The 143,782-nt window shown below is 48.0% G+C and overlaps 3 protein-coding genes across 3 annotated transcripts in view; 2 read left to right on the forward strand and 1 right to left on the reverse strand.

The window, feature by feature from the left end:
• Positions 1-478: 478 nt before the first annotated feature.
• On the forward strand, positions 479-80,735 carry BNC1 (basonuclin zinc finger protein 1; the record flags this gene model as incomplete). Its single annotated transcript, XM_081114796.1, has 6 exons — positions 479-562; positions 42,759-43,370; positions 61,519-61,618; positions 64,000-64,235; positions 68,868-70,744; positions 80,042-80,735. The coding sequence occupies 6 exons, from the start codon at positions 479-481 to the stop codon at positions 80,733-80,735; spliced, it is 3,603 nt and encodes a 1,200-aa protein (XP_080970922.1).
• Positions 80,736-95,198: 14,463 nt separating this feature from the next.
• HDGFL3 (HDGF like 3) lies at positions 95,199-129,180 on the forward strand. Its single transcript, XM_081114716.1, has 6 exons — positions 95,199-95,893; positions 118,967-119,043; positions 121,777-121,915; positions 122,249-122,407; positions 124,291-124,437; positions 128,089-129,180. The coding sequence occupies exons 1-6, from the start codon at positions 95,810-95,812 to the stop codon at positions 128,092-128,094; spliced, it is 612 nt and encodes a 203-aa protein (XP_080970842.1). The 5' UTR covers positions 95,199-95,809; the 3' UTR covers positions 128,095-129,180.
• Positions 128,989-143,782, reverse strand: part of TM6SF1 (transmembrane 6 superfamily member 1) — a 30,831-nt gene continuing 16,037 nt past the window's right edge. Inside the window, exons 7-10 of the mRNA XM_081114715.1 lie at positions 141,811-141,915; positions 137,889-137,981; positions 137,591-137,710; positions 128,989-131,523 (exon numbers count right to left, since the gene is read on the reverse strand). Of these exons, the coding sequence (XP_080970841.1) occupies positions 131,332-131,523; positions 137,591-137,710; positions 137,889-137,981; positions 141,811-141,915 (510 nt within the window). The 3' untranslated portion in view covers positions 128,989-131,331. The remainder of the gene's footprint in view (positions 131,524-137,590; positions 137,711-137,888; positions 137,982-141,810; positions 141,916-143,782) is intronic.

Genomic DNA, 143,782 nt, shown 5'->3' on the forward strand with positions numbered 1-143,782 from the left:
TCGTGTTGTTTTTATGGGGGGGATTTTTTTTTTAAATTGATTTCAGAGAGGAAGGAAGCGGAAGAGAGAAACATCAATGATGAGAGAGAATCATGGATCAGCTGCCTCCTGCACGCCCCACACTGGGGATCGAGCCCGCAGCCGGGAATCGAACCGTGACCTCCTGGTTGGTTCATAGGTCGTCGCTCAGCCACTGAGCCGCGTCGGCCGGGCTCTCCTGTGGTTTTAATCTTCTCCTGTCGTTGTCTTGAATTTACATCACCTGCATGTCCTTTGATGGGCCCCGTGTCATGTCGTATTCAGCACAGATGGTATGGGAAGGTCCCCCTCCTTTTTTAAAAAAATTTTTTAATTGATTTCAGAGAGGAAGGGAGAGGGAAGAGAGAGACTGAAGCATCAATGATGAGAGAGAATCGTTGATCGGCTGCCAGCTAGGGCGAGGTCCCCCTCCTTGCTCATCGTTTTCATAGCCATCGCAATGGGGAAGCACATCTTCGTCAACGCCCTTCACACAGCTCTGGGTGCACCTGTTTGCACGGCTGCTGCAGACCTGCGCGCATGCGTGAGTTCTGCACCGCCTGATGCAGACTTCGCCTGCGTGGCTTGCGCAGTGCCACGGCTTTGCACCGTCCACGTGTTGCCCACAAACTCCTCCTCCAGCCAGCGGCCTGCAGGAGGGAGCTCAGACAGCATCTGGGTTTTTTGGTTTTGGGGGTGGTTTATTGTTTTGTTTTGTTTTGTTTTGTTTTTGGTAAAGGGCACTACTTCCAGGCTGAGAACAACTTGAAAATGTCCCCCCCACCATGCAGGCATCATCAACTCTACCAAGCTTCCTATGGCAAACCTTCCCAGGAATGTGCTGCTTAACCATTTCACAACCGCGCTGTGTGGGCTGCGGGAGTAGTGAAGATCTCTGGGAAAGGGCTTGTCTCCGGGCGTCCCTCATTCGTGTGTGTCCTCAGTGGTGTGAGGCCGGGACCTGCACAGACCAGGGATGCGCAGTGATGGATGGGTGGGCTGGGCTGGCATCTTTTCATTTCAATCGAGTCTCCACTTCGGACATTCTAATCTTTAGTAAAATAAGCTTTGGTTCAAAAGAAAGTTGCATCCGAGTGAAGTTTCTCTACTAGAGAGAAACATGGCCATACATGCATGCCTTTTACAAAAAAAGATTTTTTTATTTTTTTAAAATATATTTTATTGATTTTTTACAGAGAGGAAGGGAGAGGGATAGAGAGTTAGAAACATCGATGAGAGAGAAACATCCATCAGCTGCCTCCTGCACACTCCCCACTGGGGATGTGCCTGCAACCAAGGTACATGCCCCTGACCTGAATCGAACCCACAACCCTTCAGTCCGCAGGCCGATGCTCAATCCACTGAGCCAAACAGGTTAGACACAAAAAAAGATTTTTAAAGCCCTAGCTGGTTTGGCTCAGTGGATAGAGCGTCCGCCTGTGGACGGAAGGGTCCCAGGTTCGATTCCGGTTAAAGGCATGTACCTCAGTTGCAGGCTCGATCCTCGCCCGCTGGTTGGGGGGAAAGGGGGAAGGCAACCAATCGATGTGTATTTCTCACATCGATGTTGCTCTCTCTCTGTCTCTCCCCCTCCCTTCCACTCTCTAAATATCAACGGGAAAATATCCTTCAGTGAGGTTTAACAAAAAATAATAATAAATAAGATATTTTTAAAATTAAATATTAGAGAGAGAGAGAAAGGGCAGTGTCCATGTGAGAGGGAAGCATCAATTAGCAGCCTCCTGCATGCCCCCTACCGGGGATCAAGCCTGCAACTGGGTATGTGCCCTGACCGGGAATGGAACTGGACACCTTTTGGTGCAGGGGGTGACGCCCAACCAGCTGAGCCACACTGGCCGGGGCCATGCCTACCTTTTGAACGATGGGGATGGCAGGGGGGTCATGGGGGCTGAATGAAGACTCCTGTTTCCCACCTCTGAGATCCTTCAAATTGTTTTGAATGAAGTGGGCTATCCATAACTAATGCCAGCTTCTGTGACTCCACTCCCCCCCCGCCCCCCGTTTCCTCCTCCTGACACCTTTTTTTCCTACCCCAACCCCAAGTTTGAGTATCTTAAATACGTCCATCACTACTGCCCACGCTGAGGCTGGTAAATCCATCTGTCTCGGTGAAACCTGAAAATTGCCACTTCTAACAAGTTCCTAGGTGAGACGCTGACAGTCTAAGGACCACACCTGAAGAACTGCTGAGGCATACTCCTCCTTCTAGAAACTGTATTCTTAAATTACAGCAACTGATGAGTAACAACAGTGAAAACTCTGAAAAGGAAGAAAATATTGCCCTAACCAGTTTGGCTCAATGGATAGAGCGTCAGCCTGCGGACTGAAGGGTCCTAGGTTCGATTCTGGTCAAGGGCATGTACCTGGGTTGGGGGCATATACCCAGTAGGGAGTGTGCAGGAGGCAGCTGATCGATGTTTCTCTCTCATCGATGTTTCTGACTCTATCTCTCTCCCTTCCCCTCTGTAAAAAATCAATAAAATATATTTATTTATTTATTTATTTTTAATATATTTTCTCGAGTTTTTACAGAGAAGAAGGGAGAGAGATAGAGAGTCAGAAACATCGATGAGAGAGAAACATCGACCAGCCGCCTCCTGCACATCCCCCACCGGGGATGTGCCCGCAACCCAGGTACATGCCCTTGACCGGAATCGAACCCGGGACCTTTCAGTCCGCAGGCTGACGCTCTATCCACTGAGCCAAACCGGTTTTGGCAATAAAATATATTTTTTTTAAAAAAAGAAAATATTGATTCATCCTGCAATGATGGTGAACACTGCGCTAAGTGAAAGAAGCCAGCCACCAAGGCCACATCGTGTATGCTTTCATTGATATGAAATATCCATAATCGGCCAATCCAGGGAGACAGAGAGCAGATTAGCGGTTGTCAAGGGCTGGGATGAGGGGGCGTGGGGAGGGATGCCGATGGGCCTGGGCTTTGTTGGGGGGTATGATGAAAATGTTTAGGAACCAGCTAGTGGTGAGAGTTGTATAATCTTGCAACTATACTAAAAACCAATGTCGTCTACATTCTAAAATGGTAAATTCTAGGGCATATGAATTAGATATCAACTTAATAATGCAGCCATCAGGATGACCTAAAGAAAATATAAGTGGCTCTATATAGTATGTTTTGGGGGGGTAACTAAGGATCAAAACTAAAAAGGAAAAGGTTATTGATTGGACTCATCTATTTTAAACAAGAAAAAAAACTTAAAAATCGAAAGGAAATAGTAAACAACAAAACCGATTTGCAACAAATATGGCAGGGTCAATAACCCTACTCTTTCAGACTTTACAAGTTACTAGAAAAAAAAAAGATGGAACACCTTTACAGAGAAACAGGCTGAAGACATGAACAGGTAGTTCTTAAAAGCCGAAACACACATGGCTGGTAACCATATTGAAAATATTCTATCTAATTCGCTATCAAAAATATAAGAGCAACGAAGATACATTTTTGCCTAATCAACTGACAAAGAATTCTAAGAGTCATCTGTTTTGTTTTTGTTACTCCTCACCTAAGGATGTTTTTCCATTTTTTTATTTTTTATTTTTTTAGAAAGAGTGGAAGGGAGAGGAAGAGACAGAGAGAAACATCAATGTGAGAGAGACATTTTAAATGGTTGCCTCCTGTGGAACCTGCAACCGAGGTACATGCCCTTGACCGGAATCGAACCCGGGACCCTTTAGTCCACAGGCCAGCGCTCTATCCACTGAGCCACATGTGCTAGGGCAAGAGTAATCTTTTATAGGTGAGAATCCCAACTTCTGATACAGGAACAGATTCTGCCAACACGCATCTCAAACCTTTAAAGTACAGATAGCCGTTGACTCTGCAATATCATGCACATGAATTTATACTAAAGAAATCGACACTGTGTCCAAACAACTACCCTCCAGGTGGCTGATCAGCAACCCTGTCTAAGATTTCAAAAATCAGACCCGCCGAAACCGGTTTGGTTCAGTGGATAGAGCGTCTGCCTGCGGACTGAAAGGTCCCAGGCTCGATTCCGGTCAAGGGCATGTACCTGGGTTGCGGGCACATCCCCAGTAGATGTGCAGGAGGCAGCTGATCGATGTTTCTCTCTCATCGATGTTTCTAACTCTCTATCTCTCTCCCTTCCTCTCTGTAAAAAATCAATAAAAATATATTTTTTTAAAAAAATCAGACCCTGACCAAAATTAGGCCCTGACCAGGGAGCTCAGGTGGTTAGAGCATTCCTCCCATATGCCAAGGTTGTGGGTTTGATCCCTGGTCAGGACACATACAAGAATCAACCAATGAATCCAACAATAAGTGGAGCAACAAATCTCTCTCTCTCTCTCTCTCTCTCTCTCTCTCTCTCTCTCTCAAATCAATCAATCAATTTTAAAAATTCAAAAAAAAAGGATTTTGAGTGTGAAACAAGGGTGGTGTTCGATAATCTATCAAATCCAATGCTGTTCAGCCATTCAAAATGATGTTGTAGAACGCACACTTACTGCCATGCAAAGATGCTCACGATAGACTGTCAAGTGGAAAATAGAGCTTCCAAAACAGAATCTACCGCATAAGCCAACTTTTGTTTTAAAAACTGTGCGTGGGCCCTGGCCAGTTTGGCTTAGTGGATAGAGCGTCAACCTGGGGACGGAAGGGTTCCAGGTTCGAATCCTGTCAGGGCACATGGCTGGGTTGCGGGTTCAATTCCCAGTAGGGGGCATGCAGGAGGCAGCCCATCAAGAATTCTCTCTCATCATTGATGTTTCTATCTCTCTCTCCTCTCTGAAATCAATAAAAATATCAAAAATTTATATATATAAAAATAAAAGCTGTGCATGGGATATGAAAGATCCACAAAGCTGAATACCCTTTACACACATCCCCCCCTCACCCCCTTCCCGGTGTTTCTGGGTGAGGAGAAAGGATGGCTTTTTCTTCTTTTAAGCTGTTTTTTTTTTCTGCAAGGACGAGGTAGTCCATTTGCCATAAGGAAACGATTACTTCCCACTTGTTCAAGGACTGTAATATAAAACTGAGGGGGACATTGTTTTCTGAGATGACACCCGACAAAGAGGAAATGGAAACCAAGAGCAATGTAAAATGCCGGTTAACATACAGGTGGCCTTGGGGGGCACCACTCTTTGTCCTGCGTCCCCGCAGGAATACCCCCCTTCTTCTGTGTCCCTACCATAATGGCAGCGTGTGAGTCTGCTAATCCAGGGTGCTCGCTCTGCCCCGAGAAAACTCGGCCGCTGCAAGGAACAGAAGCTGCTCGGGGAGCATCGTGTGTCCTTAGCGGAGTTCTTATTTCCCTAAGTACCTTATCCTGGATAGAACCCAGAGACACCCTCCGCCCCCCAAATCACTGAGCAAAGGCGCAGGTAACAATATCAGACACGAGCCACTTAACGGAAACCATCTCCACAGACAGTAATAGCTGACATTTATTCAACACTTACTACTTGCCGGGCTGCAGTCCAAAACTTCGTTATCCCCGACTTAGGACGAGAAATGGAGGCACGGAGCGCGGGAGCCACTTGCCCAAAGCTAAGCATTCTGGCTGGAGAGTCTTGTTAGTGTGGCAGCTCTCTCTCTCTCTCTCTCTCTCTCTCTCTCTCTCTCTCTCTCTCTCTCTTTTGTTTGTTTTTGTTTGTTTGTTTGTTTTGGTTAATCCTCACTCAAGGATATTTTCCCATTGATTTTTAGAGAGAGTGGAAGAGAGAGGGAAAGGCAGAGAGAAACATCGATGTGAGAGAAACACGCCAATTGACTGCCTCCTGCACGAGCCCCCACCAGGGCCTGGGCCGGGGAGGCACCTGCAACCAAGGTACGTGCCCCTGAGCGGAATCGAACCCGGGACCCTTCGGTCCGCAGGCCGAGGCTCTATCCACTGAGCAAACAGGCGAGGGCTGGTCTCTTGTACTTATGGGTCGAAACACACGCCTTGCCATTGTCCGTTGGGGAAGCTCCAGACCTCCTCCCCTGGCTATGACTACTTCTCCTGAGAAGGTCAGAGCGTCTTAGAAAACTTCGTCATCTGCCCGGCCGGTGTGGCTCAGTGGTTGAGCATCGACCTATGAACCAGGAGGTCACGGTTCGAGTTCCAGTCAGGGCACATGCCCAGGTTGCAGGCTCAACCCACAATAGGGGGCGTGCAGGAGGCAGCCAATCAATGATCCTCTCTCATCATTGATGTTTCTCTCCGCCCCCCCCGCACCCCCCGCGATCCTCTCTGAAATTAATAAAAATATATTTTAGCCTCAGATGGTTTGGCTCAGTGGATAGTGTCGGCTCTCGAACTGAAGGATCCCGGGTTTGATTCCGGTCAAGGGCATGTACCTTGGTTTCAGGTTCCCTGGCCCTGGTGGGGGTGCATGCAGGAGGCAACCAAATGATGTGTCTCTCTCACACCTTGTCTCTCCCTCTTCCTTCCACTCTCCCTAAAAATCAATGGAAAAAATATCCTCAGGTGAGAATTAACAAAAAAAATAATAAAATAATAAAAATATATATTTTTAAATATGTTTTATTGATTTTTTTTACAGAGAGGAAGGGAGAGGGATAGAGAGCTAGAAACATCGATGAGAGAGAAACATCGATCAGCCACCTCCTGCACACCCTCTACCAGGGATGTGCCTGCAACCAAGGTACATGCCCTTGACCAGAATCGAACCTAGGACCCTTCAGTCCGCAGGCTGACGCTCTATCCACTGAGCCAAACCGGTTAGGACAAAAAAATTAAAAAAAAAAAAAAAGAAAGAAAACTTGGACATCTCATATCCGTAGCTCCTGCTCCCAAGAGGTGGGGTTTCCCTGGATCCCCTGGGTCTCCTTTCCTGTCCCCTAATCTCACTGCCTGGTGGGCTTGTATCTGCAGCTCAAGATAGGGGTGTGCCGCCTGGGGCTTCGGGTGTGACAGGTCCTCCTAGCACTGCACCCTCAGGGGATCCAGAGCTTGCAGAGCAAGTCCCCAGTGACCCCCCACCAGCTGCTCCATGCCAGCCAAAGGGAGAGCCACAACCTGTGGGAAATCCCAACACATGGGGAATGGTCTTGAAGCTTCGGTCTTTTTCTGGATTTCCAGGAAGTTATTTTGTTCTGTGACTAGCGGGGGCGGGAGCATGGGAGGAGTCCACCCGGGGTGCACCGAATAAGGGGGCGCATTGTCCGTCGCAAAAATCCATTTTTATTATTCTTTTTGTTTTGTCGCCCGAGGATATTTTTCCATTGATTTTTAGAGAGAGTGGGAGAGAAGGAATGACAGAAATATCGATGTGAGAGAAACACATCGATTGGTTGCCTCCTGTACGCACCCCAACCAGGGCCCAGGCCGGGGAGGAGCCTGCGACCGAGGTACGTGCTGCCCTTGACTAGAATCGAACCCGGGACCCATTGGTCCACAGGCCGACGCTCTCTCCACTGAGCCAAACCGGCTAGGGCTATAGAGAATTTTTAAAACAGTAACAGAACAGCCCTAGCCAGTTTAGCTCAGTGGGTAGAGTGTCGGCCTTTGGACTGAAGGGTCCCAGGTTTGATTACGGTCCAGGGCACATGCCCAGGTTGCGGGCTTGCTCCCCAGTAGGGGACGTGCAGGAGGCAGCCAATCAATGGTTCTCTCTCATCATGGACGTTTCTAGCTCTCTCTCCCCTCTCCCTTCCTCTCTGAAATCAATGAAAACGTATTTTAAAAGATAAAACAGTAACAGCACAGAAAGTCTACCTGCTTTTTAGTATCTCCATGCACCAATAATGCTAAGCAATGCCCGTGATGAAAGACCCCAACCTGTACATTGGACCACGCCCTGGACCACGCCCACCTGCACCTGACTACAATCCTTGGTGCCTTCCAGCTTCCATGCCTAGCATTTCTTCTTTCTTTCTTTCTCTTTCTTTCTTTCTTTCTTTCTTTCTTTCTTTCTTTCTTTCTTCCTTTCTAACCCTCACCCAAGGATATTTTCCATTGATTTTTAGAGAGAGGGAAAGACAGAAATATCTATGTGAGAGAATTAGTTGCCTCCTGCACAAGCCCAGACCAGGGCCTGGATGGGGGAGGAGCCTGCAACTGAGGTATGTTCCCTTAACCAGAATCGAACCCGGGACCCTTTGGTTTGCAGGCCGACGCTCTATCCACTGAGCCACACCGGCGAAGGCCATGCCCAGCTTTTCTTACATCCCACCATCTCCTTCGCGAGTCTGGTCACCAAGCTCCAATACTCTCTCTCTCCTCACTGGCGGGGTTCTTGGGACCCCAAGTGATGGATGAGGAGGGTGAGTGGCGTATTTGGGAGGAGGGAGAGAGGTGGCCTTTAAAGCCCGTGCCCGCCCCGCCCCGCCTCTCCCCTCGCCCATGAAAGTGACGGGAAAAGAGCAGCTGGGAAACCGGGCTGGTGGCCCAACTCGGGCTTCTCCCCTGAGGCCAGTCCTTGTCCCCAACGCGCAGTCAGGCTCATGCTGGGAAAGGGTGTGCCTTGCAGACCCAGCCCTGATGTCCCAGCTTCTCTAACACGTTCCGCGCCCCAAGGCAGGGTTAGTCACTTCCTTCGCAAGCTCCCACAGCACTTGTACACCCCATTGTGCGGGCACCGGGCACAGGAGGCTTCTGACAGCACCCGCTCCCCAGGGTGCCCCCGAGGGCAGGAACTCACTTGTTCCCCTGTGTTCCCTGGGTCGGATGTAGGGACCTACACACACAGCCGCAGCTCAAACACGTCCAGAAGAACCAGAAACGGAATCACACCCTGTCTTCCTACTTCCCTGCGAAATGGGTGTGGTCTAGGGTGACAGTCATTCATTCATTCATTCATTCATTCCAGGTATGCCCGTTCATTCTTACATCATTATCATTATGGCGGGTGTTTTCTTTTAGTATCATTGATCTAAGTCATTCCGTTCCTGAAAGATATTAAATCGCACAGGCGATAGAGGAATAGCAATTCAGCACAAAATGGGTACATTTCTGGAAATCCAGACACTAGGGATTAGAAAAAAACGGGCGCTGCCCTAGCCGGTTTGGCTCAGCGGCTAGAGCAGTGATGGCGAACCTATGGCACACGTGTCAGAGGTGACACATGAACTCATTTTTTTTTTGGTTGATTTTTTTCTGTTAAATGGCATTTAAATATATAAAATAAATACCAAAAATATAAGTCTTTGTTTTACTATGGTGGCAAATATCAAAAAATTTCTATATGTGACACGGCACCAGAGTTAAGTTAGGGTTTTTCAAAATGCTGACACGCCGAGCTCAAAAGCTTCGCCATCACTGGGCTAGAGCGTCAGCCTGTGGACTGAAGGGTCTGGGTCAGGGCACATGCCAGGGTTGCGGGCTCGATCCCCAGTAGGGGGCGTGCAGGAGGCAGCCAGTCAATGATTCTCTCTCATCATTGATGTTTCTCTCTCCTTTCCCTTTCTCTCTGAAATCAATAAAAACATATATTTTTACAGAAATAACAGGTGCTATGGTTAATTTACTCTGTGGTGAGTACAGAGACCTGCAGAAGGAATGGTAGAAAAAAAATAGCGTTCGGGTTCTTCTCCCGGGGGGGGTGGGGGCCGGGGGGGGGGGGGAATATGTTTGGAACGGTATCCTGGCGTCCCACCCAAGGCCGCCCTGCCACAAGGACTTAGCACAGTCAGGGAATTACTTACTAATAACGGGTGCGGATGAGCTGGGAGGAAAATGTTACAGGGCTTGTTCAGCCTTGCCCAGGCCACACCCAGTTTAGTCAACCACTTCTGAACCCAGAGAACGCCAAGGGAACACAGCAGAGGCTGTACCTGGGGCTGAAAAATAAGAATGTCCTCCCACTCCTGCAGGGACACTCAACACAATCCTCTAACCGGGACAGACAGGCCTCCCACGGCAAGGATGGTCTTGCGAGGGAGATCTGTCCTGAAGAGCATCTAACCATTTTACTGAAGGAAAAAAAACAAACAAAAAAAAGGCGTGCAGCTGACCCGATCTACTTCCTTCCCTTTAAACAGAAGAACTTGGATAATCGCTTCAATAAGAGCGGTGTCAGCAGCAATCACTGTGAAACGACTCTGTCAGGATGAAATTCCACCCTCGCGGGCATGTGCCGTGAGTGGCATTTAAAAAAAAAAATCTATTTTCTAGGCACCTGAGATGGAAACGCATGTAAAATAAATAAAAGCCAATTAGCTGTCGCCTCTGGGGAGAGGCTGCCTGGGGAACGGGGGATGGAATGCAGGGAAATCCTGGGGAAGCACGAGCGATGGCTCCAGCAGCACTTCCTGAGGCCGGGCTCTGACCCGTTCCCAGAGCCTCCCGTGGCCCCGCGAGCAACCACAGCCCAGGCAGGGGTTGCAGGCCCGCGTCCCCGGGGCCGAATCCAGCTCACAGCTGTGTTTCATTTGGCTGCGGCGGCGTGTGCGGTTTTTTTTAAGCTGGAAATCTGTAACGAGGACATGTGCTTCCCAGCGTACCACAGTCCTCACTCCTCCCTATTGTCTCACACTGGCTTATCCATCTCACCTGCCAGGCCCCGGTGGGTATCTAGGTCGGCGACCCCCCTGTACCTTAAGTCTCTGATTCTCCAACTTGGTCGCCTGATGCAATAAGTCAAGGGAGCTTTCAAAGGTGCCCAGGTGAGGTTCTGATTTCACTCTCGTGTGGTGCAGACTGGGCAGCAGTTTTGTTGTTGTTGTTGGTTTGTTTTTAAATATATTCTTATTGCCGAAACCGGTTTGGCTCAGTGGATAGAGCGTCGGCCTGCGGACTGAAAGGTCCTAGGTTCGATTCCGGTCAAGGGCATGTACCTGGGTTGCGGGCACATCCCCAGTAGGAGATGTGCAGGAGGCGGCTGATCAATGTTTCTCTCTCATCGATGTTTCTAACTCTCTCTCTCTCTCTCCCTTCCTCTCTGTAAAAAAATCAATAAAATATATTTTAAAAAAATAAATAAATAAATAAATAAATAAATATATTCTTATTGATTTCAGAGAGAAAGGGAGAGGGAGAAAGAGAGAGAGAAACATCAATGATGAGAGAGAATCATTGATCGGCTGCCTCCTGCACGCCCCCTCCTGGGCATGGAGCCCACAACCCGGGCATGTGGCCTTGATCGGAATCGAACTCGGGACCTTTCACTCTGCAGGCCGACGCTCTATCCACTGAGCAACACAAGCTAGAGCTGGGCAGTTATCTAAAACCTTCCCAGATGATTCTAATGGGCAGCAACATTTGTGAATCATGGCCCTTGAGGAAGCAAGCTGGCTGGAGAGCTCTGACACCAGGGCGGTTCCCACCAGGCCCTGCTTATCTCCAAATGGACCGTTTCCCTTCACCTGAGGCTGGGCCACCTGCTCAGGGGAAGCACCTCACCCAGACCCTGGCCTTTGACCTTCTGTGAAGGGGCTCCAGGCCAAACTCCCCAAAGGATCCCAGATGACCAGGGAGAGCAGGATCCCTTTGGAAATGATGAGTGAGGGCCATTTTTTCCGGAGCTTTTATTGTTGGTGATTCAGCACATTCACAGGCACATTCACAACCGATGGCCGTGTACATACAGGGCGTGAGGCACTTTCTCATTCCATTCCTTAGCTTAGATTTAGGACAACAGCATGAAGAAGGTCTGACTCTCCCATTTTACAGGTGGGAAAAGGGTGACACCTGGCTCCAGGTAAAAGCCCCATGTTGTAACTCAGGCTACAGTTGAATTTATTTCAACGGCCACTCGGTGCCTGTGATGCAGCCTGTGGATGGCTATCTACACTAATAAAAGAGAAAGATGCAAATTGACCATACCTTTGCAACACCCACCAGCCAATCAGGAGTGAGTATGCAAATTAACCCAACAAAGATGGTGGGTTAATTTGCATATGCAGGCACCGAGTGGCCAGGGGCATTTCACACCGCCCCAGCCGCTCCAGGCCTCTGGGCAGTGTGGGAAGGCAGAAAGGTGGCTCCAGGCCTGAGGAAAGGCAGAAAGGTGGCTCTGGGCTGGAGCGAAGGCAGTGCCGGCAGCCAGGGAAAGGAAGGCCCATTCTTGCACGAATCTTCATTCTTTGGGCCTCTAGTATTCCAGAACAGCCCTAATGACTGTTCACAGCCAGCATCGGCTCTGATTGGTCAGCGCCTGTGTCACGGTTATGTGTATGTGGGGGAGGGGGAGTCGGGGGAGGCCACATGCTAACCAGATAAGCTCAGGGAAGGCCTGCATGGTGGTTGTGCCAACTCAAGGACCTAAAATAACCACAAAGGATGGTCTGAAATTAAATATTTAACTAAAAGCAGTTTATAGCGGGTAGTCATGTCCTAGGCCAGTATTTTCCCTGACAAAGATCAACTTCGATCTTTACTGAGCCTATTGTCTTCTTGCATCTAAAATAACATACCTGGCCGAAACCGGTTTGGCTCAGTGGCTAGAGCGTCGGCCTGCGGACTGAGGGGTCCCGGGTTCGATTCCGGTCGGGGGCATGTGCCTGGGTTGCGGGCACATCCCCCATGGGGGGCGTGCAGGAGGCAGCTGATCGATGTTTCTCTCTCATCGATGTTTCTATCTCTCTCCCTTCCTCTCTGTAAAAAAATCAATAAAATATATTTAAAAAAAATAAAATAAAATAAAATAAAATAACATACCTGTGAAATGTCTGCGTAACTTGTAACTTCCCTTTTTCTGGACCCCACAGGGCACAACAAATGGCTCCAGGGCATCCCCTCATTGTTATTGCTATCGTGTTAATCGTCAACTGTTCACTATCTTAGGTATCCTGTATCCATCTATGTAAAAGAAGCATATGTCCATCATTTCACTTTTTATCCAATCCCAGAGGTTCCTCCCCGCTTTGCTTTCTCCCACCTCCCTAATCTATCACCAATGGATTTCATGTAACCCACTTACGTCTTCCCTTTCGATGGTAATTTTTTAAAATATATTTTTATTGACTTCAGAGAGGAAGGGAGAGGGAGAATGAGATAGAAACATCAATGATGAGAATCATGATGGGCTGCCTCCTGCACACCCCTTACTGGGAATGGAGCCCGCAATCCAGGAATGTGCCCTGACCGGGAATCGAACTGTCATCTCCTGGTTCATAGGTCAACACTCAACCACTGAGCAACGCCAGCCGGGCTTGATGGTAATTTATAAAAACAAAGGATGAACCTACCATCCTCCGGAGCATTATCCCAATCCGTTCAGATACTGTTTCCCGGCAATTGTCGACAGTTTGGCTCAAATAAACTCACAAAAATTCTTTCAGGTTTGAATGTGGGTTTTTGTTTTTTTTTCATGTTAACATGGTAATCGGCAAACAACAGACTTGTATCAGGCACCGGGCACTTGGTCATATCACCTCTATGGCTGGAGCCACAACAGCGCTGATGAAGATGTGATCCCTGAGCCTGAGGAGGCTCACGCCTGGAGGGTGAATAGATGCTGAAACACTTGCACAAGAGAAGGGGGTGGAAGCTGAGTGTGTGAGAGCAATCCGAGGTCAGCGTCTACCTCCCCCGGGAAACACCAAGGAAGGCCCCACAGCGCACAAGATGTTTAGACCTGCATCTGGAAGGACGAGTGGGAGTTTCCCAGGCAGAGAAGGGGTGGGCGGGCGGAGGTACCTGCTGAGCAAAGGCACGGGGCGCACCATGGCACGGCAGGTTCGAGAAACTTGGCTTCCAGTCAGGAACAGAGCTGCAGGTTCCCTTGGGAGAAAGTTTGTCCTGCTTATCTATAAGCCCAATGGTCCCGGATGGCCTTAATTATTTTTCCGGTATTTAGCCCCTGGAGGGGAGTTGCAGGTCAGTGAGTTCTCCAGCTGCAAAGGGTAGAGCTCACTGTGGGCACCTCACCCCTTCTCTGCTTCCCAGCACCTTCCCCTCTTCAAAGAGGGTTCCGGAAATCTGCAAGTGACCCTGGCCTCCAGCAGCAAGCAATCTTCTCTCTCACGAAACACAGTCACGGGCACCCTGGTGTTGCCAACTACCCCACACTGGCTCATTCCAACGGCAGCACTAATTTAAAAATCGCAGCGCCCTAGCCGGTTTGGCTCAGTGGGTAGAGCATCAGCCTGCGGGCTGAAGGGTCCTGGGTTCGATTCCCGTCAAAGGGCCCATGCCCAGGTTGAGGGCTTGATCCCCAGTAGGGGGCGTGCAGGAGGCAGCCGATCCATGATTCTCTCTCATCATTGCTGTTTCTATCTCTCCCTCTCCCTTTCTCTCTGAAATCAATAAATAAATCACAGAAAAGGAGCACATGACGTGAACACTAATGTTTTGGAAATGGGCTTAAAATCGTCTTGGGACAGTTCTAACCCAAGTCGTCCCACTCACCAATACAGACACGTCAGCGCCTGTAATGTCCTCTTAGCCATGTTTTTTAAAGTCCACACGTTGCCCTTTACCCTAGACATCATTTTAATGCTGCTGAAGTTAGAAATTACAGACGTTTTAATATTCACACTTAGTGAGTTATACAAAGGCTTTTCTTTTCTTTTCTTTTCTTTTTGTCCTCACCAGAGGATATTTTTCCATTGATTTTTAGAAAGAGTGGAAGAGAGAGGGAAAGACAGACAGAAACATCGATGTGAGAGAAACACATCAATGGGTTGCCTCCTGCATGAGCCCTGACCAGGGCCCGGGCCAGGGAGGAGCCTGCAACCGAGATACGTGCCCTTGACCGGAATCGAACCCAGGACCTTTTCGGTCTGCAGGCCGACGCTCTACCCACTAAGCCAAACCGGCCAGGGCCCAAAGGCTTTTTATTTGACTTAATTATGGTTCCACCTCCCATCAGAAGTCACAGTATCCGCCCCAGATCAGCCAAAATGTCTGCATGAGCCTGCATTCCCCTCTCCACCCTGACGTCCTGCTAAGGCAGTGGTCGGCAAACCGCGGCTCGTGAGCCACATGCGGCTCTTTGGCCCCTCGCGTGTGGCTCTTCCACAAAATACCACGTGCGGGCTTTCTCATACAGTGCGATTGAAACTTCGTGGCCCATGTGCAGAAGTCGGTTTTCGGAAAGGAGATAGACGAAACAAGTATACAAGACGAGAGTTGGAAGGGGTCGACCTCAGCGAACGTACCTCCATCAGATTGAGGACGTTTTTAGCAAAGGCCAGCTTAGGAGCACCCTAATTAAGTCAATACAATGTACCTACCTATAGAGTTTAAGTTTAAAAAAATTGGCTCTCAAAAGAAATTTCAGTCGTTGTACTGTTGATATTTGGCTCTGTTGACTAAGGAGTTTGCCGACCACTGCGCTAAGGGATGTGCAGAAAGCCCAGAGCAGTGTACCTGACTTCCATATTCTTCACTATCTTTAAGCTGGAAGACATACACAAGGTTCATTGCAAACACAGGGACCTCGTGTAGCTCAACCCTTCCTTCTTGTTCACGTGCCTCCTTTTCCCGGTACTAAGAAGAGCCCTCTCGGTGGGTTCATTTCTTACCGTAGATACCTACGTATTCCTCGGAAGTTCGCCTTGCCAGCCCATCTTGGGACGTCAACCTGCCGGCCCCTGCCAGCGGGAGCCCCCTCCCCCCCCCCCCCCCCGAGAATAAATAAATTCCGTGACACTAGCCAGCTGGGGGCAGCCACAATGAAAATTCACTCCATCACAACATCCACCGGGTTCATTCATCTGTCTGTAGAACCTGGCCTTAATTATTCATGATAATAGCCCTTAATCTACTTGTTTGCTGCCGCGCGTTTTGTATCAGTAATGGAGGTCTCCGTCCTTGAAGAGCTCACTGCAGCTCTCTGCTATTAAATCTTCACTGAGCGGTGGGGTAAGAGCCTGACCAGGGTTTCCATGGGAATGCCATGGTCGGAGCACCGTCATCAGGCTTTACGGTTCTGAAGACACTTTCATCCTGAGGATCTCAAAGCGCTTTACGAGCCTTCATTAGCGCCAGGAATACCCCGAAGGCACCGGGGTTTTACCGTCTTCGTTTTATAGGCGGAGAAACAAGGCACGGGGCTGGTGAAGGGACTTGCCCAAGGTCACAGGACCAATCGGCCGAGAGACATCGGGGAGGGCACAGGCAGGTGTAGGCGGAGACTGTTTTTCTCCCGCCTTCAGGAAACCATTTGCGTGTCTTTTTAAAAATATATATTTTTTCTTATTGCTTTCAGAGAGGAAGGGAGAGGGGAAGAGAGATAGAAACACCAATGATGAGAGAGAATCAAGGATCAGCTGCCTCCTGCACGCCCCCTACTGGGGATCGAGCCCGCAACCTGGGCATGTGCCTTTGACCAGATTCAAACCCAGGACCCTTCGGTCCGCAGGCTGACGCTCTATCCACTGAGCCACACCGGCCAGGGCCGCAAAAACTCTTTCAGTCACAATTCCTCCCTCTCCCACTTCCTATTGCTCAAGAAAGTCCTGTGACGTGTGCTCACAGCTGCCGCTGCCACTTTCACATGTGCACACTCTAGATCAGTGGTTCTCAACCTCCTGGTCCTTTAAACACAGTTCCTCATATGTTGTGACCCAACCATCAAATTATTTTCGTGGCTACTTCACAACTGTCATGTTGCTACTGTGATGAATCGTCATGTCAATATCTGATGTGCAGGATGGTCTTAGGCGACCCCTGTGAAAGGGTCGTTCGACCGCCAAAGGGGTCGTGACCCACAGGTTGAGAACCGCTGCTCTAAAAAGAATCGAATGTGAGTATGAGTGTGTGTGTGTGTGTTGGGGGGGGGGGGGTGTTCTTAAGAAGAGAGACTTCCACCTTCCATTCAATGGATCTTAATAAAAGGGCCATTGCTCAATTTAGCCTCTGCTGTTGTGTCGCCGCGTTCTCGATCATTGCTTTAAGCGGCAGCTTATCCTTAGAAAGCTGGCTGTTCTTTCTAAACCCTCAAGAAAATGGGCCTTGGCTGGTGAGGCTTAGCGGTTAGAGCGCTGGCCTGCCTGCCCACAGAAAGATCTCGGGTTCGATTCCCGGTCAAGGGCATGTACCTGGGTTGCGGGTTAGATCCCCCGTCCGGAATCCAGGTCCTGTGGAAGGCAACCAATCGATGTGTCTCTCTCACATCAATGTTTCTCTCTCTAACACTGCCCCCCGCCCCACACTCTCTCTAAAAGGCAATGGGGAAAATGTCCTCGGGTAAGAATGAGAGGGAGAGAGAGAGAGAGAGAGAGAGAGAGAGAGAGAGAGAGAGAAAGAAACTGAGAAAATGCTCCTTAATTTTTTTTTTATTGCCAGTGGCATCTATAATATGGGTCCTACGTTGAGGGTGGGTGGGTGGGGAGGGGATCTTCCGCAGTTTGTTTTGCTTTAAACGTGTGCATCTGAGCCCAGCTCAGGTTTACACTGAAAACACCGGCCGCCAGGAAACGCGTGCGCCCCGGGAGGCGGGAGCTCCCCAGCTCTGTCCTTCGTGACAGATTCCAGAGCGTCTCTGCCTTGGGGCGGGCGGGTCACCAGGCCGCTCCCGTGACCCTCCCTAACCTGTACCAGGCTGCCGGCGAGCACTCCTGTCAGCTCTGTTTACTCTGGCAAGACTGATGGCATCCAGGTGGATTTCCCAAGCCCTGCGCTCCTCTCCGCCCCCACAGCGCCCCGGCCCAGGCCCAGGACGGCCACGGCTGGCTGCTGCCTTTGCCAAGGGAATAGTTAGGCAGGGAGTTGCTGTGCAAAACTCCCTTCTGAGAAAGAAAGAGAGTTAAACCACCCGCCTTAAGCCCCGCACGAGTGCAAGGCCACCGTCCGTCTGATTCCTCTGCCCTCCCCACCATGGCCCCTGCCCGTGGGTCCCCGGCGGCGGGCGTCTCTGAACATGTGCCTTCTGGCTCCTTCCTGCCCTGGCACCCCCGGGTGAAGTCACTCGCCTGGGAGGGCTGTGCTGCCTGCGGGGCAGATAATCCTGTTAAGCATCTGGAGGCCTGGTCAGGAGATGTTGGGCTCAGGAATGTCAGGAGCAGAGGGAATGGCGCTGGAGGTGGGCTCCTGGCTCCGGGCTGGGGGAAAACAGGCGGCTGCCCTGGTCCACATCAGCCTCGGGTCTGCCCGCGCCCACCGGCCGGCCGGGTGATAAGCTGCTGACCGTAGGGACTAATGACGCGTGGAGGGCGGTTTGAGCATCACGGAGCGTGGTTAGCCCCTTGGACGGGGCAGCAAGCACTAGAGACGTGAGTCAGAGGCTCCATTTCTGGGTGATGTGTGCGGAGGTGGGGGAAGGCAGGGGTGGTGTTAAAGGACAGGAGAGCAAACACTATGTAAGGTGGGACAGAATCCAGAAAGGGGGTGACCCCCGAAGGGGGGAAGGCGTCGGGGGGCACTTGAAGGAACAAAAGGGACCAGGTCAGGGGGACCAAAAGGCAGGGGTGTTTTTATTTTTTTTTCTTTAAATATTTCTTTTATTGATTTCAGAGAGGGAGAGAGAGGGAGAGAGATAGAAACATCCGGGATGGGGGAAAGTCATTGATCAGCCGCCTCCTGCGCGCGCGCGCACACACACACACACACGCACACGCACACACACACACTGGGGATCGAGCCCACAACCCCGGCATGTGCCCTGACCAGGAGTCGAACCCTGACCTCCTGGTTCATAGGTCGATGATCAACCACTGAGCCACGGCGGCCAGACAGGCAGGGTGTTCTTGACAGAAGTGCCAGAAGCAAAGGCACAGAGGAAGGAGCGGATAAGCCCACCGACGACGACAATGGAGGGGTATGGCTGGGGGCAGAGCTCCTGGGAGGTGGAACGGAAGAGTGAGGCTGCAGAGCCGGGCGGGGCCAGGTGCAGAGGGCCTTGAGTGCAAGGCCCAGGGCTTCTTCAGCGGGCAAAACGGGAAAAGTTCTCTGGAAGGATTAACAGGAAGGTGGGAGGGAGACATGCTCCAGGTGGCCTCTGTGTAGGTGGAAAGAGACTGCAAGCAGGAAGCCAGTTGACGGCTGTAAACCCACACAGGATTTGATAAGGCCTGGGCGGTGGCTGCCTAACCTATTCATAGTCTAGAGCCCTCTTTAGCCCCTTTAGCCACACCCTTTCTTGGTTAGCTTCATTCATCTTTTAGGGCGTGGCTTAAATGCCACTTCCTCCAGGGAGACCTCCCTGACTGACCCCAGATTAGGCAGGGTCCCCTTACTGTATGCTCCCATAGAAGCCCACTTGCTTTATCATAATCACTTTATTGTGGTTTGGGGGGGGAGTGGGAAATACTATAAATTTCAGCATCTTAACCATTTCTCAGTATACAGCTCAGTAGTGTTAGGTATATTCACATTTCTGTGCAACCTCATCGTCACCATCCATCTCCAGAATTCTTATATCTTGCAAAACTGAAACTTTGTCCCCACTGAACAATATCTCCCCCTCCCCCTACCGCAGGCAACTTTCTGTCTCTATAAAGTTGACCACTCTTAGGTACCTTATAATAAATGGGATCCTATGGTAGATGTCATCTTGTGATTGGCTATTTCATTTCAGCATAACTGCCTCAAGGCTCATCCACGTGGTAGCACGTGACAAGAGTTCTGACCTTTTAAAGGTGCAATAATAAATAGCCCATGTTTTATGTATAACACAGATATGTAAGACCACATTTTATGTATCCAGTCATCTGTTGATGACCACTTGCAGACTTCAAAAAAAAAAATACTGCCCTAACCGGTTTGGCTCAGTGGATAGACATCAGCCTGCAGACTCAAGGGTCCCAGGTTTGATTCTAGTCAAGGGCGTGTACCTTGGTTGCGGGCACAACCCCAGTAGGGGGTGTGCATGAGGCAGCTAATCGATGTTTCTCTCTCATTGATGTTTCTAGCTCTCTATCAATAAAATATATTATTAAAAAAATACAGCCTAATTGGTTTGGCTCAGTGGATAGAACATTGGCCTGTAGACTGAAGTGTCCGGGTTCGATTCCAGTCAAGGGCTCGGACCTCAGTTGCAGGCTCCTCCCCGGCACGGGCCCTGGTCAGGGCATGTGCAGGAGGCAACCAATTGGTATGTTTCTCTCTGCCTTTCCCTCTCTCCTCCACTCTCCCCAAAAATCAATGGAAAAGTATCCTTCGGTGAGGATTAACAACAACAAAATGGAGAGGTTCTAAATAACCATCATCTCAAATCTCAAATCATTCCTCCAGGCATCAGCAGGAACTTTGTATTTGCTCTCACTTTCACTGTGTTCTGCCGATCACGCAGGTGTTTGCATAAGGGTATGTACTCGGCCCAGAGCCTCCCTGGGTGCAGAGGGCCCCTGCTGACCGATGTCGACTGTTTGTGATTGCTGCCTGGTCCCGGTACCCCACTGAGCAGAGTCACCAATAAACATCTCCCCTGCGAGCATCAACCAGGCCTCTACGAACCAAACTGTGCACTGGGATTAACTTGCACTGACAGTTGTCCAATACAATGGCCACATCTTTTTTTTTTTTAATACATTTTATTGGTGTTTTTCTTACAGAGATGAAAGTAGAGGGATAGAGAGTTAGAAACATCGATGAGAGAGAAACATTGATCAGCTGCCTCCTGCACATCTCCCTACTGGGGATGTGCCCACAACCCAGGTACATGCCCTTGACCGGAATCGAACCTGGGACCCTTCAGTCCACAGGCTGACGCTCTATCCTCTGAACCAAACCGGCCAGGGCATGGCCACATATTTTGACCCAGATCCACAGTTCCAAAATTCCCAAGGCATTTACGTGACGATAGAAGTGTGTGGTTGGGAGGACAATGTGGGTTATGATGATGCCAATTCTCAGTACACGTAATAAACTAGACATTCAAAATGAAAGTATCCTATTGAACACTTGCTGGTTGTGAGTGAACTTTAAAACTGTTCTTGGAGCCCTAACTGGTCTGGCTCAGTGGATAGAGCGTCAGCCTGTGGATTGAAGAGTCCCGTTCCGGTCAAGGGCACATGCCTGGGCTGTCGGATCGAACCCCAGCAGGGTGCGTGCAGGAGGCAGCCGATCAATGATTCTGTCTCATTGCGGATGTTTCTCTCTCTCTCTTCCTCTCTGAAATCAATAAAAATATATATTTTAAAAGAATTGTTCTTGGAAATTGGAACACGCTATTGAGATGTAGAGACACTGAAGATAGGAAATTGATACTGAGCTGCCAACATAAATTACACTAGACCCTTGAACAGCTTGGGTGTGGACTGCAAGGGCCACTTGTGTATCTTTTTCAATCTGCACTGTTTTCAATCTGGTTGGGAGTCTGCCCACACAGAGGGCCGACTGTTTGCATTGATCGACATCCTTTTATATAGGGGCTTAGGCACCTGTGGATTTGGGTGTCCCTGGACCCTGAGGGACAACTACGTTTGGGGGGGTCAACGTTATATGTGGACTGTTGACTGCATGGGATCAGTGCCCTGTACCCCCATGTTGTTCAAGGGTCAAATGCATACATTTGAAAGAGCGTCTTAGTCAAAATTCAATTCAATTCATACTTCCAGCCCCTCTCCCACTCTAATCACAGGACATTGATACATAAAATGTAAAAACAGAACACCAAAAACATATAGCCATGCTCAAAGAGAAAAATAAATACCTTCATGGGCCATACATCTATCAGCAATACAAGCTGATCAGTGGTAAGCAGAGTGGGTGGGCTCATTAACACCCCAGGAGAGACGGGGGACCACAGCCGGCATCATTGCAAAACCGAGGTCCACACACTGAGCAATCAGAGGGTCGTCCTCAGGTCCCGGATACGAGGTGGAGCGCCTCCCATGCCCATTGCTCTGTGGCTTTTTTAAGAGGCGCGGGTCCAGGGGGCAGTCTTTGCATTTCTTTTTCAGGCTTCTTTAATGAGTAGGGGAGTGTATGTTTGCTACCATGATCCTAGACGTGGCCCCCGCTCTTGCATGAAGTTTAAAGTCAATAGTGAGTAGATAAATTCATTCCAGATGAAATGACAATGGAAGAGCTGTCGAAAATGACTTTATTTTTTTAAAATATATTTTATTGACTCTTTTTTTTTCCAGAGAGGAAGGGAGAAGGATAGAGAGTTAGAAACATCGATGAGAGAGAAACATCAATCAGCTGCCTCCTGCACATCCCTTACTAGGGATGTGCCCGCAACCAAGGTACATGCCCTTGACCGGAATCGAACCTGGGACCCTTCAATCCGCTGGCCGACGCTCTATCCATTGAGCCAAACAGGTCAGAATGACTTTATTATTTTTTTATTGATTTTGCCTCGTAATCACTTTACTTTTAATCTTTATTGTGGAGAGCATTACAGGTGTCCCTCCCTTCTCCTCCCCTCCCCCACCCCATTACCTCCCTCCACCTGGTTCCTGCCCTGCCCCAGGACTTTAAAATGAGGACTTTAGGATTTTCAAAGAGATAAATGAATGAATAACGTCCATAAAAGAATAAAAAGTTATGAAACAAGACAGGCAGGAGTGAGAAACAAGAATGGGTGAATATGAAAAAGAACTTATAAAAAATTTAGAATGGAAAAAGATGTTCATGAATGTAAATAAGACTCCTTTATATTGGACATAAAAAGAAAAGTAGCAAATTGAGAGGTAATACCAGGAATATACCCAGGATGGAGCATAAAAGGTAAAGACACATCAGAAAGCGCAGTTCAGAACCCCAGATAATGAACAGAGAGGTGCCAGCATAGTAATTTGGAGTAAGAGGTTCGAGAAAATGAGGGAGAGCGATTGTGGAAGAAATGTTGGCTGAGAATTTCTGTTCACACTGAAAGAATGCACCGAAGCCTGAGCAGGACAACTGAGAATAAATTGTTCCAAGAAAATCAAAGAGAAAGAGAAAAAAATTAAAGCAAAAGACAGATCACCTGTTACAAAGTGGTAATTACAAAACAGTGGACCAATAATATCAAAAGCCAAAGGGGCAAAAGACCTAAATAGACACTTTTCGAAAGAGGACATTCAGAAAGCCAAGAGACATATGAAAACATGCTCAACGTCACTAATCATCCGAGAGATGCAAATCAAAACAACAACGAGGTACCATCTCACACCTGTCAGACTGGCTATCATCAACAAATCAACAAACGACAAGTGCTGGAGAGGATGCGGAGAAAAGGGAACACTCGTGCACTGCTGGTGGGAATGCAGACTGGTGCAGCCACTGTGGAAGACCGTATGGCGTTTCCTCAAAAAATTAAAAAAAGAACTCCCATTTGACCCAGTGATCCCACTTCTAGGAATATATCCCAAGGAATCAGAAACACTAATCAGAAAGGATATATGCACCCCTATGTTCATAGCAGCTCAATTTACAATAGCTAAGATTTGGAAACAGCCTAAGTGCCCATCAGCAGATGAGTGGATTAAAAAACTGTGGTACATCTACACAATGGAATACTACGCTGCTGTAAAAAAGGGAACCATTCACAACAGCATGGATGGAACTGGAGAGCATTATGCTAAGCGAAATAAGCCAGTCGGAGAAAGATAAATATCCATGATCTCACTCATTTGTGGAATATAATGAACAACATAAACTGAGGAACAAAAAGAGAGCCAGAGACACAGAAGCATCAAACAGACCGTCCATCCTCAGAGGGAAGGCAGGGGTCGGGGGGTAAGAGATCAACCAAAGGGCTTGTATGCATGCATATAAGCATAACCCATGGACACAGACAGTAGGGGGTGAGGGCCTGTACTGGAGGGGTGGGAGTGGCCAGGGAGAGGTCAATAGGTGAAAAAGGAGACTCATGTAATACTTTAAACAATAAATAATCTTTTTTAAAAAAGCGGAAGGGTTCTAATAGAATATCGACATCAATGTACTGAAGGAAAAAAAACCCAAACATCCGTTTGGAATCCTCACACAGCTTTACTACCTTCATGAGTGAGAGCAAAATAAATACATTTTCTCAGATTTACAAATGCCAAAGGCGTTTTCCACTCACAGACCCTCACGGAGAAGACCACCGAAGGCTTTTTTAAAAAATTTTTATTGATTTTTTACAGAGAGGAAGGGAAAGGGATAGAGAGTTAGAAATATCGATGAGAGAGAAACATGGATCAGCTGCCTCCTGCACACCCCCCACTGGAGATGTACCCACAACCAAGGCACATGCCCTTGACTGGAATCGAACCTGGGACCCTTCCGTCCGCAGGCCGACACTCTATTCACTGAGCCAAACTGGTTAGGGCGGCACCACCGAAGGCTTTACTTCAGCAAGAAGTAAAGTAAACCCAGAGCGATGACATGAGTGCGCAGAGCGCCCCAGATAGGGAAAAGGGTGCTGGTAGACTCACTGTGGAGTATACACTTGGGTGAGACATTCATTACCTGAAGATGCATAAGTCAAAAAGGAGATGTTGTAACATGGGCACAAACGAAGAGATAATTCACCGGTTTTAACCGGAAAGAACTTCATCTGCTCGAGATGGTCTTTGTCCAGCCATTCAGCAGAGGCGGGACGAGTGACCTGCTTCTACCGATTGATTTATGCTCAATAAGGAATTTCGAGAAAGATTTAGGTTAGCTAACCCAACGCTATCCCTCATGTTCAGATCCTAAGGGAGTCGTGGGCAAGCTTTTGATGGAACGTTTGGCATGGGTCCCAGGGAGAGTTCCCCGTGCTCGAATGAGTCATGGGATGGATGTGGGGGGCTTTCAGCAGTCCGGTCCCTCGAGTCTTCCAGACACACATAGTATAGAGACTTGTAGAGGAACTCAAACTTAAGGAAGAAGGGACATGGGGCCTATGGGAAAGTTCTGCAGCACTAATGAAGATGTAAGATCCCAAGGGGCATCTCCCGTCTCGAGCCAGTTACCTTGACGCTATAGCTGCTTTGTATTTCCAATGAGATAAAGGAACTCATCAGGTTATTCAATGAAGAGGTCGGCCAAAAAAGAGAGAATGGAGCAAAATGGCACCCATAAATCAGGAAATCAGGTCTTCCGAGAATGATATACCAAGTGCCAAATAAATCCATCCTATATAATAAAAGGGTAATATGCAAATTGACCCTAACAGGAGAATGACTGGTCACTATGACACACACTGACCACCAGGGGGCAGACGCTCAATGTAGGAGCTGCCCCCTGGTGGTCAGTGCACTCCCACAGGGGGAGCTCTGCTCAGCCACAAGCCAGGCTGATGGCTGCCAGTATAGCACTGGTGGTGGGAGCCTCTCCCACCTCCTCAGCAGCGCTAAGGATGCCCGACTGCAGCTTAGGCCTGCTCCCCACTGGCAAGTGGACATCCCCCGAGGACTCCCAGAGGGATGTCTGACTGCCAGCTTAGGCCCAATCCCCCCCACCCCACCCCGGGGGAGCGGGCCTAAGCCAGCAGGCGGATATCCCCTGAGAGGTCCCACACTGCAAGAGGGCACAGGCTGGGCTGAGGGACACCCCCCCCCCCCGAGTGCACAAATTTTTGTGCACCAGGCCTCTAGTCTAAAATATTTTAAATGAAGTATGGAGACAATAGATACAAAGAACAGGATGCTCACCCAACAGCCAAACCCTGACTAACATATTCCTGCAAAGAAGAAACAGCTAGTTAAGAATCAATTATTAAAGTCCTCAGAATTGGAGGGGGGGTAGGGGAGGGGAGACTGACATTGAAAATCTAAAAGACATATTCTTAAACCTCAGGGAAAAGTATAATTATATTCTGATACTCAGTTGGGGTAAGGTTTAAAGGGGTTAAAATCAAGCTTGCTTCATAGACCTCTTCTAAAATAGTCCATTTAAGCCCTAGCTGGTTTGGCTCAGGGGATAGTGCGTCAGCCTGTAGACTGAAGGGTCCCAGCTTCGATTCTGGTCAAGGGCACATGCCTGGGTTGCGGGCTCGATCCCCAGTGGGGGGTGTGCAGGAGGCAGGCGATGGAGATTCTTTCTCATCCTTGATGTTTCTCTCTCTCTCCTTCTCCCTTCTTCTCTCAAATCAACAAAAATATATTATAAAATAAAATAATAAAATAGTCAATTTAAGTTAGAAAAGGAGAAACTGCAGCCCCCTGAAGTGTCGCTGTGACCCCACAAGGATCTCCGTTCTAGGTTAACTGTTCATTACAAAGGAAACGGAAAGATAGACTAAGATTTGCAGAGACTGGGAAACATTAAGAATCTCCGAGCTGCTAACACAGATTGTCTCCAAAAGCGTTCACATCACTGTAGTCAGAGTTTTAGTGAAAGAATCACGAAGGCTCGGGCCTCTGCAAACTCACCTACCCGGCCGTGTGAGCTGCAGCTGGCCGCTCTCGTCCAACAAACCACAGAAGTGACCAGACGTCACCTCCCGGATTAGGTTCCAGAGATCCTGGCTTCCATCTTGCTCACCACCTCTGTGCTCTCTCGCCTTCTCCCCTGCTTGCTCTGAACAAAGCCCTGCCAGGGTGTGAGCTGCCCTCTGCATAGTCCCGTGTGGCAAGATACCCTGCAGCCTGGCAAACAGCCAGCCACGTGGGTGAGCTGCCTCGGAAGCAAATTCTCCCTGGGTGACTCCTTGAGGTGCCTGCAGCCCCGGCCAATACCTTGATGGCACTCTTATTGGAGACGCTGAGCCCGAGGACCCCGCTAAGCCACTTCTTGTGACATAATACTGTTTGCTGTTTGAAGCCACTACATGTTAGGGTCATTTGTTGCACGGCATTATGTAGCTAATCTACCTATTATCTGGTCATATGTTAGATCAGTGATGGCGAACCTATGACACACGTGACAGAGGTGACGCACGAACTCATTTTTTTTTGGTTGATTTTTCTTTGTTAAATGGCATTTACATATGTAAAATATATATCAAAAATATAAGTCTTTGTTTTACTATGGTTGCAAAGATCAAAAAATTTCTATCTGTGACACGGCACCAGAGTTAAGTTAGGGTTTTTCAAAATGCTGGTACGCCGAGCTCAAAAGGTTCGCCATCACTGTGTTAGATTTTAAAAGAATGGGGAGAGGAAGAGAAAGAAGAGGGAAGCTCAAAAGGGCATGATATTTTTTATTTTTCTCCGTAAAAGGGAGTCAGAAACAATACCAGCTTTGATTCGGCACAGAAAAAAATAATGTATAAAATGTTTTAAAGAAATTACCACGAGGCCCCAGCCAGTGTGGTTCCGTGGATAGAGTGTTGGCCAGCGGACTGAAGGGTCATGGTTCGATTCCGGTCAAGGGCACGTACCTCCGTTGCAGGCTTGATCCCTGGCCCTGGTCAGGGTGCATGTGGGAGGCAACCAATCGGTGTGTGTGTCCCTCTCTCTCTCTTACATCGATATTTCTCTCTCTCTCTCTCTCTCTCTCTCTCTCTCTCTCTCTCTCTCTCTGTCTCTCCCAGTCGGTCTAAAACTCAATGGAAAAATATCCTTGGGTGAAGAATGAACAACAAAAAAGAATTACTAGGATTAACAAAGACGTCTTGGAGGACAGTGTGACTGAATTAAGTCTAAAGGAAGAATAGGAATTCGCCAAAAGGGAAGTGAGGGGAGCAGTGGCCCACCTCAGTGGGAGGGGCTATTCCGCCAGCGGAGGTGGGAGCGGAGGCACGGAGGCAACATGCTTAGAAAAAACGACCAGGCACCTCAATGGCCTACAAACCTAGAGCTACGCACACTGCTTTTCGAATTGCATCACAGGGTCTAACGCAGTGGTTCCGACCTTCTGTGGCCACGCCCCACCAAAGCATCTCTAACATCCTGATGCCCGTCCCCTCCCCCACCCCCCCCAGGACATATAATTCTCATTATTCAAGAAGTCAGCTCCTATTCACATGGAGGACACCTCAAAGGCCATGAACTGGTCTAAACAAGCTTCCAGAGAACATGGCATCCATGAAAGAGAAAACTAAAAGGACGAAACACAGTGAAAGTACTGAGGAATCCCTAACTGGTGTGGCTCAGTGGATAGAGCCTCGGCCTGCGGACTCAAGGGTCCCAGGTTCGATTCTGGTCAAGGGCATGTACCTGGGTTGCGGGCACATCCCCAGTGGGAGATGTGCACGAGGCAGCTGATCGATGTTTCTCTCTCATCGATGTTTCTAACTCTCTATCCCTCTCCCTTCCTCTCTGTAAAAAATCAATAAAATATATTTTTTTTAAAAAAAAGGAAGTACTGAGGAAGAAATCACTAAGAAATGGTTAAAAAAATATTAATATGAAGTGACATGAAAAAATAGCAAATACAGTTTCAAAACATAATGGAGGACTGAAATGCATAAATGTCACAATATATATTTATAGACTGTATATGAGGCCCCTAGAACCATAAGAAATGCAAAAAATTCAGTTAACAGCTCACTCTCGAGTTGCCCCCTTAAAAATCAAATTGCTGCCCGGCCAGCATGGCTCAGGGGCTGAGCATGTCGACCTATGAACCAGGAGGTCACTGCTCAATTCCCGGTCAGGGCACATGCCCAGGTGGCGAGCTCGATCTGCAGTGTGGGGCATAACAGGAGGCAGCCGATCAATGATTCTCTCTCACCATTGATGATTCTATCTCTCTCTTTCTCCCTTCCTCTCTGAAATTTAAAAAAAAAAAAAATTTTTAAGAAAAAAGAAAATCAAATTGCCCCCCTGTGGGGAGTGTGCCCCACGTTGGGAACCCCTGGTCTAAAGCAACGGAGGCAGAGACTGAAGTATAACAAAAAGCAAGTGGGTGCGGACAGAACCTGGGGAGCATGCAAAGGGCAGGTGGATGCCCTAGCCGGTGTGGCTCAGTGGATAGCGCGTCGTCCTGCGGGCTCAAGGGTCCCGGGTTCAATTCCGGTCAAGGGCATGTACCTTGGTTGCAGGCACATCCCCAATAGGGGGTGTGCAGGAGGCAGCTGATTGATGTTTCTCTATCATCGATGTTTCTAACTCTCTATCCCTCTCCCTTCCTCTCTGTAAAGAATCAATAAAATATATTTAATTTAAAAAAAAAAGGGCAGGTGGAGGTTGCAGACAAGCATGTCAAACTCACATGCCTTGAGGCATGCAGCCCACCAGCGGTGAGTTTGACATGCTTGACGTAGAACCTATCTGGCGAGAGAGGAATGAGGAGGGCCAGGAGCATGAGGCGTGGAACCCAGGGAAAGTTCGGCCCACAGAGGCTAAATCAGCAGAGAGGGGTAGTTAGTGGAGACAGTGCCCATTCCATTAGGAACAGAGGCATCGAGACCACAGGTTTGGCCTCCTCTGAAAAGCTTGGACAAGCAGAGAAGAGTGGAGACGGTGTGAGATCCAGGGGACGTTCCTTCTGGGTTTTGTTCTTAGGGTTGTTTCGGGGATCTGCTGCTGCATCCCAAACCACCCTAAAACTTAGGACTTTTTAAAACAAGGATTTATGATTCCTCTGGATTCAATTAATGAAGCAGTTCTTCCGCTGGTCTCTCCTCTGGTCCCTCTTGGGGCTACACCCAACGAGTGAGTCATCCGACTACGCTAACTGGGACACGAGGCTTCTTTCTCCATGTGTCTCAATACCTCAAACCCACCCCCAGCCCCCCCAAAAAATGGTCTCTCATGCTCCAGGGCCTCTTCCACATGGCCATTCTCTCCAGCAGGACAGTCTGGGTTTCTTTAGGACGTGGCAACCAGGCTCCAAAAGGGAATCATCCAAGGGAGGTCAATTCAGTGTGCATGCACTTCCCCAGCCTCTATCTGCATCGCACCTGCTACACAGCAGATGACATGGTCAAGCCCAGAGTCCACGTGGGGACTGCACACGGGTGTGAATCCTGGGAGACCTGGGAGGGGGACTCTATCCTATAACAGTCCAGCCCGGCCAGTGTGGCTCAGTGGTTGAGTGTTGACCTACAAGCCAGGAGGTCACGGTTGGATTCCCGGTCAGGGCACATGCCTGGTTGTGGGCTCAATCTCAGTGTTGGGTGTGCAGGAGGCAAATGATCCATGATTCTCTCTCATCACTGATGTTTCTCTCTCTCTCTCTCTCCCTCTCCCTTCCTCTCTGAAATCAATAAAAATATTTTTTTAAAAAAATAACAATCCTTGCCCTAACCGGTTTGGCTCAGTGGATAGAGCGTCGGCCTGCAGACTCAAGGGTCCCAGGTTTGATTCCCGCCAAGGGCATGTACCTTGATTGCGGACACCTCCCCAGTAGGGAGTGTGCAGAGGGCAGCTGATCGATGTTTCTCTCTCTCATTGATGTTTCTAACTCTCTATCCCTCTCCCTTCCTCTCTGTAAAAAATCAATAAAATATATTTTTTTAAAAATAATAGTAACAATCCACTATAAGGGTGGTTTGTTTTCCCCCTTAATACAGGAGACAGTGGCTCAGTTGGTTGAGCATCGTCCTGTGCACTGAAAGGTTGCCAGTTTGATTCCCGGTCAGGGCACATACCTGGGTTGCGGGTTCAATCCCAGGTCAGGGCACATGTGGAAGGCAACAAATTGATGTTTCTATCTCCCATGGATCTCTCTCTCTCTCCCTTTCTCTCTCTCTCCTAGCATGCTCTCTGGTGAGGATTTTTTTTTTAAGTTTATAGGTTGCCCTAGTCGGTTTGGCTCAGTGGATAGAGCATCGGCCTGCGGACTGAAGGATCCAGGTTCGATTTCGGCCAAGGGCACATGCCTGGGTTGCGGGCTCCATCCCCAATACAGGGCATGCAGGAGGCAGTCGATCAATGATTCTCTCTTATCATTGATGTTTCTATCTCTCTCTTCCTCTTCCTTCCTCTCTGAAATCAATAAAGAAATATGTTTTTTAAAAAAAAAAAAAGTTTATAGGTTGAGCCCAAAAGAACTAGATGAAAGGAAGACTTTGAAGATACCATAAAGAGAGATTTTACTAACGGGGTGGAAAGGGTTTGCTTGGTGGGGGAAGGAAGGTTCACCAAGCGCCTTCCACGCCTGGAGGGAGACAGACGGAAACTGGGGTGTGCATGTACACTGGTTGAATGGCTGAAGGAAACGAAAGGAAATGTGTCCACCGACGTGTGGCTCTGGAGGAGAGGCCTGGAGTGAGTGGGCACGCCCTCGCTTTGCTGCCCTGTCCACACTCAGTCTGCCGGGTGACAGCACTGCTCCGGGTTTAGAGTGTGGTCGTTGGATAGCGGTGCCAGGGGACGACGGGTTACTGGAGAGGGTGATCTGAACAACAGAAAGGGGTTTCTGACTCCGCCCGTAAGAAAGGAGGCCAGGTGAGGGCTGACTGAGGAACAAAGGGGTTCTTCTGTCAGGAAAGTGGGTGTCTCTATAGGATCACAGCAGGAACAGAGACGTGAGAAAAAGGGAAGAGAAGCTGAAGCCCAGTGAGGCCTCAGGAGTGTAGGGATGGGCAGACCTCACGGACATTTAAATCCAGGAACGAATGAAGACCCAGCAGGGTGCAAAGTTCTAAGCCAGTGGCTCTCAACCTTCTGGCCCTTTAAATACAGTTCCTCATGGTGTGACCCAACCATAAAATTATTTTCGTGGCTACTGCATCACTGTCATGTTGCTACTGTGATGAATCGTCATGTCAATATCTGATATACAGGATGGTCTTGGGCGACCCCTGTGACAGGGTCGTTCGACCGCCAAAGGGGTCGCGACCCACAGGTTGAGAACCGCTGATAAGCCAATCTCCAGTACCAGCAGTGGATGATGGGAAATGACCAGGAAGTGACAGTACCTCTGGGTTCGATTCTGGTCAGGGAACATGGGGGGGTGGGGGGTGGGGGGGCGTTGCAGTCTCTATCCCCAATAGGGGGCATGCAGAAGGCAGTCGATCAATGATTCTCCCTCATCATTGATGTTTCTATCTCTCTCCCCCTCTCCCTTCCTCCCTGAAATCAATAAAAATATGTTTTTAAAATTAAAATAAAAAGTGATTTAAAAGAATTATTATTTGTGGAATGAACAAATGACTTCCCTCCATCTTCCTCGCCTTACAGAGGAGAACACGGAAACCCCAAAAGATGAAACGTATTGCTCAATGTTACACAGCGAGAATTCAGCTAGCCAAAGCTTCCCACCTCCTTACGAAATCACACTGAATGTGAGTTTCCTTCCCGACCTTGTCGGAGGTGACTGATGATTTCATTATTTTATTATCTCAAAACTATTTCAATGGCATTTGTCATTCCTTGGGTGCTGGGTGGAACATCCCAAAATTGAAAGCATAAAGGGAGTGGTTACAAAATCTTTCTTTGCGGCCTCGAGGGGTTTACTCAACTTACTGGAAATGCATCAGATGTATTTTCAAGGCATATGCAAAGAAGCTGGTCCTGTAACCAGACCCTCGCCAGTTTGCCAACATTTGATCATTCTCTTCTCTCCTGGTGCTGTGGTCTCATCTTTGTTAAGACTCAGGAAATCAGCCCTCGCTGGTTTGGCTCAGTGGACAGAGCATCAGCCTGTGGACTGAAGGGTCCCAGGTTCGATTCCTGTTAGGGGCACATACCCGGGTTGAGGGCTCAGTCCCCAGTAGGGGGCGTGCAGCCAATCAGTGATTCTCTCATCATTGATGTTTCTAGTTCTCTCCCCTTTCCCTTCCCTTCATCTCTGAAATCAATAAAATATATATACATATATATTTTTTTTAAAGACTCAGAAAATCGGGAAGAAACACAACATACACACACACACACACACACACACACACACACACTATAGCTGTCCACCCATATCCACCATAGATTTTTTTCCCAGACTCTATAGGATTAAAGAAATGAAGTAGCCTCCAGTTGAGTAGGTCTGAGGCTGTTAAAGCCTCCCCGGCTATTACCCCAAAAGAACAATGAAAACATCCCCCCCAAAGGCTATTGTCCGTTATGGAATCCAACCGAAGGAGGAGGGTGGTGACACGCTCCTCCATCCCCCTGGACCAACATTTCAAAGCCCCGAATGTGTGGTAAATCTAGCCAAGGATAAAGATTTGCAGGTGTTTTCTGCATAAAAGCAAGAAGGGCAGATGTATCTGAAACGTGCTTCTAACCCGATGGGACAGCTGCAACCCATTAGGGGGTGTCCTGACGAGAGAAAGTGAGAGGGGAGGTTGGGGCCGAAAGCCTGCTCGGCAGAAACGCCAGCGTGCGGATGTGTGGGGACCGGTCTGTCTGGATCTGAGGACACCGGGGCCCTACACAGGTCACCTTTCCAGGGGTACACATGCATCCCTGCCAAAGTAACCCCGCTCCTCTTCTTTCTTCCCTCCGGCCCAGTTATCTTTGAAACGTCAGGGCCTTCTCTTTGCTCAAGTACACCTCCATGTTTTACTATTTAAGACTTGGCAGCCGCCTCTGATAAAGAGAGCGTTCTCCTCTTTGAATGCGTGGGCCTTCCTCTCCCAGCACTCACGGAGAGCGACCGTGTCCTGACTCGGCTCCTCACGCTCCCACGGAACAAAGCCAAGTTGTCACCGCGGGCATGACTTGCCGGTTACTCACCCGCTGTTATGCGCCCCGTTCCAGACTCCCAGGGAAACCCACTAACTTTTATGAATGCGTGTGTGGCAAAGGCTGTGGTTGCAGAACACCCACAGCTGTGGAAGGGGTTCTGAGGCGTGTGATGCTAAGCAGTGTCCCAAAATTCACGCAAGATTTGAATTTGGCGTGAGCATTAACAACAACAAAAAAAAAAGCCTAATTTTACTTGGTTTATTGAATCAGATTCTAATATCTGTTGCCCTGTGATTTCAATCCCTTCAATTTGATAAGCATTACCAAGTACCAATGATGGCCCAGGAGCAGGGACAATGAAGACCAATGAAGACCACGGCTTTGTGTCTGTGCCAGCAAAGCCGTGGAGGCCATTTACCTGATGTGCTATTCCGTACATAACCCTATACTGTATACTTTATGAATCAATAAAAAATTTACAATTTTTAATTATAAACCTGCGTTTTCTATCAAAATTACTTCTTGCGTGAATTTTGGGACACCCTTTATATACAGTGGGCATGAAGGAAGTCACTGGATTTCTGTTAAGATGCAGGCTCCAGGCCCAGGGCTTGCTTTTGTCCTCCCTTTCGCAGTCTCGGGTTCAACGCCAGTGACTGGGCTAGATGTGAGCATAACGTGTCACCAGGGTGCTCCTTCAGTGAGCACACGGGGTCTGTTTCCTGTATGATGTCTCTTACTCGCTTTACTGGCCCTTTGGCAAGCCATTAGCGCTGGGCATTTGGTTAATCACTAAACTCCTGGTGACAGACTAAACTGGCCTGTTAAAACTTGTGTTGTAATTTGAAGATGAAAAGCCACACCTCTGGGAAACGTTGGTATCAAAACAGATTTGGCCCGAGGACTGAAGGGCCCGGGTTCCATTCCAGTCAAGGGGACGTGACCCGGTTGTGGGCTCGATCCCCAGGAGGGGGGGTGTGCAGGAGGCAGCCGATCCATGATTCTCTCTCATCGTTGATGTTTCTCTCTCACTCTCTCCCTCTCCCTTCCTCTCTGAAACCAATAAAAATAGATTAATAAATAAATAAGAGTGAACGAATGAACAAAGACCATTATAACCTAAGACGCTTGGTATTATTTCATTTATCCTCCAACCCAGACAATCCTCCAGGAAAACAGATTGTACGTTTCCGTATCACCTGAGACACTATGGTTTTCAGAGCATCAACTGAATTTCCCTACCATTCTCCCCACTCCGCGCTTCCTCGTCTATCAGTTCTATTTCCCTTCCGATTTTCTTCTGTTATTCCCAACATGGCGGCCAGCCATAACCAGGATATTTCCTTCTTCATAACGATGGGAAAAGAAATTGACCTTTCCTAACCATTGTTTTGAGAAGTCAATCAATCAAGCAAAAGTCCTGAGCTTGGAGCTGATTGGACCACCCTGGGACCAATCCCTGTGGCCATAAAAACACCGTGGTGCTGATTGGTGTACGCACAGGTTACCTGAGCCCATCGCCTGTGGGATTGGGGTTGGGTATCTACCCAGAGGACACGGCTGAGACATGCTGGAAAAGGACTGAATTGGAATTTGAGGAGGCAATCACAGCATCGTGTCTGCTACAATCCGTCTAGATTCATATAATCTGAATTACCAAGTAATTTTTATTCAATATCAGAGATAAGCTCTGTCAAGAGGAATCTACTTCCTCTAAATTTGCTAATTCAGGCATTTAAAGACGATTTCATTTTTTCGTAACTTTAAGTTGGTTTTTTCCATAGCTCTCTTTTCTCTTCAGAATATACTGAAAACACCCTCCCAAAGAAATGCTTTTACAGTCTGTTATTAACTGAGAATGATTTAAAATTCACCCTATATCCCATCTTCCCGAACCCTTTCTTCCCAATTTCCAAAAACAATAGGATCTAATTTACAACTCTCAGTCAGAGAAACCCAAATATTTTCTCCTTCAACTTGAATAATGGATCATTGCATTTGCAGAAGATGCCACATTTCAATGTATAATGAGCCCCCAAAGATTTTCTTCAGATGCATGTTCACCAGCCTCCCCAAACGTATCAAAGCAGAGCCTGTCCTGTCCTCACAAAACTCACCCCAAATTCAGCTCAATATGCAAAGTGCCAGTCTGAGAGATTTTCAACAACTAAACGTTTCTCCTACAGTTTCACTAGAAATATAGCTCCTTGAGTTCAGAGACGTAAGTGCAGAACTAAATAAATATCCAGGGAGGCATCCACCTGTACTATTTTCCTCCCACCGCCTTGGTGACGAGAGAATGAGCTGTTAGGAAGGCAGGACACAGCCATCTTCAAACTATCATGGTAGTTCGAGCATGTCAAACTCGCAGCCCGCGGGCCACATGTGGCCCACGACGAATATGTTTGGGGCCCAGCCAATATAACAGTATGTCAGAAACATGTCTCCCCACTAATACCAGCAGCGTATATTTTAGCAGCCGATGGCCACGCCATTAGTCTTGGACTGACTTGTTTGGTGTGCGCAACAGGAAATATGTCGCTTTCGAAGAACAAGAAAAATAGGTTTATTTGTGTGACGCTTATTGTGGGAAACTGTTTATTGCCTTCACTATCTGATAAGCATAGACAGAGAACCCCGCCCCCCCCGCCCCCCCCCCCCCCCCCCGCAAGGCTGGGTGCCTTTGAAGCCCTCCCAAAGGTCGGAGCTAGGCGCCACCTCTGTTTGTCCAGACAGTGGTAGCTGAAACTACTCCCCCATTTATTATTATGTAAATCCTTGCTGATGGGCTAGTCTGCTTGTTACTAGGGGGTCACCTGCCTAAGGGCTATGCTATGGGGGCATCCCAGACCAATAAAAGGTTGGAGCGGCCTGAGCATAGAGAGAAGTCCTTCGGGACTTGCCGCCTGGTCCCCCAATATTGCAAAATTATCTCGTGTCTTTTTCTCTCATTTGCTGTGCGGCTCCTCTTTCAGATACCGAACCCTACTCCATGTGAGTTGTGGAAGGAAACACTCAACACTTATGAATTTGTGCAGTGATTCAGTGTCTGGTGAGTTAATGTTCAAGAAAATATATTAACTTTTATAAAAATGTTCTATGATTTTATGTTAACGAAGGCTCATTTATCTCAGCCCTTTGCATTCAGCATGTCTGTCGAAATAAAACTGTTTCTATGAAAACAGAAGCTCTTGCTTTTTCGCGGCCACATACACTTAAACCTTGTTTATTGGGCCCGCGTTAGCCTTTGAGTTTGACATGCCTGCTGTAGCTGATTGTTTAAAGGCCGCGGAGGATGGACTACAGAAGGAGCTAGCGTCTTACACCTCAGGCATAACAGTGGTAGCCAAATTTGCAATGTTCTCTCCACCTGTTACATTTGAAAGAACCATCCTAAACTTCCAACTTGTCCATTTTGAAAAAAGGTGTTCTTTCCTGATTGCAGAGGGTGCCTGCCCCTGTGCGCGCACACACACAGTGCATCACCGGCAGGCGCATTCAGGGGAGAAGTTTAGAATCGGGCCGGGGTTTGTTTTCCGTTCGGAATTCACGATCATTCTTCCTCAGACATCCCCTCCTTGGTTTTGGCCATCCTGGCTGCCAAAACCCAACATGCAAGGCATACTGCGTTCCCTGCAGCAGGATCTGCAGGCATTCTGGTCTCTTCAACGCCTGGCCTTGTGTGAGAGGTGGAGGCACAGGGAGGGTTGTCTGTCACAACCCTATGCTGCCTTAGGAATGGCCTCACCTCCTTCCTCTCAACAGGGAACAGCCCTGGGGCTAGAGGGGAGAAACTGGGACACCTGGGGCAGGCCTGGGGCAGGCCGGCTGCCCCCCAGCAGGCAGAGGTGTGTGCGTTGGGGGGCGGGGGTTGCAGCTTGGCCCAAATGCTGCTTAGTCAGGCTCCAATGCCTAGCTGAGCTGCAGATGTGCCCAGACCTGCCACCACCACCAGGTGTCTGTGTCTGGGCCGGGAGGTGACGGAGCAAATGTGACTCTTGTCTCCTGGTGTTTCCAGACACCGTCCTCAGAGGAATGCGGAGGACTCAGGCGGGGCCACCCCAGAGGGCCTGTGACAGAGCAGCAGCTCCCTACCCACCCTGTCCTGTCGTGTCAAGAGTCAAGAGTCCTGCTGGGTCCGGTCGGCTCTCACACAGTCTTCCTGCCAACAGCCCCGGGGCTGGCTCCTCCAGGCCACTGACGGGCTCAGGTGGGAGGCACCTACCCACCTGCCCTGCTTAATGTGATGTTCCCATCATTAGTGCTCACACCTCTACAGCCAGAAGTATGTTTTTCTTTTTCTTTAATATATTTTTATTGATTTCAGAAAGAAGAGGGAGAGAGAAATAGAAACATCAATGATGAGAGAGAATCATGGATTGGCTGCCTCCTGCACACCGCGCCCCCCGCCGCCACCTCTGAGGATTGAGCCCACAACCCAGGCATGCGCCCTTGACTGGAATCGAACCCAGCACCCTTCAGTCCGCAGGCTGATGCTCTATCCACTGAGCCAAACCAGCTAGGGCTATTTTTTTTATTTTTAATACAACAAGCCCACGATTAAAAATGCCTTTCTTCATTTAAAAAAATAAATTTCAAGCTCATTTGTCCCTGCTGGGGGAAAACTTCTTGTGAGGGTTCGTTTCTCAAGGAGAGGCTCTTCTGCATTTAACAGGATCATTAACATCGAAAGGGAGTCTCACTTACCAGGGTGTAAATTCTGGAAAAGGTGACCAGTCCATCAGTGGACTCTGAATCCAACGCAAGAAGGTTGTTACTAATTTCTGTGTGGCTTTTGAAAATTCGTTGTTGTTTTTTAACTTTTAAAACTTTTCAATTGCAGTTTACACTCAATACTATTCTATTTTAGTTTCAGGTGTGGGACACAGTGGTTAGTTAGACAATCATGGACCTTAGAAAGTGGTCCCCCTGACATTTTAAGGACCCACCTGGCCCCATCCATAGCTATTATAATATTATGGACCATTCCCTTATGCCAGCGGTTCCCAACCTGTGGGTCGCGACCCCTTTGGCGGTCGAACAACCCTTTCACAGGGGTCGCCTAAGACCATCCTGCATATCAGATATTTACATGACGATTCATCACAGTAGCAACGTGACCGTTATGAAGTCGCAACGAAAATAATTTTATGGTTGGGGGTCACAACATGAGGAACTGTATTTAAAGAGCCAGAAGGTTGAGAACCACTGCCTTATGCTGTCATTTACATCCCTGTGACTATTCTGTAAATTCATCGGAAAGCTCAGGCGGGCTGTGAATTGTTCTCCAGCAGGAGTGATATTCACCCTACAAATATTTATTGCACACCTACTATACACCACAAGCCCAGGCCCCGAGAAGACATCACTCTATATAACAAAGGGAGTACACCAACAGCATGTCGGCCAGATTCAGCCTCAAAACGTATTTCGTTTGACTCACACCGTATTTATCAAAAATCTGAATTAGTTGCCAACTTTTACGTACCAGAATGTTTTTAGCTTCTCTTGAAAACTCTGGAAATCTGGCGAACCGGGGCCCACATTCCCCGCTGATGACAAGCAGAGTAACAACTACCCACTTCAGACAGTCTGCCAAGGTTCGGGGTTTTGGAATTCACCGGCTCTCGGTTCACACAGCCCCCACCTGCCCAGCCCCTCCGCATCTGCCTCGGTTCGCGGGATGGGCAGTCAGGGCACCCCGGCCCTGGCAAAGGCCTCACTCAGGGGCACAGCGGTCCGAGCAGGTCTCTCCTCTCAGATGAGCTACTTCTGGCCTCCATGAGAACAGGTCACCGTGATTTTTTGATTTCATGTCTTCTCAACTTTCCCCCCTTTTTTAATAAAGGTGTTTTTTTTTTAAATCCTTGGTGTTAAAAGTTAGAGAAGACATTCTGATTTTCGTGCTCACTGAAAGGAGGACCTTGACACAAAAGGAATGTAGCCAGGCTGACACATAGAAACAGAAAGTGGGGACCATCAGAGCGGGGTGGCACTCAGGGATGCCCCCATTGGCCAGATGGAGAAGCTGAGGCCCAGGGAAGGAAAAGCCATGCCCGGTCCCACCACTGACCAGCAGAAGAACAGCAGCTGCTCTTTTCTTTACACGGGGGTGGTTTCTCCGTCCGTTTTCTGCTTACATGTTTCCAAGGAGTGACAGAGGAGTCTTTCAAATCTGGGAAGAAACGCAAGGAGTGACTTTAGTAACATCAGGTACTGAAATCTAAGCGAAGCTGCAGAAGATTAACTAGTAATTTTCATCTACATCTACTGATTCCCTCTAAGTCGGTGGTTCTCAACCTTCTGGCCCTTTAAATACAGTTCCTCATGTTGTGACCCAACCATAAAATTATTTCTGTTGCTACTTCATAACTGTTACGAATCGTCATGTAAATATCTGATCTGCAGGATGGTCTTAGGCGACCCCTGTGAAAGGGTCGTTCGACCGCCAAAGGGGTTGCGCGACCCACAGGTTGAGAACCGCTGCTCTAAGTGGATCAAAACTGTCCTATTTGAAGAAATGTCGATCCCAGTAGATTCTGTTGGGAGAGGGAGCCTGTTTTCATGTTTTCAAATTATATATTGCCAAAAATCTTCCCTGCCTTTGTAACCAGGAATAGAGTTAAGCAGGTTGACCCCGATATTTTTGCTAGTGGAAAGTTTTACTAAAACAAGTACGCTCACTTGCAACAAACATAAAGATACTGAGCAAAGCCTTCAGTAGGACAGATTAAAGATACTTGTGTGGGCACTTGCCTGGGACGTAGATATTTTGGGGTATTCATTTATTTATTTATTTAATTTCAGAGAGGAAGGGCAAGGGAGAGAGAGATAGAAACATCAATGATGAGAGAGAACCATTGATCGGTTGCCTCCTGCATGCCCCCTACTGGGGATCACGCCCACCATCCGGTCATGTTCCTTTGACCAGAATTGAACCTGGGACCCTTCAGTCCACAGGCTGACGCTCTATCCACTGAGCCAAACCAACTGGGGCTTGGTGTATTTATAATAAGCATGTTGTGGCTACTCAATAATACTATGACCAAGAAATCTTCTGGTAACAAATGTAAATTAATTTTAAAAAATCAGTTTTACGTGCAGCAGAAAGGGAGGGAGGACAGCCATGTTTGCAGAACAGACTGTCTTACTAGTATTTAGCCCAGGGGTGGGCAAACTTTTTGACTCGAGGGCCACATGGGTTCTTAAACTGGACCGGAGGGCCGGAACAAAAGCATGGATGGAGTGTTTGTGTGAACTAATATAAATTCAAAGTAAACATCATGACATAAAAGGGTACGGTCTCTTTTTTTTTAGTTTTATTCATTTCAAACGGGCCGGATCCGGCCCGCAGGCCGTAGTTTGCCCACAGCTGATTTAGCCCAATCTGCCCGGGGACAGTTGCATACCTCCTTTGAAAGGTGATGAGGACAGGAAGGCCAAGAAAGCTGACTTCCTCAGCCAGTTTCCAATTGCTGGGAAACAACTATACCCAGGTCACTCTTAACTCCCAAACCTGAGCTTTGCTGGCTACAACTCACAGCACAGAAGCCACTAAGGTGACCGGTGACCGCAGACGTTAAGATAAGGACACATCAGAACCAGGCCAGAGAATGCAATCAGCACCGTAAGAGAGGCAGATGCAAGTGCTTGGGGATCAGAAGAGAGCAAAAGCACATCGAGTGGAGAGCTGGGGGGCGGTATCCCGGAAGGCTTCAGGGAAGAGGTGACATCCGAGAAAAACTTGGAAGGATGCGTGGTGTTACAATAGGCAGAGAAAAGAGGAGGAACAGAGGGGGGTTGGCACCAGCTAGATCAATGGTTCCCAACCTTTTTTGGCCGTGCCCCACCTAAGCATCTCTGAAATCCTGATGCTCCCCCCCCCCCACCCTGTGACATATAATTCTTATTATTCAAAAAGTGAGCTCCTATTCCTGGGGAGGAAGCCTAAAAGGCCATTAATTTGGTCTAAACACGCTTCCAAAGAACTTGGCATCCATGAAAGAGAAAAATAAAAGAACGAACAGACAGTTGAAGTTCTGAGGAAATAATCACCAAGAAATCGTTTTTTAAAAATAATAATGTGAAGTGATATGGAAAAATAGCAAATAAAGTTTCAAAACATAGGATAGAGAACTGAAATGCACAAATATGTCACCATATACTTACTAGAGGCCCGATGCATGAAATTCGTGCAAGAGTAGGCCTTCCTTCCCCCGGCTGCCGGCACTGGCTTCCCTCCGGCACCCGGGACCAGACTTCCCTCGCAGGTCCGGAAGGACATCTGGTTTAATTAGCATATTATGCTTTTATTATTATAGAACTAGAGGCCCAATGCACGAAATTCGTACAAGGGGCTCAGCCCTCACAGCCCTGGCTTCGTCCAGAAGGTCATCCGGAAGGATGTCCCGATGGACATCCGGAAGGTTGTTTGGCTGTCTGGTCTAATTAGCATACTATGCTTTTATTATTATAGAACTAGAGGCCCAATGCACGAAATTCATACAAGGGGCTCAGCCCTCACAGCCCTGGCTTCATCCAGAAGGTCATCCGGAAGGATGTCCAGATGGACATCCGGAAGGTTGTTTTGGCTGTCTGGTCTAATTAGCATATCATGCTTTTATTATTATAGATATACTGTATACTAGTAGAAGGCCCCTAGAACCATAACAAATGAGAAAAATTCACTGTTAATAACCCATTCCCGACTTGCCCCCCTATGGGGCGTGTGCCCCACGCTGGGAACCACCGAGCTAGATGGAAGGTAGGCAGCTGGGGTTTGGAATTCACAAAGCAAAGCTTCCTAAGTACATTAGCCACGTGAAAAAAATAACTCTTCCCAACTCCTGTCAGGCAGGGCCGAGTCCCTCGCAAGGGCCCAGGCAACCTCATGCCTGCCAGAGACGGCACAGGTGCTGCAGACCCAGGACAGTCACCTGGCCCCAATGTCCTGCACGTGTCCTGCCTGTGGAAGGGCAGCTGGGCCCGGCTGGACCTCACGAAGGCGCCTCCCTACCCCCCAACCCCCCACCCCCAGATAGCCACACTCTTCCACAGGCACCCTTTTCTCTCCTTTTTCTCCTCTTCCTCCCAGAGGCCTGCATCAACCCTAGCCCGAACCAGGCACTGATTGCAACTCCCTTTTCCTTCCATCTCCCACCATCCCCCTCAACCTCAGCTTGTAGAAGGCTTTTTGGTTTCCCAGGCAAGGCTCTGTTTCACCAGCAGCAAGGTGGGTGGGTGGGTGGTAAAAATCGGGGAGGAGGCAGCAGGAGCCCCCAAGTCCAGCCTTCAGAGAGCACCCCTCTAGGGAACTGCGTTACCATGAGGTTCTGTGTGCGCCCCCCCGCCCACCCACCCCGGTCCTGCTGGCAGCTGCGGCCCATCTCCGTCAGCTCCGGGGGGTCAAGGAAGCCGCTGGCTCCTCGGGGCAAGCCCTCCTCGCCATGTGCTCAGCGCCGGCGCTTGGCGTTTGAACATTGAATTTCATCTCATCCCGGGCACCCCGTAAGAGGGGTGAAAACCTGACCCCATCCATTTACAGCCGAGCACGCGAGGTGCAGGGAGCAAGCCCCTCGCCCTGGGCGCGCGGGGCAGCCGGGGCGGTGACCTCTCGCGGCCACCGCGGGGCAGGGGGCTCGCGGGGGTTCTCGGCAGAGCCTCCGGCGCCCCTGCTCCCCGTCGGGGACAGGACCCACGCGGCCTCTGCGAAGCAGCTCCCGAGGGCGCCCCGGGGGAGGCGGGCGGCGGCCCCGCCGAGCGAGACGGCAGCCAGCGAACTTCAGAGCGCGAGGCAGACGCGGACACGTCTGTGTCTCCCGACAAGTGCCTTCAAGCCCGGCGGGGCAGACACCTCCGCGCCGGCCGCCGGCGAGGTCTCCGCGGGCTCAGCGCGTCCGCGGGCGGCCCCGGCGGGCGGCGGGCTCCCCGGGCGGGGGACGGGCGGCCGGCGCGGGGGAGGGGCGGGGAGGGGACCGCGCGGGAGGAGGCCCCCACCGGGCGCAGGGGGCGGGCGGGGAGGGCAGGGGAGCCGCCCACTTCGCCGCGTCGCCCCGACGGCCGGAGCTTGGCTGCGGCGGCGCCCGCCGAGCCGGGGCGGACGCGGGCCGGGACGCGCGTGGGGAGCCGGGCTCCGGGCGGCCGCAGGATGGCGGAGGTAAGCGGGGCGCCCTGCGCGCGGGGGGAGCCCGCAGCGCCGCTCGGACCCGGGCCCCGTCGGCGCCGGGGGCGCGCCTCGGCCGCCTCCGAGGCCACCTGCGCCGCGCGAGGGGGGTCCCCGCGGCCGCAGGACGGCGCGGCGGGTGGGAAGCGCGGGCCGGCGAAGCGCGTCAGGCCGCCCCTTCCCTCGGCGCCGCGGCCCCGACCGAGCGCGCCCGCCCCGGCGTCCCCGCAGCCCTCGGCTGGCGGGCGGAAGCGCCGCTGGTACCTGGGCTGGGTTTCCGTGGAGAGCGGGGGGCCGTGGAGAGCGCGGGGCCCGGCGGGCGGCAGTGACCCAGGGCCCGCCGCGCTCGGGGGCGCATCTGCAGTGGAAACGCGCGCACCAGGTGCCGGCGGGCGGGGCGGGGGCGTCCGGGGCGCACAGCGTGTCCTCGGCCGAGCGCGGGGCCGGGGACGCAGCGGAGGGGGCGGGGGGCGCGCGGGGAAAAGCCGGGGGCGCGTCTCCCCGCCTCGGGACGGGGCACCTGCGGGGACGCCGGGGACCGGGCGGCCGGGCTGCGCCCTGGGGAACGCGGCGGGCGGCGTCGGGTGCCTGCGGCCGGCGGGGCGAGCGGCGCGGGCGGGGGAGGCCGCTGCGTGTCCCCGCGGGCCCCCCTGGCCGTGCCCGAGAGGCTGGGGATTTGTCATCCAGATGTGACAAGATCGCGGAGAGGCGAGGGCAGGAGGAGATCTGATACTCATCAGTGCATAGCTCGGAGCCAAACTTTCTCCGACGCGGTGTAGGAACATGTTCTTCTCATTTAAGGCATCTCTTTGTGGCTGCGCGGCTGCCACCGGCCTGACTTTGACAGCGCGATGGAATGCCCGCGAACAGCCTTAATTGTGGGAGTGAAATGCTGTGTGTTTGGGGGGTGGGAGGGAGGGAGGGAGGGGGAGGATCAGACCCCCTTAAGGTTCAGTAATGCCCCCCGGTTTTATGGCCGCGCGCTCCCCGCGCGCCTAAGAAGGACGGGGCGTTTAAATCAGGCCAGACGCCTGGTCGCAGCCAGGCCTCTGCTGTTAACACTTAAGGGGCCTGCAAGAGGCCCCACTGGTGTCCTGGGAACCCCTGTCAGAGGGTGTGAGTGTGTGTAGGGGAAACATGTGTTACTACAGCTTGGGGTCCACAGAGCAGATCTAGCAACAGTTTAAAAAAAAAAAATTGATTTCTTCTCATCAAAGCGACCAAGATTCTGGTTTGACCCTAAGTGAATTGAAAAACAGCATTTGGCAGCGCCCCCCCGCCCCCCCCTCGGTGATGTTTTATTCCTTGTTTATTGTTTTAAGTCACCATTGGATTTCGGGGGATCTTTCCGCGAGATTTCTTGGACCCTTCGCTTGCAAATAGGTGTTGAAATTTTGGTGCAAGGATAAATGTCCTGGCTGTTCAATGGTCCCTTCCCAGATCTGTTGATACACGTTAGTAAAACATCGTTAAAATCGGATGTGTCAAAATGACGCCACACTAAAGAGCATTCCCTCGGGCGTTATTAATTGTCCGGGATTTGATTTTTTTTTTTTTGCTTTAAATATAGGTGTGAAAACACGGCCACCACTTTGGCTACGTGTGGGTTTTGATAAATAACTTCGTCCTTTCGGGCAAAGAACAAGATGTGAGTCATCATTTGATTTCTCGTCCAATAGGTTTGCCAACTTTAATTTCACCCAAAAAAAAAAAAAAGTATTACCGTTTCCACTCAGCTATCCATTGAACACGTTCCTGTTATAGTGGAACGCCGGAAAGAGGTGGTGAAATCTTCACCTAGCACCACCGCTGTTTCTGCTCCGGGAACTCCTAATGACGTCCAGACACCTGTGTCGTTTAATTTGGAATATCATCTGTACCCAAAGCCTAGGAAAGGGCTGAGCAACATGCTGCTTCTTCGGGCAGAGAGAAAGCAATTCGTGTGACGTGCGAGTTTGGCTGTGAAAACATGACCCGTTTGCTCTGGTTCGAGTTCACGTTAGACATCCGAGGCAGCGTGGGCTACTTGCCATGCAAGCGTAAGCTTTCCAGAGACGGTTATTTTTATTTTTATTTTTATTTTACATCTTTCGCACGCAGCGCAGGCCCAGGCCCACATTCTGCACCCCAGCATCAGCAGCGTGGAAAGAAGGGGGATCCAGCCTGTTGGGCGAGGAAAGCCGTATGGATTCTCCCTGTGGGATAAGTAGTAATTGTGCTTTAAGAACGCACTCCTCGTTTATGAATGCTTCGGGATAAATATAAATGGGAAAACGATTTTAAAGTTCGGTTTTGTCAGTAAAACCAAGCCGCAGTGTACGGGGTGCGGGGCCCGGGTGTCTTTCAGCTTCTGGGACGTGCTTTAGAAGTTATTTTGACAGTGGCCATTAAAGAGTTGCCCCGAAGGTTCCACAAGGTAAATTACTTGCAGGAGGAGCGAGAGCGTTACCGCAGGGTGAATTTTCACCTCCACAGATGTCACTGAGAGTGAGTTACTTTCCTCAAAAAAAAAAAACAAAAACAGCCCTGTTGAAAAAGAATTAGAAACCCCCTCGCTAAGGTGAGAACTCAGCACTGAATTCTCATCCGTTTTTATATCTAACATCAACACTTAGGGAGTCAGTACATTTTTTTTTTACATTACCTTATTCCAGGTAGCTTACTACGGGTTTTAAATTCTGTTGGTGGAGATATTCTATTTTTCATGACTTGCCTCAGAGATTTCAAGATAACTGGGTTCCGCACAGAATGGGGCATCTGGAAGGATTTTAGTCTTTTTTTTTTTTTTTTTTTTTTTTGCCTTTTCAATCGGTTTCTACCTGAAAACCTTGCTTCCTCTTATCTTGTCATGCTTTGAAGCCCTTTTTCCTAACTCTGGAAATTCCAAGATTCCAGTGTGGCCCCATTCCTCTACCCAGCCATATGCCTGTTTTATCCTAAAAGGGGTTGCTCTGGGGGGGGGTGGGGGGGGGCAGTGTGGTACCGTGAGGTCTAAACAGAGCAGGCCTGTTTCGCCAGAGTCCAATTTGGTGCCTTGTCAGACTCGGCAGCGTTGGCAGCACACGGGCTGTCGCTGTTGCCGTCCACGCATGGACTCATTGCTATAAACCAGCCCTAATGATGTATCGCAGGAGGGCTCTGCCTGGGGGGATGATAATTCCACTGAGCTCATGTGAGAGAAAGGAGAGACGGAGAAATAAGACGTCGCGAAGGCCGGGTCCTCGCAGCGTCTGTCGAAGGAAATGGTTGTCCCAGGTAAATTGTAGTTCAGGCTGCTAACACCCACCCCACCCCCCATCCAGCCCTCGTACAGTTACATTAAACTGTTGCCTCTTACAGATGATTTCTGTGGTCTTGCCATGCACTCTAACAAACATGGAAGTTGTTTCCCAGCTCTCCACCAGCTTCCAGAAGCATTGGCCTTCTCCTCTAACCCTCTGATTGTTTCTTGTCGTCCTCATTTGTGAAGGTAGAATTTTTACACCATACTGGCTTTGAAGGCCGTGATCAAGGATAACGTAATTAACTGTCTGGTCTTTCCTTTTTAAAGACTTTTTTATTTTGAACATCTAGGGTGGTGTTTTGTGTTGGGGTTTTTTGTTTGTTTGTTTGTTTTTTACACTTAGTTTTTTAAATCTAGTTCTCATTAAATGCCTCAAAGAAACGTTTGCAAAATTGTACTGGGAAATGTTCACGATTTCATCGTTCCTTGGCGGCGGCAGCAATAGTGCGGTTGCGTTGCTTGTGTAACTGGCCACCTCAGTTAAAATTACCCTTAGGTGTAAAAAACAGAAATTTATCCTAAGGTGTAAATGTCTTTTTTGTTTTCTTTCTGTTTCTCCCCCGCTCCTCCCAACTGAGGGTTGTGTTCAGACATTCGCTACATGTGTAGTTAGCGTCCTTCTGTTTTTTGTTATCAGAGGTTTCTGAAGATGACCCCCTGAAGTCTCCCAAACGTATGTTCTCGTTATTGTTAGTTTGTTTTTTCAAAAACAAAGACTTGGTTGGGTTTCTAAGATGATATTTGCCTGTTTTTCTACGTTTTCCTCTTTTTCTGTGTTTACAACTAATAATGTGAAGGGGGCGGGGGGGGAGGTGCAGCTGTTAAATTATTTTGGCACCCCGTTCAGACTTTGATTTATAGAGATCAAAGAACAAGCGTTCCCCCGTCACCTCCTTTGAACTGAGCAGCCAGAGAACATCACGGCGTGTGTCACGCACACTTTTCTGCTCACAGGTAGACTTGGCCCGACATCTGTCCCGAGCTCTCCCTCCCACCCCCCCTTGCCGTGCCTTCGGTCTTCTTTGACTGGTCTCTCTCTTTTCATCCCCCGTCCTCGGCGTGAGGACCCCAAACCTGCCAGCTCTCCTCCCGTGTCGTTTTCACACGTGCTGCAGATGCCGCCTACCTGGTTTCTGAGGCCTCCCCAGTCCAAGCTTGCAACGCGTGCTCCTGGCAGACAGGGTCTCTGCCTCGTTCAGAGCCCTGATGGCTTCATGACCCAACACAGAGACTCCCGGCTGCCCATTGGACGGCCCACCCCCTCCCCCTCCCCAGGTAGCCTGTCTAGGGGGGCTCTCGCCGCCTGGGACAGATCTGTGCTCTGTGGCTCGGCCTCCTGGGCTTGAGACACATGTCCAGGGCGAGCCTTCTTTGTGCCTCGGGCTGGTATTTCCTGCAAACGCTGCCGGGAGCGTGCCTGCTGCCTCCTGGACGGAGCCTCCTCCCGCCTCTTCACAGGACGTTGCTTTCTCTCTCTGTGTTTGCTGTCACACTCGAAAAGAAGCCCTAGCCGGTTTGGCTCGGTGGAAACGGACCAAAGGGTCCTGGGTTCGATTCCGGTCAAGGGCACGGACCTCAGTTGCAGGCTCCTTCCGGGCCCGGGTCCTGGTCGGGCTCGTGCAGGAGGCAACCAATCGAGGTGTTTCTCTCACAGCGATGTTTCTCTCTGTCTTTCCCTCCCTCTTTCACTCTCTCTAAAAGTCAATGGGAAAACATCCTTGGGTGAGGATTAACAAAACAAACAAAAGGAAGGAAGGAAGGGAGGGAGGGAGGGAGGAAGAGAGGGAGGGAGGAAGGAAGGAAGGAAGGAAAGAAGGAAGGAAGGAAGGAAGGAAGGAAGGAAGGAAGGAAGGAAGGAAGAAGGAAGAAAAAAAATGTTGAAGAGAGGGAATTTTTATTTATTTTATTTATTTCACTTTTTATTAGAGAGAATTTAAAGCAAAATGAGACTAGTTTAATGGAGTTTAGTGATAGGTGCTTGGGGAGTCAACAGTGACCAACTTTGGACCAATCCCATTCATCCATCCCCCCCCTACCCATTCCCCCACCATTACCAACACTGGAGTACATTGAGGCAAATCCTGGACATCATATAATTTCTTTTCTTTTAATATATATTTTTATTGATTTCAGAGAGAAGGGAGAGGTAGAGAGTGATAGAAACACCAATGATGAGAGAGAACCATTGATCAGCTGCCTCCTGCATGCCCCCCACTGGGATCAAGCCCACAAGCTGGGCATGTGCCCTTGACTGGAATCGAATCCATGACCCTTCAGTCCGCAGGCCAGTGCTCTATCCACTAAGCCAAAATGGGTAGGGTGAAATCATATAATTTCATTCATTAATGTTCTAATACATAGCTCTAAAAGAAAAGCCTTTTGTAAGAGACAAAAGCAATATCACCATATAACACCTAAAAAATTAACAACTCTTTAATGTCATTACATTTCTACTATTCAGATTTCTTTGATTAGCTTGTAAACTTGATATTGCCATTGGTTGGTTCAAATCAAGATCCAAATAAGGTCCATATGTTGTCTCTCTTTTTAAAAAAAAAAAATATATATATATATATATACATATATATATATATTTATTGATTGATTTCAGAGAGGAAGGGAGAGGGGGAGAGAGAGGTGGAAACATCAATGATGAGAGAGAATCATTGATCAGCTGCCTCCTGCACGCCCCCTACTGGGGATCAAGCCCTCAACTCAGGCATGTGCCCTTGACCAGAATCCAACCCAGGACCCTTCAGTGCCCAGGCTGACGCTCTGTCCACTGAGCCAAACCAGCCAGGGTGTATGTTGTCTCTCTTAACCTATCGACTTACACTTTACGTTTTTCCTTGCAATGTATCTGTTGAAAAAGCTGGGCTGTTTGTCCTGTCGAATGGCTCCCACTCTGCGTTTTACTTCCTTGTAATATCATTTCAACATTCCTCTATCATCCCCTGTATTTTCTGTGCACGGGAGTTGACCAAGAGGCTTCGTCTAATTCAGATTTCAACATATTTGGCAAGAACAGCCCGTGTGTAATGGGTATATCCTTCCATCCCAAGGCAAATGAGCTGGTTGTCATCTTTTTAATTAGGAGTTGAAGAATGCTGACATTCGAATTCTTTCTTTATTTATCACTGGAATACTTCTGTAAAGAGAATCTTGCTCTCACCAGTGATTTGGTTGTCCTTGAAGGACAGTTTGTATAAAAAAAAAAAAGGAATACACACTTGAGTCTTTCCCTTTGTTCACCAGGTTTGTGTTTGTTTTTTAAATATGTTTTTATTGATTTCAGAGAGGAAGGGAAAGGGAGAGAGAGAGAGAAACATCAATGATGAGAGAGAGTCATTGATCGGCCGCCTCCTGCACGCCCTCTACTGGGGATGGAGCCCACAACCTGGGCATGTGCCCCTGACCAAAATCGAACCCGGGACCCTTCAGTCCATAGGCCGATGCTCTATCCACTGAGCCACACCGGCTGGGGCTGTTTACCCGTTTGGGGAATAATCCGTTGGTTCCCTAGCACCTGTAAAGGTGACCGGCGAGTTTTGTGTTTATTTTCAGTATCTTTTGAATGGCTAAATCTTAATATAGTGAATGACTCACACTGATTTTTGACAAATCGCATCGTCTGCCCAGCTATTCTCTGCCGTATCCGATTGTATGACTTGTCTTCCCCCTATTGCTCCCCAAGAGCAGACACGGGGGGGAGTTCCTCATCTTTGTACCCCCGGTTACCAGTACACAGTGGATGCCTTAAGCACAAGCAAACACAAACAACCCAAAAACCCAGTGTGTTAAATAAATGGGCATCGCTTTGTCCAACGACCAATGGAAGATGATGGCATGAGATGGACATCTGGTCCGAGTGTTTCTCCGCGTGGGTCTCGGGGCGGTGCTGGGAGGAGCAGGAAAGCTGCCTCACACACAGACGGGCCTCAGGGGTGTTCTTCTCTCTGCACCCCAGTTGTCCGGAGACATCTGGCAAATCGTGGTGCTGTTTCCAGAATCCTCGTTGTACCTCTGTGGGTTTGCATATGTAAGAAAAACAGTAGAGCACTGGCCGGTTTGGCTCAGTGGATAGAGCGTCGGCCTGGGGACTGAAGGGTCCCGGGTTCGATTCCAGTCAAGGGCACATGCCTGGGCTGCAGTCTCGATCCCTGGTAGGGGGCCTGCAGGAGGCAGCCGATGGATGATTCTCTCTCATCATTGATGTTTCTATCTCTCTCCCTCTCCCTTCCTTTCTGAAATCAATAAAAAAATATTTTTAAAAAGCCCTAGCTGGCTTGGCTCAGTGGATAAAGTGTAAGCCTGTGGACTGAAGGGTTGGGGGTTTGATTCTAGTCAAGGGCACATGCCTGGGTTGCAGGCTCAATCCCCAGTAGGGGGCATGCAGGAGGCAGCCGATCAATGATTCTCTCTCATCATTGATGTGTGTGTGTGTCTCTCTCTCTTCCTCTCTGAAATCAATAAAAATATATTTTTAAAAATTTTTAAATAGAAAAACGGTAGAAAACTTAAAAAATAAAAAAAGTTAGAGAAAAATTAGAGGGCAGAAGGTAGGGAGCCCCCCCCCCCCCGCCCCCGCAAAAAAAAAAAATCTGGTTCTAATAAGAGACGTAAGAAGTACAAACTGTGGGAGAGAGGCAGAGCAGCTGCAAAGAGCAGTTGGGCAGAGATCTCCCGCCCTTGAACGATAGGGCTTCCTGAACCAGAGAGGCTAGATCTGCAGCCACAGAGCGGGAGTGACCATTTCATTGTCGGTGAAGAGAAACCAAGCCCTCTCCCGACAGGCTAAGGTGGGACAACTGCTTCAGAAGCTACCCTTGTACTAGTATTATAAATTGGCAGTTTTTTCCCCCCCGGAACTCAAATATATTAACAGCAATTGTCTATATCAGGGGTGGGCAACCTTTTTGCGAGTGCGCGCCAAAACCAGCAAAATCTCTGACTCAAAATTCTTCTGCGTGCCAACCCTAATTTTTTGAGAACATGTTACGCCTACCTGATATCTCTTAAGGTGTACGTATGTGAAGAACCTTGAAGAAATAATAAAATTCATTCGAGCGACAAACACACAGTAGATGATGATGAAAAATACATTTATTTTTTAATGTATACATGTACACTGATAGTCCAACAGAAAACGTTATGACTCCGTGTGACATTATCAGTGGGACTTTTGCGGCTGCATCGCTGATGACAGAGATTTTACATCAGGTTTATATTTCATGACCTTCAGAGATATGCACGAGCTACTACTTCCAGCCGTCAGGCTACTCCTATTACGAGACTTAACAAAATGCATCACTGAGAACAAAGATTCACACGCGTATGTGGATGAAACCAAAACACTGGTCGGATCTAGGAAGGCAGGGAGAGTGAAGGCAGAGGCATAGAAATTGCTCTTCCCCTCTCTCATCCATCCATGTCTGTGGTCTTTACGATAACTTGTTATGTAAAATTATTTATGTATCTAAGATGCACCTACACTGAATTTATCTGAAAAATAAGAAAGTCGATATTAAGAAAAAAATTGTGAATGGAAGATTATAAGAGAGGGTTTCGCGTGCCAGCAAAAGTAACTGGCATGCCATGTTTGGCACGCGTGCCCGGGGTTGCCCACCCCTGGTCTATAGTTAACATTTTAAACATACAACTTGGGAAAACCTGAAGCATTTTCATCCTAAAGCTCGATGACTTATAAACAGCGACACCGTATGTGAGTTAGCAGGCTGGGTCCCTTGATTTCAGGTCGAGTAATTATGGTTCTTACCCCCGAGAATCGGGCACAGCCTTAGGACCTCACCCTGAAGAGAGGGCCGCACACTCTGAACATAGCCCTGGTGGTCTTGCTAGTTAGCCATTTTTCACATGCTTTTTTTAAAAATATATTTTATTGATTTTTTTACAGAAAGGAAGGGAGAGGAATAGAGAGTTAGAAACACCGATAAGAGAGAAACATCGATCAGCTGCCTCCTGCACACCCCCTACTGGGGATGTGCCCGCAACCAAGGTACATGCCCTTGACTGGAATCGAACCCGGGACCCTTCAGTCCTAAGGCCGACCCCTAGCCACTGAGCCAAACTGGTCAGGGCTCAAATGCTTTTTATGCGGTCCCCTCCGTGGTCCATAAGATCCGCGTGCAACTTAGGAAATGGATTTGGCTGCGAGTGAAAGGGCTCCTAAATAAGGCACCATCCTTTCTGCTCGGCCGTCCTCAGGGCCTGACTTCAGGGTTGCCTCATGGTTGCAGAATGGCCTCCGCCATCCAGCCATCACGTCCGTGTGCCCAGGAGGGAAAGCAAAGAAGGCCCTCAGCTGGGCCGCCTCCAGTGTCCGCGGAGCTTTCTGTAAAACTCCACCACAACTTTACTTGCATTCCACTGGCCCAGTGCCTGACCACCTAGCCGCCAAAGGAGATGTGGAAATGGAGGTCCTCTTACCAGGCAGATTGGGCAGAAGGACATCGAGTGGGCATCTATGATTAGTAAGCATGGTGAAGCTCTCTCCTCGGTCCATTCATTATTCTCTTAAATAATACCAGTGAACCCTAGCCAGTTTGGGTCAGTGGATAGAGCGTTGGCCTGCAGACTGGGGCGGGGAGGGGGGTCCCCAGGATCGATTCGGGGTGGGGGGGCGGTCCCAGGTTCAATTCCAGTCAGGGGCATGTGCCCTGGTTGCAGGCTCCGCCCCAACCAATCGATGTGTTTCTCTCACATTAATGTTTCTCTTGGTCTGTCCCTCTCCCTAAAAATCAATGGAAAGATATCCTCGGGTCAGGATTAACAAAAATAAAAATAAACATAATACTAGTGAAAGGTTTACACAGCCTCAGGCCCAGGGTCAGCGGCTAGGTGTTGGGTTTTGTTGGTTTGTTTGTTTTTCAATATATTTTTTTTATTGGTTTCAGAGAGGAAGGGAGAGGGAGCGAGAGAGAAACATCCATGATGAGAGAGAATCATCGATCGGCTGCCTCCTGTACGCCCCCCTACTGGGGATCGAAACCGAAACCCGGGCTTGTGCTCTTGATTAGAATCGAACCCGGGACCCTTCAGTCTGCAGGCGGACGGATGCTGTGTCCACTGAGCCAAACCAGCCGGGGCTAGGGGTTGGTTTTGAGTTTCGTTTTGTTGCCTCCCGCAGGGATGATTCATGGGGAAGCAGCTTTTATGGAGGTCTTACCGTCAGTGTGGTTGGTAGCTCCGTCTGTGCAGAGTCAGACCCCCTGAGCCCAGCGGACCTAAGAACCTACTTGTCAGAAGCCTGGCAGGAACAGCAGTCTTGCTGGGCTAATTGGCCTTTTCAACTCTCCGTCTGTAAATTCTCATTAACGTGCCTTACGGGCCTCGGAGGGAGGCGGGCGCAGGTAGGCAGCCCACTTTATGGTCAGAGGCTCCCAGTCAGGGAGCTGGAGCTTGTAGGGCTTAGCAGGAAGTAAGACATACGTCGCCGGAGGCCAGTTGTAAGTTTTACTACCGCCCGGTGAAGGATGCTCAATATGCTGGGGGCAGAGGGAGGCGGGGGGAGGGAGGGGAGGGCCGCTCAGGCTCCCCAGCTCCGCATCCGGAGGTGTCATTTTAATAGGCAAATCCTATGAATTTTGTACCTTTAGACTTAGAATCAAACCCATACTCCTTGGTTTGCCCCCACAGTCCTGTGCAGAGTGGTCTCGTCACCTCTCTGGCCCCCATTTCCTGCCATTAACGTTACTAACGCCACTTCTTCTGGCTACACTGGCGCCCTTTTCTGTGCCATGAAAACTCTCACCCCTTTGTGCCCCAGGGCCTTTGCACTTGCTATGCCCGCTACCTAACACAGTCCCGCTGCCTCCAGTCCTTCTCTGGCTCCTTGCCATCCTCTGGGACTCGGTTTATTTTATTTTTTAATACAGACAGTCCTCGGGTTACGTCAGACCCGACGTATGTCGTTTCATGGTTACATCGCCATTTCCCATTTATATATTAAAAAAAAGTTCCATCATTTCGACGTATGTACATAGGTGCTTTATGTTTTTTATTATTTACCACAAGTAAAGGACAGGAATTGTTATCTTTCTTGTAATTTTTTTTTTTACTGTTTCACTTCATGACTGCTGTGTATGTGCTCCCTGTGAGTGAGGTAGGTGCTTATGTAGGTGGGTTCCGACTTGCGGCGAAAATCATGTTATGTCGCGCCATAGGAACGGACCCCTGACGTAACCCGAAGACCTACTGTGTATCTTTATTGATTTCAGAGAGGAAGGGAGAGGGAGAGAGAGAGAAACCTCAGTGATGAAAGAGAATCATTGATCAGCTGCCTCCTGCAGGCCCCCTACTGGGGATCAAGCCCACAACCCGGGCATGTGCCCTTCACAGGAATCGAACCCAGGACCCTTCAGTCCGCAGGCTAACGCTCTATCCACTGAGCACACCAGCCAGGGCTGGGACTCAGTTTAATTGTCACCTCCTCAAAGCCTGTGAGGACGACCCTATCTAACAGGCGTGCACTCCTACCTCTACCCCTCCACGCCATCCAGTAAAATCGCTAGCTGAGACTTCTGCTCAGCTCCTTCATAGCACTTACCTTATTCCGAAAAGGTATTATTTGTTTACCTGATGATGTTCCGCTCTAGGATATAAGTTCCTTGAAGGTGGGGACCTCATTGGTCTGGTTTAACACTTTAACCCTCAGAGTTTAGAATGTCTAGCTCCTCGGTGCTGAGTAAATATTTGGATGGTAATGCCTAACTCTCACAGTTGACGTTGGGATCCAATAAACTCATAAAAATGGAAGTGCAGCTAGCATCAAATATGCATAGTTCAAGAAGTCATCTACCCCCAGTATCCAAATTTGAGACCACCCTGATAGTCCCTAAGTCCCTCAGTTTCCTTGTCTATAAAATGGGGATAGTGCCCTAGCCGGTTTGGCTCAGTGGATAGAGCATCGGCCTGGAGACTAAAGGGTCCTGGGTTCAATTCCTGTCAAGGGCACATGCCCGGGTTGTGGCCTGATCCCCAGTGGGGAGCGTGCAGGAGGCAGCCCGTCAATGATTCTCTCTCATCATTGATGTTTCTATCTCTTCCTCACTCTGAAATCAATAAAAAATATATGTTTAGCACTAACTGGTTTGTCTCAGTGGATAGAGAATCGGCCTGCAGACTGAGGGGTCCCAGGTTCGATTCTGGTTAAGAGCATGTACCTTGGTTGCAGGCACATCCCCAGTAGCAGGTGTGCAGGAGGGAATTGATCGATGTTTCTCTCTCATCGATGTTTCTAACTCTCTATCCCTCTCCTTTCCTCTCTGTAAAAAATCAATAAAATATATATTTTTAAATATATGTTTAAAATTTTTTAAAATAAAAAAGGCTATCCCCCTGAATTTATCTTCTACGATATGAAAATATATACAAGTGCTAGAGATGAAACAGCTTTGAAGTAGACAGTGTTTATCCTCAAGCTCAGTAACTCAGAGCTCATCAAATGCATGCACTGTCCAGCAGGGGGTGTTGTGTATCTACCCCACTGTGTGTCTGGCGGCCACTGCTGGGAATTCAAGTCAGCACCTCCCCACGCTGAGGGTAGGGTAGGGGTGCCCGGGAGAGAAAGAGAGACCCTCAGACCTACTTAAGGACGAGGGCATAACTTTCCATCTCAAGACCTCAAATAACTGAATCATCCGTCACATACGAGGGGCGTCAGGAATTTCTGGGTGAATGAATGAGCAGAGGATAGTCACCAAAAAAAAAAAAAAAAAAACCAGAATTTCGAACGTTGGTTTGTAGCGCATCAAAGCGACAAATAACAATTCAGAAACAGGCTGATTGAAACGAGTGCGCAAAAAGCAATAATCATGCCTTGATGAGTTCGGAATGTTGTAAACATCTGCTGTATGTTTCCGAAGAAAGGTACTTCTATCCAGAGTCCAAAGGAGAGGATGTGAGTTTTAAGAGTTTTCCATTTTGATTTACATGAGTACTTTTCATCCTGTAATTACAGTGTGTGTGTGTGTGTGTGTGTGTGTGTGTGTGGTTTGATCTCATTGTAGTTTTCATGTGTCTTTAGGGAACAGTGCTACAATTTTATTATGTTGTGGGATTCTCAGCTGGGTGGAAAAACTCAAGGGCCTTATATCAGAAGTTTTCTAAGATACCATCATTCGCCTTTTTGGTCCACAAATAATTCCTCTGAGTTTGATTTCCATAGGTGTCTAATGAGCTTTATTAAGCCTCATTCAAATAGGTTCATATAAAACCACATGTTTCTTTTTTTAAAAAATATATTTTATTGATTTTTTTACAGAGAGGAAGGGAGAGAGATAGAGAGTTAGAAACATCGATGAGAGAGAAACACCGATCAGCTGCCTCCTGCACACTCCCCACTGGGGATGTGCCCGCAACCAAGGTACATGCCCTTGACCGGAATCGAACCCGGGACCCTTGAGTCCGCAGGCCGACGCTCTATCCGCTGAGCCAAACTGGTTAGGGCATGAATGTTTCTTATAAAGCAGCATCCATACATTGGAATTGTGGGTAAAACTGCTTAAAATTCTGTCCCCACAGTAGAAACTGCTAAAACTGAATAGTCAGGTTAGGTCAGTGGGTCTCGTCTGGGGGCAGTTTCGCCCTCAGGAGCATTTGGAAATGTCTGGAGACATTTTTGGTTTCCACAACTGGGGGAGGGAGGTGTTACTGGGGTAGCATCTGGGGAGGCTACTAGACTTCATGTAATGGTTGAGACAACACTCAACCAACTAAGCCACACTATGCACAGCCTCCCCCATGATTATTATTATTATTTTAAATATTTTTATTGATTTCAGAGAGGAAGGGAGAAGGAGAGAGAGAGAAACGTCAATGATGAGAGAGAATCATTGATGGGCTGCCTCCTGCACACCCCCTACTGGGGATGGAGCCCACAACCCGGGCATGTGCCCTGACCGGGAATTGAACGGTGACCTCCTGGTTCATAGGCCACCGCTCAACCACTGAGCCACACCAGCCAGGCACCTCCCCCATGATTAACATCCCTCACCCAGGGCCAATGAACCTCACCCAGGTTCATTGTTACAACGATGAACCTCCAGTTGACTCGTCACAATCACCCAGCATCTGTAGTTTACCTTAGAGCTCGCTCTCGGTGGTGCCCATCCTGTAGCTTTGGATAACTGTATGATGCTGTGTATCCATCATTGCAGTATCCTTGCGAGTATTTTCACTGACAGTAAAGTCACTCGGCCCGCCTATTCATGGCGTGTTGGCGAGGAGGGTGGAAACTGGAACCCTCGTGCATTGCTGGTGGGAATGTAAAATGGTCCCACCCCTTTGGACAACCATTGGACCGTTTCTCAAACAGTTACACTGAGAGTGACTAGGTGTTCCAGCAATTCCACTCCTAAGAACGTGCCCAAAAGAAATGGAGACACGTGTCCACCCTAAACTTGTACCAGGGTTTCTTCGGGGAAGGATGAAAATCAGATTGTGATGAAGGTTGCACTACCCTGCGAATGTACTAAAAATCAGTGGCGTGTGTACTTTAAATGGGTGAGTTGTATATGTGAATTACATCTCAATTTAAAGCTGGTTTTAAAAAAAGATGAAAACAAATCAAAAAGAATACCACTCTCCCTTCCCTACCACACATTAGCATTCCCTACCCACCCGTCATCCCGCCTACTCCCCACAATCCCTGGCAGCCACTCGTCTGCTTTCTGCCTCTATAGATTGCCCCTCCCTTTTTTAATATTTATTTATTGATTTCAGAAAGGAAGGGAGAGGGAGAAGGAGAGAGAAACATCAATGATGAGAGAGAATCATTGATCAGCTGCCTCCTGCATGCCCCCTACGGGGATCGAACCTGCAACCTGGGCATGTGCCCTTGATCAGAATCGAACCCGGGACCCTTCAGTCTGCAGGCTGATGCCCTATCTACTGAGCCAAACCAGTTAGGGCTGGATTGGCCTAGTCTTGACATTTCTTGTAAATGGAATCGTACAACCTCCGACTTTTTATACTTCATTTTTTTTTGTGTACTTCTTTCTTTAGCTTAATGTTTCCAAGATCCATCCATGTGGTAGCATATCTCACTACTTCATTCTTCCTTATTGCCTAACTAGAGGCCCGGTGCACAAATTTGTGCACAGGTGGCGGGGTCCCTTGGCCTGGCCAGTGCTAGGGGCCAATTGGGGCCGCAGGAGGTTGGCTGTGGGGCGCACTGACCACCAGGGGGCAGTTCCTGCATTAAGCATCTGCTTCCTGGTGATCAGTGCGCATCATAGCGACCCGTCACTCAGTTGTTCGGTTGTTCGGTCTCTTAGGCTTTCATATATATATGTAGACTAGAGGCCCAGTGCATGGATTTCGTGCACCAATGGGGTTCCTCATCCTGGCCTGTGCCCTCTCATAATCTGGGACCCCTCGGAGGATGTCGGACTGCCCGAGGGATGTAGTAGTTCACGAAGCGGCAGGCAGCCAGGGAGGAGCCCAGGCCAGGCCAGACACCGCTCCACTCCTGGCCCCGCTGCACCTGCCGCCACTGCCGCTCGGTAGCACACTGCCGTGGAGGCAGGCTATTATAGCGGCGCTCGCCAGCCATGAGCCCAGCCTGAGCTGCACTCCCCCTGTGGGAGCGCACTGACCACCAGGGGGCAGCTCCTGCGTTGAGCGTCTTTCCCCCTGGTGGTCAGTGCACATCATAGTGACCGGTCAAACGGTCGTTCGGTCATTCAGTCGCTGAGGCTTTTATATATATAAATGGCATCCATCGTATAGATGTCCACACTTTGTTTATCCATTTATCAACTGAAGGACACGGGGGGCTATTTCCACTTTGGGGAGCAAGCGTCTGTATGGAGAAAGGATTTCCGTTGTCTTGGGCGCATACCCAGGAGTGAAGTTGCTGGATCCTGTGGTAACTCTTGTGTTTGTGGAACTCTGCCAGACTGTTTTCCAAGCTGCCTGCACCATTTACCAGCCCTCCAGCAACTGGATTTTTCAAAAATATTTTATTGATTTCAGAGTGGAAGGGAGAGGGAGTGGGAGATAGAAACATCAGTGACGAGAGAGAATCATTGATCTGCTGCCTCCTGCACGCCCCCTACTGGGGACCGAGCCTGCAACCCGGGCATGTGCCCTTGACCAGAATCGAACCTGGGACCCTTCAGTCCGCAGGCCGACACTCTGTCCACCGAGCCAAACACGCCAGGGCAGATGTGGCGCTTTCACACACACACACACACACACACACACACACACACCCCGGGGCCTCCCAAACACGCACACACTCCCCAGGTTCAAGGCTCTCTTGCATCATATGGATTCCACCCAGCAGCTCTTCCCAGGAACCTAGCTGTCAGAGCCCCTGTGAGAACGTTTTCTCTTTAATAATAGATTACGTTCTGCAGGCCTCCATCCCCTTTTGAGGAATTCATCTTAAAAATGTATGGGAAGCTCTGTTGCTGACACCAGACTCTGTTGGCACGTACGTCTCTATTTTCTATGTCCGCCATGTGTTTGCACACTCCGCACCCACCCACCACACACGGCACTTCTGACATGCAGCCTGCAGGCGTCCGTGCAGGCCTTGTCCAGCCCGTGTCTGTCTCCGCCAGTCACACAGTCCAGGGATGGGGCTGGGGAGCCGTCCAGCCAGTGCATGTCCTCTTATCTAGTCTGGTATTCAGCTTCTGCCACATGTTGATGGGGAACAAATTCCACATGTGGGTTTCTCTCCACTCCGATCAATTCCTTTTACTTGTTCCCAGGCAGCCTCCTGGTACATTTCAGCATTGCTGCTCCCATCACCTTAGAGATCAGTGAAAATGTGACTCTTTAGTCCTAGCCGGCTTGGCTCAGTGGATCAAGGATCGGCCTGCGGACTGAAGGGTCCCGGGTTCGATTCCAGTCAAGGGCACGTACCTCGGTTGCAGGCTCCACCCCGGCCCGGACCCTGGTTGGGGCGCATGCGGGAGGCAACCAGTCGATGTGTTTCTCTCACATTGATATTTCTCTCTGTCTTTCCCTCTCTCCTCCCTCTAAAAATCAATGGCCTCAGGTGAGGATTAAGAAGAAAAAAAAAATGAGCACTAGCTGGTTTGTCTCAGTGGCTAGAGCGTCAGCCTGCGGACTGAAGGGTCCCTCCCAGCTTTGATTCCAGTCAAGGGCACATGCCCAGGTTGTGGGCTCGATCCCCAGAAGGAGGCGTGCAGGAGGCAGCCAAGTGATGATTTTCTCTCATCAATCACTGATGTTACTTTAAAAAAAATGTATATATATATATATATATATATATATATATATATATATATGTATATATATTGATTTCAGAGAGGAAGGGAAAGGGAGAGAGATAGAAACATCAGTGATAAGAGAATCATTGATCGGCTGCCTCCTGCACGCCCCCAACTGGGCATTGAGCCCACAACCCGGGTATGTGCCCTTGACCAGAATTGAACCCGGGACCCTTCAGTCCACAGGCCAACGCTCTATCCACTGAGCCAAACTGGCTAGGGCATCACTGATGTTTCTGTGTCTCCCTCCCAATCCCTTCCTCTTTGAAATCAATAAAAAAACCTTTTTTTTTTTAATGTGACTCTTCACCCTTTCCATGTCCTTCATAATAACAACCCAGATGTTCCCTCCAACCCCTCATCTTATAACAAGTCCCGATGTTGGTGGCCTATTCGCTCCTGCAGAATGTCTGCGTGAGGTGTGCGCCATCTCCAGGTCCTCTTTCCAGGGTCCAGTACACACGCCTGGGCCTGGCACGGAGCGGGCACGCAGTGCTCCAGGAATGCCGCGGATGGAGGTTTTGTTCTGTACATGCCGTGCGTGTCCCACACACACGGAACATGCTCAGCGCACCTGTGTTCTCTTTCCCAGGCGATTGGCTGTACTCTGAACTGCAGTTGCCCAAGTTTCAAACCAGGCAAGATCAACCACCGGCAGTGTGAGCAGTGCCGACACGGATGGGTGGCTCACGGTAACTTTATTTCCCTCTAAATAACTCTTACCGGTTTTTCAGGAATGGATGGGATATCTAAGAACAGAGCGGAAAGCGAGCACGCCTAAGTTACTGCTGTGTTCCGGGCAACCGCCTAAGTCACCGTGGTTCGCAACCTTCTGGCCCTTTCAATACAGCTACTCATGTTGGGACCCCCAACCATAACATTATTTTCGTGGCTACTTCATCACTGTCATGTTGCTACTGTGATGAATCGTCATGTCAATATCTGATATGCAGGATGGTCTTGGGCGACCCCTGTGAAAGGGTCGTTCGACCGCCAAAGGGGTCGCGGCCCACAGGTTGAGAACCGCTGGCCTAAGAGCTCTAGATAGGTCATCTCTTTGATAACAACTCCAGATGATACGTGTTTTGTTAGCCCCATTCTAAAGGTGGGCACACTGGTGCCTCACTGCCGTCATTTTGAGATGATAGAACTGGTCTGTGCCGTCTAATGCAGTAGCCCTAGCCCAGATAAAATACAAAATGATCCGTTTAATTTGAATTTCAGGTAAACAAAAAATAATTTCTTAGCCCGGCTGGTGTGGCTGAGTGGTTGAGTGTCGACCCCATAAACCAGGAGGTCAGGGTTGGATTCCCAGTCAGGGCACATGCCTGGGTTGCAGGCTCGATCCCCAGTTGGGGGCGTGCAGGAGGCAGCTGATTGATGATTCTCATCATTGATGTTCCTATCTCTCTCCCTCTCCCTTCCTCTCTGAGGTCAATCAGTCAATATTTTTCTTAGTCTTGGCATATCCACTTATTTGGTGTTTATATTCAGATGTAACTGGGCATCCTGTATTGATATTTGCTGAACCTGACCCTACAGTAGCCATGGGTGGCTACCAAATTCTTGAAACATGACAAGTGTGACTGCAGAATTGAATTTCCGGTTTTCTTAAATGTTAATGAATTTCTTTTTTGTTTTGTTTTGTTTCTGTTCACCCTCACCCGAGGATATTTTTCCATTGATTTTTAGAGAGAGTGGAAGGGGAGGGAGAGACAGAGAGAAACATCGATTGGTTGCCTTCCCCATGCCCTGGCCAGGGCCAGGGTCAAGCCTGCAACCAACGTATGTGCCCTTGACCGGAATCGAACCTCGGACCCTTCAGTCCGTGGGCTGACATTCTATCCACTGAGCCAGACCGGCTAGGCCAATGTTAATGAATGTAAATCTAAATTTAAGTAGCCATATGGGACTGATGTCTATCACATCAGGCAACAGAGGTTTCTGTGGTTTCTTTTTTATTATTTTTTAAAATATATTTTTATTGATTTCAGAGAGGAAGGGAGAGAGAGATAGAAACATTAGTGATGAGAGAGAATCATTGATCGGCTGCCTCCTGCATGCCCCCTCCTGGGAATTGAGCTGCAACCCAGGCATGTGCCCTTGACCGGAATCGAACCCGGGACCCTTCAGTCAGCAGGCTGATGCTCTATCCACTGAGCCCAACCAGTGAGAGCTGGGTTTCCGTGGTTTTATTTGCCAAGTCTGTCAACTAGGGGGTGTCAGGCCCGGGTCTGCTGGACTTCCAAACCCAGGCTCTCACCTGGTGCTTCCCGATTTCCATCCTCTGGGTTAGGCACCTGGGCCTTTGGTTTTACCACCACCACCCCCTTTTTTTGCACTCCCCCCACTTGCGGCTCTGTTCCTCCTCAGGGATGCCATAGGAAAGGGAGGAGAGTCTCGGGCCAGTCCACGTTATAAGTGCCTGTGAAAGCTATTAAGATAATTCATTATTGGTATAGTCTTTTTTTTTTTTTCACTGTTGGAACAGATCTCCGGGAGTTGGCACCAGCCTACTTCCTACGCAGTGTTTCTCTTGAGAGTAGGATCCTGAAAAACGTCATTTCTGCCCTGGCTGCTTTGGCTTAGGGCAGTGGTCAGCAAATTGCGGCTCGGCAAACCACAGCTCGCAAGCCGCATGCGGCTCTTTGGCCCCTTGAGTGTGGCTCTTCCACAAAATACCGGCTCTTCCACAAAAGACCGACTTCTGCGCATGGGCCACGAAGTTTCAATCGCCCTGTACGTGCGCGCCCAAACATGGTATTTTGTGGAAGAGCCACACTCAAGGGGCCAGAGAGCCGCATGTGGTTCGCGAGCCGCGGTTTGCCGACCACGGGCTTAGAGGATAGAGTGGCGACCTGCAGACTGAAGGGTCCCGGGTTCGAGTCCGGTCAAGGGCACATGCCCGGGTGGCGGGCTCAATCCCCAGTTGGGGGCGTGCAGGAGGCAGCCGATCCATGATTCTCTCTCATCATTGATGTTTCTCTCTCTCTCTCTCTCTTCCTCTCCCTTCTTCTCTAAAATCAATAAAAATATATTTTTTAAAAAATCGTTTCTTCCTTTGGTTTCCCAGCGCTCAGCAAGCTGAGGATCCCCCCCATGTATCCCACGAGCCAGGTGGAGATCGTCCAGTCCAACGTGGTGTTTGACATCAGCAGCCTCATGCTCTACGGGACCCAGGCCATCCCCGTGCGCCTGAAGATCCTCCTGGACCGGCTCTTCAGTGTCCTGAAGCAGGACGAGGTCCTGCGGATCCTGCACGCCCTGGACTGGACCCTTCAGGACTACATCCGGGGATACGTGCTGCAGGTGCGGCCAGGCCAGCACGGCCACCTCCTCCGCCAGGGTCTTCTCCCATCCACTTCCGCGTCCCTGAGGCAGCCCAGTAGCCTAGGGGGCGCTACAGCCATTGCGGGCATCCTTCCCTTTCGTCTTTTTTCTAGCGGCCGAATGCCCTACCCCACCTTGTAGGAGGAATCCAGGGCTTTCCTCAAGATACGTGTGAGCCCTGGCTGGTTTGGCTCAGTGGATAGAGCTTCGGCCTGGGGACGGAAGGGTCCCAGGCTCGATTCCGGTCAAGGGCACATGCTTCGGTTGTGGGCTTGATCCCCAGTAGGGGGTGTTCAGGAGGCAGCTGATCAATGATTCTCTCTCATCATGGATGTTTCTATCTCTCTCTCCCTTCCCTTTCTCTCTGAAATCAATAAAAATATATATTTTTTTTTTTTAAAAAAAAAGATACCTGTGAAACTCAGATGTGAGAGCGTTACCTGATCCTCTGACTTGGGTTTCACTGGGCAGCTCTTCCACAGTAAACCACTGGCCCTGCCTTGGACACTTCTTTTTTTTTTTAATCCTCATCCAAGGATCTTTTTCCATATTTTCCCAGGATGTTTAGAGAGAGTGGAAGAGAGAGGGAAAGACAGAAACATCGATGTGAGAGAAACACATCGATTGGTTGCCTCCTGCACGTGCCCTGACCAGGGCCCCAGCCGGGGAAGAGCCTGCAACCGAGGTACATGCCCTTGACCGGAACCGAACCCGGGACCCTTTGGTTCTCAGGCTGATGGATGCTCTATCCACCGAATCAAACCTGCTGGGGCTCCACTTCTTTTATTATCTGCAAACTGCCTATTGACATAGATGCTGTCCGTGTGAGATCTTACTGAGGTTTTGGGGGTGAGAAAGCAAACTTACCTTGCAGAACCACAAGCAGACAATTCCGGCCCCTGTTCTCTAACGCGTCTGCACCACCACCCCCCCCCCCTCTGCTGATGTTCACTCCTAGAATGGGTCGTCTTGTGAGGTTTCTGTGTTCTTGCTCTTTTTTATTCTCGGCACCCCCCGCCCCCCCCCCCATTCTCTTTCTGACTCTTCACATTTTGTCTCTGTCTCTCCATGAAGGAGAGATGGCAGGCATATTTCTCTGTGCCTTTCATGCCTTCTCTCTTCTCTTTATGCGGCAGAGTAGTTTTTATTTGTTTTAATCCTCACCTGAGGATATGTAATTTCAGAGAGAGAGAGAGAGAGAGAGAGAGAGAGAGAAACATTGATCGGTTGCCTCCCGCACTCGCCCCCACCGGGATCAAACCCCGCAACCCGGAACTGAACCAGGAATTGAACCTTCAGCCTTCTGGTGTGTGGAATGGTGCTCCAACCAACCGAATCACCCGGCCAGCGCCTCACAAAGTGGTTTTACCTCCCTTTCTGTAAGAAGCTACGGGGGCAGGCTTCCTGTTTCACATCTAGAGGCGAAGGATGTATTTCCTGATATAAATGGGATCGTTTTTATGAAACAGATGCAGCTTTCTAAATTTTTTTTTTCTTGCCACTCTCCTAGGAAATAGTATCAGCCAACTTTGGTAAAGATTTCAGTGAAATGGAGGTATGAATTTATTTCCAAGACACGCGTCCATGTAGGTCTTACTCAGAGAAAACGGTGTCACTGAAATGAACACTAAATAACCGGTTCCTGACCTAGACCCGTGGTTCCCGATGTGGGGCACACACCCCACAGGGAGGCAATTCGAGAATGAGTTCTTAACAGTGAACTGTTTGCATTTCTGACGGTCCTAGGGGCCTCGTATACAGTCCATAAATGTACGTTGTGACATGTTTATGCATTTCCGTTCTCTATCTAATGTTTTGAAGCTGTATTTGCTATTTTTTCGTATCCTTTTATATCATTACTATTCTTTTTAACAATTCCCTAGTGATTTCTTCTCCGTCCTTCCACTGTCCGTCCGTTCTTTTATTTTTCTCTCTCATGGATGCCATGTTCTTGGGAAGCTTGTGTAGACCAAGTTCATGGTCTTTGAGGCTTCCTCCATGTGAGTAAGGAGCTCACTTTTTGAATAATAAGAATTCTATGTCCCGGGGCAGAGGAGGGGGGGCGTTAGGATTTTATTTATTTTTTTAAATATATTTTTATTGATTTCAGAGAGAAAGGTAGAGGGAGAGAGATAGAAACATCAATGATGAGAGAGAATCATCCATTGGCTGCCTCCTGCAGGCCCCTTACCAGGGATTGAGACTGCAACCCAGGCATGTGCCCTTGACCGGAATTGAACCCGGGACCCTTCGGTCCACAGGCCGACGCTCTATCCACTGAGCCAAACCGGCTAGGGCAGGCACCAGGATGTTAGAGATGCTTAGGTGGGGCGTGGCCAAAAAAGGTTGGGAACCACTGTCCTAGAGCCCCTCCCAGTAATCTTACGACCTAGAGCAGTGATGGCGAACCTTTTGAGCTCAGCGTGTCAGCATTTTGAAAAACCCTAACTTAACTCTGGTGCCGGGTCACATATAGAAATTTTTTGATCTTTGCAACCATAGTAAAACAAAGACTTGTATTTTTGATATTTATTTTATATATTTAAATGCCATTTAACAAAGAAAAATCAACCAAAAAAATGAGTTCGCGTGTCACGTCTGACACGCGTGTCATAGGTTCGCCATCACTGACCGAGACCCCTTTCCAGGGTTCTTATGAAGTAGGTAGAATATCCCCTTTTTCCGTCGAAAAACCAGAGGCTCCGAGTGGCTTCTAAATCTTGCTGGAGTCACTCAACTCCTATGCAGCAGACCCCGGATTCGAACCCCCATTTTTTCTGAGCGTAAAAGGCCATGATCTTCCTCTGGAAGCACACGTGTTCACCTCGAGAGCAGGCCCCCCGCAGGTCGGAAACCACCTTTTATGCAGAGTAGCATTACCATCTTACATTATGACAGAGATCAATATTTAATGATCCTAATAATCTTGCTTTCCCTCGTGTTGGGATTAAAAATATGGAATCAATTACCTTGAACCTCTAGTACATGAAAAATGTATGATGTTACATTCCTCGCCATCTTCGGAACGCTCCCATGCACTGTGAAAAATCTCAGTGGGCCATCGAGTACATGTTCTGTGATAAAATATTTATTGCAGTTTTGGGAAAAGTTAGGCCTTGCTAGAGTTTGAAAGATCTCCAACACGCCAGTGTAATTACAGCTGTGCTTTGCGAACTCGGGCCGTAGATCAATACGGGTTCATTTGTTTTCTGATGGTAGTGGCTTGGGCAGATTATTAATATGCAGTGAATAAATACTCCAGCTATATGGAGGTCTGATTGCTCCATCTAGAGTCTTGAGATAAAGAAGTTACTATTGTTGCCCTGGCCAGTGTGGCTTAGCAGTTAGAGCAGTGATGACGAATCTATGGCACGCGTGTCAGAGGTGACACGTGAACTCATTTTTTTGGTTGGTTTTTCTTTGTTAAATGGCATTTAGATATATAAAATAAATATCAAAAATATAAATCTTTGTTTTACTATTTGGTTGCAAGTATCAAAATATTTCTATTTGTGACACGGCACCAGAGTTCAGTTAGGGTTTTTCAAAATGCTGGCACGCCGAGCTCAAAAGGTTCGCCATCACTGAGTTAGAGCATTGGCCCCCAGACCAGAGGGTTGCCAGTTCAATTCCCGGTCAAGGGCACCTACTTGGGTTGCAGGTTTGATCCCCGGCCTCCGTCGGGGTACATGTGGGAGGCAACCAATCGATGTGTCTCTCTCACATTGATCTCTCTCCTCTCCTCTCTCTCTCCCTTCCACTCCCTTCCCTTCCACTCACTCTTAAAATCAACGGAAAAATATCCTCTGGTGAGAACAAACAAAAAGAAGTTACTATTTTTCAAAAGATACGTTGTTGGTTTTTATCCTCATGCAAGGATATGTTTATTGATTTTAAAGCAAGAGGGAGGGAGGGAGAAAGAGAAGCGTGGATGTGAGAGAGAAACATTCTATACACACCCCAACTGGGGATGGAACCCCCAACCTTTGATGTCTAGAGCGACCCTCCAGCCACCTGAGCCACCCGGGCAGGGCAAAATATATGTATTTTAATTTCTGTGGCGAAGATGATTATGCCTAATGCAAGGCGACCACTAAGATGGAAACTAATCACCAAATTTCCCTGAGGCTTGAGTACAGTTATTTTATGTCTCTTTGGGACTGCCACTTACATTTGTACAGTCTATTTTCTTTCTTAAAAAAAATACATTTTTATTGACTTGAGAGAGGAAGAGAGAAGGAGAGATAGAATCAATGATGAGAGAGAATCATTGATCGGCTGCTTCCTCCATGCCCCCCTGCTGGGTACCAAGCCCACAACCCAGGCATGTGCCCTTAACCGGAATCGAACCCGGGACCCCTCGGTCCGCAGGCCGAGACTCTATCCACTGAGCCAAACCGGCTAGGGCTACCGTATATTTTCTGCACAGTTTCTGGCCTAGGAGCGTGGCGTGAGTGGGGGCCGAACCAGCCCCGGGCTCACCCTGAGAGGGTGTCATTTTCAAACGTGCACAGAGGTGCCCTCTGGTCTGGGTGCCAGAGGAGGCCCTGACCACCCTGCTCCTTTCTGAGAGGACACTGACCGCCCCTTTCGTTTCCGGCCGGGGTGTAGGACGCGTCGGGGAAGGTGCTGGACCACTGGAGCATCATGACCAGCGAGGAGGAGGTGGCCACGTTGCAGCAGTTCCTGCGTTTCGGGGAGACCAAGTCCATCGTGGAGCTCATGGCCGTGCAGGAGAAGGACGAGCCGCCCGCCGCCGCCCCGCCCTCGGCGGCCAACGTGGACATCAGGGCTTTCATCGAGAGCTGCGGCCACCGGGGCGCCAGCCTCCCGGCGCCCGCGGACAAGGGGAGCCCCGGCGGCGGCGGCGGGCACCCCTTTGAGAACCTCATCAATAGCATGACCTTCATGCTGCCCTTCCAGTTCTTCAACCCCGTGCCGCCCGCGCTGATGGGGCCGCTGCCCGAGCAGTACGCGCTGGAGCCGGCTCCGGACCCGGGCCAGGGCCAGGACCCCCGGCAGGACCTCCCCGGGCCCTTCCCCGAGGGCCGCTTCCTGGCCTCCGGCTCCACCCCGTTCCAGCTGGAAAAGGAGCCGTGTCCGAGCTGCCCCGACGCCGCCCCTCACCAGGAAGACGGCGCCCACCTGAGCGACTCCAGCGCCTACACCCTCGTCACGAAGCTGGAAGGGACGCAGCTGTCCCCCGAGGCCCGGGGGAAGCCAGAGCGGCACGGCCTGGGCGCCAAGAAGGGCCGGGTGTTCTGCACGGCCTGCGAGAAGACCTTCTACGACAAAGGCACCCTCAAGATCCACTACAACGCCGTGCACCTGAAGATCAAGCACAAGTGCACCATCGAGGGGTGCAACATGGTGTTCAGCTCCCTGCGGAGCCGCAACCGCCACAGCGCCAACCCCAACCCCCGGCTGCACATGCCCATGAACAGGAACAACAGGGACAAGGACCTCAGGAGCAGCCTGAGCCTGGCCGCCTCGGACGGCTACAGGCGCCCGGGGCTCGAGGTGGCGTCCCCGGACCGCAGGCCTCTCCCCGGCTGCCCCGGCTCAGGCGAGGATGCCAGGGCCCAAGCGGTGTTTCCGGGCGCCGGGCAGAACGGCGTGCTCTTCCCCAACCTGAGGACGGTCCAGCCAGTGCTCCCTTTCTACCGCAGCCCGGCCACGCCCGCCGAGCTGGCCACGACGCCCGGGATGCTGCCGTCTCTGCCCCTGCTGTCGTCCTCCGTCTCGGAACAGCTGGTTTCCGCCGAGATGCCGTCCGATGCCCTCCCCAAGAAGAAATCCCGCAAGTCCAGCATGCCCATCAAGATCGAGAAGGAGGCCGCGGGAACGGCTGACGAGAAGAGGCGGGCGCTCAGCTCCGATGACGATCGGCCCCTGCAGGTGGTCAGCGAAGACGAGCTGGAGGCCTGCAGCCCCGGGTCGGACGGGGCGCTGGAGGAGCGGCAGGGAGGATGCCCAGGGAGGCCTCCCCGCGAAGGGCAGCCGGCCTGCCACCTCTCGTCGGTGATCGAGCCCAGGGGGGTCATCAGCAGGACCCCCGAGCAGGCCACGCGCAACTCGGAGAGGGAGACGGAGCTGGAGCAGAAGCCAGCGCTGACCCTGGTGCCCGGGGAGGCGGAGGACGGCGGCCGGGAGCTCCGCCTCCCTCCGGGGCTGGAGCCCTGCATCCCTTTCCCGGACTACGTCCGGCTGCAGCAGCACCTGCTGGCCGGGGGCCTCCTGGGCGCCTTGTCCACCCGAGGAATGGCTTTCCCTTGTTTCGAGGATTCCAAGGACCTGGAGCCCGCGGGTCAGCACGCATTGGCGAGGCAGAAGGAAGAGAGTCGCCACCAGTGTGACATCTGTCAGAAGACCTTCAAGAACGCTTGCGGCGTGAAGATGCACCACAAGAACACGCACGCCAAGGAGACCCACGTGTGCACGGTGGAGGGCTGCCAGGCCACCTTCCCTTCCCGCAGGAGCAGGGACAGGTGAGGCGCCTGTTGGCAACTGTTTGTCCTAACGTGGAAGTTCTTTATAAATATACTAGAGGCCCGGATTCGTGCACTGGTGGGGTCCCTCGGCCTCACCATCCGGGACCCTTCAGGGAATGTCAGAGAGTTGGTTTCGACCCAGTCCCCACAGGCCCAATCTAGACAGGAGGGAGCCCAATCCTGTGTGTTGAGCGTCTGTCCCCTGGTGGTCAGTGCACGTCATAGCAACCGGTCAACCGGTTGTTCGGTCGCTTAGGCTTTTATATAGAGAGATTTTTTTTTAATTGATTTCAGAGAGGAAAGGAGAGGGAGAGAGAGACACATCAATGATGAGAGAGAATCATGGATCGGCTGCCTCCTGCACGCCCCCCACTGGGGATCAAGCCCACAACCAGGCATGTGCCCTTGACCGGAATCGAACCTGGGACCCTTCAGTCCGCAGGCTGACGCTCTATCCACTGAGCCATACCTGCCAGGGCAAGGTGGCGGTTCTTAAACTCTAACCTGCATCAGAATCACCTGGCTCCTAGAACTTCCACTGTCGGGGCTCTGGGCGGAGCCTAAGACTTCGCATTTCTACGTGCCCAGGTGATACAGAGGTCACCAGGCCGGGAACCACAGTTTGAAAAACACTATCCTATAGACCCACTCTCCTGAATTTTTGTTTCCAAAACCTTGACTCATTTGGCCCCAAGACGTGACCTGAAATGATGTGAGGCTATTTGCAATGTTTTTTAAAATCACCTTTTGTGTGGAATTTTTTGTATCTATTCGCGCAGAAATAGTAATGGATTTGTTAGGGAGGCACTAAAACGGTATTACAGTCTGTGCATCATTCTGCTTTTTCCGAAGTCTGAGAAATTCTGAATTCAGAGACACATTCCACCCCCAGGCTTTGGCATGAGGAATTTGTGAGCTAGCTCTCCCAGGGAGGCCTGCAGACCTGGGTCAGACAGGCCGCTAGAGGAGGGCGATTTTATTGTTAATCCTCACCTGAGGGTATTTTTCCATTGATTTTTAGAGCGAGCAGAAGGGAGGGGATGAGACAGAGAGAGAGAAACATCGATGTGAGAGAGACACCTCGATTGGTTGCCTGCCTCACACACCCCGACCTGGGCTGGGGGTCGTGCCTGTAACCAAGGTACGTGCCCTTGACCAGAATCGAACCTGGGACCCTTCAGTCTGTGGGCCAATGCTCTATCCACTGAGCCAAGCCAGCTAGGGCTGGAGGATGCTTTTAAAACAGTGGTTCTCAACCTTCTGGCCCTTTAAATACAGTTCCTCATGTTGTGACCCAACCATCAAATTATTTTCGTTGCTACTTCATCACTGTGATGTTGCTACTGTGATGAATCGTCATGTAAATATCTGATATGCAGGATGGTCTTAGGCGACCCCTATGAAAGGGTCTTTCGACCGCCAAAGGGGTCGCGACCCACAGGTTGAGAACCGCTGTTTTAAAAATGATCCCTTTGGCTTCCCAAAACTTGTCTGGTTTTTACTGTCTCACGTGAAGTCCACCGAATGAAACATTCCCTCCAATATTTCCTCTGATCCCTAGTTAGCCAAGATCTATTGGAAAGGAGGGGTGATGGATGGCCTAATGGGAGATTTTTTTAAATATTAAGATTTCAAAGAGGAAAGGCACTTCACAGGTTACTTTGGGAGGTTGGGATGGGAGATGAGACGTCTGTTGGTGCTGGGTTTGCCTGACCCACAGGAGTCGAACTGTTTGCAGAGTTTCCCGGGTGTCATCACTCGGGGCCCGGCACTGGCATTACCGTCTCGCGTGTGCTTTTCTTCATGAACTTGAGTCCCGTCACCCCGCTTCAGGTCACCTTGCTCCCCAGGCTTTCAGGGAAGGGCCGGCTCTCTGACAAAACGCAGTATGATTCATGCTACACATGGTTCTGAGAGTATTAACATGTTACACATTTTGCTCAAACGCGCATGACCTGAGGCAGCTCCATGCCACCACTGTCTTAGTCCAAACTATAAGGCCTGTTTTATTATGGGGAAATGCGAGACTTGGTTGGAAATGCTATGAAAATAATTCTCCAAAAGGTCGAAGGCCTCGAGGGGGACCTGGCCGAGGGCGGCAGACCCTGCCTTGACTTTTCCAAACAAGTCTGAGCCCCCAGGTGTTTTACTGGAATCTCTTTATTTAGTCTTTAGACACGACCTTGTTTAAAAAAACACTACCAATACATATATTTTCTCAAAAATACTTACCCTGCTAATAATATCTAAAAATTAATTTTAATTCAAGCTATCACTACAATAAAAGCCTAAAAAGACAAACGGGACTGTCTGGTTCCTTTAGCCAGGCAGTCCCTTAACCCTCTCTTTCACAAAAACATATGTCAAAATAATCATTCATCCATCACTCGTGGTCTGCTGGTCAGTCCCAGCCCTTTATAAACAGGGAGAAAACATAGACCAGAAGAAATTCTGTGTCTTTGTTATGGGGTGGGGCCACAACATGAGTAACAAAGAAACAGAATTTCCGGAGGGTGAGGCGCAGAAATCAGGATTTTAAAAAGATTCCCAGGTGATTCTAATGTGCAGCCAAGGTTGAGAACCACTGACGTAGACCCTCCCCACACTCAGAAGCACACACGCAGAGGAGAGAGCACAGGTGATAGTGGTTAAAATGCCTGTCTCCACCGCTGCGATGTTGAACCAAACCACCAGGGCACCCTGCTGAGCGGCCCCGCCTTCCCCATCCATCATCCAGGAGGAAGGTCTGTTCGCAAACAAGCTGTTGTTGTGAAGAAGAGAGCGGCGTCCGTCAGGTTGTCCTTCAAGTTGACGATACCGTTCTGGCCTACCGCGTCTACTAAACTAGAAGTTATGTGAATTTCACATAGGATTTCATTTTCTGTTTCTTTTTTTAAAAGATATATTTTTAGCCGTAACTGGTTTGGCTCAGTGGATAGAGCGTCGGCCTGCGGACTGAAGGGTCCCAGGTTTGATTACGGTCAGGGGCATGTACCTTGGTTGGGGGCACATCTCCAGTGGGGAGTGTGCAGGAGGCGGCTGATCGATGTTTCTCTCTCATCGATGTTTCTAACTCTCTATCTCTCTCCCTTCCTCTCTGTAAAAAAATCAATAAAATGTATTTTAAAAATAATATATATATATATTTTTTTTTTTATTGATTTCTGAGAGGAAGGGGGAGAGAGAGAAAAACATCCATGATGAGAGAGAATCATTGATCAGCTGCCTTCTGCACGCCCTCCACCCCCCACCCCGCCCCGGGGATGGAGCCCACAACCCTGGGCATGTGCCCTCGCCCAGAATCGAACCCGGGACCCTTCCGTCCGCAGGCCGGCGCTCTATCCACTGAGCCAAACCGGCTAAGGGCTATTTCTTTTTTTAATTATTTACTATTTTCTTCCTTTCTGTCCTACTTGTACATACACGCCTCCTCCCCCAGCACAGGAAAACATCTTGCTTTCTGAAGTTAAAGTACTAGTTCTAGTAGCCTGGGCTTTGGCATAGAACCTGGGGTTACAAAGGCACCAGGTGAGCTAAGACTCCGTGGGCAGCCCGGGCTCCACTGGCTCCACCGCCGTTTCTCCGACTCAGAGGCCAGACCGTGTCGCCGTGGCGATAACTGTCTTCCCCTCTTCCAGCCACTCTGCTCCCACCAGCGGCAGCGGCAGTGACCAGGACCCGGCCGGAAGGGGCTGGGGCCGCACCCTCGGTGCTTATGTAGCCAACAGACTTTTTGTTTTGTTAATCCTCACCCGAGGATATTCTTCCATTCATTTACTTTTATTTTTTAAAATATATTTTTATTGGTCTCACAGAGGAAGGGAGAGGGAGAGAGAAAGAGATGGAAACATCAGTGATGAGAGAGAATCATCCAGCAGCTGCCTCCTGCACATCCTACACTAGGAATTGAGCCCGTAACCCGGGCATGTGCCCTGACGGGGAATCAAACCGTGACCTCCTGGTTCACAAGTTGACACTCAAACCACTGAGCCACGCCAGCCAGGCTTTTGACTTTATTTATTTATTTATTTATTTTTAGAGAGAGTGGAAGAGAGAGGGAAAGACAGAGAGAAACACCGATGTCAGAGAAACACATCGGTTGGTTGCCTCCTGCACGCGCCCCAACCAGGGCCTGGGCCGGGGAGGAGCCTGCAACCAAGATACGTGCCCTTGACCGGAATCGAACCCGGGACCCTTCAGTCCGCAGGCCGACGCTCCGTACGCTGAGCCAAACCAGCTAGGGCTCGTCAACAGGTATTTACGAACTGTCCGCGCTGGGTGCCGTGGACACATCCCTGCCCACGAAGGCCTGGGTGGGGACAGGCCCGTTAAACAGGTGCTTACACTGAAGGTGGTGGCTGCTCTTGTGGGAGATGCATAGGCTGCTGTGGGCACAGGGGAGGGCGCCTGACCAGACTCTGAGGAGTTAGGGAAGGCTGCCTGGAAGAAGCGGTCGGAGGGAAGCAGCTGCTCTCAAAAGTTTTGGCCGCACCATCCCTTTTACGAGTTCTTTTCCTTTTAGAGAGAGAAGGGGGAAGGGAGATAGAAAGAGAAACATTGATTTGTTGTTCCACTTAATTTCCGCATTCACTGGTTGTTGCTTGTATGTGCCCTGACCGGGGATCGACCCCACAATGTTGGTGTATCAGGTCGATGCTCTAGCCAACTGAGCCACCTGGCCAGAGCCCTTTATAAATCCTTCAAACCTCAAGACTCTTTAAAACTGGGGAAAAAAAACTATATATTTTATATCGCTTAAAATACTAAACCTGCCTGGTTTGGCTCAGTGGATAGAGCGTTGGCCTGTGGACGGAAGGGTCCCAGGTTTGATTCCAGTCAAGGGCACACACCCGGGGTTGCGGGCTCGATCTCCAATTGGGGGGGCGTGCAGGAGGCAGCCGATCAACGATTCTCTCTCATCATTGATGTTTCTCTCTCTCCCTCTCCCTTCCTCTCTGAACTCAATAAAAATATGTTTTAAAAATTAATAATAATAATTGCTGAAACCGGTTTGGCTCAGTGGATAGAGCGTCGGCCTGCGGACTGAAGGGTCCTGGGTTCGATTCCGGTCAGGGGCATGTACCTGGGTTGCGGGCATATCCCCAGTGGGGGATGTGCAGGAGGCAGCTGATCGATGTTTCTCTCTCATTGATGTTTCTAGCTCTCTGTCTCTCTCCCTTCCTCTCTGTAAAAAATCAATAAAATATATTTTTAAAAAAATTAATAATAATAAGCCTCTTATACATGAGCATAAATAACATTTTCACGAAACATAACACATTTTCCAGAACAAACACTTAGAAGAGTGGCTTTGTTTGAGGCTTTCAAAAATCTCTTCAGTGTCCGGCTTTAGTAGAGGACAGCTGGATTCTCACAGCAGCCTCTGCCTTCAACCTGTCGCCACGTCACGTGTCATGAAGCCTCTGGAAAACTCCTCTGTACGCGCCTGAGAGGATGAGAGTGAAAACCGCAAACAGTGTCTTAGAATCAGGATGAAACGGGTTTCCACTTCAGGGAACCCCGAGGGGTGCCCAGACCACAGTTTGAGAACCATGGGTCTCAACGAATCTAAGTAGCCAGCAACCAGTGGGGAAGAGTTGCAGGGGAGATGGAGGGTGCAGAGGAGAAGTACAGACCCAGGCAGTGGGCACAGCACCAGCAAAGTCCCGGGAGCCGAAAGCCTGCCGCGAGGTGCAGAGGGTCCTTGCGGTTGTGGTTGTCACTGGTTTTAGGGGACATGCCACCCCGGGAAATGCATCTAACCCTTGAGGCTTAAGAAGGTTAGAGGAGCCCTAGCCGGTTTGGCTCAGTGGCTAGAGCGTCAGCCTGTGGACTGAAAGGTCCCGGGTTTGATTCCCAGTCGGGGCACATGCCCGGGTTGTGGGCTCGACCCCCAGTAGGAGGCGTGCAGGAGGCAGCCGATCAATGATTCTCTCTCATCATTGATGTTTCTATCTCTCTCCCTTTCCTGTCCTCTTTGAAATCAATAAAAATATATTTAAAAACAAAAAAAAAAGCCGAAACCGGTTTGGCTCAGTGGATAGAGCGTCGGCCTGTGGACTGAAAGGTCCCGGGTTCGATTCCGGTCAAGGGCATGTACCTGGGTTGCGGGCACATCCCCAGTAGGAGATGTGCAGGAGGCAGCTAATCGATGTTTCTCTCTCATCGATGTTTCTGACTCTCTATCTCTCTCCCTTCCTCTCTGTAAAAAATCAATAAAATATATTAAAAAATAATAATAATAAAATAAAATAAAATAAAAACAAAAAAAAAGAAGGTTAGAGGAGCCACAAGTCAGCTCCTGGCATTTGTGGGACACTTGGCCGTTAAGTGTGGGGCCCAGAGCCTTGCCCCGTTACAGCAGGGATCTTGCCATACAAGGTTCCAGTTGAATGTGTTTTGTCTGGCTTTTTTTCTTTTTTTCCCTTCAACCCTTGTATGTACTGGAACCTGCATGTCAACCCCGTGTCTGGTTTTCTGCTGACACGTTCCTGCCCCTTCAACCCAGAATGCTGACATAATCACAGGTCAGAGTTGTAGTTAAGAGCTGCCTGCAAAGTGGGTGATCTGGGAATATAATTCTGATGGCGGCCACGAAAAAAAGGACGTGTAAGGGGAGACGGAGAGAAGCCGAATAGTAAATCTGAGGTAGGATTAAACCTCCTCCCCTCCTCATATGTCTTTGGAGATTTAGGCTAGAAAATTCAATCCTTATTTATTTTGTTTTTTTTCCCCCCGGCATGCATTCTGAGCTGTACTGGGGGAGTATTTTTTCTGTTTAGCATCATTCTCCTATCTCCTTTAAGAATGTAGCCCTTGTTTGCCTGGCCCGCGTGGCTCAGTGGTTCGGGAGCCAGAGGTCCCGGGTTCGGTTCCCAGTAAGACCATATGCCTGGGTTGCAGGCTCGATCCCCAGTGTGGGGCATGCAGGAGGCGGCCGATCACTGATCCTCTCTCATCATGGATGTTTCCCCCTCTCTCTCCCTCTCCCCTCCTCTCTGAAATCAATAAAAATATATTTTTAAAGAAGACTGTAGCCCTTGGAAAGGGCTGTGTTTGCTCGTCAGGTCAGCACGGAATCTCTGAGCAAGGCCAAGAGTGATTGACAAGTTACATCCAAATGATATCATATGCGTCCAAGGCCTGTGTCATAATGGGTATCATTATCGGCCCTGCAGGAGTAATCACCAGGTAGCAGGTCGGTGATTGGTGGTGTGCTCAGTGCTGCATTTGCAAAACCCCTGTCTGGTAACAGTGAAACGTTGCAAATATGAATTGAACTAGGTTCTTTCTCTCTCTCTCTCTCTCTCTCTCTCGCCCTCTCGCCCTCTCTCCCTCACTCACACACCCTACTATTTCTAGCCAGTCAGATTTTCATACCTGTAGAACCTCTGGGATGATATGCCTGCCAATGCTCTAGACCAGAGGTTCTCAACCTGTGGGTCGCGACCCCTTTGGGGGTCGAACGACCCTTTCACAGGCGTCGCCTAAGACCATCGGAAAACACATAGATCATTACATATTGTTTTTGTGGTTCATCACTATGCTTTCATTATGTTCAATTTGTAACCATGAAGATACATCCTGCCTATCAGATATTTACATGACGATTCCTAACAGTAGCAACATGACAGTGATGAAGTAGCAACGAAAATAACTTTATGGTTGGGGGTCACCACCACATGAGGAACTGTATGAAAGGGTCGCGGCATCAGGAAGGTTGAGAACCACTGCTCTAGATCCTGATGTGAGCCACGTAGGAAATTTTAAGTTTTCTAGTAGCCACATTTTTAAAAAAGTAAAAAGAGCCCTACCGGGTTTGGCTCAGTGGATAGAGCGTGAGCCTGCAGACCAAAGGGCCCCGGGTTCAATTCCAGTCAAGGGCATGTACTTTGGTTGCAGGTTCCTCCCCGGCCTGGGCCCTGGTCCTGGTCGGGGCATGTGCCGGAGGCAACCAATCGATGTGTCTCTCTCATATCCATGTTTCTCTCTGTCTTTCTCTCTTCACTCTCCCTAAAAATCAATGGAAAAAAATATTCTTGGGTGAAGATTAACCAAAAAAAAAAAAAAAAAAAGTAAAAAGAAACAGGTGAAGTTTTAATCATGTGTTTTATTTCCGTCAGCCCCCCGATTCCAAGTGTTCTGGTTTTATTATATGATACAGCCACACGGGCACAGTAGCCACATACGAGTTGAGTGAGGAGCCACATATTTGTGACCAGTTATTTCCAGTGTCCCAGTCGAATGGGTCTAATTGAAATAGTGTAGCCATTCTTTCTTTTTTTAATATATTTTTACTGATTTCAGGGAGGAAAGGAGAGGGAGGGAAGGAGAGAGAGAGAGAAATGATGAGAATCTTGATCAGCTGCCTCCTGCACTCCCCCTGCTGGGAATCAAGCCCACAACCTGGGCATGTGCCCTTGACCAGAATCGAACCCGGGACCCTTCAGTCCGCAGGCTGACGCTCTATCCACTGAGCCAAAGCCTCTAGGCTAGCCATCTCTTTAGATCAGGTCCAGGAAGTTACCTGTCAATCAGACGGCGGAAACTGAAGAGAACCACATCTTCCCAGGCCCCTGGCTTTCCCACGAATGCTAACTTCTGACAAGCGGCGAGCAGCCGTGGGCCAGTGTCCACCAGACTCCCATTGCACCCCACGCCCCTACCATCACTTCTCACATGCTTCTTCTGGCATCTGCCTAGTGTCTCCACTCAGAATGAGGACTGTTTTTAAAACAACAGCTCAAGCCCTAGCCAGTTTGGCTCAGTGGATAGAGCGTCGGCCTGTGGAGCAAAGGGTCCCGGGTTCGATTCCGGTCAAGGGCACGTACCTTGGTTGCAGGCTCCTCCTCAGCCCAGGCCCTGGTCAGAGTGTGTGCAGGAGGCAACCCATCGATGTGTTTCTCTCACATGGATGTTTCTCTCTGTCTTCCCCTCTCTCTTCCACTCTCTCAAAAAGATCAAAGGGGCCGAAGCCGGTTTGGCTCAGTGGATGGAGCGTTGGCCTGCAGACTGAAGGGTCCCAGGTTCGGTTCCGGTCAAGGGCATGTGCCTGGGTTGCGGGCATATCCCCGGTAGGAGATGTGCAGGAGGCAGCTGATCGATGTTTCTCTCTCGTCGATGTTTCTAACTCTCTGTCTCTCTCCCTTCCTCTCTGTAAAAAATCAATAAAATATATTTAAAAAAAAAAAAAAGATCAAAGGAAAACTATCCTCAGGTGAGGATTAGCAAAATAAATAATAAACAAACAAACAACAGCTCGATTCGTTTCTAACCATCTTTTCATTCTTGCAGACACAGTTCAAACCTAAACCTCCACCAGAAAGTACTGGCCCAGGAAGCGCTGGAGAGCGGCGAAGACCGGCTCCGCGCAGCGTACCTTCTGAAAGACGTGGCCAAGGAGGCCTATCCCGACGTGGCTTTTACGCAGCAAGCCTCCCAGACGTCTGTCATCTTCAAGGGCACCAGCCGCATGGGCAGCCTGGTGTACCCGATAGCCCAGGTGCACGGCGCCGCCCTGGAGAGCTACAGCTCCGGCCCGCCGGGGGGCGAAGGCGCCGTCCTGGACCTGAGCGCTACCTCCAGCATGAAGTCGGAGAGCAGCAGCCATTCCTCCTGGGACTCGGACGGGGCGGCGAGCGAGGAAGGCGGCGCCGGGCTCATGGAGGACAGCGACGGGAACGGCGAAGGCGCCGGCCTCGTCCCCGGGGAGGACGAGTACCCCATCTGCGTCCTGATGGAGAAGGCCGACCAGAGCCTCGCCAGCCTGCCTTCCGGGTTGCCCATCACGTGTCACCTCTGCCAAAAGACGTACAGCAACAAAGGGACCTTCCGGGCCCACTACAAAACCGTGCACCTGCGCCAGCTGCACAAGTGCAAGGTCCCCGGGTGCAACACCATGTTCTCGTCTGTGCGCAGTCGCAACAGACACAGCCAGAATCCCAACCTGCACAAAAGCCTGGTCGCCTCCCCCGGTCACCTCCAGTAGCAAGAGGGGAGACGCGGCGGCATTGTTCCTGGGGGAGAAGGTAGAACGAGGGTCCGTTTCGGTCTTCACCACCATTCGGGACAAGCCAGGCCAAAAATCATTGGAGTTGACTTTCTAGTCTTCGGCTGCAGGATGAGCGGGGCGCTGGGGCGTTGGATGAGCGGGGTGTTGACGTGGGGCAGCCTTTCCTATCATTTGTTCTCAGCCCCGGGTGGTTTTCACTGACACGACGAAAACGTGCAGAAATGCAGTTTTTCCCAGCTCTGTTTACACGTTCCCTGGGAGATCCCTGGGCCTGCAGATGGCCGTGAGGGGCCCCAGGCCTGGAGGCGGCTTGGAGGGAGGCTGGCTGGATTTGGGGTGGATTGAGTGTCCCGGGGGGAAGCCGGCTGTCACCACGGGTGAGGAACCAGCCCCCTAAAGATCCCATTTTTTTTCAGTTCTTGCTTTCATGAGTCTGAAACCCAGATTTCAGTTTGGGAGCGGGACTTTCGGGGACAGTCCCTCCGTTCGGAGTGGAAAATCGCCGCCCCCCTTCCCCCCACAAAGGTCTAGGAGGCCGGTTGGCCTCAAACACCCCGGAGCGGGAGTGTTACCAACCAAGGATGTTAGTTCTCGCTCTGTAACACGCATTCGAGAAGCTGGGGATGGGGGAGACTATGCACTTAAAAATAGCAGTCTTCGATTTAATTTAAGATAATTTTGATGATATTTAATTTGTGTTTATATATGTGAGTATAAGGGGTGAGTGCAGACATGTCACAGTGTGACTTGGGGGGAGGGGCGGGGGAAGGGGGCGTCTTGATCGAAAGCAGAAGGAGTGACGACCCTAAACGTCAAACCCACTGCCCGTGTTCATTGGGCGAAGTTCAGAGTCTGCTCCCGGCGCTGCCCTGCGGAATGGACGCAGGCGCGACCCCGGCAGGACTGTTTGTGTATATATTTTTGACCCATGCGTTCAGAGAGTGTGGTTTGGAGGGTGGGTGTGCATTTTCAGTATCCCCGGATCCTTCTGTCTCCATCCTTTACAGACCTGTAAGATTAGGGGGAACTTCCGGAGTTACATGGTAGAAAGAAAAGTAGGATGTTACTGCCATACTATGTGTCTTAATATTTAACTTATTCTGAACTATAGTCCACGCTGTTGTAGACAGGAAGCATGATCGGTCCCATCTCGTGAAATTCGGCGTTTACAGTTCTCTAAAAGCCCGAGGTAGGGAAAAAGAAGTCAGTTTCATATGAAGACGTCAAGGTCACCGTCTCTGAAAGTTATGGTTGCTTTAAGTAATGAAAAACATCCTTAGAGAGAATTGGGGGTGGTAAGAGAGAGTATTCCCGTGGCCTAAAGGTGAAAGAAGCCAACAAGCTGTTCCTGATTTATTTCAACGTTTAAAAATAAATAAATGTGACAACTTCAAACTTGTCTGTGCTTAAAGGGAGATGTATTGTTCATCGGTTTTGTTACCCAGCTGTTCAATATTCCAGGTTTCCCAAAATGGAAAGAAAAAAAAGTGTATACAAATGAGTTTTCTATGATTTAATAAAAATATATGGCATACTTTTTGTTTAAGAAGACGAACATTTTGTAAAGCCAGTTTTGATTTACATGGGCTGCTTGTTGTGCGGGTGCTGGTGGTCAACACACACAGACTCATTCACACTCACACACACACACACACACATGTACACTCTCACACACTCACACACACACCATGAATCTTACAGAGCTGAAAACCCAGGGGAGGGCTGGGGGACCGGCCTTCGGATCAGTAACTTCTGCCACCTCAGGACAGGAAAGGCAGCAATTCCTGAGGTCCAAAGAAAGGAGGTGGTGCCCTTGGTCGGTGTGGCTCAGTGGATAGAGCGCTGGCCTGCGGACTGAAGGGTCCCGGTTTGATTCCGGTTAAGGGCACGTACCTCAGTTGCAGGATCCTCCCCAGCCCAGGCCCTGGTCGGGGCTCGTGCAGGAGGCAACCAGTCGATGTGTTTCTCTCACATGGATGTTTCTCTCTGTCTTTCCCCCTCTCTTCCACTCTCTATAAAAATCAATGGATTCCCGCCTGGCGTGGCTCAGTGGTTGAGCATCGATCTAGGAACCAGGAGGTCACGGTTCGATTCCCAGTCAGGGCACATGCCCGGGTTATAGGCTCGATCCCCAGTGTGGGGCGTGCAGGAGGCAGCCGATCCATGATTCTCCCTCATCGTTGATGTTTCCATCTCTCCCTCTCCCTTTCTCTCTGAAATAAATAAAATATATATATTTTTAAAAAATCAATGGGAAAATATTGAGTGAAGGTTAAAAAATAATTTATATTTATATATATAATATTTTTTAATGACATGTGTCTCTGTGGTGCACCCTGGTCCCCCTTGGACCTTTCTCGCGCCTCACACGCTCTCTCTAGGGCAGTGATGGCGAACCTATGACGCGTGTCAGAGGTGACACGCGAACTCATTTTTTTGGTTGATTTTTCTTTAAATGACATTTAAATATATAAAATAAATATTAAAAATATAAGTCTTTGTTTTACTATGGTTGCAAATATCAAAAAATTTCTATATGTGACCCGGCACCAGAGTTAAGTTAGGGTTTTTCAAAACGCTGACACGCCGAGCTCAAAAGGTTCGCCCTCACTGGTCTAGGGTGTCTCCTTCGCCCCCACGACCTTGACTGTCTGCCCCAGCAGGGTCCTCGGAGCTGCCCTCTGGACTGTTCTTGCATATCACGGAATAACCAACAGCTTCTCCAGCTCAACTTGTCCCAACTCACTGTGTCACTTCCCTGCCAATCAACCTTTCCCTCCTTCTGCTTCCTCGCATTGAGGGATGGCGCCACCACCTGGCCAACTCCCGGTAAACACCTGGGGCCGTCCTGGGTCAGGTTAAGAGCCCGCTCTCCGCGTCCCACTGTTCTTAGCTACTCCGCCTACTAACCGGGTGGCTCCGACCAAGTAACAGCTTCTCTGGGTCTCCCCTCCTCAGCGTTCGCCCCTCATCTGGGGCTTTCCTTGTGGCCTCGGCTGTCAGTTGTGGACAAGAGGGGCCACATGCTAACCTGACAAGCTCAGGGAAGGCCTGCGTGGCAGTCTTGCAAAGTAACCACAAAGGATGGTCTGAAATTAAAACTTGAGCCCTAACCGGTTTGGCTCAGTGGATAGAGCCTCGGCCTGCAGATGAAAAGGTCCCAGGTTCGATTCCGGTCAAGGGCATGTACCTTGGTTGCGGGCACATCCCCAGTAGGGGGCGTGCAGGAGGCAGCTGATCGATGTTTCTCTCTTATCGATGTTTCTAACTCTCTATCCCTCTACCTTCCTCTCTGTAAAAAATCAATAAAATATATAAAAAATAAATAAATAAATAAAAAATAAAACTTGAACTAGCCCGGCCGGCGTGGCTCAGTAGTTGAGTATCAACCTATGAACCCAGGAGGTCAGGGTTCGATTCCGGTCAGGGCATATGCCCAGGATCCCCAGGGTGGGGTGTGCAGGAGGCAGCCGATCCATGATTCTCATCATTGATGCTTCTCTCTTTCCCTCTCCCTTCTCCTCTGAAATCAATGAAAAAAAATATGTTTACAAAAAAAAAAAAAAAAAAACAACAACAAATTTAACTAAAAGCAGTTATGGTGGGTAGTCATGTCCTAGGCCGGTATTTTCCCGGACAAGGTCAATTTTTACTTAACTGAGCCTGTTGTCTTTTTGCAGCTAAGATAACACACCTATGAAATGTCTGAGTAACTTGTAACTTCCCTTTCCCCCTCCACAACCACATGCGCCCAGGCACCAGGTCAGAGACCATAAATTCCTTCACTGTTATTGTGATCGCGTTAATTATTGATGTTAACTATCCCGCACCACCTCAGTAAAAGAAGTGTGTGTCTATCGTTTTATTTCCCAGCCTTGCTTTCTCCCACCTCCCTCATCTATCACCAACGGAATTCATGTAACCCACTTACGTCTCCTCTCTTGATTGTAACGTCTAAATTACAGCGGTTCTCAACCTGTGGGTCGCGATCCCTTTGGAGGTCGAACGACCCTTTCACAGGGGTCGCCTGAATACATCCTGCCTATCAGATATTTACATGACGATTCCTAACAGTAGCCAAATTACAGTTATGAAGTAGTAACGAAAATAATGTTATGGTTGGGGGTCACCACAACATGAGGAGCTGTATTAAAGGGTCGCGGCATTAGGAAGGTTGAGAACCACTGGACAGGGTGGGAGGGGGGTTAGAGATCAACCAAAGGACTTGTCTGCATGCACATTAGCATAACCAATGGACATATACACTGGGGCGGTGGGGGCTTGCTCTCGGGGTAGGAGTGGTGACGGGAAGGGTTAATGGGGGCAGGGGGAGGGGACATATGTAAAACTTTAGACCAAAAAAAAATCAATCAATCAATCAATCAATAGCCGGAACCGGTTTGGCTCAGTGGATAGAGCGTCGGCCTGCGGACTGAAAGGTCCCAGGTTCGATTCCGGTCAAGGGCATGTACCTTGGTTGCGGGCACATCCCCAGTAGGAGATGTGCAGGAGGCAGCTGATCGATGTTTCCCTCTCATCGATGTTTCTAACTCTCTATCTCTCTCCCTTCCTCTCTGTAAAAAAAAATCAATAAAATATATTTTAAAAAATAAAAAATAAATAAATAAATAAACAAGGTGAAAAACCACCATTCTCCGGAGCATTATCCCAGTCCGTTGAGATTCTGCTTCCAGCAATTGTCGACAGTTTGACTCAAATAAACTCACAAAAATTCTTTACAGGTTTGAATGTTTTTATGTTAACGCCATCCACAGGCACGAATTGAGAACCCACCTACTGTGTGCCGAGCACTGCTGAGTGTACAGCGGTGAGGTCAACGTACAGGGTCCCTGCTCTGGTGGAAGTTAGAGGCCAACCAAGGAGACAGGTAGGAAACCAAAAAATAAAAATAAATTATATGTGCGGCCTGGCCTCGGTGGCTCAGTGGGTGAGCGTCGACCTATGAACCAGGAGGTCACGGTTCAATTCCCGGTCAGGGCACATGCCCGGGTTGTGGGCTCCATCCCCAGTGTGGGGCGTGATGTTTCTATCTCTCTCTCCCTCTCCCTTCCTCTCTGAATTCAATAAAGATATATTAAAAGCAAGCAAATAAACAAATCATACATGCGGAATTTCCAGAAGAGAGGTCTCTATCATCCACTTGCCAGCATCTCTCCTGGCCAGGCCCACCTGACTGAGGGCATGGGGTCATGACCTCTCCCCCTCAAGGTTGGCCACTCTGAGTCTCCCCTCCCAGGTGTGTGGCTACAGAAAAGCAACTTAACTGTCAATTATCAACGCAACTCTGAGCCTCCAGCCTTGAGGCAGCATCTTCTTTTATTTTAAATATATTTCTTATTGATTTCAGAGAAGAAAGGAGAGGGAGAGAGAGACAGAAACATCAATGATCAGAATCATGGAACGGCTGCCTCCTGCACGCCCCCTACTGGGGATCAAACCTGCAACCTGGGCATGTGCCCTTGACCGGAATCGAACCTGGGACCCTTCCGTCTGCAGGCCGATGCTCTATCCATTGAGCCAAACCGGCTAGGGCTGGCATCTTCATTTATATTCAAATTAACCTGAGCCTCCACCGCACACTGATGGAGAGAAAACGGATCTCAGCAATCACTTTCCCCGTCAGCCTCAGAACATCAGAATAGCATGGGCCTCCCAGATTCTGAGAGCATCCTTTCCAATCTGCAGACCTTCAACTGACAGGTGACAACTAGCTTTTTTTCTTTAAACATAAGGATCAGACAATGTCTACTCCTCTAATCAAGCTCTCAAAAACTATTTACTTTAGCCCTAGCCAGTTTGGCTCAGTGAATAGAGCATCAGCCTGTAGACGGAAGGGTCCCGGACAACCACTAATCTACTTCCTGCCTCCATGGATTTGCTTATCCAATATAATAAGGAGGTAATATGCAAATTGACTGTCACACCCTTGCACAAGATGGCTGCCCCCATGTGGTCAAAGATGACCACCACAAGAAGGCTGGCAGGGGAGGGCAGTTGTGGGCCATCAGGCTGGTAAGGGAGGGCAGTTGGGGGTGACTGGGCCGGCAGGGGAGGGCAGTTGGGGGTGAACAGGCTGGCAGGGGAGCAGTTAGGCATCGATCAGGCTGGCAGGGAAGTGGTTAGGGGGTGATCAGGCTGACAGGCAGAAGAGGTTAGAGGCAATCAGGCAGGCAGGCAGGCAAGCAGTTGGGAGCCAGCAGTCCCAGATTGTGAGAGGGATGTCTGACTGTCGGTTTAGGCCCGAGGGGTCGCAGATTGGAGAGGGTGCAGGCTGAGCTGAGGGACACCCCCCCCCTCCCAGTGCACAAATTTCGTGCACCAGGCCTCTAGTCTATATTATAAAAGGCTAATATGCAAAGTGTCCCCTCGGGAGTTCCACCGGGAGAATGGGAGTTCCATCACTCACTATGACGTGCACTGACCACCAGGGTGCAGCGCAGAACACGGCAGGCGACCAGCGGAGGTGGGGCGCTGAGGGAGCTAGGGAAGGAGGAGGTGGGGAGGCGGGGAGGTGGGGAGGCAGGGGGAACCTCGCGTTGGCGGTACATGGGTGGTTGCCGGCCAGGCCTAGGGACCTGACCCGTGCATGGATTTCATGCACTGGGCCTCTAGTCATCATATAAATGTAATTATACAATATGTGGCCTTTGCATCTGGCTTCCTTTACTTAGCATAATGTTTTCAAGTTCCATCCATACTGTAACATATATCATTTCTTCTCTTGGCTAAATAATATTGTGTTGTATGGATATGCCATATCCCTTTTAATTTGTTTTTTTGACTCATCAGCTGATGGACATTTGAGTGGTTTCCACTCTTTGGCTGTTATGAATAACAATGCTGCCCTAGCCAGTTTGGCTCAGTGGATAGAGCATTGGCCTGTGGACTGAAGGGTCCTGGGTTCAATCCCAGTCTAAGGGCACATGTCCGGGTTGCAGGCTCAATCCCCAGTAGGGGGCGTGCAGGAGGCAGCCGATCAATGATTCTCTCTCATCATTGATGTTTCTCTCTCTCTCCCCCTCTCCCTTCCTCTCTGAAATCAATAAAAATATGTATTTTTTTAAATACTATATAATAAAAACCTAATATGCTAAGTGTCCGACCGTTCATTCGACCATTCGACCAATCGCTATGACACGCACAGACCACCAGGGGCACACGCTCCAACTGGTAGGTTAGCTTGCTGCTGGGGTCCAGCTGATCAGGACTGGGCAAGACTGGCTGGACACACCCTGTAGCCCTCCCCCTGCCGCGGTCCCTCCCCCTCCCGTGGTCCCTCCGCCTGCTGCCGGCCGGCCCCGATGGGCCACGATCAGAACTGGGTGAGATGAGCCGGATGAATTCGTGCTCATGGATTGAAAGTAAAGCATTTTTGTTTTATATAAATAAGGTATTATGTAAGTAAAGGAAAAAATGGATGAATCCCTGCACCAGGCCAGTTTCGGCCTGATCCCTGCAGGCCAGGCCAAGGGACCCCGTGGGTGCGCGATTGCACCAGGCCTCTAGCTTTAAATAATAATAATGCTGCTATGAACATTTGTGTACAAGTTATTGTGTGGACATGTTTTCACTTCACTTGGGTAGATACCTAGGAGTGGAATTGCTGGGTGATGGGGTAACTGTAGTGTTCGACTTTTTGAAGAACCGCCTGTTTTCTTAATCACTGATTATCAAACATATTTGCAGATTGGCATTTCAGATTGCTGGTGAATGGTGCCCTCTGCTGGAATTTCTTGGTTATTGCGATTGCCGGTGTACATTTCTCTTTTTTTTTATTAAATCTTTATTGTTCAGATTATTACAGTTGTTCCTCTTTTTTCCCCCATAGCTCCCCTCCACCTGGTTCCCACCCCACCCTCTGCCCTTACCCCCACACCCCACTGTCCTCATCCATATGTGTATGATTTTTGTCCAGTCTCTTCCCACACCCCCCACACCCCTTCCCCCACCCCCAGGATTGTCAGTCCACTCCCTTTCCATGCCCCTGATTCTATTCTATTCACCAGTTTACTCTGTTCATCAGATTTTTTATTCACTTGATTTTTAGATTCACTTGTTGATAGATATGTATTTGTTGTTCATAATTTTTATCTTTAAAATCTTCTTCTTCCTCTTCTTAAAGGATACCTTTCAGCATTTCATATAATACTGGTTTGGTGGTGATGAACTCCTTTAGCTTTTTCTTATCTGTGAAGCTCTTTATCTGACCTTCAATTCTGAATGATAGCTTTGCTGGGTAAAGTAATCTTGGTTGTAGGTTCTTGCTATTCATCACTTTGAATATTTCTTGCCACTATACATTTCTCTTGACTCGTGTCAGACCTAGGAAATGTGTGTGGAAATTCCCCTCATGTACCATCCATGTCTTCCAGCTCCAAGGCTGGCTGGAAAAAAAACATGTTTCTTGAGTGTTCTTTCTCTTAATATATTTTTATTGATTTCAAAGAGGAAGGGGGAGAGAGAAACATCAATGATGAGAGAGAATCATTGATCGGCTGCCTCCTGCACGCCCCCTACTGGGAATCGAACCTTGACCTCCTGGTTCATAGGTCAATGCTCAGCCACCTGAGCCATGCCCGCTGAGCTCTCGAGTGTTCTTAAGCCTGCTTCCTGGAGGTATGATATCTCATTGTGGTTTTTATTTGCATTCCCTGATAATCAGTGATATTGAGCACCTTCTCATATACCTATTGGCTATTTGCATATCTTCTTGGGAAAAATAGCCCTTGACAATTTTTTCCTTTACTTATATAATACCTTATTTATATAAAATAAAAACGCTTTACTTTTAACTTTAAACTTTATAAGACATTTTCATGAAAAAAAAATATATTTGCCATTCAAACACAAAATGTCCATTTTAGGCGAAGGGAAATAATTAGCACTATATGGTACATGGTACATCTAGCCCAGTGGTTCCAACCTTGTGTTGGCCATGCCCCAGCTAAGCATCGCTAAAGTCCTGATCTCCTCCCACCCCTTGACTTATCATTCTTATTATTCAAAAAGTGAGCTCCTATTCACGTGGAGGAAGCCTAAAAGGCCATTAACTTGGTCTAAACAAGCTTCAAAGAACATGGCATCCATGAGAGAGAAAAATAAAAGAACGAAAGAACAGTGCAAGGACTGAGGAAGAAATCACTAAGAAATTGTTAAAATAATAATAATATGAAGTGATATAAAAAATATCAAATAAAGTTTTAAAACATAGAATAGAGAACTCAAATGCATAAATGTCACAATATAGATTTATATACTGTATATGAGGCCCCTAGAACCATAAAAAAATGCAAAAAAATCACTTAATAATTCATTCTCAAATTGCCCTCCTTAAAAATCAAATTGCCCCCCCCCATGGGGCGTGTGTCCCACATTGAGAACCACTGATCTAGACAAATATAGACATATACACAATAAGATTCATTTTAATGTTTAGTATTGTGACATGTTCTTCAGCCACCCTGTGCTACTGTGGGCCAACACCTTGCTAATTCATGCCAGACTCAAGAATTGTAATATGAATATTAGTCCTGCCTGGAAAAGATATTTTGTTATGCAAAGATGTGTTGTATGCAAGCTATCGGAGGATTTGACGAGCTAATTGTTCATTTCTCTTCGCTAACCCTGTCTCCCACTCAGATCTCCACATTCCCAGCCCTCAGTATATCCACACTAGCAACAGAGCCATCCCCAAACCAGGATTTCATTTTTGGGGTGTTATTGTCCATTTGTTCTAGCAGTTCGTAAGAGAACTATGTTGAAATCTCCTGCTGTAATTGTAAATTTGTCTCTTCTCTTTCATTCCTGTCAATGTTTTGCTTTATATATTTTGAGGCAATGTGATTCATGTATACAAGTTAAGTATTTTCTTTCTTTCTGGTGAATTGCCTCTTTTATTTTGTTCTTAATGTTTTTTATTGATTTCAGCGAGAGGGAGAGGGGAGAGAGAGGAACATCGATGGGCTGCTTCCTGCATGCCTCCCACCTGGGATCGAGCCTACAACCCGGGCATGTGCCCTTGACCGGGATTCGCACAGGTGTCCTCCTGGAGCATGAGACAATGCTCAACCACTGAGCCACACGGGCTAGGCGACCCCTTTATTTTTATGTAATGCCTCTTGATAGCAGAACTTCTCCACTGCAGCACTGTTGACATGCTGGGAGAAATCATTCTTTTATTGGGTTGAGCATTGCGGAGTGCTGTCCTGTGCATATCCTGGTAGGATGTTTAGCAGCATCCTTGTTCTCTGCCCACTAGATGCAATAGCATCCCCACCCCCAATCATGTCCATCAAAAGTATCTCTAGAGCCCTAGCCGGTTTGGCTCAGTGAATAGAGTGTCGGCCTGCGGACCGAAGGGTCCCGGGTTCGATTCCAGTCAAGGGCACATGACCAGGTTGCAGGCTCGATCCCCAGTAGGGGGCGTGCAGGGGGCAGCCGATCAATGATTCTCTCTCATTGATGTTTCAATCTCTCTCTCCCTCTCCCTTCCTCTCTAAAATCAATAAAAATATACTTTAAAAGAAGAAGTATCTCTAGATAGTGCCAAATGTCCACAGGGAGGCAAAAGCCTGCCTGGTTGAGAGCCACTCCTCTATAATAATGCTTTGTGCCTTAAATTCTCTTTTGTTTGCCCTAGCAGGTTTGGCTAGAGCGTCAGCCTGCAGACTGAAGGGTCCTGGGTTCGATTCCAGTCAAGGGCATTTACCCCGGTTGCAGGCTCCCAACCCTGTTTGGGGGGGCACGCAGGAAGCAACCAATCGATGTATTTCTCTCACATCAGTGTTTCTCCCTCTCCCTTCCACTCTTTTATTACTATTATTGATTTCAGAGAGGAAGGAAGAGAGAAAGAGAAACATCCATGATGAGAGAGAATCACTGATTGGCTGCCTCCTCCTCCTGCACTGCCCCCACTGGGAATCGAGCTCACAACCTGGGCATGTGCCTTGACCAGGAACCGAACTGTGACCTCCTGATCCATAGGGTGATGCTCAACCACTGAGCCACAGTGGCTGGGCCCTTTCACTCTCTTTAAAAATCAATTTTAAAAAAATATACTTGGGTGAGGATTTAAAGACACACACACAAACACACACACACACACACATACACACACACACACGATGATGTCTTTCATCTACCATAGTTTTAAAAAAATTCTCTTTTGTTTGATATTAGCAAAGACACTTTCTATCAGTCATTGCAAGTTTTTAAAAATCGTTTTACTTTCAACTTTTCAATACCCTTACTCGAGATACGCCGCTTGTAAACATAAGGTTGACTATCTTTTTAATCCAGACAGAGTCTATTGGTTAGAACTGGAGTATGTGTTCCTTTTACCTTTAATGTGATTATTGATACGTTGGGGTTTGACATCTGTGTGTGTATGTGTGTGTGTGTGTGTGTGTGTGATTAACACCAAATTTTTCCGACTCCCTTTCCACAACGCTTTTCAGTACATCAGTAAACCAACAAAGATAACAGTATCAACTGACATTTAATGAGCACTTACTATGTGCCAGGCACTGTTTCTAAGTGCTTTTTGTGTGTTTTTTAAATATATTTTTATTGATTTCAGAGAGGAAGGGAAAGGGAGAGAGAGATAGAAACATCAGTGATGAGAATCATTGATCAGCTGCCTCCTGCACACCCCATACATAGGATCGAGCCTATAATCCAAGGCATATGCCCCGACCGGGAATCGAACCGTGACCTTGTGGTTCATAGGTCAACGCTCAACCACTGAGCTATGCTGGCTGGGCTCTAGGTGCTTTATATGTGTCATACATAATTTGGGGTGGAGGAATAGATTTTGGGCACTTGAAGCATCATGGAATGGGTGAATTGATGAAAAAAGATTTAAAGGAACTGTGGGAGTTTTACTAAGAAGCTGAGTCAAGATATGAAAGGGGAAGGTGAAAACAGGAGAGTCAACAAAATGTGTGGGTGTCCGTGATTGAGAAAAAGACTGGCAAAAAAAAAAAATAGACCAGAGTCTGGGGAAAAAGAATAACCTAAAGGGATTTGAGGATGTGGAAAGCAAATGTGATCCGAAAAAGTTGGAATTATCATTATTGGTGAATGGAGTTCCTTCCAAGTTTCAGAAGTAAAATTAACGTGTGCTATTTTGACACGACAAATAGATTAGCTTTTGGGGCCACGTTGACTAAAACGAAATACATCAGGCTCTTTTAGTAGTCTCAGTGGTATCTCTAAAGCAGTGGTTCCCAACGTGGGGCACACGCCCCACAGGGGGGTAACTTGATTTGTAAGGGGGGCAATTCGAGAATGAATTCTTAACAGTCAATTTTTTGCATTTCTTATGGTTCCAGGGGCCTCATATACAGCCTATAAATATACATGGTGACATATTTATGCATTTCAGTTCTCTATTCTATGTTTTGAAACTTTATTTGCCATTTTTTCATATCACTTCATATTTTTTTAATGATTTCTTAGAGATGTCTTCCTCAGTCCTTCAGCTGTCCTTTCATTCTTTCATTTTTTCTCTCTCATGGATGCTGTGTCCTTTGGAAGCTTGTTTAGACCAAGTTCATGGCCTTTTAGGCTTCCTTGAGAATAGGAGTTTACTTTTTGAAGAATAAGAATTATATGGGGGGAGGTGGAGGGGGGGAACACATCAGGATTTTCAAGATGCTTAGGTGGGGCGTGGCCAAAGAAAGGTTGGGAACCACTGCTCTAAAGGGTTCCTTATTATTTGTTAAATATTTGAATAGAGCATTGTTCTGGAATAGCCCCAGGAACGCCCTTTGCATAAAAGCGGAGGAACCAGTCTGAAAGTTCCGACTGCCCCAAGGGCCACAGGGCACGGCTTCATTCCCAGCAAAACTGTGTAGACAAGGCAGTCTGCATCCAACCAGGCTGCAGGGATGGATGGGCTCATAGCTCTTGGCCAGGCACATAGAAGATTCCTGATGACCAGTCAGAGGGAGCCCAATAAGGGGACCCTAAGTGCAAGCGTTCTTTTTTTTTTTTTTAATATGTTTTTATTGATTTTACAGAGAGGACGGGAGAAGGGGAGAGAGATAGAAACATCCAGGAGAGAGAAACATCAATCAGCTGCTTCCTGCACACCCCCTACTGGGGATCCAGCCCGCAACCAAGGTGCATGACTTTGACCGGAATTGAACCCGGGACCCTTCAGTCCGAGGGGCCGATGCTCTATCCACTGAGCCAAACCAGCTAGGGCTGTGCTGGTGTTCTTAAGTCTGACTGGATAGGGCACGAGAGGCAGGCAAACGACGTGTACTGAGCAGTCAGACCAGGCTCAACGGAAAACCTCACGCCAAAGCCTAGGCTGCGAGAAATGTCCATATTCTCAAAATCACCAAATCCCAGCAGTTATCAGCTTTTGGCCTGTCTTCAACCACTCTACTGGTTCCTTCTCCTCATTACAAGTTCATATTTCTCCAAGCTTGAAAGACCAGCTGGCCCTAGCCAACTAGCCGGTTTGGCTCAGTGGATAGAGCATCGGCCTGGGGACTGACAGGTCCCAGGTTCGATTCCGGTCAAGGGCATGTACCTTGGTTGCAGGCACATCCCCAGTAGGGGGTGTGCAAGAGGCAGCTGATCGATGTTTCCCTCTCATTGATGTTTCTAACTCTCTATCCCTCTCCTTTCCCCTCTGTAAAAAGTCTATAAAAGATATATTTTAAAAAAAGAAAATCACCCGATCGAGTAGTAAGGAGATGCATTAATGCGCAATGCCAAGCATTACTAAGGACACAAACAATCCACAGGAAGTCTAGGGACTTGCAAGCCCCATCGCTGGGAGTCCAGCATGAAGGTACACGAGCAGGGGTGCGCACACACACACACACACACACACACACACACTCCTCCAGGGCCAGTGAGAGGGCAGATGATGGAAGAAACTTCAATAAAAAGGAGAGCGGGCAGGCAAACCCAGAAGAGAGGACCGACCCGAACAAGGAGCACTGTCCTAGGACCAGGCGAAGGCCACAGTGTCCGTTACCCGCGGGGCTGCGCCAGCGGGCCTCTGAGAGGTGGGCCTCGGGGTGCAAGAGGCGCCCTTCATCCACCCGCAAAAGCACCTCGTGCAAAAGGCTGCCAGGGTTGGCCACGAGTGCCCCGCCAGAGTTCAGTCCCTTCCGCAAAACTACCGGCTCTGCGTCCCGGGCCTGAGGACACACAGCCACGAGTGGGCTCCGGGGTCCCGCAGAGCCGAGTTCGAATCCCGCCTGTGCCCTCCGGGGCGGGTCTCACTGCCCGGTCAAGGGCAGACCCGGGGCGGGGACCCGGCCAGGTCGCCGCGCGCAGAGCAGTGGCCTCTCCAGCGGCCCGATGGGCCCCGGGCCGGCCGCGCCCCCCGTGGGGGGCCGGGCGGGGGCCGTGGGGCTGGGGGCTCCCCGCGCGGCGCGGACGCGGAGGGGCGGCCGGGTGGTGATTGGCTGGGCCGCGCGGGCAGCTCGGGGCCGAGAACAAAAGAGCGCGGCGGCGGGCGGCCCCGGAGTCGGCGCTCCCGCCCGCCCGGCGCGGGCTCGGTGCTGGGAGGACGCGCCCACCGCCCGCCCGTTCCCCGCGCAGCGGCCGGCGCGCTCCGTGCCTGGGCGGAAGCGGCCGCGGACCGAGGGACTGAGCGCGGCGGGCGGGCGCGGGCGGGGCGCGGGCTGCGCGCGCGAGAACAATCATCCGATCGCGGCTGCGGCTGCCGCCCGAGGAGGGGCTCGGGGGAGGCGCGAGGCCGGCCCGCCGCGCCCGGAACCGGGAGGGGACCGGGAGGGAACCGGGAGGGAGGCCGGCAGCGGCGGCATGAGGCCGGCGGCGCGGCGGCCGTGAGCGCGCGGCGGCCGGACCGTGATTTGCGAGCCGCTGCGCCCCCCGCCCGCCCGCCCCGCTGCCGGTCGCCGTTGCCCCTCGTCGGAGCGGCCGCCCGCCCGCCCGCCCGAGGCCGCGGGGAGCGCGGCGCAGTCCGTCGGCCCGCGGGGGGGGCGGCCTGCTGGCGTCTTCGCGGCGACCAAGGACGTCCGGGAAGGGGAGCGGCCGAGATGGCGCGCCCGCGGCCCCGCGAGTACAAGGCGGGCGACCTGGTGTTCGCCAAGATGAAGGGCTACCCGCACTGGCCGGCGCGGGTGAGTACGAGGCCGCGCGGGGCCCGCCCGCCCTCCATTTTCCCTCCATGATGGCGCGCCGCCCCCTTCCCCTTCGCCGTTCCCTTCCCGCCGCCTCACCGGCCTGCAGGCCGCCGCCCGGGAGCCCGGGAGCCCGGCGCGGAGGGGACCGCGGCCTGGGGCGCGCGGCAGGGGCGTCGGGGCGCGCGCGCGGCAAATGGCCGTCCGCGGGGCGGCGGCGGCGGCGCGTCCTGGCGAGGCCGGGCGGTGTCACGGCGAGGCCAGCCGCGCACCCATCGCTCGGAGCATCCTCCGCCATCCGCGCTTGCGGAGCCGCCCCCGAGCGCGATGCCCGGGCCCCCGCGCGCCCATCCTCGTCCCGGGTCCGTGCCTCCCTGTTGGCCTCGTGCCTGCGGACCGACGCCCCCCCCCCCCCCCGGCGCGGGTCGGCGGGGCCAGGACGCCCCGAGCGCCTCTTCACCTCCATGTTGGTTTCAGGTCGCGGCTCCCAGACCGGGTCCCCGGCCTCCTCGCCGCGGCGCGCGGAGCTCCCCGTCCTCGGCGGCGGCGGCGGGGGTGTCGCCGGGCGCCCTCCCTAGAAAGCATCGGCCTCTCCTACAAGCGTGGCATTCGCCGTGTTTTTAGGAGGCCCTTTGCGGGAGGGCCATGGGTGCTTTGTGTTTTCAGCTTAAACCCCTTTTATTTCCATTTTTTGTGATCGTTGTCAGTTTCTCGCTTGAAATAAGAGGGAAGAGGAAGGATCAGGGCAAGTTGGGGACCCGTGTTGGTGTCCTTGAGCGAGAGAACCGGACCTGGGGGGGGGGGGAGGGGGCATTGGGATCAATGCGAGTGTGAGCTCCAAAATGTTGTCTTGTGGTCAAGTGATGACAGAAGAAAAGAAAGAAAAAAAAAAAAAAAGAGGGAAAATACACCCATTCAAAAAAGGAAGTGACATCATGGGTGACCAGACAGCGGTTTGGTAAAGTTGAAGTCGTGGGTGGACATAATTAAGTTGTTTGGGTTTGGGTTTGGGGTTTTGTTGGTTTTGGGTTTTTTAGGGGGTTTTTTTGGACTTAATGATTATAAAAAAAAAAAAAAGGGGACGGGGGAAGGACATTGGTATCTGATCTGGGCGCCTCATTTCTACGGTCCGACTCTCCGTTTCTGAAAGAGAGAATTACCATCTCTAGAATTCCTTCCACCACTTACAACCTCAGATTTCAAGTGGGAAAAGGGTTCCTATTGGGGTTGCATTGGGCTGTGCCAGTAGCATTTCCCCACCTCTGCACTGTGGGTGGTCCTTAAATAAGGCGCAGTTTTCCTGGTAGAACAGCTGGTGATGTGCATGGTATAGTCAAGTGCCATGCTGCTTCAAGGGGCGAGATTTGTGACGTCAGGGGTTGTTCAGGGGATTCCTGAATGTATTTGTCCTGTAAGAAATAAACAGCTATAGGGCACGTGAGTGTACACATAGTCAAAAGTGAATTAAAGATTGTCATCCGCAGCTAGTCATTTCCATGTCACACAATGGCTTTCTGGGTTTTTTAAAAATATACTTTTGTTGATTTCAGAGAGGGAAGGAGAAGGAGGGAGAGAAACAGCAATGATGAGAGAGAATCATCGATTGGCTGCCTCCTGCGCCCCCCCTACTGGGGGTTGAGCCTTCATCCCAGGCATGTGCCCTTGATGGGAATCAAACCCAGGACCCTTCAGTCTGCAGGCTGACGCTCTATCCACTGAGCCAAACCAGCTAGGGCCACGATGGCTTTCTTTAATCTTAAGAGAAATATTCTCAGAGTCAAAAAGAAAATAGTCTTAACATTTCTTGCCTTGGCCACCTATTTTGAAACAAAAAAGGTGCCACAGAAGTGGTCCTAGTTGTATATCTGGTTGTACATCAAATTCCTAGAAGTTAGCATTCCAAACCAAGACAAACTGGGAAAGAAAATGAAAAAATAAAATCCATTGGGTTGTTAGATAAGATACAGTAAATACAGAAAAGAAAAATCTGTTTTCACATTTAACTTGAGCTCCTCAAGGAAAGGACCTAAGAGTGTGTGTGTGTGTGTGTGTTTTAGTGTGTTAGTTTATAGTGAGTGGCATGTTGTAATTGCCAAGGAAAGGTAAAGGTTAGAAAAAGAAAAGATTTTGCAGTCTGTAGGGTTTGCTAGTTGCAGTGCTGTGTGCTTCATGTTTTTATTTTCATGCCAATCATATGAAACATTTCTCACTATTTCACAAACCTAGCCATAGGTTTGTAGATGATATAAAGTACTAAATGGGAAAAAAAAATCCTATTCAGATTTTGAATATTATCACTTTTCTTTTTAATAATTTTCATTGATTTCAGAAAGGAAGGGAAAGGGGGAGAGAGAGAGATAGAAACATCAATGATGAGAGAGAATCATTGATCGGCTGCCTCCTGCACACCCCCTGTGGGGATCGAGCCTGCAATCCTGGCATGTGCCCTTGACCGGAATTGAACCCAGGATCCTTCACTCCACAGGCTGGTGCTCTATCCACTGAGCCAAACCGGCTAAGGCAAATACTGTCACATCTTATGAAGGCCAGTCATGTGGGGGTTCCATATGGCCCCAAGAAATCAAATTCTAGGAGGAAACCCCAGGGGAGACAGATTTCAGCTTTCTCACAGCAGGAATGGAGAAGTGACTTCCCTGCTAGAGGGAAGACATTCGCTCCTAGGCAGCCCCTTGTGAGGAATGTGTGCCAAGAGGATTTGGATGTGTATTAAACTTAGGTTGAATTCAGCTTGTACTGGGTTTCAGACTCTGAGACCTCGGGCCTGGTTTGTAATCTTCCTTAGTTTGCGTTTACTAGTCTAAAATAGGGACCATTAGCCCTAGCTGGTGTGGCTCAGTGGATAGAGCATCGGCCTGCGGACTGAAGGGTCCCTGTTGCGATTCCCCCAAGGGCACATGCCTGGGTTGCAGGCTTGATCCCCGGTAGGGGGGCGTGCAGGAAGCAGCCCATCAATGATTCTCTGTCATCATTGATGTTTCTATCTCTCTCCCTCTCCCTTCCTCTCTGAAATCAATAAAAATATATTTTAAAAAATGAAATAGGGACCATTCTTAACTCGGACTTGTTAGTATAGCAGTCAGTGGTACTGTAATGTTTCTAACTTTTTTCTTTTTGAGCTTCTCACTTTTCTCCTGTATTACTACACTTTTTGAAATTTTCAACTTTTGAGTAGATTTTTCTTTTCTGACATCTTTATCATGAAAAATTTTAAACAGAAAAGTTAAAAGAATTGTACAGTGAACACTCATATACCTACCACCTAGGTTCTATAATTAACACTTACTATACTTGTCTATCACATATCTGTTCCTCTATACATGCATCAGTCCATCCTATTTTAATGCATATCAAAGTAAGTTGCAGACATCCCTAGAATTTACTCCCAGACACTTTAGTATGCATAGCATTAGCTAGAGGTCAGTATTTTTAAGGTAAGATTTACATAGGCTGAAACACACCTTAGTGTACCATTCATTGAGCTTGACAAATGTCTACACAGGTTATAAACCCCTACCGGATTATAGAACAGTACCAACGCCCATGGGAGTTCCCTCACGCCTCTTCCCAGTTGATTTCTGCGCTCCTCTCTATTATAACCATCTGAATAAGGACTCTAGTGTCGTGTCAATTTATGTATTAAATAGTAGTAACATTTACTTTAACATATTCTTATTTTATTTCATTTTTTTAAATACATAGTTTTTATTGATTTTTTTAACAGAGAGGAAGGGAGAGGAATAGAGAGTTAGAAACATCGATCAGCTGCCTCCTGCACACCTCCCACTGGGATGTGCCCGCAACAGAGGTACATGCCCTTGACCGGAATCGAACCTGGGTCCCTTCAGTCCGTAGGCCGACCCTCTATCCACTGAGCCAAACCAGTTAGGGCCACATATTCTTACTTTAACATTCAGTAGCAGCTGGCTGTTTTGAATAGAGTATATTTTATTGTATATGACTTTTAATATTAGAAGTTCATTTATACATAAGGATTACCTAGTTAAATACTTATGCTAAAACAAGGGGAGGGTCTGAACCCTCTTGATTGTGTACACTGTTGATTAAAAAAAAAAAAAATCAAGCATGCATTCCAAAAATGTGTAAATTTACTTTACAGTTATATACACTTGTATTTGGTACTGTTATGTGCATTATAAAATCCAAAAAGAAACTAGAAGGGCCCTAGCTGGGTTGGTTCAGTGGATAGAGCGTCGGCCTGGGAACTGAAGGGTCCCAGGTTTGATTCTGGTCCAGGGCACATGCCTGGTTGCGGGTTCAATCCCCAGTAGGGGGCGTGCAGGAGGCAGCCGATCAATGATTCTCTCTCATCATTGATGTTTCTATCACTCTCCCCCTCATCTTTCCTTTCTGAAATCAATAAAAAATATATTTAATTTTAAAGAAGAAGCTAAAAGGGACGACATGATGCAAACAGTATTTTATGTTTTAAAATTCTTATTGGCAAAATATTAATATAATAGTCCATATTTTTAAAAGTATTAATTTTTTGGAATGTTTGGTTTGCTGCTTGTGAGATCTGTCTACATGATCACAGTTATTCTTTTCTGAAGAGATTTTCTATAATAGAACTGTCGGCTTGGCCTTCCTGGTTTGCTTGTGCTTACATTATTAGTATTATATTTGTAGGACTCCTTTTAGCCACTCATTCATTTGGGGAGAGTTCAGTAGAAGTAGATATTCCATAGTTCTGGTCAACCAGCCACACACAAATGACAGTAAATCATGGTACGCCCAAAGTGAATAAATGTAACCATCTGAATAAGGACTCTAGTGTCGTGTCAATTTATATATTAAATAGTAGTAACATTTACTTTCTAGGTAAAAGAATAACAACTCTCAGGTTATCCCTGAGATGTGAGCACTCTACTTATGTTACCTCTGCTTTAAAAGATGAAAAATCAGTCTTAAAGCTCTTGTGTTTCAACTGAAGAAATTTTTTCAAATATATTTTTATTGATTTCAGAGAGGAGGGGAGAAGGGAGAGAGAGATAGAAACATCAATGATGAGAAAGAATCATTAATTGGCTGCCTCCTGCATGCCCCCTACCAAGGATGGAGCCTGCAACCCGGGCATGTGCCCTGGACCGGAATCAAACCTGGGACCCTTAAAATACGCAGGCTGATGCTCTATCCACTGAGCCAAACGGGCTAGGGCTGAAGAGCTTTTATAAATTTAAAAACTTTATATGAGAACTCTCCAATGATACAGTTCGCTTTCGATAACTGGCCGGATCTACTGTAGTTAAACCCATGTCTAGACCTAGCAGTCTATTCTAGTCATTTATCCACTAGAAATGAGTAGTTACGCCCACTCAGAGACTTGTACAAAATGCTCAGACATGGCAGCTTTACCCATAATAGATGACTGACGGCAACCCAGATGTCCATCAACACAAGAACGGATACACAAATATGAAGTATATTCATGCACTGGCGTATCACTCAGTCATGAATGGGATGACTAGCGATGCCCACAAAAATATGGCTGAGTCTCAAAAATATAAGGTGGAAGGGAAAAAAGCCAGACACAAAACAGTACGTTCTGTATAATTCCATAACATTCAAAATCAGGCCAAACTCATCAGTGGTGATCGGGTTGTGGTAGGCGGAGGTGGGATGGGGTACTGACTGGGAGGAGGCCCTGGGGATGTTCTGGATCTTACTCTGGGTGGTAGTTGCATGGGTGTGCACATCTGTAACAATGTATCCAGCTGCACATTTAAGACTTGTGTGCTGTCCTGTGTGTACACTCAATTTAAAAGCACACGCTATCTATGAGGTGGGGAAAAAGAAGACTCGAATACTCCAAGCTGCTGCATGTATCGAGGTTTACCATTCTTAGCTTTCATGAGGAAACCGTTTTTTCTTTAAGGCTTCAGTCCTGCCAGGTTGCTGCTCATCATATTTTTGATCCAGCTTCACTACTTCTCACTCGATGAAACAATAAAGCATTAAACTTAACCATTCTCTGACAGCTTGAAGAGCTGGACTTTTTAAAATAATTTTTTTAAAATATATTTTTATTGATTTCAGCCGAAACCGGTTTGGCTCAGTGGATAGAGCGTCGGCCTGCGGACTGAAAGGTCCCAGGTTCGATTCCGGTCAAGGGCATGTACCTGGGTTGCGGGCACATCCCCAGTGGGAGGTGTGCAGGAGGCAGCTGATCAATGTTTCTCTCTCATCGATGTTTCTAACTCTTTCTCTCCCTTCCTCTCTGTAAAAAATTAATAAAATATATTTTAAAAAATAAATATATATATATATTTTTATTGATTTCAGAGAGGGAGAGAAACTTTAGTGATGAGAGAGAATCATTGATTGGCTGCCTCCTGAATGCCCCCCTTTGGGGATCGAGCCTGCAACCTGGACATGTGCCCTTGGCCGGAATCAAACCCAGGACCCTTCAGTCCGCAGGCTGACGCTCTATCCACTGAGCCAACTTGCCAGGGCAAAGAGCTGAACTTTTCTTGAGCAGCTACTGTGACATGATTAAAATTAAACGAAGTGTTTCCATATCCTTTATTGATATAAATACTGATTGGAAATCCTCCATTCATGTTCTATAGCACTTTGATTTTTTATTTCTTTCCATAATAAATTCCTGGACTACAAGACTTTATTCCTAGAGATCAGGCTACATATTTTCAGGGCATCACTTGGGACTTAAATTATTTTTAATATTAATGTAAAGTAAGATGTTTATCATCTTCATTACTTTGGCCTGAGTCCAGAGAAGTCCGTCATTGGTTCATTCCTCAGGTAGAGTGACAGGCCGCTCAGCCTATGCCCCAGGGACTATAGTCCTGTTGCCAAGGAACTGGCAAGGTGTCTGGCTGTCTTCTGCTGTAATCCCGGGAACAAATAGGCAACTTAAGCACTTACTACCAATATGTACCTTTCCCACTGCTCCCGTTTCAACCAGGTGAATCTGCATTTCTGGCACGTCCCCCTTGGAATGCCTGAATGACTACCGTTTCCCCACGATTTGGAAAATATTAATTCTCTGACATCAGGTTCCTACCATATGAGACTGTGTTTTGATTCTTTTGGGGAAATGACTGGTGGTTTAAAAAAAATTACATAAGACCTTATTGAACATGTCCATATGCATTAGGAAAACATGATAAACTAGTAAATCCAGTAACTATGATAGGGGAAGAACCCAGGTGTTACTATTGGTTGGAGAAAGTTGTCTTCTGTTGTGGAAAAGTCTCCAGAGGTTAGATTAGAGTCTCATCGGTTTGACACAGTGATTAGGCCACTGCAAAAAGGCTTCCTCATCGTTTCATGCAAAGCCACCAAAAGCATGGTTTGTGGGCTGTTACCTAGACACAGAAATTGAGAGGAAGAGTTTAGACGGTTTTTTAGCAACGAAACTCTATGTTTGCAAGTCTAGTGATTTAAAAAATGAGGCTTACATTTTGTATGTCTTTTTATTTTCCTACTAATTCATCTTCAGTGTATTTTATAAAAATGTCAGCCTGTAACAAATTAGAAATTAAAAAATAAAATAAAAACCAGTCCTTTACCAGAGATAGAGAAGTACTGACTATAAAGGATCCTTAAAGGTCAGAAGTGGTCCTTTCATCTAAAACAATTTGCTTCCCTAGCTGGTGTGGCTCAGTGGATAGAGCATCAGCCTGCGGAATGAAGGGTCCCGGGTTCGATTCCGGTCAAGGGCACATGCCCAGGTTGCAGGCTCGATCCCAGTAGGGGGCATTCAGGAGGCCGCTGATCAATGATTCTCTCTTATCGTTGATGTTTCTCTCTCCCCTTCCTCTCTGAAATCAATAAAATATATTTAAATAAATAAATAAAAATAAAACAATTTGCTCCTACTGTAAAGTACTTAAACTATCTTTATTTAAAAGAGAGAATGGAATGGCCTTCATGTTGTAAATATTAATTTCACCTTTGTAAAAAAATTTATTATACAAATAATAATGGTCATTGTTGAAAGATTAATATCCCTATACCTAGTTATTAGCATCATGAATATGATCTGTATATGTAGGCACATAATTCTGTAATAATATACAATTTTGCATCCTTTCCCCCAAAATTAAACATTATATCTTAGATGACTTTCAATGGCAATGAATATATTTCTACATTATTTGTAATAGCCATCCGGTAGTTTATGATACAGACCTATTATAAATAGTAACCACTTCCTGTTATAGGACGTGTGGGTTATTTCCAGGTTTATTTGTTTTTACTATAAAATAGTACTCTGAAAAACATTTCTTTTAGCCAAATCATTATGTCCTTAGGAAAAGTCTTTGGAAATTCTGTTTGAGTCAGGAGGCATGCATGTTTGAAGCTTTGGATTTATATTGTCACTGTGCCCTTCAGAGAGCTTGTGACTGTCTTTACCCACTGCTAGCAGAATAAGAGAATATCTGTTTTCTCACATATTCATTAAAAGTAGATGATTCAAATTTTTTTAAAAAACATCATTTTAATAAACATAAATATTTAAATTTTTTTGCTTACAAGTTAGGCTGAATATATATATATATATGATATAGGATATATATCGAGTTACTATATGTCTTGATTACAAGTTAGAATGGATATATAAGATAACATTTCTGTGAGGTATAGCTATCCCTGTAAGAAAACCAAGATTTAGTTTAAGAAAAATTCACCTATAAGGTCACACTTAATAAGTGCCTTAATCCCAGACTATTAAGAATGCCACAGAAACATAAGAAATGTGATATTGGATTAAGTGAAAGGGCTGAAAAAGCATTTGGCAGTGGTGTGTATGTAATGTGTGTGTGTACATTACAAGTTACTGTGAATCTCGCCGTCTTAATTGTGACATTTTATTTCTCTAGTCTCTATCTCTTTGAGCACCCTTGGACACAGGCAGTTTAAAAATAAATGTTATGCATATAGAGAAAGCGGGGATCTTTCTGAATGAACAGCATGATGTCAGTTTAGGTATAGGTTCCAAAACCTTTATGGTGAGAGAACATATACTTTGAACGTCCAGTAGGTAGTTATGAGATTTGCTAGTTCAGTAGAGCCTAGAACAGTGGTGGCGAACCTATGACACACATGTCAGAGGTGACACGCGAACTCATTTTTTTGGTTGATTTTTCTTTAAATATATAAAATAAATATCAAAAATATAAGTCTTTGTTTTACTACGGTTGCAAACATCAAAAAATTTCTATATGTGACACAGCACCAGAGTTAAGTTAGGGTTTTTCAAAATGCTGACACGCCGAGCTCAAAAGGTTCGCCGTCACTGGTCTAGAAGCTAAATCATAAGAACTCCTACTAGCCTGCGATAGCTTTTTGCCAGTTCACCGCATTCTATAGCAGCATTTTCCTATGTTACTTCACTGCCGTTCATATACATAATCTCCTTCTAGTTGATTAAAATAGAAGTAGCAGTGGAATTTTTGTTTTATCTTATTCTTACTTAGGTAAGAACTTGCTGCAGTCAGTCAGGTAGATGATCAGATATGTCATCACAGAGAGCCACAGAGGTAAAAAGAATGAAGTTATCTGATGGCTAGTGAGCTCAAGCCTTCAGAATGACATTCTCCAGATTTCCAAGCAAGACTTCCGGAGGTGCAGGGAAAGACGGCTAGACCAGGAGTTAAAAACAAGCTCACGCGCACACACCCGGCCGGCCTGGCTCAGTGGTTGAGCATCGACCTACAAATCAGGAGGTCATGGTTCGATTCCCAGTTAGGGCACATGCCTGGGTTGCGGCTCCGTCCCCAGTGGGAGGCGTGCAGGAGGCACCGATCAATGATTCTCTCTCATCATTGATGTTTCTGTCTCTCTTTATCCCTTCCTCTCTGAAATCAAATTGATGTTTCTGTCTCTCTTTATCCCTTCCTCTCTGAAATCAATTAAAAAAAAAAAAAAAAAACAAGCACCCCCTTCCACTGTTTTTTTTTTTCCTTTCTTTCTGAGAGGAAGGAAGAGGGAGAGAGACATGGAAACACCAATGATGAGAGAGAATCATGGATCGGCTGCCTCCTGCAGGCCCCCTAGTGGGGATCAAGCCCGCAACCCGGGCATGTGCCCTTGACCGGAATCGAACCCTTCAGTCCACAGGTGGACGCTCTATCCACTGAGCCAAACCGGCTAGGGCTCCACTGCGGTCTTGATTGTCAGGTTTACAACTTCTGTAAAATAGGGAGGGTGATCATTCCTTTCTTTTCTTTCTTTTTCTCTAAGATGTACATGAAAGAGGTGTTTGCTAATTGAGTATCTAATAATTACCTCCCAGGAACAGCAGACTCATTATAAACCCTCAGGACCTTGTAAAGTCGCGGTGACTGCATTTGCGGTCTGGTCTGGCTGGTGTCCGTCAGCCGCTTCCTAGAGGCTCTATGACAGTGAGCTGGCTTTAACTCCGGGGATTGTGGGGCCTTCCCACTGTCACCCTCCCTCCGACTCCTGCCTGTGACGGGGCATTCCTCGAGTTTCCACATAGCTGCGGGATTTGCCGGCAAACGAAACTCGGCTGTGGGGCCATACAGGAGGGTCTGGGAGTGTGAACTCTGCCTTCCTGATCACGGAAGCCAGGCTCTGACCCTGGATTATCTAGGAGTGCTAACTAGTAAGTGATCCTGGAGTCTCTCGGGCCACCCACAAGCACAGAGATCCAGTTTCCAAAGTGTGGGCGCCCGTGCTGACAGCACGGTTCCCTCCATGGGGACTGGAAAATTCTCGATAGCACAGTAGGAACTTCTCGGTTTCTATGGCAGAATGCAGGGTTGGCAAAAGAAGGTTTACAGCTGTGAGTGCATAAAACAGTTTATTCTTGTTTGTTTGCTTGTTTATTTTTGTTAATCCTCACCCAAGGATATTTCCCCATTGATTTTTTTTTAATATATTTTATTGATTTTTCACAGAGAGGAAGGGAGAGAGATAGAAAGTTAGAAACATCGATGAGAGAGAAACATCGATCAGCTGCCTCCTGCACATCCCCCGCTGGGGATGTGCCCGCAACCCAGGTACATGCCCTTGACCGGAATCGAACCTGGGACCTTTCAGTCCGCAGGCCGATGCTCTATCCACTGAGCCAAACCGGTCTCGGCCCCATTGATTTTTAGAGAGAGTGGAAGGGAGGGGAAGAGACAGAGAGAGAGACACACACACATCGATTGGTTCCCTCCAGCACGTGCCCCAACCAGGGCAGGGATTGAGCCTGCAACCAAGGAATGTGCCCTTGACCAGAATCCAACCCAGGACCCATCCGTTCGGAGGTCGACGCTCTATCCACTGAACCAAACCGACTAGGGCTATTATTTATTAATTCATAATTGTATTATTTTCCACCCAACAACATACACCTGCTTTGCCTCACCCTGTATGTTTAAGATGAGGGTAGTAATGAGCCGTAGGTTCGCTAATGGTTAGCAAATATAAAGATAACGTTTCGCATGATTCAAAATGTTCTTATAGGGAGGAACGGCAGAAACTTGTGGCCCTAGATCCCTTTTCCTTTGTCCCTGAAGCAGAGCTTTTGTACTAATGGCACCTTTAATTTCGGAGGAAATGCATATTCAGAGGAACAGTATTCTACATTCTCAGGGTTGTTTTTTTTTTTCCTTCAGTTAGCATGTGTTGAAGGGATTTGAAAAGTGATTCCCTCTAGACCTCCGCTCACCTTCAACACTGCACTGCTCCCTGAGGAGGAAGTCAGTAATTGTGCAGAAGGATTCAGGCCTTGGAAATGAGTCACTGCTGCTGATGGGAGTCTGGTTAACCCTTTGAGTGCCAACCAATATCCTAGAAACGATGCTAAAATCCCCAAGGCATTTTTGCTGATTCTACAGCAGTTTAGGGGGAAAAGTTATGAATCGCAAGTAAATGAAGTTACATATTCAGAAACTTAAGGAAACCTTTACTACATTTGTTTTCATCTTTTTTTAAAAAAATATATATTTTATTGATTTTTTACAGAGAGGAAGGTAGAGGGATAGAGAGTTAGAAACATCGATGACAGAGAAACATCAATCAGCTGCCTCCTGCACATCTCCTACTGGGGGTGTGCCCGCAACCCAGGTACATGCCCTTGACCGGAATCGAACCTGGGACCCTTCAGTCCGCAGGCTGACGCTCTACCCACTGAGCCAAACCGGTTTCGGCTGTTTTCATCTTTGACATATATTGTTTTCTGATTGTATTATAAAATACTAGTAGAAAAAAAAATTGAACAAAATATATAATGTTAAAATAGAGGGACACCCCTCTCCACTATCTTCCACAAAATCTTCATCTTCACAGCAAGAACTGACATATTGAGCAGTATCATCATCACTAATAAAAGCAGGCTTAGAACTGGACGCCGTTTCGAAGCTTTAGGGCTACAAAATCGGAGTACACGTCATAAAATCGTAGCACCTGTAAAAAAATTAGGCAGATGAATGCCAGTGGTGAATCTTAGAACTACAAGCATTCGGCATCATAAGGAATCTGCACTTAGGTGCCATCTGTCAGTAAAGAGTCAACTACTAGCATCTCATAGTGACACTGCAGGAGGAGCGGGATCGCGCTCCTGGCACTCTAGGGGTTAAATCTAGTTTAGTGGCTTTCAGATTTTTTTTTTTTTTTACTTAAATCCACAGTATGAAATAAATATTAATCTCATACACACAACCAGAAAAATCTTATCATCAAATCGTAAATGACATAATCTTATATATTTACTAGAGGCCCAGTGCATGAATTCGTACACAGGCGGGGTCCTGCCAGCCTGCACCAATCGGGGCCAATCAGGCTAGCAGGGGGAGGCACACCGGAGGTTAGTGGGCCGGCCCTGCCCCCAATCAGGGTGGGGTGGGGCCGGCTGGCCCTGCCCCCTCGTCAAACTCCCAGTTGAGGGGACAATTTGCATATTAGCCTTTTATTATATAAGATACTGCATTTTGTATAAAATTAGTTTCACTACCTACTGAGTTGGTTAGAGTCTCATCCCAATAGGCCAGTGTTGTGGGTTTGATCCCTGGGCAAGGACACATACAAGAAGCAGCCAATGAGTGCATAAATAAGTGGAACAACAGATCGATGTTTCGCTCTCTCTTTTTAAAGAAAAAGAAGAGTACTGATCTGGTCTATTAGGCCAGAGAGAAATTACTATAGGAGATGCATCTCTATGTAGGACAGCAGTTGGATTTGGGGGAGGAATTGATAGTCCTGAGCTAAATCTTCTGTAGTCACGGCCTTCTCTCAAGATCATATGAACTTAAAAAGTGGAAGTGACATTATGTTAGGTCGTTTAACCATCCAGGCCAGTATTTCCCTTGGTCTCAAACGGCTGGGTATACAGAGCAAATCTTTCTGCTCTCCTCTTTTTTTTAATCTTTGAACTGCAAATGTATCTACAGCTCTCTTGAAGGTAATTGTAGTTCCACGTACATGCCTTCTGAAGGGTCGTGAGCTCCGTACATTTGCTAACTACTGCGCTGTCAGTGCACCTGGTGTTCCCTGGCTGGTAGCACTGAGGCTCTGGGGTTTCCCTGGGTTTGTGAAGCTGCATGTGATTGAGGGTGAGGGCCCGTTATTTATTTTTTTTTTAAATATATTTTATTGATTTTTTACAGAGAGGAAGAGAGAGGGATAGAGAGTTAGAAACATCGATGAGAGAGAAACATCGATCAGCTGCCTCTTGCACACCCCCTACTGGGGAGGTGCCCGCAACCAAGGTACATGCCCTTGGCCGGCATCGAACCTGGGACCTTTCAGTCCGCAGGCCGACGCTCTATCCCCTGAGCCAAACCGGTTAGGGCTATTTTTTTAAATATATGTTATTGCCGTAACCGGTTTGGCTCAGGGGATAGAGCGTCGGCCTGCGGACTGAAAGGTCCCAGGTTCGATTCCGGCCAAGGGCATGTACCTTGGTTGCGGGCACATCCCCAATAGGGGGTGTGCAGGAGGCAGCTGATCGATGTTTCTCTCTCATCGATGTTTCTAACTCTATCTCTCTCCCTTCCTCTCTGTAAAAAATCAGTAAAATATATTTTTTTAAAAAGCCCATGCTTTAAAATATATATATATATATATATATATATATGTTATTGACTTTAGAGAGGAAGGGAGAGGGAGAAAAAGATAGAGACATCAATGATGAGAATCATTGATCAGCTACCTCCTGCACGCCCCCTACTGGGGATTGAGCCTGCAACCCAGGTATGTGCTCTGACCGGGAATCGAACAGTGACCTGGTTCATAGGTCGATGCTCAACCACTGAGCCACAGCAGACGTGCAGGTGGAGTGGGCTTGTGGTACCCTCTGAGGTGGGTGTAAAGTCATGGGCCTAGCACATTTCTAATGGTTCTGTTTCCTTTTCAATCACTTTTATCCAACCCAAAAGGGATGTCCTTGCTATTATTAGATCCAGCAGTCTGAGTAGAGAGAACCTAATATTGATGATGATCGTAAGGGATTCTTTGATTTCTAAAAATGTATATATATATATATATATATGTATATATATATACACATTTCTGAAAAGTTATAATCAGCACAGTTTTATATCTCACATCTGGCTGATTGACTCACACAAAATAAGTACACTTCTCCTGGCACATAACCCCATTATACTAAACTGAAATATAGGGGAACCAAAGGGGTAATACCACATTAATCTGAGTGTCAAGCCAGGTATTCAAGACCTCTGGCTGTTTAGCTCAGCCTGTTGTTTTCCCCGGCCCTGTCTTGTGTTATGCAGGTGGCAGGGAACGGACAAGGCCTTTGATAGAGTTATGAAATATGATGGCCTCCATTGCCCATTTTTAATAAGCTCCTTGTTTGGGGCAAAGATGTATTTAATGACAAGGGATCAGGTAACCAAGAACAAGTGTGTCCCTTGTTTTGACATTGCTGTAAGGCAAACTACAGAAACAGCAGTTCCACAAGAGCCGACAGTTGGAGGAGTTGGTTGAAAAGAAATGGAGATGACAGTGATTGAACACCCCTCCTTTGCTCCACTAAATTGCTTCTCATTCGCTATCATTGTAAACACCCAGTAAACTCTTTTTGTTTTTTTTCTTTAAGTATATTTTTTATTGATTTCAAAGAGGAAGGGAGAGGGAGATAGAAACATCAATGATGAGAGAGAATCATGGATTGGCTGCCTCCTGCACGCCCCCTACTGGGGATCGAGGCCAACACCCAGGCATGTGCCCTTGCTCAGAATCGAACCCGGGACCCTTCAGTCCGGAGGCCGACGCTCTATCCACGGAGCCAAACCGGCTAGGGCCACCCACTAAACCAGGGGTGGGCAAACTTTTTGACTCGAGGGCCACAATGGGTTCTTAAACTGGACCGGACTGGAGGGCCGGAACAAAAGCATGGATGGAGTGTTTGTGTGAACTAATATAAATTCAAAGTAAACATCATGACATAAAAGGGTACGGTCTTTTTTTTTTTATTTAGTTTTATTCATTTCAAACGGGCCGGATCCAGCCCTCGGGCCATAGTTTGCCCACGGCTGCACTAAACTCTTGCTTCCTCATTTTCTCTTGGTGTACCAGCCCGTCCTGGCTTCACTCCTTCCTTACCCAAAAAGAGACCCATGTGATCACTTGAAGTACTCTCAGCCTAATCTCCTTTCCCCTTTGATACATTCACCCCGCAAACCTCTTCCTGGGTCATTCTTTTTTTTCTTTTTTTTTTAATATATTTTATTGATTTTTTACAGAGGAAGGGAGAGGGATAGAGAGTTAGAAACATCGATGATAGAGAAACATCGATCAGCTGCCTTCTGCACACCCCCTACTGGGGATTTGCCTGCAACCAAGGTACATGCCCTTGACTGGAATCGAACCTGGGACCTTTCAGTCCGCAGGCCAACGCTCTATCCACTGAGCCAAACCAGTTAGGGCGGTGGGTCATTCTTTTATTGTCTTCTCTGCCCCAGCAAATGATCTACTGAGACGAGCTGAAGGAAGCAATCTGAGAAAATTATCCAAAAAGCACTGTATTGCCTTAGCTGGTTTGGCTCAGTGGATAGAGCATCAGCCTGCGGACTGAAGGGTCCCAGGTTCAATTCCAGTCAAGGGCATATGCCGAGGTTGCAGACTTGATCCCCAGTAGGGGGCGTGCAGGAGGCAGCCGATCCATGATTCTCTCTCATCATTGATGTTTCTAGCTCTCCCTCTTCCTTCCTCTCTGAAATCAATAAAAAAAAAAATATTTTTTTTAAGTGCTGTATTTTCTGGATGCTACTTATTATGCCAGGAACCAAGTCTTGCCCTCTACATGTGGAACTGTCGCAACTAGCTCATTGTGCTTTGTTTATTTCTTATTTTACTGACAATGACATTGAAACAGCGAAAGTTACCATCAGTTTCCTAATCAGACTAATTGCCAATTGTCTACTCTCTTAACGGGCACATATCGGTGTTTTCTTCCTCCTGTCTACTTCCTATTTTTAAATATTTGTTTAGCATTACTGCCAGAAACCCATATGCATGCAAGTCTTTTGGTTTCGTTCTTTGCTTTCTTATTTTCAGATTGTTGCTTTTGGCAGAAGAGACAAAGCTATCTTCACATCTTTATCCTTAAAAAGAGATACAGTACAATAGGATGCGTTTAGCAGATGGCCTGGTGAAAGCCTTAGCATGTTATTCATGCTGCTGTAAGTTAGATGTGGAGGCGTTCTCAGATTTGTACTTGCTTCGGCCAGTTTGCCTTTTGTCTGTTCCCAGTACTCTAGGGCAGAGGTCCCTCTTCGCAGAAGCATTCTGGGTCATTGCTGCAATCCTAAATGTGAGCGTTTCCTCCCTCCTCCTGTCTTTCTGCTGCGTTTTTCCTCTCCCACAAGCTAAATCAGACCGAGCTAGCACTGGGGAGAGGAAAGGAGGGAGGCAAAACGCCTATCACGGAGGGTCTCACAGTTACATGAATGAGTTTAGGATTTTTAAAACGATAGAAAGTCCTTGGGGAGTTTTGGGCAGACGATACGATCTGACTTGTGTTGAGGGTCTGAAGAATTGATTGTTGGGGGTGTGGGTGGGGGGCAGGGAGGTGGATGCAAAGGGCCCAGGTAGGAGGCTTTTGTAGAGGTTGAGGCGTGTCCTAGCCAGTTTGGCTCGGTGGATAGAGCATAGGCCTGCGGACTGAAAGGTCCCAGGTTCGATTCTGGTCAAGGGCACATGCTCAGGTTGCGGGCTTGATCCCAGTGCAGGGCATGCAGGAGGCAGCTGATCAGTGATTCTCTCATCACTGATGTTTCTCTCTCTCTCCCTCTCACTTCCACTCTGAAATCAATAAAAATATATTTTTTAAAAAATTAGAGGCGTTAGGTGATGTGGAGTAGACCATAGGGGAGCATAGTGGGTGTAGAAAGAGCTGGTTAGGTTGGTATTGGGGTGTAATTGAAGGACTTAGTGATAGATACGTCTTTATGGGAAATAAATGAATAAGAACTTACATATTTCGCCCTAGCTAGTTTGGCTCAGTGGATAGAGCATCAGCCTGTGGACTGAAGGGCCAAGGGCGTATACCTGGGATGGGGGCTCGATTCCCCAGGAGGGGGCGTGCAGGAGGCAGCCCATCAATGATTCTCATCATTGATGTTTCTATCTCTCTCTCTCCCTTCCTCTCTGAAATCAACCAATATCCTATAATAAAAGGCTAATATGCAAATTGTCCCCTCGACCGGGAGTTCAACCAGGGGGTGGGGCAGCCAACCACCCACAGCCCCACCCCCGATTAGCCCCCGCCATCCCAATCGGGCAGGGCCAGCCGGACCCCACCCGCACACAAATTCGTGCACTGGGCTTCTAATATATATATAAAGGATTTATAGATTTCTAATGGGAGCAGCTCGTTGGGCAGTGATGCCAATTACATCAGGAATACTAAATGGCAGGCAGGGTAGGCCATAAGACTAAGAGTTTGTTTTTAGACCTCTTTTATTTGAAATGCCTAGGGACACCCAGCTAGTGAGGCTGAAGCTCAGACTGGAGGTCTGGAGTTCGGGGATAGAAAAATGAGACACATAGATACCCATTCAAAACCTTGAAATTGGATGAAATCACCAAGGGAGTAAGTGGAGCTATGTGAGGAAGGGAAAAAAGTATCAGGAGAGTACAGTGTCCTCGAACTCAAGAAAAGAAAATGTTTCATTGAAGAAAAAAAAGAAAGAAAGAAAACGTTTCAATGGACATATTATATAATGGAGAAAGATGTTTGCTATGGAAATTATAGATATCAGGTTAATATATTACAAATGAATAGTAAAAAGATAGAACCCTGTACAGAAATGCAAAAATGATAGGAATAGTCAGTTCCCTGAAGGGCAAATCCTAATGGCCAATAAACCTATGAAAAGATGTTTAATCTCACCATTAATCAGGGAAATGCAAATCTAAAAGAGCATGAACACCTCATGCTGTCGGAGATTGGAAGGGAGGTCATTTTCATACCTTGGTGGAAATGTAAATTTTTACAGCCTTTTTTGAAAGCAGTCTGGCAATACCTATTAAAATGAATGCCTCTAATCTGTGATCCAGCAGTCTCACTCCTGTAAATCTATCTTGTGGAAATAGAAGCTGCAGTACATAAAAATCTAAATATGTTTACGGGAGCCCTTTTTAAAGAGCTCAAAAACACTAAAAATAAGATAAACACCCACCCAGTAGAGAAAAGTTAAATAAATTATAGGTTATCTAATCACTGGATTATTGTGCATCCATTAAAAATAAATGAGTTAGCCTGACGGGCGTGACTCAGTGGTTGAGCATTGACCTTTGAACTAGGAGGTCACAGCTTGATTCCTGGTCCGGGCACAGCCTCGGCTGATTGCTGGATTGATTCCCAGTCGGGGGGTGCTGGAGGCAGCCAGTCAATGATTCTCTCTCATCATTGATGTTTCTGTCTCTCTCTCTCCCTCTCCCTCTCTGAAATTAATAAAAATATATTTTTTTAAAAGTAAATAAATGAGTTAGATCTATGCCATTTGATTTTAAGGACTCTTCATAATGCAGAGAATTTAATAAAATGTGATTCATTTTGTGTGTGTGTACGCATAAAACACAGGAGTCTCCCTCCAAAACACTTCCCCCTAGGTATAAAACATTTGTATGTATATAAACATGGAGAACAACATACTTTGTTATTAATAATGATTAACTGGGGATAGAAGTACGTCTGAGGGAAGTTGTGGAGGTAAGCCTTCACTCACCCACTCTCTTGATAAACACACACCACAATTTAAAAGAAAAAGGATCTGCCCTGACCGGTTTGGCTCAATGGAGAGATCGTCAGCCTGCCGACTCAAGGGTCCCAGGTTCAATTCCAGTCAAGGGCATGTACCTTCGTTGCGGGCACATCCCCAGTAGGGGGTGTGCAGGAGGCAGCTGATCGATGTTTCTCTCTCATCGATGTTTCTAACTCTCTATCCCTCTCCCTTCCTCTCTGTAAAAAATCAATAAAATATATTAAAAAGAAAAGAAAAAGGATCTCCATGATAAAAGTATCTGTGATATATCCCATATACATATACAGATGTAGATATGATATGAAAAGGTAGTCATCATAATGATAATGCAAAAGTATAATTTTTAAAATAAATTTTATTGATTTTTACAGAGAGGAAGGGAGAGGGATAGAGAGTTAGAAACATCAATGAGAGAGAAACATCAATGAGCTGCCTCCTACACACCCCCTATTGGGGATCAAGCCCGTAACAAGGTACATGCCCATGATCAGAATCGACCAAGGATCCTTCTTCAGTCCTCTGGCCGACACTATCCACTGAGCCAAACCGGTTAAGGCCAAAACTATAATTTTTTAAGTAAAATGCTCAGTTGGGGTATACATTTCCCGAGAATAGCTTACCTGGACCTTCTGCCTCTGTGTCTCTCACAAGATCATCTTCAGGGGATGGATTAGCTTCCAAGCTCACTCCAATTGTTGGCAGGGTTTGGTTCCTCCTGGGTTATTGGCGTAAAGGCCTTATTTATTCATGGGTTGTTGGTCAGAGCCCTTCCTGGGTTCCAAGGCACGTTGAGCAACTCCAACGGCAGCTGGCTTCCTCGGCAAGCAAGCAAAAGGGCAAAAGTCAGCAAGATGGACCGGACATTTGCCGTATTCCATTCATTAGAAGTAAGCAGATCAAGCCCACACTCAAGAAGAAGGGATTGTACAAGGCCAAGAATGCCAGGAAATGAGAGTCATTGGTGCCACTTTAGAAGCAGCCTACCACCAGTATTCCTGGCTTTATCTCATTTTCACTTCTCTACACAGGCTAATGAGCCTCTTTTTGGAAGAGTCACTTGAAACTGCCCCCTCCCTCATTGGCTGTCTCACGGTACATTTCTCCCTTCTTCCTGCTGTGGTCCCCTTAACCTCCAGGTGGCCAATTGGACAGGTGTTAAGACAACCCCACGCTATCGCCAGCGAATGGTTCATGGAAGACTTGCATCTTTTCCATGGAAACTCTGGGAGTGCAAGTCGCTCCCCGTTCACGCTGCCATCAGAGCAGCTAACCAGAAAGTCCTGGACCCTTTCTCAAGGTTTCTCAGACTTGAGTCAAACCCCCGTCTTCTGTGACTCCCAAGCCCCGGAAGACCTATCTCAAGCTCTCCCAACAGTCTTGGGGAAGGGGGCTTTTCCCCCAAATCCTCTCCTAATGTCCAAGTCTCCCTGCCCTCTCCCACCCTATTTTCTGGTGGTGGTGGCAGAGCTAAGTCTACAAGGGTTTTTTTACCGCATTCTTCGCAGGGCTGACGTGGTTACCGCCTCATTTAGGGGTGTGTTGCCTGCTGTCTTGGGTCTTCAGCTGAAACTGATTCTCAAGAAGTTCCTTGTTGACATCCTGTTCCATCTGCTCTTTGCCTTCTTCCTGTTCCTTTGAAGACATCTGCCCTGGGTAGCTGCCTACAGTCACTGTAACAAGAAAAGTGATTACTAATTTATTAAACCAAACAGTAAAACAAAATAGAGGAGAGATTAATGAATAAGAAAAGAAGGAAGAGAGGGGAAAGCACTTCAGATTAGAATACATAAATATTGTCTTTATATTATTAGGTAAATATTACTATTTAAATAGTGTTCTTGGAGTATTTGAAGAACTTGTAGAATTAAAAGTGAGGTATTTGAGTTATAATTCATAGAATAAAGATAAACACAAAGAGAAAAATGCAGGCATGAAAAGCCAGACATGATATTCAAGCATAAATGGTCTCCATTTGGATTGATAACTAAAAACCAACAATACAATGTTTATAAGAAACCAACCTAACAGAAAATAGAAGGCAAGAATTACCCCCCAAATTGGAAACACCCCTTTATCAAAGTTGAGTAAAAAGAGAAATGGCAATACTTTATAACAGACAAAATAGAATTTAAGGTGAAAAAAGCAGATATTGCATATCATTTTACGTTGATAACATAAAACCCAAAGAAATTGATGCCAAAAATTAAGAGCGATGCCCAGCCAGTGTGGCTCAGTGGTTGAGCATCAACCCATGAACCAGAAGGTCACGGTTCGATTCCCAGTCAGGGCACATGCCCAGGTTGTGGGCTCAGTCCCCAATAGGGGGATGTGCAGGAGGCAGTCGATCAATGATTCTTTCTCATCATTGATGTTTCTCTCTCTCCCTCCCTCCCTCTCCCCCTCTCCCTTTCCCTCTGAAATCAATAAAAATATGTTAAAAAATAAAAAAAAGAGTGATGCCCAAATTGGCACAGTCTTATGAATTGTTTTCACAAACATCTGAATTTAGTTTTCCATGATTCTCTGTCTTTCAATACTTTTGGGGGAGGGTTGGAAGAGCTGAGTAAAGCAGTGAGATCTCTCCCCATCATTAAGATAGGAAACAAAAACAGTCCAAGGGAATTAGTTCCGTTTTAGGCAAGCCATAGAATTCCAGGTTTACCTAGTGGAGCCATCCCATTTTACAGACGGAGAAGTCAGGGTCCCAAGAGATGAAGTGATGCCCGCGATGCCACAATTCAGATCAGAAGCAGGACCTGACTTCAGATTTGTGGACTCAGCGTCCGTTTTTGCTCAGCTCACCAGAGCGTCCGCTCCGCGCACATGGCCCATCAGCCCAGAGGTGCACTGTGGCGAGGAAGCCTCCGGCCGGTGTCTTATGCTGTTTGTGGACGAGGCTGCAGGTTCCGTCCAGAGACAACGCCAGGCCCTTTCCTTGCTCTCCACACTCAGGTGCCTGTTTCGCCTCCCGTTGGCAGCCTCTTGTCCAGGTTAAGCTGCTTGTAGGACCTCCGGGTGGTTTGTAGGTGTTTGTGATCTCATGCCTGGAAACAGAGGAAAGGTTGGGGCCCACGGATGGAGATTTCAGAGTCAAGGACCGTTTCCTGGAACATGCTAACTATCGAACATTCTGAGGAGTTTGGACATAATCCCCTCCAGCTTCTCCGCCTCAGCTGTACGTCAGAATGGGTCGGTCTGGGGAAAGGCTGCGGTATTTTTAGTTTTTACTAGCTCCATGGGTTTCAGAGGCACAGCGAGGAATGCTGTGCTCGGTAGCTGCTGTGGAAGGATTTGAAGCAAGGAGGTGGCATAATCAGAGTTAATTTTTCATCGTTCTGTTTGGCAATGCTCCATTTCTAGGGGGCGTGTGTGTGTGTGTGTGTGTGTGTGTGTGTGTGTGTGTGTAAATTCGCTATTGTCCCCCCAAAGTGCATCTTTTGAGGTTTTGTTGTTGTTGTTTTAATTACCTCACTAGGATCGGCTCCCAGGAGTCATTCTCTTGAATGGAAGGAAGTGAGTAGTTGCGGTTCCTGATGATGTATGTCCACGATGGTTATAATCAGTTTACAGCGTAACACTCATCTATGCGTTGGGCCGCATTGGTCTTTAGAATCATTTTATAACAAACAAAAATAAATAAATTTTTTTTAAAAATTTTAAGAAAAAATAGAAGGATTTTGTAAGGTTCAAGCAAAGATAAACTATTGGGATTTTGGGTTAGAGTAATTCTATTTTGAAGTTACTAAGTTCTCAATGTTTGTGTCATCTTTATAGTATTTTACATGATTTAACTGCCTATTTAATAACTGACATTTCTCTCTAATAGATTGATGAACTCCCAGAGGGAGCGGTGAAACCTCCAGCCAACAAGTATCCTATCTTCTTTTTTGGCACCCACGAAACGTAAGTCAGCAAACCGACCTAAAGTTTCAAAGCTCCAGTTTGACTCCGCCAGACTGCATTGTTCATAGAGGATCTATAGCATTTCACATGTTGTGCAAATCATTATAATCAATTCTATATAAAATTGCAAACCTTAATGTGTTTTTCTTAAGGTAAAGATTTTCGAACAGTTTCCTTTTAAATGTCATCTTTTTTTCTGTCCAAATGTGAGCATCACCCAGAATTCCCCTTTGGGACACTTCTACGTCCTAAGGTGATCCTCTCGCCACCAGTCATTGCTTTTGTAGCTCTTACCTGTTTCTGTCCAGAGAAATGTTTCCCGTTCATACTTCACAGACTTCCCATTCATACTTCCTGTAATATTACACTCTGTGTGTGATAAATGTAAGTTATCACAGAGCAAAACTGTGTTCTCTACGACTCTCTCAATTTGTGGGACCCCAGAGCACACATACCACAAATTTTTTAAGGTTTTCTACTTGTATTGGTTAGAGTACAGGCTAACCTGTTGAATAAAAGGACCTGAAAGACAAGTATTTTAAATGATACAGAAATTTGTTTCTTTTGAAACAATCCAGAGATAGGCAGATAGAACGAGGTGGGTAGAATGCTGTGTTCTAGGGACCCAGGTTCCTCTGTCCTGCCATTCCCTGTGGTGTGTTGTCCTTGTCTGCATATTTCTTTTTCCATATATTTTTATTTTTTTAAATATATTTTATTGATTTTTTTTTTCAGAGAGGAAGGGAGAGGGTTAGAGAGTTAGAAACATCGATGAGAGAGAAACATCGATCAGCTGCCTCCTGCACACCCCCTACTTGGGATATGCCCGCAACCAAGGTATATGCCCTTGACTGGAATCGAACCCAGGACCCTTGAGTCCGCGGGCCGAAGCTCTATCCACTGAGCCAAACCGGTTAAGGCCATATATTTTTATTGATTTCAGAGAGGGAGGGAGAGAGATAGAAACATCAGTTATGAGAGAATCATTGATCAGCTGCCTCCTGCATGCCCCCTACTGGGGATCGAGCCCACAACCCAGGCATGTGCCCTTGACCGGAATTGAACCTGGGACCCTTCCGTCTGCAGGCTGAAGCTCTGAGCCAAACCTGCTAGGGCTGCTTATTTCTTTAAAAATAAAAAAGTTTTCATTAGAAAACAAACAAATTGGCTAAACAGCACCTGTGCATCTTCCAGGTAGAGGGAAGGGGGAAGAAAAAGAACAAGTAACTTCTCGTAAGGAAACGCCAGGGAAGTTGCAGGTGTCACTTCCGCTTGCGTCCATTCCAGTGGCAAGAAGTTGGTGGTGTGGCCACACCCAGCTGTTAGGGCAGCTGGAAAACATAGGCTCGAGGGAGGGGGAAATCGGGAGGAGTAATCAACCCATTAATAAAAGAAAGACGAGAATGGATACGTGGGGACAGTCGGCAGCCTTGACACACTAAGCATGTGTACGGTTAATTACGCACACATGGAGTAGAAATGGCAAATGTGGGGGGAAGCTGAAAACTATTGCGAAGCCTTACACGTCTTCAAATTCAGGGTCACCCTTATGTTCACTTGGGTGTTAGTAGAGGCAGGCATGAGCTGTGCCTTAGCCTGCTGCCTGCCACTCTGGCTTCGTCCGCATACGGGCCTGGAAAGGGAGCTCGCCGGGGGAGGGCCCTGGAGACAAACGTCTTTCTTGTCTTCACGTGAGAAATAGTTGGGTTTCATTCAGGAAGTTAGTGTTATATTCTTTTGTTTTTCTTTTATCGAATAGACACTGTGGCCTATGCAACTTACGTTTTCTTTCATAGAGAGATTGCTGGGAAGTAGCACAATCCAGCCCTGGCTGGTGTGGCTCAGTGGATAGAGCACCTTTCGGCCTGCAGACTGAAAGGTCCCAGGTTCGATTCCGGTCAAGGGCACATGCCCAGGTTGTGGGCTCCATCCCCAGTAGGGGGCGTGCAGGAGGCAGCCGATCAATGATTCTCTCTCATCATTGATGTTTCTATCTCTCTCTCCCTCTCCCTTCCTCTCTGAAATCAATACAAATATATTTTATTTTAAAAAAAGAAGAAGAAAGTAGCACAATCCAGGATTGCTGGTTTGTATGTCCAGCTATCTGTTTTTTTCTGCCTTGAAGCATGTCTATAAAAATCTGTGATAGGTGCCTAACTCAGAGGATTTATTTATTCATTTATTTAATTTATATACTTTTTTAAAATTTTTATGTATTGATTTGATAGAGAGAGAAATATCAATTTGTTGTTCAGTTATTTTATACATTCGCTGGCTGATTCTTGTATATGTCCTGACCAGGGATCAAATCCACAACCTTGTTATATCAAGACGATGCTCTAAGGATTGAGCTATTTTTAATTTGTTTACTAAAATATACTCTGGCACCTTAGTAGATATTGATATTACGAATACTTTACATTTGGCCCTGCCGGTGTAGCTCAGTGGTTGAGCATCAGCCTATGAACTAGGAGGTCAAGGTTCAATTCTCGATCAGGGCACATGCTTGGGTTGTGGGCTTGATCCCCAGTGTGGGGTGTACGGGAGGCAGCCGATCAAAGATTCTCTGTTATAATTGATGTTCCTCTCTCTCTCTCTCTCTCTCTCTCTGCCCCCTCCCTCACTCCCTCTCCATTCCTCTCTGATATCAATAAATATATATACATATCTTTTTTAAGATGCCTTACATTTGAAGGTCAGAGTATCAATTCCATTTCTAATGTGTCTCTACAGTGCATTTCTTGGTCCAAAAGATCTTTTTCCATATAAAGAATACAAAGACAAGTTCGGAAAGTCCAACAAACGGAAAGGGTTCAATGAAGGATTGTGGGAAATAGAAAATAACCCCGGGGTAAAGTTCACCGGATACCAGGTCAGTGTGTGCTTCCTTGTCACTTGCTGTAGCTCATCTCTTCGGTTTTTCATCCCCCTTTTGGATCTTCCTTATATGGCCTTCGTCCTAGAAGTTACCCTCCCTCCATTTGAAGCCAGACTTCTTTCTTGGTTTCGGTAGCATTTGGAGTTAAATATAATTCTGTTACCCAAGAGGGTTCGAGTCAGGGAAATCGAGGCTGGCAGCCCTTTATTTTGAAAATCTTTAAGTGTAAGCTGAACCCTTTCACATTAAAATAGAGCGATTCTTTTCACCGTCTGTGTTCCTGGCTCGTTTTTCAGAAGTGCAACTGGCTAATATTTTATTTGTCAGGCAATTCAACAGCAGAGCTCTTCAGAAACTGAGGGAGAAGGCGGCAACACCGCCGATGCGAGCAGCGAGGAAGAAGGGGACAGAGTCGAAGAAGATGGAAAAGGCAAAAGGAAGAATGAAAAGGCTGGCTCCAAACGGAAAAAGTCCTACACTTCAAAGGTTGTTATTCATGTTCTGTGCATAGTCACTGAAAGTTTTAGGTTCTTTTTTTATATATATATATATAAAATATATATGTATATATATTTTATATATATATAAAAAATATATATATATATATATTATTGATTTTTTTTACAGAGAAGAAGGGAGAGGGATCGAAAGTCAGAAACACGATGAGAGAGATCGATCAGCTGCCTCCTGCACGCCCCCCAGTGGGGACGTGCCCGCAACCAAGGTACATGCCCTTGACCGGAATCGAACCCGGGACCCTTGAGTCCGCAGGCCGACGCTCTATCCACTGAGCCAAACCGGTTCGGCTTTAGGTTCTTCTTACTTCCTTCTTCGGGCACACGGATGTGTGCTCGCTCTGTGGGGCCTCTGCCTTAGAGACAGGAGAGCAGAAGGGAATCAGACAGGTAACCTCAGGTGAGGCCAACTGGCTGTAGACTCAGGGGCCGGTTGGACCCCGAAAATACCACCTTCTCAGCGAGAGGAGGACTGTTCTGCAGTCACAGACGTCGGATAGGTGTGTGTCCTCCAATAGCCTCCAGGTGAGAGCTGGAGAATTTAGGGACGTAGGAGGATCCGAACGATGCAGGACCGTCTGAGTGTGCTAACGATACAATATTCTTTTTCTTTTTTCTTTCTTTTTTTTTCTTTTTTCTTTTTTTATCGTGGATCAGCTTAGTAGATAGAGCATTGGCCCTCGGAATGAAGGGTCCCGAGTTCAATTCCGGTCAAGGGCATGTTACCTCGGTTGCAGGTTAGGTCCCCAGCCCTGGTCAAGGCTCATGTGGGAGGCAACCAATCGATGTGTCTCTCTCACACATCAATATTTCTCTCCTTCTCTCTTCCTCTCTGAAATAAATAAAAACATTTTTTTAAAAAAAAAAAAACGGGGGGGAAAGAAAAACCATGAGATGGTGAAAACTGTTCACCCTTTAGAACCTGAAACCAAGACAAACAGACCTTTAAAGAACAGAGATTGGTCCAGTTGGTCTGTCACGTGATTGCATATTTGGATAAATTACTTCCCAGAGATTCTGGTGGTTAGTGACTGGCAATGCTTAGGAAACGCCTCAAAATCAAGTGCCAAGAGTTTATCAGACTGTAAACATTGTATTTTATGGCCTGTAAAATCCACCCAACTTGCATACAGGTAAAATTGAATAAATGCAGATTATTTCCCATGCACCAACTAATGAAAACCATGACATTTACTGTGATGGGGATACAGTTTGCAAATAACAGGATAATCAGAATTTTCCCCGCCCTCCAGGGTGCCTTCTAGCTCCGTAGCCTTCCCCACGTGGTGTCCGCCCAGCTGTGCTTTTTCACTGACAGTGTTCTGGGTGGGTGACTCCCTGTTTTCTGCTTTTAACATCTCACTGCTGGGCAGGACTAAAAGAAAAAGGGCATTTAGCCCACGTGTACTTCTTTGTTTAAAATACATTTTTATTGATTTCAGAGAAGAAAGGAGAGGAAGCGAGAGAGAGAGAGAGAGAAACATCAATGATGAGAGAGAATCATGGATCGGCTGTGTCCTGCACGCCCCCTCCTGGGAACTGAGCCCACAACCCAGGCATGTGCCTTGACCAGAATAGAACCGTGACCTCTGGGGTTATAGGTTGACACTCAACCCCTGAGCCACACCAGTGGTGCTACCTCTGCCTCTTTTGCAGCTGGTTCAACTGAGGCCCAGAGAGGTGAAGTGACTGGCCCAAGGTCACCTAGCCCGGCCCTGGCACCCTGCGAGTTGGGGACTTACGTCCGGTGTCACGCCAGAAAGGGCAGGTGTAGGTCGGCCCCTTCCGCACCTCTTACACTTGTGCGTTTGGGTTTCTACTTGGCTATAATTTTTAACTTCTCTGAACATTTAGAAATCCTCTAAACAGTCCCGGAAGTCTCCGGGGGATGACGACGACAAGGACTGCAAAGAAGAGGAAAACAAAAGCAGCTCGGAGGGTGGAGACGCCGGCAATGACACGAGAAACACAGCGTCAGACTTGCAGAAAACCAGCGAAGGGGTAAGGAGGCGCACGCGGTTCTCTCAGCTCATATTTACTTAGAAGACACTTGGCTGCAGAATCAGGACTCGTATCTCAGCATTCGACGTTGTCTTAGTAAATGAGGAAGTACTCTCAGCCCGGTCGGTTGGTCGGTCGGTCGTACACCCCTCCACTGACAGCTCCTGGGTAAGAGCAGCTGCTCCACTGCGAACAGGCCGGCCAGGTGGGAATTGTACCTGCCTGTCAGCTTGGAACTCTACCAACAGTTTATTCTTTTCTAAACTAACTTAAGCAACTTGAAAGCCTTTTTTTTTTTTTTTTAAAGCATATTTTATTGATTTTTGACAGAGAGGAAGGGAGAGGGATAGAGAGTTAGAAACATCGATGAGAGAGAAACATCGATCAGCTGCCTCCTGCACGCCCCCGATGGGGGATGTGCCCGCAACCCAGGTACATGCCCTTGACCGGAATCGAACCTGGGACCCTTCAGTCCGCAGGCCAACGCTCTAGCCACTGAGCCAAACCGGTTTCAGCTTGAAAGCCTTTTTAAAGTGAGGCGTGAAATATTGAAACTATGAAATGCCACCTCCACATCTGACAGTTGCATTTCTTTAATTATAAAATAAAACAGCGCCGAAACCGGTTTGGCTAAGTGGATAGAGCGTCGGCCTGCGGACTGAAAGGTCCCAGGTTCGATTCTGGTCAAGGGCATGTACCTGGTTGCGGGCATATCCCCAGTAGGAGATGTGCAGGAGGCAGCTGATCGATGTTTCTCTCTCATCGATGTTTCTAACTCTCTATCTCTCTCCCTTCCTCTCTGTAAAAAATCAATAAAATATATTAAAAAAAAAATAAAAAATAAAACAGCATGTTCAAAATAGAGGGGGGGTTCCTACTGCTGCTTCTGTCCTAAAAGCAGTCGTCATTTATGTGCCCGTGGGGGCTTTACGTATTTAAATATTCGAACAGGATATGAATGCTGATTTTTTTTTAAAGGACCCAACAGGAAAACTTGTCCACTTTGAGTCTTGTTTACTTTTGTTAACTTCAAAGTCACAGGCAAGAACACCTTTGCCAAGGTGTTAGTGAAGGCAAACTTTGCCCCTGGCCATTTTCCATGAGCCTGTTCTCTGCGAAGGCTGAACAGCGGCAAATGGTTTAAAAACATCAACCCCTGAAATATCCGACCGTTCCTCGTCTGTTAGTTAAATTCTGGTGCCAGCTTAGCTCTTGCCTGTTCTTGTTTGTACTATTTACCTCTCAGCTCTGTCCCTCCTCCATCCAGTTCCCATAATTCCCCGTGGGGAGGGTTCTAGCTGTTCCTTGGTTTCTCTCGTCCACCTCAGCTCCGCTCCGCCCCTGCCTGTCTTTATTCTCCACACCTCTCTCCACTGCATAATCCTCTGTTGTTCCCTTTGCCTGTAGCCTCACTGAATAAAGGCTTGAGTACCTGACACATTCGATTTCCTTGTGTCCCACCTGCTACCTTGTTTAAAGACACCCGCCCCCCCCCCCCCCCAAAAAAAAAGCATGTCATTAAAGTGATGGTCACATTTTGGTGCCGCCTTCACTGGGTGTGGGGCAGGAATGATTTATTGAGGCTGCCGTGTGGCTGCCGTGGGACCATCTGTTCTGAGCGATTCTTCAATATGGATTGCTTGGTTGTTGCTGTGAATTTCCTACCAATGTGGGCATAGGAACTACTGCCTTTCACATTAATTTTTTTAAAAAGACATTACTAAAGAAGTTTCTGTGGTTGGTTAACAGGGTGTTTGTTTTTTTTTTTATTGTTTAAATGGGTGTCTTCCTCCTTCACAAGGGAGGGAAAGCCTTCAAAGGCTGTGAGTATAATCTTGTATCTCGTGCTTTTATTTGGGAATAGTGTGGAGTCATCGGGCATTGCATTTTGCAAGTTAGTTCACAGATTTTGTTTATTTATTTAATCCTCACCTGAGGATATTTTTCTGTTGATTTTAGAGAGAGGGAAAGACAGGCAGAAATATCGATGTGAGAGAAACACACTGATTGGTTGCCTCCTGCATGTGCCCTGACCAGGGCCCAGGCCGGGGAGGAGCCTGCAACCTAGGTAGGTGCCCTTGACCGGAATTGAACCCGGGACCCTTCCGTCCTCTGAGCCAAACCAGCGAGGGCAGGCCACAGATTTTGTTTATTTTATTTTTTAAAATATATTTGTATTGATTTCAGAAAGAAGAAGGGAGAGGGAGAGAAAGATAGAAACATCAATGATGAGAGAATCATTGATCGGCTGCCTCCTGCACGCCCCACTGGGGTTGGAGCCCGCAACCTGGGCATGTGCCCTGCCCGGGAATTGACCCATGACCTCCTGGTTCATAGGTCGATGCTCAACCACTGGGCCACACCAGCCGGGCTGGAGCACAGATTTTAAACGGGGTTTGTTTGTTGGTTGGTTTTAAGATGGGCTTTCCCAATTTGGTAGGAACAGAGGCTGAGAAGTGTATTTCTGCCGCTCGAGGGGATGCCGGGTTTAGCAGCTTCCTCTTGGAAGGCTCTGGCCTGACTCACGTACGGCGTCACGTACAGTTCCGTGTAGATACTGGGTCTGAGCGTGAAAACACTCCCACGCGTGAGCCTTGCGTGCTTCCAAACATCCCTCTACTCGGTGAAGTGAAGGCCTGCAGCAGGCTGTTTTAGAAGAAATATTTGGGGCCTGGGTTCCCTCTTTCACTCGTCCCATGAGAGCGTACTAGGGGCTTTGGTATTTTGGGGTCAATGATGAAGAAAACAAAGATAGGATCCCTGTGGGGACGTGGGGCCTGGCACAGTTTAAAGTGGGCCCCACCCGGAGACTCTCCTCTTTGTCACACGTGCCACCCGAATTCTGAAAGAAAGTGGGACTTTCTTTCTGTCCACCTTGATTTTGCCAACTCTAGTTTTTCGACAAGCCCGATGTCAAAGTAATTAAGTTGTAAATATTATACAGAATAATTTGCATACACTCCAAATGCTTTTTAAATTTTAAAGCAGTTTGCCTTTTTAAAAAAAATGTTTTGTGGCTCATTGATTGAGCATCGACTTATGAACCAGGAGGAGGTCACGGTTCGATGCCCGTCAGGGCACGTGCCTGGGCTGTGGGCTCGATCCCCGGTAGGGGGCGTGCAGGAGGCAGCCAATCCATGATTCTCTCTCATCATTGATGTTTCCGTCTCTCTCCCTCTCCCTTCCTCTCTGAAATCAATACAATTATATTTTTAAAAAACAAAAACAGCCGAAACTGGTTTGGCTAGGTGGATAGAGCGTTGGCCTGCGGACTGAAAGGTCCCAGGTTCAATTCTGGTCAAGGGCATGTACCTGGGATGCGGGCACATCCCCAGTAGGAGATGTGCAGGAGGCAGCTGATCGATGTCTCTCTCGTCGATGTTTCTAGCTCTCTATCTCTCTCCCTTCCTCTCTGTAAAAAATCAATAAAATATATTAAAAAAAAAACAAAAAAAAAACCCTAGTCCTTCCTTTGGCTTTTTGCACTGACGGGTATGAAGCAGAACCCCGGGCTGTGCTTGCTAAGTGCGGTCAGTGCCGCGGTGCCGGTGGGAACCTCCGGAGGCCCAGCTGTACGCTCCGTCGGTGCAGAAGCTTCTGTTGCTGATGTCCTCCGTCTCCTAAAGGCTCGTCTTCTCTCTTCTCTTACAGACCTAACCACCGTGGTGAACGCTGCGTATTTGAGAAGCCACAGGAAGGTTGCGCGCTTGGTTGTCTCCTGTTCTCGGATTTGCTACGAACCCACACGGTCCTTGTTGTCATTGACTGAACCCAGTTTGTATGTCCTTGATTCACATTCCTCTCTGTTTGTGTTTAGAGAAAGAAAGGAGAAAAAAAAAAAAAAAAGACATTTTAGCCTTTTTTAAAGTTACTGATATGATTTCTTGTTACTTGGTTGCATGAAGCTGCCCTTCACCACTGAGGGTTATCAAGATGTTTGCACAGACTTACACACGTCTAGGATCCTTTTCTCAAGGCAGTGACGTCCTGGAGCCTCCTGCCTCACTCCGCCTCCACCGCACACTCGGTTCAATATAAATGTGCATTTCTTTAAAATGACCACTCCAACCTGATACGTATCTCCCGGGAGCCAGTTCCTAGATACGTAAAGGCTGGCATGTTGAAGATGAAACGAAAACGGTTCTTCATCTTCGAGGCCAGGTGTAAAGGGTTAACCGTATTGTAAGATATCTATTCCGTATTAGAAATAGCCCATTGACAACTTCTACTTCTCCAGACTCACGCTGTTAGGTACACACACCCAGTTTCTGTATGTGAGGTCAGTGCGTCTTTTTGTGTTAACCCCAAAATAGAGGCAACACTTTCTTCCCCCCCACTGCCAAGACCATTCGAGCGGGTCACCAGAGGTGGGAGCTTGAAGCCGGACATCCGCAGCAGCCCTATGGGAAACCAGACAGAGCATCGACTTTTAAATACAGACCTTTTTAAAAGAACTTGTTTTCTTTTGGGACTAGAATTAGAATAGCTACTCTCCATCCACACACCATTCTTATGTGTACATTCGCGTTGCTATTGTGTGATCATAGAGAGTTTTATTTATTTTTATGCCAGCCTATATTGTGAGGACACATTTAGTCAGTTTGGGTTTCCTCAAAATCCTGTTATGCTTGTCTTTGAAACATATTTCGCGTACTCGAGGTTTGTAGTTGAAAAGTTTACTGTAAAAAAAAAAAAGAAGAAAAAAAATGTATTGTTTTTACAGAATAAATTTATTGGAATGTGTCCTGGGAGTAAGGTTTGAGGTTGTAAACCACTACGTTGGTGTAACTTGGCTTCATAAATGTAATGTGAGGTATTGATGTGATGCACATATTAAAGCAAAGTTTGTTGACAGCAAGTTGGCAATAGAACCAGTGTAGGTGAGGTCTTATTTTCATACTCTCTCCGGGCTGTAGGGGTTTTTTGTAAACACTGGAGGGAGGGGAAGGAATGGCCTGTGGTTGCTTATACATCTAAGATATTTACCAGCTCACTGGACCCTAAGCTCAGACACTTGACCTCATCCGGGTTTTTATCTGGACCCTGTTTTCTTCTACTTTTCTTATTCTGGCGAAGAGCTAATAAATGACATGAAGACAGAATGTGAGAAGCTGTAAAGGCCCAGGGCAGTGGTCGGCAAACCGCGGCTCGCGAGCCACATGCGGCTCTCTGGGCCCTTGAGTGTGGCTCTTCCACAAAATACCACATGCGGGCGCGCACGTACAGGGCGATTGAAACTTCGTGGCCCATGCGCAGAAGTCAGTTTTCGGCCTGGGCGAGTCTATTTTGAAGAAGTGGCGTTAGAAGAAGTGGGGGTACGTTCGCTGAGGTCGACCCTCAGATTGGGGACGTTTTTAGAAAGGCCAGCTTATCGCTTCTCGGCCTTTTGGCTAAGATCAAGTGTAGAAAGGCCAGCTTAGGAGGACCCTCATTAAGTTAATAACAATGTACCTACCTATATAGTTTAAGTTTAAAAAATTTGGCTCTCAAAAGAAATTTCAATCGTCGTACTGTTGATATTTGGCTCTGTTGACTAATGAGTTTGCCGACCACTGGCCTGGGGCCATTCATGATGGTGATGGTGATGGTGACCATGGCAGCCGAGGCTCGGAAATCCCCGCCTGCCCACCTCGGGCTCTGAGGAGGCAGCTGTGCTGTGGGTTCTTTCATTCAGCAAATACTTTTCTTTCTCATACTGTTCTCACTCACAGTTCCACATGTGAACATTCATTAAAAGATAGTAGGAAATGCCCTCACTGGTTTGGCTCAGTGGATAGGGTGTTGGCCTGCAGACTGAAGGGTCCTGGGTTCGATTCCCGTTAAGGGCACGTACCTCGGTTGCAGGCTCCTCCCCAGCCCTGGTCAGGGCATGCAGGAGGCAACCAATCAATGTGTCTCTCTCATTTCAATGTTTCTCTCTCTAAAAATCAAAGGAAAAATATCCTCCAGTGAGGATTTAAAAAAAAGAAAAGAGAGTAGAAATGACAATCCAGTTCTTTTTCTTTAAAGGTCTTTTTAATTTTGAGTATTTTAATTGAGTTTAAAATTAATGAAGTTTGATTCATCACACGACCTCTTCATTGCTGACACTAAAGCATAAGGAGAATGTAGGTGGCATTTTAAATTGGAACATATAAATGACAGATTTTTAAAATAAACTACAAAACCGTATGAAAAAAAATGTTTCACATTAAATAAGATTTGTCATCATAAAAGGTCAAAAATAATTTTATTAAAAATATACACAGAAATACAATAGAAATCTCTCCTTTCACCAGTAAAACAAGTATTCCATTAAGGATAATAATAAAGTTATCGATCCCTCCTTAGCTGTTTAAACTCACAAAAACATTTTAGTAAAAGCAGTTTTTAAAACAGTAAATAATATACTTCCCCTGGGAAAACATTTTCCAAATAACATTGTAAAATACTCTGGTAATTTGCCTTTTATATTGATGTTGATAATGAAGCATAGACATCATATATGCAGAAATATTTCTCCAATCTCAATTTGCTTTTTTGAATTTTTAATACGCGTAAAGCATATTCACTTTTGAGTAGTTTTGTTTCCATGCTCACTGTTGTAGGAGCTAAATAGTCATTTTTCACACATATACTCAGTATGCGCAAACAGAACATTGAGACGGTCAAGTTTTCGCACAATAAATTTTTGAATAAATTTCTTTAAACAAACTGTTTCTCTCAACAACTTCAGCTTTCCTTCAAAAAAAAATAAAAATAAAAAAGAAATTGACCCCCGCAGTCCCATAGATAGCTCACATACTCAGTGCAGAACAGTGTTGGTGGAGGGGAAGGGAGTGGAATGAGACGAAACCCCAGGACCAGGGAATCAAAATTGCGCCATCTCGACAAGAGCCACAGGAAGTCATGTTTTCATTCAGCCTTCTCCTCTGCCTTTGCTTTGAGGAAGAACTCCGGCTTGTAGATGCAGCGATAGGCCAGGAGCTGAGGAAGGGCTCCATAGGCTATGTTGAACGCTAGAAAGAGGATCTTCGCTTCCTCGGGGACCCTGTGGATGTAAGCGGTTCTCGCGTGAAGGGAAGCACCGATGTGAGAAAATTGCGCCTGTGGCGTGAAAGAAAAGGGGGTAAGCATGAATTTTGTGACCAGCTGGATGCCCGACGAGTTCCGACTCCTTCCTTCAGACCATGTCCCTATGCCAGCCGTGGGCAAACTACGGCCCGCGGGCCGGATCCGGCCCGTTTGAAATGAATAAAACTATTGGAAAAAAAAGACCGTACCCTTTTATGTCATGATGTTTACTTTGAATTTATACTCGTTCACACAAGCACTCCATCCATGCTTTTGTTCCGGCCTCCGGTCCAGTTTAAGAACCCATGGTGGCCCTCGAGTCAAAAAGTTTGCCCGCCCCTGGGCTATGCCCTAAAGGACTACTGCTTTTGACCAATCCGTAGTCTTGAATATGTCACTGAATGTAGGGCCGGTCGGGACGGAACTGTTCAAATGAAGTGTACCTTCTTTAGCGAGGCTTTAGCATACCAGCTGTTGTATGACCCATCCAGGGCCCCATCGCTAACAAACATCAGTAGGTCAGTGTAACAGAAAAAATCGGAATAAAATCTCAGGTGACTTGTTTTTGCTTTCTGATTTGCATCCTGAGGATCCTATCATGAGACTCAGTCGTGGCTCACAAAATGTGTTCCCATAAAAATGAAGAAAGTACAGCCCTAGCCGGTTTGGCTCAGTGGATAGAGCGTCGGCCCACGGACTGAAGAGTCCTGGGTTCGATTCCGGTCAAGGGCATGTACCTTGCTTGCAGGTTCCCCCGCCCTGGTCGGGGTGCGTGCAGGAGGCAACCCATCGATGTGTCTCTCTCATATTGATGTTTCTCTCTTTCTCTCCCTCTCTCTAAAACTCAGTGGGAAAATATCCTCAAGTGAGGATTAACCAAAAAAAAAAAAAAGAAAGAAGAAGAAGAAAGTACGGAATTGAGAAACCAAAAAGATTGTTGACATAACTATTTAAAAAGCAGCACTGGGAACCTCGGTTTCCTGTATCCGTCTTTTACCTGTTCCCTGGAGCAAAAAGCTCAAAGCCCTTGATTATGTATTTTTTGCTGGTTTATTTATTCGTGTATTTGTTTCTCATGCAACTTAAAAAACGCCAAGGTTTGTTTTGCGAGCTGGGGTTGTTACCAGCATGGGGTGGGGTAGGGGTAGGGATGCGCTCTGTACAATGGCCGGGGTACGCGCAGGCCACCTTTTCAAATCCAATTGTACAGAATGGAAAGACCAGCACTTCCCGCTCGTACCCCTGGGCTTGTTCAGAACACACAGCAGAATGTGCTGGGCCGTCTATTTTTTTGATGCTTTTCATAAGAACAGGGGGAAAACTGTTAGCAAAAGGCTTCTGCGAGATTTCCTCGGGATCCCTGTATCATTACAAAAGGCAGTCGTGGAGTCTGCATTTCAGTTTCATATCTCACTGAAATGCAAGGTGCACGTGGATAAAGAGCTGGGAATCTGAATGTAGTAAGTAAGCGGTGGATGATTCATCAGGATCAAAGCGAAGAGACAAAAGACGTTACACTCGGAAGAAGGCACGGAAGCGACAATGACAAACTAACCTGCTTTAAATACACATACGTTGTCTTCCCTTTCCTTCCCTACGAAATCTGTTTCTTCTGCCGAGTGGCTAACAGATAAAGGTGTTACTGAGCCCTGGACCTCATGCATAAGAAACGGACCAACTTCCTTCATCAGTGTGTGTAGGGGTCTGTATCAGGGACGTCGTCACGAATTCCCGCTACATGCTGGGGGGGGGGGGGGCCTCTGGTTCAACTTTCCTTCTGTCAAGGACACCCCTGCATTGTGACCTGTGAGGCTCTGAGAGAGTTCTGCCCCCCACACACCTCCCCAGCGGCAGACTCCAGGCCGAACCCAGCAAGGGGTCAGCTGGGTTTCATTCATCTCTGGGCTCTGAAGCCAGGAGACCCTGAGAGCCCAGGGCATGTGCGGGGCCGCTGCTGTGGACATTCGGGGACCCGGAACCGGAGCTCGGCCCCCGGCACTGTGTTTCCCGAGAGCCTATTTCCAGTAACTGTCTGAATGCATAACCAAACTTTGTCTTCTGTACCTGAGGCCAGATTCAAACCCTGATTTTCTGAAACGCGGGTTTGGTGTCTCTGTCTTTATAGACGCTTGCACTGTCCGCGCCACAAAGATCACCAAATTGGGGACGTGCCAACCATCGTGGAGAGCATGGGTAATACGAGGGGTCATGCCCAGCTGCGGAGGGAAACCCGCAGGAGGCGAGGCCGTAGGCTCCTCTCCTGCACCAACAGTGCGGCTAATACCTCACCGTCCCCAACAGCACGCTCCCAGCGGCAGCAGGAAACAGTCATGTCCTTAGAGCGTAAGCCCGCCGGGCAGGTCCTGTGTCTCATGTTGCGTGTGGCACCCGTCGCATTGTGAGAGCTCAATAAACGTTCTACAGTCCTGGTCTCGTGACTGTCAAAACCCATAAAGCTTCCACAAAGCATTTCTCCAAAATGCGGAGATGTAAGCCTGAGCATCTCTACCTGATCATTTGTGAGGTGTTTCTTAAAGGTTTCCATAAAGGAAAAAGCTTATAAAGGGTGTCCCAAAATTCACGCAAGAAGTAATCTTGATAGAAAACACAGATTTATCATTAAAAATTGTAAATTTTTTATTGATTCATAAAGTATACAGTATAGGGTTATGTGTGGAATAGCCTATCGGGTAAGTGGCCTCCACGGCTTTGCTGGCACATATGCACTCTTTTGTTGAAATTTTCCATGACCGAAATGCGCTGCTCAGGAAATAACAGTTAACGGTGCTCGCTACTGCGACATGATAATCCAGTTTTTTGTGCCGTGGAGGCCATTTACCCGATAGGCTATTCCATACATAACCCTATACTGTATACTTTATGAATCAAAAAATTTACAATGTTTAATTATAAACCTGTGTTTTCTATCAAAATTACTTCTTGCGTGAATTTTGGGACACCCTTTACAATTCACCTCCAGTAGAGTCAACTCTTTACAATCAAAGTATCCACGGAGCAGCCTCCAGACCCTTCGGTGAGGAAGCGCAAGGCACCTGCCTGGCCAGGGAATGGGAGTCCCGAGGCCGCGGTGGGAAGGGCGTTGCCTGGCTGCCTGGATCCGTTCCTGCTCCCGTGGCCCTGAGTGTGTTAACTGGATGGCGCGCCGGGCTCCCTGCCAAACCCATTGTGAGGCTGTCCCAAAACTTTCTCCCGGTTCACGAGTTTTAGGGAAAGAGACACAATATTCACCGCTGCAGATCAGTAAATGAACCTCCAGGGTCACACAAGGCATTTCCCCTCCAGACTCTTACTGGAACTTCTGGCAATAAAAACAGTAATCGCACCCTAGCTGGCCTGGCGCAGTGGATAGGGCGTTGGCCTGCTGGCCGAAGGGTCCAGGGTTCCATTCCAATCAAGGGCACGGACCTCGGTTGCAGCCCCTCCCCCGCCTGGGCCCTGGGCAGGGTTTGTGCGGGAGGCAACCAATGGATGTGTTTTTCACGTCGATGTTTCTGTCTGTCTTTCCCTCTCTCTCCCACTCTCCCTAAAAATCAATGAAAAAATATCCTCGGATGAGGATTAGGGAATAAAAAGAAAAGGTGCCCTAACCGGTTTGGCTCAGTGGATAGAGCGTCGGCCTGCGGACTGAAAGGTCCCAGGTTCGATTCCAGTCAAGGGCATGTACCTTGGTTGCGGGCACATCCCCGGTAGGGAGTGTGCAGGAGGCAGCTGGTTGATGTTTCACTCTCATCGATGTTTCTAACTCTCTATCCCTCTCCCTTCCTCTCTGTAAAAATCAATAAAATATATTTAAAAAAAAAAAAAAAGGTATTGGATTCGAGAATTACTCTTGAGACAGCGCTAAGCAGACCTAATGATTGGCTAGATGTAAAAGGGGAGGGAATAGGAGGTGTGAAGAATTATACCACGAGTTAAGCTCCTACAAAGTACCTTAGATGGGAAGTCGCCTTTCCAACCCTGTAAATTCTAGTAGTCTTGTTGCCATCATCGTGACTTGGCTGTGATCCAATTAACTGGCTAAGCCTAGAGCAGCAGTTCTCAACCTGTGGGTCGAGACCCGCCTAAGACCAGCCTGCATATCAGATATTTACATGACGATTCATAACAGCAACATGACAGTTATGAAGTAGCCACGAAAATAATGTTATGGTTGGGTCCCAACATGAGGAACTGTATTTAAAGGGCCAGAAGGTTGAGAACCACTGGCTAGAGTTTCTGGAGGAACCTCATTCTTTTTTTTCTTTTTTTTTTAATGTATTTTATTGATTTTTTTACAGAGAGGAAGGGAGAGGGATAGAGAGTTAGAAACATCGATGAGAGAGATCGATCAGCTGCCTCCTGCACGCCCCCACTGGGGATGTGCCCGCAACCAGGGTACATGCCCTTGACCGGAATCGAACCCGGGACCCTTGAGTCCGCAGGCCGACGCTCTATCCACTGAGCCAAACGGTTCGGCGGGAACCTCATTCTTAAGCTTGCTTGAAAAGAGCAAGATGAAGACGATCATTTTAAAAGGTAAGTTCATTTGGCTCTTTTACCGACAGTAAGAAAATAAAAGGTACAATGACTTCATTTTCTTCCTTGCTCATAAGAGCCAGTTGTTTAGCTGGTTGTTATTTCGTAAAAATGCACTTTGTGTGATGAAGTCATTCCATAGCTAGTTCCGTTCGCAGTTCAGTGAGCACCTACTGGAGCCCGGGGCGGGGCTGACAACAGGGGGAGGAGCAGAGTGGCAGGTTCTGCTTCCCAGGAGCAGACCCTTTAAAATGAGCCCTCACGGCCTGGCTCAGTGGTTGAGCGTGGACCTATGAACCAGGAGGTCACGGTTCGATTCCCGGTCAAGGGCACATGCCCAGGTTGCCGGGTCGATCCCCAGTAGGGGGCATGCAGGAGGCAGCCAGTCAATGATTCTCTCTCCTCATTGATGTTTCTATCTCTCTCTCCCTCTCCCTTCCTCTCTGAAATCAAGAAAAAATAAATAAAACTAGTCCCTCTGGTTCTGTCTAGGGTAGTACAGTGGAATTCCAAAATCTCAAATTTAGAATGACATCTTAAGGTTAACAGTTCTCAGTTCTCTTTGGTGGCCGTGGTGTTGAGAGACTGGCAAATGGCACTGTAAACAACAAAGCCACCTGCTGCCTCTGTGGCGGTGGACAAACCCCACAACCTCGCTGGGCCTCGTCTGTGTACCTGATGGAGCGCCTGCCAGGTGGTCACTACGAGACTTAAATAAAACAGGTCAGCAGAAAACGTCTTCTGAGGAACCACAAAACAAAGGGGCCCTAGCCAGTGTGGCTCTATCGAGCAGTGGTTCTCAACCTTCTGGCCCTTTAAATACAGTTCCTCATCTTGTGACCCAGCCATAAAATTATTTTCGTGGCTACTTCATAACTGTCATGTTGCTACTGTGATGAATCGTCATGTAAATATCCGATATGCAGGATGGTCTTAGGGGACCCCTGTGAAAGGGGCGTCCGACCGCCAAAGGGGTTGCGACCCACAGGTTGAGAACCGCTGGGATAGAGCGTCTGCCTGTGGACGGAAGGGTGCCGGGTTCGATTCCAGTCAAGGGCACATGCCCCGGTTGTGGGCTCGATCCCCAGTAAGGGGGCGTGCAGGAGGCAGCCGGTCAATGATGCTCTCATCATTAATGTTTCTATCTCTCCCCTCTCCCTTCCTCTCTGGAATCAATAAAAATCTATTTTAAGCCCTGACCAGTTTGGCTCAGTGGATAGAACGTCGACCTGCAGACTGAGAGGTCCCAGGTTCAATTCCGGTCAAGGGCACGTACCTTGGTTGTGGGCACATCCCCAGTAGGGGGTGTATGGGAGGCAGCTGATCGATGTTCCTCTCTCATCGATGTTTCTAACTCTCTCTCCCTCTCCCTTCCACTCTGTAAAAAATCAATAAAATATACATATTTTTAAAAAATCTATTTTTAAAAAACGCACAAAAACAGAGGAGACATGTCCACCTAGTGTTTCCTACCCTAAAACACCGAGCAGAGGTGTATGGGATCCTCAACCAGGACAGCCCTATGCCCAGCAGAGCGTTCACAGCGGAGCGCGTTCTCAGGTACCTGCGCGAGGCCTCCCGCGTGAATCAGGGTGACGTCAGCCATCCAGGAGCACCCGGGCACCACCAGTCCGTAAAGCGCCACCACGAAGTAAGGGACAGAATAGAACAGGTACACCAGCATCTGTGCCAACAGAGAAACGTCATCACACACCGGCCGGCCTGGCCTGGCCCGAGGAAGAGCGCAGACCACGGACCCTCGCAAAGGTGAGCATGTTCATTCCCGCTTCCCGGGCGGAACCACGTGTTCCCATCCTCCCAGAGCGAAGACAGAAAAGCCTTAGGCTCCGTCACTACTTGACCTGGATCTTGGGATAAGCCGCAGGGTCCTTCAGGTAGGGCTCTTGAAACTGGGTATAAAATCGGCAGAAATCAGCTGGGCAATCCAGAGCAATCTGGGAACAGAAATGAATTCGTTATCAAGATGCAGTCACAGCCCTCGCTGGTTTGGCTTAGTGGATAGAGCATCAGCCTGCAGCCTGAAGGTCCCAGGTTCAATTCCCAGTCGGGGCACATGCCCAGGTTGTAGGCTTGATCCCACGGTAGCTGATCAATGATTCTCTCTCATCATTCATTTTTCTCTCTATCCCTCTCCCTTCCTCTCTGAAATCAATAAAAACGTATTTTGAAAAAAGATGCAGTCACAGCTGGCTCTTCTGTTGGCTGATGAGGCCAAATGCACCAGCTTTAGTGACAAACAGCTTTGCTCTGTATCAAAAACTATGTGTGGGAGAAGCTCCCAGTGAAAGGGGAAGGTACCCTGCAGGTGCCCCGGGAGCAGAGGAAGCAAACGGGAGCAGGAACTGGAGCTAACGCTCTGCTCCCGGCTGCCTTTCGAGGACTCGGGTTAAGTTCGAGGTCCCGCCAGCAGAGCACGCACAGCCTGCTTCTCCAGGGAAGAGCTAGCCTCTGCCCCCTGCCTTTCCGTACCAGGTTCATCTTACTATGCTTTATAAGATTCAGAAACAGCCGCCTCTGTCCAGTGCCTCACAGCGTGCATGGCCTTCGGGGGCCAGTGAAGAACAAGGGTTTGAGTCCAAGTTGGTTTGGCTCAATGGATAGAGCGTCAAGCCTGCGGACCAAAGGGTCCCGGGTTCGATTCCAGTCAAGAGCACGTACCTTGGTTGCAGGCTCCTCCCCGAGCCAGGCCCTGGTCAGGGCTCATGCAGGAGGCAACCAATCGATGTGTTTCTCTCACATAGATGTTTCTCTCTGTCTCTGCCTCTCTCTTCCACTCTCTCTAAAAGATCAATGGAAAAACATCCCCTCAGGTGAGGATTAACAACAACAAAAATAACCTCCTCTATCCAGTGCCTCACAGAGTGCATGGCCTTCGGGGGCCAGTGAAGAACAAAGATCTGTGCCCTAGTCGGTTTGGCTCAGTGGACAGAGCATCAGCCCATGGACTGAAGGTCCCGGGTTCGATTCCATCAAGGGCACGTATCTTGGTTGCAGACTCAACCCCCGTGCAATAGGCAACCAATCAATGTGTCTCTCTCACATCAATGTTTCTCTCTCTCTCTGTCTCTCCCCCTTCACTCTTTCTAAAAATTAATGGAAAAATGTCCTCGGGTGAGGATTAACAGAATGAATGAATGAATGAATGAAGAGTGAATGAATGAAAAAAGGACCATTGAAATAAAAACACAAAAACTGGAAGAAAAGAAAAAAAAGAACAAGGATTTGGAAGCAGGGTCCTCATCAGAAGCCACCTCCTGCGTCCCTCCAGCATCCCCTCTGAGAGCAGAGCAGGTTTAGTCCCAACACAGTAGACTCGAGGCCACAAAAGAGCCACGTGTCTCTTTGGCATGTTACTGGGTCCCCTCTCAGTCACTGGGTCCCCCCTCAGCTGTCATCCGTCATGTCCCACCCAGACAACACACATGAACCCGGGTCAGGGGCAGAGTCGGTGAAAGGACTCCCAACCTAACAGCCCCACCCACCAAGCGTGTGCGCACACATGCGCACACACACGCACACACACAGGGAAGTGGGTACAGCTGTGCAAGGTGACAGGTGGCACTAATTTTGTTGCAGTCCTTTTTTATTATTATTATTTCAGAGAGGGAGAGAGAAATATCGATGAGAGAGAATCATGGATCAGCTGCCTCCTGCATGCCCCCTATTGGGGATCCAGCCCACAACCCGGGCATGTGCCCTTGACCAGAATCAAAACCAGGACCCCCCAACCTCCAAAACTGTGAGAAAATAAATTTCTGTCCTTTAAAAAAAAAAAAACCAGGACCCGTCAGTCCTCAGGCCGACGCTCTATCCACTGAGCCAAACCGGCGAGGGCTTGTTGCTGTCCTTTTAACTGTGGGCATTACAGCAAACTAACCAAAGGACAGTTTCACGGCTCTGCGGTCTGAGCAAAGCCCACAGCCTGGCTTTCTCCTTTACTTCCCTCCCCTGAGTCTCTCCTAGTGGCCAGCTCTCCTCCAGGCAGTTTGCAACCACCCACATCTTAAGAAAGCTGCTCCCTCTGAACCCAGCCAGCTGACCCCAAAACAATGAACCCGCTACCTCAGCTTACACTTGCCGCTCTGCATCCCAGCAGCTGTGCAATGGCAGCAGGCTATCGCCATGGAAGCTGAATATAACTGACCGCGTAACTCTGGCTGCTAAGAAGAACTCATGGCCGGAACCGGTTTGGCTCAGTGGATAGAGCGTCGGCCTGCGGACTGAGAGGTCCCAGGTTCAATTCCGGTCAAGGGCATGTGCCTGGGTTGAGGGCACATCCGCAGTAGGAGATGTGCAGGAGGCAGCTGATCGATGTTTCTCTCTCATCGATGTTTCTAACTCTCTATCTCTCTCCCTTCCTCTCTGTTAAAAAAAAAAATCAATAAAATATATTTTTAAAAAAAAAGATTCTCTCTTTAAAAAAAAAAAAAGAAGAACTCATGAAACTGGGACATTGTGATGGATCCTTAATAAATAAACAGCCCTGGCTGGTTTGGCTCAGTGGATAGAGCATCGGCCTACGGACTGAAAGGTCCTAGGTTCGATTCCAGTCAAGGGCAACATGTGTCCAAGTTGCGGGCTCGATCCCCAGTAGGGGGCGTGCAGGAGGCAGCCGATCCATGATTCTCTCTCATCATTGATGTTCCTATCTCTCCCTCTCCCTCTCCCTTCCTCTCTGAAATCAATTAAAAAATATTTAAAAATAAGTAGACCTTTATTGAACAGCTACTATGTATCAGTCCCTCTACATGTATCGATGTTCACTATTAAATCTTCAAAACAATACCGTCAGCTAGCTTCTGTTATTTTATAAAGACGCCAAGGGTCCAAGAGGGTAAGCCTTTGTTCCAAGGCCCCACAGCCACAGATGTACTTACGTGGCAAGGATGCTAACGCCTTACTCCGGGAACCCTTCCTCAATCCCACCACCCTACTCCTGAGAACACCTGGATGCTCTAGGCCCGTGGTCGGCAAACTGCGGCTCTCGAGCCACATGCGGCTCTTTGGCCCCTTGAGTGTGGCTCTTCCTAAGCCTTAGGAGGACCCTAATTAAGTTAATAACAATGTACCTACCTATATAGTTTAAGTTTAGAAAATTTGGCTCTCAAAAGAAATTCCAATCGTTGTACTGTTGATATTCGGCTCTGTTGGCTAATGAGTTTGCCAACCACTGGCCTAGGACACAGTGTTTATTGCAGTCTTAAGTTACCACCTGTTCCCAAGATACTTAAATCAGAAACATCAACGGAACCAAAATACGTAGTGAGACTACTTTTTCAGGTGCCCTTTAATAAGGGAGGAAAGATGCTTCTTTTTTTTTAAGGACATTTCTTTTTTTAAAAAATATACTTTTATTGATTTCAGAGAGGAAGGGAGAGATAGAAACATCAATGATCAGAATCATGGATGGGCTGCCTCCTGCACACCTCCTACTGGGGATCGAGCCCACACCCCAGGCATGTGCCCTTGACGGGAATCGAACCTGGGACCTTTCAGTCTGCAGGTCGATGCTCCATCCACTGAGCCAAACCAACCAGGGCAGAGGGAAGACACTTCTGGGTAGAGCTTGATCGAAGGACCAGAAGGAGGTGGCACAAAGCAGCCCAGAATGGGCCCCGCCCCCTGGAGAGAGGAGGTTTGGGGTTGACCCCGGCAGGAGAGCAGCAGGAAGCAGGCCCCGCCCTCCAGGACCTAATGGGAGAAATATCTGGTCCGTGCGCTAGGAAGTCTGGTATATATGTCACTTTCATCAGTTCTGCTTACCAAGCCTCTAAACAGGCTAAACCCAGTTGCCAGGAGGAGGCAGATGACCAACAGGAAGTCAAATGGTCTTCTCAGCAGGTCCTTTGCTTGGACTTCTTGAACGACCTAAAACAGAGTTTGTAACCGCTGAGCAGGTCCGGGGCTGGAGGAGACCGGAGACCCACTGAGACAAGGGTGGCGGTGGTGATGAGAGAGGCTGGAGATTCCCCATTCATAGCATAACCCCCAGCCATGAAACTTTAGGAAATCCTAGCATAACACCCAGCCGTGAAACTTTAGGAAATCCTAGCATAACCCCCAGCCGTGTAACTTTAGGAAATCCTAGCATAACCCCCAGCCGTGAAACTTTAGGAAATCATAGCATAACCCCCAGCCGTGTAACTTTAGGAAAATCATAGCATAACCCCCAGCCGTGAAACTTTAGGAAAATCCTAGCATAACCCCCAGCCGTGAAACTTTAGGAAAATCCTAGAATACCCCCAGCGGTGAAACTTTAGGAAATCCTAGCATAACCCCCAGCCGTGAAACTTTAGGAAATCCTAGCATAACCCCCAGCCGTGAAACTTTAGGAAATCCTAGCATAACCCCCAGCCGTGTAACTTTAGGAAATCATAGCATAACCCCCAGCCGTGTAACTTTAGGAAATCATAGCATAACCCCCAGCCGTGAAACTTTAGGAAAATCCTAGCATAACCCCCAGCCGTGAAACTTTAGGAAAATCCTAGCATAACCCCCAGCCGTGTAACTTTAGGAAAATCCTAGCATAACCCCCAGCCGTGTAACTTTAGGAAAATCCTAGCATAACCCCCAGCCGTGAAACTTTAGGAAAATCCTAGCATAACCCCCAGCCGTGTAACTTTAGGAAATCATAGCATAACCCCCAGCCGTGTAACTTTAGGAAATCATAGCATAACCCCCAGCCGTGAAACTTTAGGAAAATCATTTTCCCCTTCACGTCTGTTTCCTCATCTGTGAAATGAGCAAATGGGGCCATGTGACCTCAAAGGGCCCTCCTAGCTCTGGTTCCATATTTTTTCTTTTTTTAATAATAATTTTTATTTCTTGAAGTATTACAAAGAGTATTACATATGTCTCCTTTACCCCCCCCCTTGACATTCCCCCGGCCTCCCCTACCCCCTAGTGTCTTGTGTCCATTGGTTCCATATTTTTTCTTGAAATAGCTTTCTTTTGTGTGATGACAAATATAAGGCATACTCATTTCTAAAATAAACCACAAATCGCCCGAGCTGGTTTGGCTCAGGAGATAGAGCATCGGCCTGGAGACTGAAGAGTCCCGGGTGCGATTCCAGTCAAGAGCACCTGGGTGTGCGCTCGATCCCCAGTGTGGGGCGTGCAGGAGGCGGCCAGTCAACGATTCTCTCGCATCGTTGATATTTTTATCTTTCTCTCCCTCTCCCTTCCTCTCTGAAATCAATAAAAATATTTTTTTAAAATAAATAAACCATAAACCCACCACACTAAGAGTTGCTTTATTTTTCACAAAATTAGGACTTCAGCTGAAACCGGTTTGGCTCAGTGGATGGAGCGTCGGCCTGCGGACTGAAGGGTCCCGGGTTCGATTCCGGTCAAGGGCATGTACCTTGGTTGCGGGCACATCCCCAGTGGGGGATGTGTAGGAGGCAGCTGATCGATGTTTCTCTCTCATCGATGTTTCTAACTCTCTATCTCTCTCCCTTCCTCTCTGTAAAAAATCAATAAAATATATTTAAAAAAAAAAAAAAAAGAAGGACTTCATGTATTGACAATTTTGTGTTTGTTCTTTTGATTCTCAACATCTACCTAACTGTAAGCACTTCCCCACATTAGTAAAATTCCTTTAAACACTTAATGCCCCCACGGAAGCACCGTATCCGACTTGTTGGACGTTGAGGCATGTCAACTGTTACACCTGAGGGGGCGGTGAGCACCTTGAATACAGGAGTTTGGCAGCCAGAACGACTGGGTTACAGGG

The sequence above is a fragment of the Myotis nattereri genome (genome assembly GCF_964212035.1).
Source record: "Myotis nattereri genome assembly, chromosome: 21".
NCBI classification, from domain to species: domain Eukaryota; kingdom Metazoa; phylum Chordata; class Mammalia; order Chiroptera; family Vespertilionidae; genus Myotis; species Myotis nattereri.

Excerpts from the sequence above, each read along its gene's own strand:
- HDGFL3 (XM_081114716.1), top strand. The coding sequence starts at position 95,810 with ATGGCGCGCCCGCGGCCCCGCGAGTACAAGGCGGGCGACCTGGTGTTC. Across the intron at positions 95,894-118,966 it reads ACCCGCACTGGCCGGCGCGG|ATTGATGAACTCCCAGAGGG; the intron begins GTGAGTACGAGG and ends TCTCTCTAATAG. Across the intron at positions 121,916-122,248 it reads TAAAGTTCACCGGATACCAG|GCAATTCAACAGCAGAGCTC; the intron begins GTCAGTGTGTGC and ends TTTATTTGTCAG.